General features: G+C 32.7%; 7 protein-coding genes and 1 pseudogene across 8 annotated transcripts; 6 read left to right on the top strand and 2 right to left on the bottom strand.

Annotated features, from left to right (window-relative positions):
- Positions 1 to 9,285: 9,285 nt before the first annotated feature.
- Positions 9,286 to 12,900, bottom strand: LOC133185985 (uncharacterized). Its single transcript, XM_061321268.1, has 7 exons — positions 12,776 to 12,900; positions 11,392 to 11,482; positions 11,012 to 11,094; positions 10,694 to 10,819; positions 10,523 to 10,613; positions 9,976 to 10,154; positions 9,286 to 9,686 (listed from the first exon to the last, which is right to left on the bottom strand). Exons 1-7 carry the CDS (start codon positions 12,818 to 12,820, stop codon positions 9,492 to 9,494), a joined length of 810 nt encoding a protein of 269 aa, XP_061177252.1. The 5' UTR covers positions 12,821 to 12,900; the 3' UTR covers positions 9,286 to 9,491.
- A 3,818-nt stretch (positions 12,901 to 16,718) lies between these two features.
- LOC133185397 (PC3-like endoprotease variant B) lies at positions 16,719 to 27,604 on the top strand. 2 transcript variants are annotated; one of them, XM_061320574.1, is made up of 13 exons: positions 16,719 to 16,835; positions 17,663 to 17,840; positions 18,957 to 19,058; positions 19,456 to 19,656; positions 20,916 to 21,062; positions 21,270 to 21,352; positions 22,219 to 22,307; positions 23,292 to 23,464; positions 24,167 to 24,403; positions 24,792 to 24,892; positions 25,157 to 25,375; positions 25,617 to 25,934; positions 26,341 to 27,603. In XM_061320574.1, the coding sequence occupies exons 2-13, from the start codon at positions 17,664 to 17,666 to the stop codon at positions 26,783 to 26,785; spliced, it is 2,292 nt and encodes a 763-aa protein (XP_061176558.1). In that variant the 5' UTR covers positions 16,719 to 16,835; position 17,663; the 3' UTR covers positions 26,786 to 27,603. The 2 variants fall into 2 exon arrangements, with proteins under 2 accessions (XP_061176558.1, XP_061176557.1); XM_061320573.1 differs by lacking the exon at positions 16,719 to 16,835 and adding an exon at positions 17,303 to 17,386 and having other exon boundaries at positions 26,341 to 27,604.
- Positions 27,605 to 43,109: 15,505 nt separating this feature from the next.
- Positions 43,110 to 49,973, top strand: LOC133185975 (uncharacterized). Its single transcript, XM_061321262.1, has 9 exons — positions 43,110 to 43,429; positions 44,781 to 44,843; positions 45,028 to 45,186; positions 46,215 to 46,335; positions 48,119 to 48,239; positions 48,417 to 48,599; positions 48,686 to 48,809; positions 48,921 to 49,346; positions 49,529 to 49,973. Exons 1-9 carry the CDS (start codon positions 43,252 to 43,254, stop codon positions 49,891 to 49,893), a joined length of 1,740 nt encoding a protein of 579 aa, XP_061177246.1. The 5' UTR covers positions 43,110 to 43,251; the 3' UTR covers positions 49,894 to 49,973.
- Positions 49,974 to 58,660: 8,687 nt separating this feature from the next.
- LOC133185032 (uncharacterized) lies at positions 58,661 to 60,187 on the top strand. The gene is made up of 4 exons (XM_061320095.1): positions 58,661 to 58,670; positions 59,428 to 59,555; positions 59,766 to 59,879; positions 60,050 to 60,187. The coding sequence occupies exons 1-4, from the start codon at positions 58,661 to 58,663 to the stop codon at positions 60,185 to 60,187; spliced, it is 390 nt and encodes a 129-aa protein (XP_061176079.1).
- Positions 60,188 to 66,691: 6,504 nt separating this feature from the next.
- LOC133185974 (uncharacterized) lies at positions 66,692 to 67,724 on the top strand. The gene is made up of 3 exons (XM_061321261.1): positions 66,692 to 66,797; positions 66,986 to 67,099; positions 67,295 to 67,724. Exons 1-3 carry the CDS (start codon positions 66,708 to 66,710, stop codon positions 67,436 to 67,438), a joined length of 348 nt encoding a protein of 115 aa, XP_061177245.1. The 5' UTR covers positions 66,692 to 66,707; the 3' UTR covers positions 67,439 to 67,724.
- A 4,073-nt stretch (positions 67,725 to 71,797) lies between these two features.
- Positions 71,798 to 73,087, top strand: LOC133185973 (uncharacterized). The gene is made up of 4 exons (XM_061321260.1): positions 71,798 to 71,860; positions 72,236 to 72,373; positions 72,581 to 72,694; positions 72,903 to 73,087. The coding sequence occupies exons 1-4, from the start codon at positions 71,801 to 71,803 to the stop codon at positions 73,044 to 73,046; spliced, it is 456 nt and encodes a 151-aa protein (XP_061177244.1). The 5' UTR covers positions 71,798 to 71,800; the 3' UTR covers positions 73,047 to 73,087.
- Positions 73,088 to 77,997: 4,910 nt separating this feature from the next.
- LOC133185031 (uncharacterized) lies at positions 77,998 to 85,136 on the bottom strand. Its single transcript, XM_061320094.1, has 7 exons — positions 85,113 to 85,136; positions 83,997 to 84,321; positions 83,598 to 83,630; positions 83,339 to 83,490; positions 82,125 to 82,397; positions 81,906 to 82,010; positions 77,998 to 78,189 (listed from the first exon to the last, which is right to left on the bottom strand). Exons 1-7 carry the CDS (start codon positions 85,134 to 85,136, stop codon positions 77,998 to 78,000), a joined length of 1,104 nt encoding a protein of 367 aa, XP_061176078.1.
- Positions 85,137 to 87,177: 2,041 nt separating this feature from the next.
- Positions 87,178 to 93,103, top strand: LOC133185030 (proprotein convertase subtilisin/kexin type 5-like; annotated as a pseudogene).
- Positions 93,104 to 129,633: the final 36,530 nt, after the last annotated feature.

The raw sequence follows: 129,633 nt of genomic DNA, 5'->3' as shown, positions 1-129,633 counted from the left end.
CATGGTACCGGCTTTGTTGAATTTTGGAATATAAGTTTATTTGAGGAGTTGGATAGAAACGCTTCTTTTAATTTTGGTCGTAACTTAATGAATTCAATAAAATGTATAGTCATGACAACAAGTTATTTTCATTAAATAAAATTTGAGGAAAAACAATATTTTTATATTTGAAACAATATCTGTAGGCGCTATGCATGCAATTTTAAATCTTTGTTCATAATCCCCAAGGCTAGAGAGAAAGTGCAAGAACCAATACATCTAATGGACAAAAAAGATTCCACAATCTTTTCATGATATATAATGATAAGAGTTGGTTTATCATTGTAAAAGATGTCTATAAAGGACATATTAATTCTAAAATAAGATGTCAAATAAAACGATAGTTTAATTCCAATTACAAATATACAGCAAATCTATTAAACCAATGAAGTAATTATTATATAATCAGCAAAACTGAGACCATGGTTACAGTAACCAGTTTCAAACACGTTATTGAATATTCGCCATGCCAGTTTTTCCAGCACTTGTGAAAAAGAGTCTTGCTAAACTCTACAGCATGAGCAAAGAGTTAGGATAAAAATACATGTATGTTATTAAGGGACGACTAACAAATAGAAGATGAATTCGGTACTAATTTTTGGCATCACATGAAAAATAACATATGACATACTTTTCAATGTCACTAAAGATACTTTCCTTTGTATTCTGAAATAACCTTTTCTAAAGGATACATAAATATTTTTAAAGATAATTTCCTTGCAATTGATACTTCAAGGATATATATTGATTGTTTCAATTATTTTGAACGGAAAACACGTGTCGAATCTAAAACAGAAAAACGTTCATTTTCCTAGAACACTTGAAAAACTCAAGGGTTAAGACAACATATACAATATTCTTAGAAATCAATATTTTATACGATTGGGAATAAAGCTATTGAAAAACTTTGTCCAAAAGATAATTATTGAGGAAAATTGATATAAAAAGAGAGATTTAAAATGATATGTTACAAAAGTGTCGTATTCTGAATTTTGAATTTACTGGTTGGTAGTAAATATAAAATTTAGAACATGACAACTTTTAATTTTTCTACATGCATTTACTACTCATAACCAGAAAATTCAACATTTAGAACATGACAATAGGAATACTTAACAAATAGTTTTGCTTTTAAAGGATTGCAAAAAGGACATTGTGAAGTCGACAAGGCCGTAGAATTATATAAAAAGTCATTTAATTTTTTTTTTTAATTGTTACTGTAGATTCCTTATTTTTGCGAGTACTCATTATCGCGAAATGGATCTTAACGTCAAATCGCGAGAATTATAATTCGCGAATGGACGGTTGATTAAGAGAATTAACATGGATTTCAACACTGTAAAAATTTAAGCAAGTAATTTTAATTCGCGAGTGATGCTTCTCGCGAAATTACGCGATAATTTAAAATTCCTCGCGTATAATAAGGAAATTACAGTAATCTGTTAAATTCAGTAAGATATTGACTTCAAACAATTTGTACTACGCTCAGCTTCTGGGGTGAAGGTTGAGATATCCTGGCAGAAGATTGTTTAAGATTTATTTGAACAATAACACGACATAAAATCCATTTCTCCTTATGTATGAATGAATGTAGATTGAAAATTCAGGAATATTCATATTTCAGCATTATTTCACATTGAAGGAAATAATTTCAATTTTGTATTAGTCCAAAACTACAGGACTTCTTTTTTTCAAAGGGGTGTAGTAGAATTTAATCAAGCAGATTTTAAATTAAAATTTAAGTTGTCACATTAATTCAAAAACCAAAAACACGGTGACAACTTCATTTTTGTATGAAAATTCAGAACCCAACATTTAATACAGATCAATGGACAAAAGAAGCAATTCAGAATTACCTGATTATATCACTATTCAATCATATTTAGTCTTCTTACTTTTGGTTTTGATAAATTAATTTTTGATGATTTTGCCATGTTATCATTTGTTTATGGAATCTCCCAAACAGTCATCAGGTCACGATAAGACAAATCTCTCCACAGATAAATCAGAGAAAACCCCCAAAGTAGGCACTTTACAGGAAAATGGATCTTCTTGATTTATCACAATATCCAATCCTATAGGGGCCCAATCAATAACAGAGACAGCTGTATCCTTTTGATGTTCCCAGAATCAGCTTTTTAGTGATTTCACTTGTCGTTCAACTCTACTGATCAGGGCCAATGTATCAAGCCATTTTTCTCTAAACTTGTATCAAGTTTCTGTAAGAAATGTGGATTTTGGCAGACAAATTTTTACTATTATGAATTTATTTGTGATTGAAAGCATGTTTATAAAAGCTAGCACATTTTATAGTGTTCGTGAAATATAATTAAATCTAAGTAGATCGATTGAGTAAAACTCAATCGTATAGAGAAAAGTAAAGGGAATTAATAAATCTTAAAATTTGACATGTATTGATATCATTGTGTGTAAAACAGAACAATGTAAGTGGTTAATTTCTAATCCGTCAATTGCTGCAAAATTCCCAAAAGTAAATCGCTACACATGTACATGTAGCAATTTACGAAGGATCTTATAAGCGAGGATCTAGTTTTAATTAGATTGAAAATCCCTTTGGATTTAATTCAAAATAACAATTGTGTTTCCTAAAGACAACTTTTTATCTGTTATTTTAATTCTAATGGTTAGAAATCAGATCCTCAAGTGAAGTTATACAAATTCTGCTTTATTGTGTCAGGATATCAAAGTCTGACAACTCTTGTATTTTTCTTAACAATTTTGAGTGATCATTATTTCCTAGTTATTAATTGTACTCTTTGAAGACTTAATATTTATAATATTTATGTTTTTATACATAACTCTGAAAATTATTAATATATCGGTCAAAGAAAATGTTAAGTTTATGAAAATGAAAGTTCCAGTTGAAACACTACAGTTTAAAGGGGGAGTTTCGATAAGGCCGTTTTTCGGCCCCTCGCGAAATTTTATGAAATTTTGAGACTTTGTAGAAAAACTCCTTATCTTCCTAAAAATATGAAAATAATTTATGTTACGCATTTTCCGGTCACGTGATAATTGAAAATTTAAGTATACCCCCTTTCGCATACTTTTGGAGTAAACATTTTTATAGGGGGAAAGTGGATTTTTTTAACCGTCGAAATCGTAAATGAAATGGGATAAATATGAATAAAGACATAAATTAAACAATTTCAACAATTTTTTCACGGAAAATGGTATTTATCTTATGCAAATGTTCTTTTAAGCTGCGATATTTTTCTGGTGTGTTAAATGTTACTTTTCTTTTAAAAAGGATGATTTAAACTTGAAAAGCGTAAACATATATGGAAAGTTTTAACATCATAATTAATCGACAGTTTATACATAAACTTTGTAATCAATATTTAACATTTTCCCATACTACAAAATGCAAATGAAAAGATAACAAGCATTCTGAGAGTATTGCATTAGCAATACTAGTTCCCTACCGGCAAGTGTAATCTGGTTCCCGTAAGAATTGAAAATGCCATAATTCCGTCAAAAATTAATGAAGCGGGACGAAATGCAAACTTGATCTATAACTAATCAAGGTAAAGCCACATACCAAAAATCAGCTCAATATCTACAAGCGTTTAGAAGAAAATTGCGGAAAACCCGTAAAAATTGAAAAGGCCGTAATTCCGTCAAAAATCAATGAAGCGGAACGAAATGCAAACTTGATCTGTAACTCATCAAGATACACTCACATACCAAAAATCAGCTCAATATCTGCAAGCGTTTAGGAAAAAAGTGCGGAAAACCAAGTGGGACAGACTGACAGACAGACAGAGGGACAGACAGACAGACAGACGGACAGACGGACGGACAGACTCAGAGGAAACCTATAGTCCCCTCCGGTTTCACCGGTAGGGGACTAATTAGGCAGACATGAGATAGGTAAACGTAAAAACGTCATATACAGGTATATGCAATACATTTCCATTAATGAAATTATACAACTACATGTTTTATAAAAAATATACCTTAATTTCATAAAATTGAAATTAAACAAGCATTCTGAGAGTATTGCATTAGCAATACTAGTCCCCTACCGGCAAGTGTAATCTGGTTCCCGTTAAAAATTGAAAATGCCATAATTCCGTCAAAAATCAATGAAGCGGAACGAAATGCAAACTTGATCTATAAGTCATCAAGGTAAAGTCACATACCAAAAATCAGCTCAATATCTGCAAGCGTTTAGAAAAAAAGTGCGGAAAACCCTGAAAAATTGAAAAGGTCGTAATTCCGTCAAAAATCATTGAAGCGGAACGAAATTCAAACTTGGTCTGTAACTCATCAAAATACACTCACATACCAAAAATCAGCTCAATATCTGCAAGCGTTTAGGGAAAAAGTGCGGAAAACCAAGTGGGACAGACTGACAGACAGACAGAGGGACAGACAGACAGACAGACGGACAGACAGACAGACAGACAGACGGACGGACAGACGGACGGACAGACTCAGAGGAAACCTATAGTCCCCTCCGGTTTCACCGGTAGGGGACTAATAAAATGTTTTTAAATAAAAGCATTAAAAAAAATAAATGCAACTTTTATACATGCATAAATAAAAGTTTATTTAAAAGCATCATATTACTACGTAAGCCGGTATATTGTAGGTGCAAGGTAAGAAAAATATTTTATCTGGCGGCCGCCACATAATTATTCGGCGGCCGCTAGAAAAATATATCTGGCGACTGCCAAATAGTTCTCCTGCGGCCACCACATAAATAACTGGCGGCGACCAGAAACTTATCGCTACATAAATAACTAGAAGCCGTGAGGTACAGACATGTAATCTTAATAAAAATAGATTTAAAGTTATGAGGTGAAGCCCTTTTATGAAGTGATTTTTTTATAAAGTGTAGATTTGATTTTTGCTAATAAGGCATGAAACTCCCAGATTTGACTACAAACAGAAGTTCTAGATGTCGTTTAAGGCAGAGATTTTAAGCACGGCCATCAAATATACCTGGTCTGTGTACCTCTGTTAATCAAGTGCATTAAGGCAAATCATTGGGTGATACAACTCGATTGGCAAAAACACTACAATTTATCTGGCGGCCACCAGATATTTCAGTTGCAGGCGCTAGAATCTTATCTGGCGGCCGCCAGATAATATATTTTTTTTACCTAGCACCTATCGGCTTCAGTATATTGCAATGTATTTGATAATATGAATAATACTAATTACAGTCAAAAATATTTTATCATGATACCTAATATGTGAATAGCAAAATGATGGAAAAATCTATAATACATTCAGTGTTTCCTTTTCATTATGAAAATTCGAAGTATTTGCCCACATAGATTTGCATTATATTTTCAGCATAACTGAGAGAATCCCAGCCAGGACTAATTTCCTCTCGCTTCCCAACTCTCCATAGATACTTAAGTTGCGTCACCAACCCTAGTCACACCTCGTTTAGAGAGTTTTAGAATTCATTATATATATGATTTGCTAGACCAGAGTTCGAAATACATGTGTAAACGCCATAGATATGTGTAATCCTTAATCAGGCAGACATATGGGCTTAGACATCCAGACTTAAAAAGTCCACGTTCCCTATATCAACCACATGGAAATATATGGGCGCTTCTTTAGCATGTTGGAGCGTGGATTTCTATATACAAGAAAGTCAAAAATATACCTGTGTATGATAAATAACGTTAAGGAATGGACTTGCTCTAAAACTTATTTTTTGTACAGTCAGTCGGAAAATGTAAGAAAGATCCAGCATCTGAACCATGTCTGGTAGTGTGCAATCCTAGATGCATCATCAGTGCAAGTTTGGTCACGATAGGGCTTATAGTTACATAAGAATGAGACCCCTTCAAAATCTTTAACCTGCTCACTCATTAAGGTAATATAGGTCATATCCACCATCTGAAGCAAGTCTAGTAGTGTGCATCCGTAGATGCATCATGAAGCAAGTCTGGTCAACAAGAGCTTACAGCTGCTCTGCTCCAAAAACTTAAACCTGCTTTTAAAACATTTACCTGGACATTCTTTGGCTAAAAATCCAGCATCTGAAACCTGACTGGTGACAAGAAAACACGCTAGATCAGATGACTCTTGTTTAATATAGGGCATAGATATACTTGAAAAAAAAATCTGCTTCAAAAACTTTTATCTGCAACACCGATGCCGACGGTATCACAAAAGCTCCCCCAACTTGTAGGAGGTGCGCTAAAAATGTGACGCTAACGTTATACGTTGGCGACAAAAAAGCATCGAAATGAAGATAGGATACGATAATGTTTTCTATTGTTAATATAATCGAGAATCTTCCTTGATTTAAAAACAATATGCTGCTTTTGGCTTAGTATTCTAATACAAAGTCAGATCAAGAAACCAGGAGCTTCTAATTTTAGATATGCAAATTTTATGCAATTTTCAATTTTTGGATATGAAGTGCACACGCGACACTCATCATATTTCAAAAAAAAAATAGTGTGCAGAGTATATCTAATTACTTGACAAATTAGGTGAGTGTCCCTCATGCACTTCATATTCTAAACATCGATTTATAAATGCCACCATCTTATATTTTCCCATAAGCCTAATGTTAACGGATCTGAGGGTACATCTAAGTATGTATCAGCTACGGTGTGAAATCATCTCATATTAACTTTTGAAATATAAATAACAAAAATTTACATATTTATCTTGAATGCTAAACTAGTTTTAAAAATATAGATTGAAATTTATTTTTATGAAAAAAAGTGGGCCGCTGAGCGGCCTTATCGAAACTTCCCCTTTGAAAAACACATGAAAAGTTGGATATAGATATTAAATTGTATAACGGAAATAACAACTAAAAAAATTCATTTTTATTCAAATAATGAAAATAAAATATAATTAAAAAATAAATAAATAAATAAAATAAAAATGGTTTTAAGTTTCTATAATTTATTTTAAATTTTGGTGGCCCCATCATAACACATGTTCCCTATGTTAACTTTTTTTTTAAATATAGCATTCAGGGAACGCGCCCCTCTACCGTGGTCAGTGGCCATGTACGAGACCCCATCTGATGACTAACCCCACTCGAATTTAAACACATAAAGGATATCTTTACCCTTACTCTTGAAAGTAGAATGTTCTGAGATCGTTACAATCTAATGACGTATTAAAAAAAAATACCAAACTGATTTGATTTGAAGCATTGTGATTTTTTTTTCTTTCTTTTTTTGACAGTGTAAATAAATTTGTGTGGAATTTAAACTATCATTCACAAGATTGTTAAAATATTTATAATACATTGCACTATGAATCAATTAGTACGCTTTCCTGAACGACTCATCTTGCAAGAATATTCCAGATCACAACGTCCTTTTTTAGATTATTTTTTAATTTAGTTGTAAAGCTTAAGGTCAAGTGATAAATCAATTGAAGCAATTAGTAAGAGGAAATAATTCTAAAAGTATTTAAGAAATAAAGTCAAATAATATAGATTTTTGGACATAAATTTGGATGGTTTACATCCCACTTCTCAGGAATTTTTAATGTTTTTCCTTATCCATAGAAGCAATACACCAAAGCTGTTAGAAAATTTGTTGTGAAAATTTAGAGAAGAGTTTGAAAATGTTAAAAAAAACACATGACACACATCGCATTAAATAAAAAACTATTCCAAAATAAGTTGATTACGGAAAAAAGGATACACTTGATTTTATCACAATCAAAGATTTCATGGGTTTTCCATGAAGAAAGCTATTTCCTCTTCATCTTTCTAGTGAATCGGCCATTAGTGATTTACTTGCCATTCATCTTAACAGTTAACTATGATAAAAAGCTAAATGCTAATTTTGATGGAGAAATATTTTGTATTCCTAATTTATGATGTATTTTTTTATGTTCTGGCAAGATTTGTCAAGTGGAAGAAAAGTAAAAGAGGAAGTCAGTCGATACCGCATCATTGGAGAAATAATAAACACATCAATGTTATTTTTCATGATTGGGTAAATGGAGTAATCCGGAGACAATTCAGAATGTAAATAATGGCCGAACAATTTGTATTAAAACGTCACTCAACGTTCAACCTAACGACAGGTTGTAATTGCCCCCCTCCCCTAACTAATAAAAATATAAGGAGTCTTTATTTTCTCGAAAATATGTGATTTCTCCGTCAATTCTATCTGTAGTCATTCTGTGCAATTGGTTTGTACTTTTGTTAAGGTTTAAAAATTGGCCGTATACAGTATAATAAAAATATTGTTTATTATACCGTATATGACCAATTTTTAAACCTTAACAAAAGTACAAACCAATTGCACAGAATGACATACAGATAGATAGAATTGACGGAGAAATCACATATTTTCGAGAAAATAAAGACTCCTTACATTTTATTAGTTGGGGGGGGGGGGGGATCCACGCTTCAAGTGCCTGTGTTTTAAACGAGATTGTTAATACCTTCGTATCATCATTTTTATTCAGTAGGCTGCCTCGATCTAGGTATTATTCATACGTAGAACATGGCTCTTGCGTATCAAATTAACTGGGAGCCATAAACATTATTTGCAAGTGATCTTGGTATATTACTACCTACATAAAGGAAGTTGACAATTAAAAAAAGTTGAAGTCATCACCTTCATCATAAAGTTTATTTGTTAGTTTGCTATTGATGCCTTTCTATAGAGAATCATCTGAATATGTAACAAGTGTCAGGCTCTGAGGCTTCTTTCACTAGTATTTCATATTGAATCAATGTAGGAATGAAAAAGGAGAATTGTTAATTGATAAAATGTCATCGATATATATATTACCAGGTCGAATTAAAGGACAAAGCAGGAGACTTCTTCTTTTCACGTAGAATTTTTTTTTAAGTAAGTTCTGCTTCATTAGAATACAATACAGGTATGCTGATAAAGGGGCACAGTAAGCACCCATGGCAATTCCAAAAGATTGTTGGTCCTTTGTTGGAAGACCTGCTTTACAAAAGGGAAAAAAGATTGGGACACACAGAAGGATTTTTTCAGATGGTCGTTGTATAGAAAAAAGCAAGCATTGGACTCTTAGGGATAAAATACAATACTACTTGTACATGTATTTTCAAATTAATTTTTACACCTGTTCCTCTACTTAGTTCAAATTTAATACTTCTTTCCTTCAGCCTGTCCTATGATATAATTGAACATGGTTTATAAATGAGAGGATGCATTAAAGTAACTTTTGCAGTCCATTTTTTTCTGAGAATAGTCTAGAATATAGACTCCATAACCAATAGAATTACAATGTATATGGCTTTAACTGTTTATTTTCCCATCAATGTTTAAAAAGCTTTTTTGGATGTAAGCATACTAAATAATGTGCTTTGACATAAGTTGTAAACAAGCATTAATATTTGCAGTTACTGAAGAAAATAACTGAAGAATGTACATAAATAAGAATGTTCATCTCATGCCCTTCACAATCTGTTCATTTTTTCTTCCTTTGTCATCAACACTCTACAAAGTTTCAATTTTCTCAGATAGATACAATTCAGTATTAAATGGGATAGTGATGTCATCAGTTCCTTTGGCTAAGCTATGTGTATCCATAATGTCTTCCATCTCATTTCTGACTTTCAATTTCTCGTTTTCATCAAGGGAGGCAATGACACTTATGGAGCAGAAATGTCCAATTACATCATCTCGACACCCCTAAAATTTTTCAGCATTAAACTGTTTTTGGTTGATTTATTCTATATTAATTCATAATTTCATAACAATTAAATTATTATTTTACTATATTTCAAAATGCAGACAAAACATTCAAAATGTTAAGATGAACTACATGTATTTACATGTCTATACAAGTATATGCACGATTCTCAGGTTTTGACTCAGAGAAAAAGGAAATTAACATCTTAAAAAATCCTAAATTCATTTCAATGTAGTAATTAAGAACCATTTGTTTTGTGAGCTAAGACAAATCCATCTATTATCTCACCTTTAATACTGTGCCAGGGAGGATTTCGTGTTGAACACATCGGAAATGAGAACATTTTTCTATCACTTCCTTCCATTGGTAAGATATAGCTCGTGGTGTGTCACCATAGTAACGTGTCAGGATTTTCTCAATGTCTTTCACCCATGGGACATTCCAGTCTTTATTATTCCATACCATTACTGTTTAAAAATTGAGAAGGGACTCTGACCTTAATTTTATCATAATATACTACATGTTTATAATAGTGCATAGTTTGGCATGAAGTATCAATATCTTTTGATATCGCTAAAATATATGTAAAGCTCTTGATCAACTATAAATTCATGTTCTCACGATTTGACATCTTCCAGTCCTTACATACTCATAAAGATAAAAAATCTACAGTACAAACCTGAATAATGAGTTTAGATTTAAATAGTTCACTCAAGTGAAGCTGAATAAGAACTGAATAACAAACTTTCTTTTGCAGATGACATTATAAATGACTTATCTAATTAATGATTTCTGAGCACTACATTGATATGTTATACAACTGTAATGTTCCTACAGAATTTTCCGCCTGGTATAAGTATCCTATTTATTTCATCTAATGAGGTCATATTAGCAAACCAATGGAAACACTGTGCTGCTATTACAGTCTGAAATAGATAAAAATACATACAATCAGCATCATAATTCACAAACTTTACAGATCATCTAATTTGCAGATAAAAACTACCTTCACAGTTTCAGAGGGAACTGGAATTTTTTCTGCACTGCATATTTGAGTGTCTATTCCTGGGCAATTCTTTTTTAGCGTCTTTTGAAACCCATCCATAGGCTCTGTAGCAAGGTATTTTTTGACCTGAAAAGAATTCAGAAAAAAAAATCTGCATAATCTTAAAATTAAAATGTTAAGTCCTCTTCAAAGTAAACATTTCTCAAATTCCTTGCTGAAGAACATGTAGATATACTCTTTGTTTTGTTAAATACTTGTATGTAATATTCTTTTCTCTTCTGATAATAGAACTGTGCTGCATTTCAAAAACAACTGTACCTTTGGTAATTCTTTAATAAGTTTCTGTGTCATCTTTCCCGTTCCTGCTCCAAGTTCAACACAATCATACTTTAAATTGTTTTCTGTAATTCAAACAAAGATTTTTATTACAATACAAATTAAACTACGTGATATGTATACAGTAGTGGAATGATTACAGATTGTCTTTTAAGAAAGTATCGATAAAGTTAAATATTGAAATTCTTAATATTAAGTCATTCATGAAAATAAAATATAAAATAATTAAACGACAAAAGTTTCATTAAAATGAAAAAAGAAATATGAAGAAATAAGGACTTACGTAAAATATAGGTTCCAGTACAGAAATATACAATTAAAAATGGGTGATTGACTGCAGAACAAAAATTATAGAATGTTACCTTTATCTGTTTGAGTTTCTGTGATGATCGAGGCAATCAACTTCACAACTTTGTCTGTGTATGAAGGGCGGAATCTGTCATAATTTTCTCCCTGCAGTGTAATGTTTTGTTCCTTAAACAACATTTCTTAACTCCTAATGAGTACTGTACAGCAAAACATGCTTAAAGTGAACACACTTAATGAATTGACGCTTACAGTAAAGTGATTTTCATTTACCGTGGCTTTAATATATTGTAAACTAAGCGGATATAACGAATTACATTTATAAAAAAGCAAAATCCTCCGTCCATGGGACTTTGTTCTAACGTTACTGTATATCCTTATATCTTCTGCTGAGGGTCACCTAAGACCAATTGCTTCAAATTACTAATACATTTAGTACTTTGAGTCCTGTTGCTAACTTTTCATATTACAAGCTAGATTGTTTTTGCTATATTAATCCCTTAACATTATTTTGTCAAATGTGTGCAGTTATTAAGGCAGACATTCAAAATAAAACAGTTAATTGATCTCATTGAAAACAAATATTTAGGAATACATTCATTTCAAAAATTCATAGAAGAGTTATTTCTTTTATAAACTTGTTATTAAAATGCACATTGGTGACAAAAGATAAGCATTGGAGAGTTTCATGTAAGAAATACAAGATATCCATTGAGAACACTACTATAACTACAATTTTCTAATCATTATCTCTGTGTATGAAGTTGATAAAAACATCAGCAGCAGCTTCTTTGATGTAACAACATTTTAGGAGGAAGGAATGTGATTGTCCGAAGCATAAATATTCATCAAATAGAGTGCCTATTTAGAGTTCAGAGGATTTGGGTTCGAATCCAGGTCTGGGGCCCGTTTTACAAAAGAACTTATGACTAAGACCAAAATTTATATCTGCTAAATAATAACTTTCTAATTAACATTAAATAGAAAATGGTTTTAATATTTTTAAAAGGTTACATAGAAAGATACTTTTACTCTAGCAATTTTAAACAGAATAATTAATTTTGCAAAATTTTACAATCAACTAAAGTTTTTGGTCTTTAGTTGTAGGTTCTTTTGTAAATTAAACGGGCCCCTGGTCTGTTGCATTTTCTATCTAATTCTTGTTACCAGGTTACACTCTCAGGTCTATAAATATGTATACATGTATGTGCTTAATTAATGCTATTAAAATGTATAGAAAATAGAATAGCATTCATTTCCAAATCAGGACCCGAATAAACATACAACATATATAATTAGAGATAATGCATTGAAATGTTTCTTTAAATAGAACTAGGCTATAACTCAGACAGCTGTCAAAGTGTGACTATCTGTATGAGCAAATGAGATCCTTACATCAGGGACCTATATAATAACGTTAGTATATAGGTCCCTGCTTACATCAACAAATCCCGATTTCGCCTTGTCGTGAACAGCATTTGTCATGTTCCAGAAAATGCTTGGGTGAGTGAATCGAATATTCTCAATTTGTTTATAACTGTGAAGCAAAATCAGTCGGAGTCTACATAGCATACTGCATAGTACTACGTGTGTCTCACGTGGCAAAATAAATCGGGCTCGAGATACAAAGCAAGGGTTGACAATAAACATTGGCCATTATTAGCCTAGGAAAGTAGTTTTGGTTTATTAATTGGTAGGTAACTTTTTTTAAAGCTATGAAAGTTACTATTTATTATAAATTTACTTAATTACTGAGTACCTTCGTGCTAATATTTTTATATTTAAAGACTTTTTTACAGTAGGATAACAAGTCTGAACATTATTAGGCGAAGTCAAAGTAGAGTGAAAGTTTTGCATTTATACTGACCTGTCTTACTAATAAGTTTAGATAAGTGATTTAATTATTTTATTTTGTTTTATTTTAAATATATATTATACATTCACTCACAAAAATATTTTTTTCAGAAGTCCCTCTATAAACAGAACATTTTGAATATATAATATTTCTCCAAACAACACATTTTATAATATTATGTAAGAGGTAATAACATGTTATGGGTCATCGATCATACCTCTGTTCCAACATGATATAAATTTTTGCTTCAACACTAAAACTTTTCCAAAAAAAAAAAATTCAATTCATTTTTTAAAAAGCAAACAATCTCAGCATACTTTGTAGGGGAAAATTTGAAAAGTTTTAACAAATTTTATGAAGAAATAAAAGTCATCTATCCCAGGGAGAGTTATATCTCTTATCAGAGGGCCAATGAACCTTAAATGTTGAGGTAAGTTAAGTAGTTTGCAATTCATTGGACAAATTAAGACAAAGTTGGAATTTCTGTGTCATGGCCCCGAAACATCTTAAGCTTAAGTCAAAATCTTTACGTTGTACTAAAATGTTGTAAAAGTCAAGCAGACCAAAATTAAAATATTTTTCGATGTTGCTATACAAAAGTGCTGTTATCTGCAAATTTAGAGATCAATTCAATGATTAATAAATATTTTACAGGCAATTGAAAATTTGGGGGGCTGAGGCATTCAAAACATCTGTTAGTAGCTTAATACATGTATCTACAATGTAGCTAGCATTGAGGACTGAGGCATTTAACACAACTGTAGCCTAATAATTATACCCTGGCCTGCACAGTCATAGAAAAAAAATAAAATAATGGGATAAAATAAAATTATGTCTGTCTCACTTCTGCTCTACCTCCTCATTTTTAAAGATGGCAAATAATTTTTAACCTGCCTCAAATGAAAATATCATTCATCATTTTCAAACCAATTATTAATTGGATACATACAACATGAAACAAACCAGTGTGATAGTAGTACAGGGTTCGACATTAACGTTAATCCGTTAGTCTCAGACTAATACATTTTCATTCGGACATATAAAATCTGTAGCTAATTAGTCCGAATGGACTAATAAAAATTTCTGGAAAAAAATAATAAATTACCGATGTTCGATTCTGAACAACTTTCACTGAGAAACCCCGCATGTATTTTTAGCTTTCTAGCTTCTTGGCGTGAAGTTAGGTACATGTATCATTTCGAGTCAATTCAGTGCTTGATTTTAGGACTGATTGGTATGAAATTAAACATTTTAGCGATCATAATTTAGTATGACACATAAAGAAAGGATGTAATGACAAATGTATAGAGAAACCAGAAGTCTCTGATGAGACTGTAGCTCTACTGGTCTGTACGTATAACAAAGTAGCACTTGGATTTGCAACATGCATTAATAAATAGAATTATGTATCTTAATGTAGTTTACTTCTGTGCCAAGTTATATTGAAATCAAACGAAAACTGTAGGAGGAGTAGAGTTTTGAAAGTATTTCACAGAAATTTCTACTTTTGGTAACCACATCAAAAACCGAAATGCATATTATGTATCGTAGTGTATTCTAATTGTGTACCAAATTAGATTGAAATCAGACCAATACTGTAGGAGGAGTAACGTTTTAAAGGGATTTCACAGAAATTTCTTTTTTTTAGTAACCATGGCAACACTGTTCATCGAAATCAAAAACTGATGCATGAAATTATGTATCTTAGTATAGTCTTCTTGTATGCCAAATTATATTAAAAGCAGACTAAAATTGTAGCAGGAGTAGCGTTTTTAAGATAATTTCACAGAAATTTCTATTTTTAGTAACCGTGGCAACACCATTCATCGAAATCAAAAACCGATGCACTAAATTATGTATCTTAGTGTAGCCTACTTGTGTGCCAAGTTATATTGAAATCAGACCAAAACTGTAGGAGGAGTAGGATTTTGAAAAATTGTTTACAGACAGACAGACGGACGACGGACACCTTACTATTGCATAAACTCTTCTGGTCTCTGACCATAAGAGCTAAAAACGAACAAGATGGGGAACAAGATCGTAGTTTCTGATCGCGAGATTTCAACGAATCTTGGAATTAAACATTTCACGTATTTAATGCTTTTTTATTAAAAAAAGTATGAAAAGTACATTGCAATGTTTATTTTTAAATTAAACCTTACAAAACATTGATTTTTTTTTTGACAGACTCATAAAATCGTGTGTTGACTAGTAAAAGTAAAGAAGCACTAGTCCGGCCGGACTAAAGCCTAAAAATGTTAGTGTCGAACCCTGTAGTAGATAATTATGGAAAATTTATCTTGTCTTACTCTATTAATGTCATTCACATGGAGGAGGTGTCATTATTATCAGAACTAGATCCTTTTCCAAAGTTGGTGCCATTTTCACATTGTTAAGTCCCTAGTATGGACTTTAAATTTCTGCTTTTCCAGTACACATTTTGAAATGTAGGGATCATTTCAAAGCAGATAGAAAGTTTGGGGGAAAAATTACTTATCACGGTATTGTGATGATATAAAAATTTCAGTTTTTAATATTTGAAACTGTTTTTATAGTTATATAGTAGATTAAGATGTAAACTAAAATTTATGTTATTAGATATGAGTAGGATGCACAAATCAGTCCTGTACTGTCGATGTCACCCAGTCAGTCGTGTTATTTAATTACATCATTATGATCTGTGATGCATGTATCAGCTCATATATGGTTGCCTCATATGAATGATGTAAAAATTATGTTATTAACATGAATAAGATGCATTAAAGAGTCATTTATTTATTGTCACTAATACAGCCAGTGTAGTTGTGTCGTATATTATCATGATTATTATATGATGTTGTCTGTGATATCACAGTGCAGTCAGAAAAGCCCCCATGTACTTATGACTGCATCATTTAAATTATTTGTTTACCTATGTTCTCTGCAGAATATATACAATGTATATATTGTAGATCACTTAATTTTCTCAACAAACTATTTTTATGAAATAGGTACAATGTACCTGTGTATTTGGTATATATGTTATTGTATATGATGTATGCGGAGCATGTATATGTCCATGAGTATTATATGTACTAATATATGTACTTCTTTGTATCTGTCCATCAGCCTTCAAGAATTAAGGTGTGTACAAATACATGACAAGGTCACATCATTTTCCCCTTTGAAGCTGAGATAATACTTTAACATGATTATAGGTACTTCTTACAGTGCTCAAAGGAATAAAAAATGTTTTCATTTAAAGTTACACATAATAAATAACCACAGCTATTGAAAGGTACATAAAAATTTTACTTCACAAACCCCAAAAGTTTTATATTGTTTTTCACTGAAGCATGACCAGGTATATATTCCATTACCTGGATCTACCTATGCAGGTAACCGATGTATCACCTATGTTGATGAAATGTTCAACAGATATGGAGATAATTCTCTATTCCTTAGGCATTCATGCTTTGAAATGAGCTCCTGGCTTAGTGTATTGCCATGCATGATTTGAGACTCTATATTTAGTTTTCTCTTTTTCAGGTGTTTAAACTGTTAGATCAATCTAAGTAAACAAAGTCTCAATATTGTTCATGTTGACGTTTAAACTCTGACGTAAAGGAAGCGGGGGAGAGAGGAGCCGCCAAGATAAGAGAAATCGTAAGTATAATAGAAAAAGGGATTTAAAGGGGTGCACCAAAGGTTTTGTAGAAATAAGGTTATGCAAAATCTGTTTGCTTCTGTGTCTTTAACTGTGTTTGAATTACCCAAATCTTAGTTAAAGATTGTCTGAGGAAATAGTCTATTAATTTCATGAAGACAATTCTTAGTTAACACATGCTGTAATTCTGAACCATTTTCTTACCTTTGGGAACCTTTTAGGTATTTAAATTTGTGCACATTAGAAAAATAAATGACAATGTAAGAGTAAAGATTTGTGTTCTCAGTGTTTCGACCTTTTATGAAATGAAGTTTATTGGATGACAGTCTTCTTTATTTGAGTGCCACGTCTGCATGGGAAACTAAACAGTAGTTAGAACTGAACTACAGTCAGAGTATTTAAAAGAGCTTGCTTAGTGTTTTTAGAGTAAATTATTCTATATTTGTGAAATTTCTGTGATTCTGAGTGGTAATAATTTTTTTCGGTCCATTTACCATATGGAAAAATTAAAATGCGGATCAGTTGACAAAAATGTTCAATCAGGATTCAGGTACAATTGCAGTGAAAAATCAAAATATATTAATAAAACATGGAGTGTATATTTGTCCAAGATAAAAAAAAATTGAATAGCTTAATTTTTAATATACCAATAGTACATGTATGTAATTTGATATTTAATCTTAATTTATATTTTTTAATTTCTAGTACAATAATTACATATTTTGATGCTTTTGAATTTTTTTTTTTCAAATGAAAAAAGTGCAAGGAAGCTTTAGTAAATTTTTTTTAAGATATTGTTTTGAAATGTGTTCCCTTTATGTCACAGGATGTTTGTGAGAGTAATGTGGGTCCTTCTCTTGCTGGGACTGATGGTCAGTTCGGCACTTCCTGTCACATCAGAGGAGGAGGAACCCGATTATCTCAATCTTTTCTTAGTGAAGGTTCACAAAAGATCGGCCATCCATGACCTGGCAGCTGAGCATGGGTTCAAGGTCACAGATGAGGTTTGTGACTACATCCACACATGTGTATATACTTAATAGAAAACAGATAAATGTCTGCAAAACAGTATTCTCATTTTGCTGACTTTGTGATGTTTATTATATCCCTGCTCAAAAACAGAGGGGGGTATACTGTTTTACCCTTGTGTGTCTGTCTCTGTGTCTGTCCGTAACAAAATTTTGTCGCAGTTTTCTCAGCAACTACTCATCACAGATGATTGAAATTTTAGCACACTCTTTGTTTAGGCATGCCATCTGGTGGGATTCATTTTTGTTCAAATCATATGTCATCTTCCAGTTTATTCATGTGTCTGTCTGTACCAAATTTCCGTCACAGTTTTCTCAGCAACAGCTCAACACTGATGCCTGAAATTTTAGCACAATATTTGTTCAGGCATGCCAAATGGTGGGATTCATTTTTGTATGAATCCAATGTCAACATCAGAGTGTATATTTTATCATAGAGGGGGTATTACTAGTGAGCATTTGCTCACAGACTTTCTTGTTTTTTTCACTTCTATATTTAAGACACCTATTTTCAGATAGAAGAATAAGGTAAAAAAAATTAATTTGTAATGAATGGAATCCAAAATGCTGAGAAAAAATGTCTGTTGTAAAGCATTAAATACATTTTGGAATAGTCAAAAGAAAAAAAAATCCATTTATCAATCAAATTTAAAATGATAACAGAAGATATATCCTGTTCCATGATCAATGATTGGTAAATAATTTTAACTCTGTCATGTCATTAAAGTAATTGACTTTTAAAACAGGATATAATTTGTTATTTTTTTTATTTTTCAATGGGGTATATTTCTGTCCCACTTACAAATTACTTCAGTCTTGCTTGCTGACAAAATTTTCTTACATAACAAAAGTACTATAATAGATTAAGGATGCAAAGGTTTGCCAAAAATAAGATAAACTTGTGGTTTAGACCATTTCTTTTGACAATAGATATTATTTAGTTGCAAATAAGCTTGAATTGAAGTACATTTTACCCATAAGCATTTTCTGACTGATATTTTCTAATTTAGATTTTTAAATTAAAACACTGTGTTTTGAGTACAGTACTAAAGTAGACCTTTGTTTATAATGCCATACTATTATTGCTTTTAGCTAGAAGAACTGGGATATCACCTACTGGAACATGAAGACGTGTCACGGAGATCTAAAAGAAGTGCCGAGAATCATGTTAAAAAACTACAGGATGATGCAAGGGTAAGATGATCGGCCATCTGTAATTCTGATTTAACACTTATAAATGATACAGAGTAGTATTCAAGTTACTGTAGATTCCTCAATGTCAAATCGCTAGGATATTATTTTGCAAATATATGGTTCATCAAGAGCTTTTACATGTATCTTAGCAATATAAGAATAAAAGTGAGGGATTTTAAATTGCAAGATGCGAAATCGCACGAAAATAAATCCTCGCATATATTTAGGAATCTACAGTATACATGTACTTAATCATCTTCTTTGAAAAATGGTAGTCATACCTTCTTGCTTAATTCATCCACCAAATAGTATGTAGAATTTCTTAACGAAGAAAATAAAGACCTTATATAAATTTTAAATTATTTAATTTAAATAAACAAAATGAATATTTTTACAGGTTAAGTTTGTACAGCAACAGAAACTGCTGATTCGAGAGAAAAGAGAAATCTTGTATGACAAACAGCTAGAAATGCCGGAGCGCAACTTTGACCCCACAGAATTTTACCGTGCCCCCCAGTCACACCTGTACAGTAGGGACTTTACCAGCACTCAGGGAGTGTCCTTTAATGACCCGTACTATAAAGACCAGTGGTACTGTGTAAGTGGTTCAAGAAATCTCACATGTATTTATATAAAGATTTTCATTAGTGAAGTATTTGAGAATATTTCATGTAGATGCTGATTTACTTTAAAAATTAAGTAACTCAATATTTATTTGGATTTCTTTTACTGTATACATCCATTTTTGATGTTGATTAAGAAGCACATTGCAAAAAAAACTATACATTTGGAGGTTGTTTCCACAGTGCCAAAATAATGTATTGTTAATAACGGGTGATATTTACATGTATACGGTGTTGCGGGTTCTTCCCTAATGTTTTCCAAATAATAAAAACTCAAAACGTTTTCACATTTATCTAGTTAATTAATGGTACATGGTATTCTGGCTCTCGTCCATCCACTTCACAACGGTGAATTTCTACATTACACCATACTCCGTACACTGTGCACCATACACTGTACACCATACACCATACAAAGTAGAATGTGGGACGGGACCTGCATGACACAACAATAATAAACACATTAAGTTACACATTTATACAAAAAGCTAAATACAAGTTATGACCCACATAACCCACCATACACAATAATGGGACAATAATGTGGTGAACATCACAGCGCTGCATTACAGAACTTGCATTAAATGCGTTTACCCAATAATTACATTATTTTACATGTAACTTAAACGTACACACAGTAACTTTACTTACATAGTTACTTTACTGTTTAGAATCATAATGAAACTAAATACTGAAACACTAGAGCCGATATTATCAATTAATTAATACTACTCACTATAATATTTATAGAACATACAGACTATACAAACGAACGAACATTCAAACAAAACTAACTAAAATTAAAATACGTTGAAATAACAATTAGTTATCCCAGGACCGTAAAATTAACAAAACAGAGAAGAAAATGTACATTAAACATGTTATTCACCTCAGAAGTCAGTGTCTGTAACTATACTTCATTCAGAGCCCGTGCAGCTATGTGTCCGAAAGCCGGTTTTTCGAAGGGCGGAAGCCTAAACTCAGGTGAATAAATACAGGTAATGGAGAGGTACCATAAAGGGTATTCGAATAAGAGGTCCAGAATAGGATAACTGAAAGATACTACGGAACAAAGTTAGCTCAATAATTACAATAAATTTAAAATACTTTACAAGACAAATAAACTATACAACACCGTAAATGTGACATACGGAAGCTTTTTTAACAAATCTTTAACACAAATTACACCAATATATAAAGTGTTCCATTGCTTTATTAAAGTAATTGCTTTCAGGACAATTATGGGCAGTCAGGTGGAAAGAAATTTATTGACCTCAATGTCAAGGTCGCCTGGAACCAAGGATACACTGGTAAAGGGGTCACGATCACTGTGTTGGACGATGGAATGGATCACACGCACCCGGATCTTCAAAAAAACTATGTGAGTCTTAATTATTACAGAGGAGAAATCTTTTCAGACTGGGTATATATTGAGAGAGAATTTTTTGAGAATTTGTGGGCATTGTATAGAATCACAAATTTATTAATGAAGATCTGGAGCTAGAAAACTGATCAAAAACAAAGTTATAAAAATAAATAGATATGTGTATTTTAATACTGTAAAAAAGTATGCTTGTATTTTTTTCAGTCTCCTTTTGCAAGTGCTGACTTGAATGACAAAGATGATAAAAACAATGACCCCATGCCCAACACCAAGGTCCCAGGAAATAGGTCAGTCCAGTATCATAGGCAGTAAAACTGTCAAAGATAGAATTGTATTTATGAGATATTTCATTCCAAAAAAAATATTTTCTTTAGAAAATTGTCATAAAAATCATGTACATTTGCTTGATTTGTAAATAATTCATTTCTGTAATTTAATGCCAGCGTGAGGAGAGGTAATGTATACATGTCACGAAGGCACCATTGTTTAATGTTAAATCTGTAAAAATAAAAGTACATAAGCATGCTGAATCATGGATGGTCATGTTTTGTAAAGTTGTGCATGGTCATGGAGATTATCTTGTTCATAAAAGTACCGGTAATGCTTCTTATTATTTTATGTCAAACATCAGATTTTATCAGCATTATTTCCTGGATTTATATTTGATATATTTAGATAAACTATAAATGTTACCCAATTAAATTGTTTATTTATCTTTAAGTGCTTCCCGTTAAATTGTTTATTTATGTCTAGTTCTGCTTTGGATGTTTTGAAATAAGCATGCTTTGTTATCCTTATGCTATTTATTTTATTATTCTCTTGACTGATTTTGTTTTTTTTCACTTTAAAAGAGAAATTCTTAAATATCTGTCAATGCTGCATTTGTTTTAGCATGTTTGGTGTACAATACATGTGTGTTCTTCAAATTTAAAAGAGATATCACCTTTTAATGAACAAAGTTACAGTTGACTGTTGATTATATGGAATCCCTAGGTATAAAGAAAATAATTGAATTTTCATAGAAGTGCAAAGTACCTGAACTTGTTTTAATTGTATGCAACAAATTACAGATATAATAGCCTTACAGTGTCAACTGTATACATGTTTATGTTAAACTTTTTTATTATTTAATTAATATCACTGATGTTTTCAGTCATGGAACTCGCTGTGCAGGAGAGATTGCAGCAGAAGCCAACAATAATGTTTGCAGTGTAGGTGTGGCTTATAATGCCAAAGTAGGAGGTAAGCTTTCATTCAGAGTATAATTATTTACTTGTATGTGTTGTTGAAAAAATGAAAGATAAATTTATTTCCCAAAGCCAAGAGCTCTTATTTGCTGTCATTGATTTTAATTTGAACCCTTGATTTAGCAAATCTTAAAACAATTCAATTGAAATGAAGAATTGGAAATCATCGTCATTTTTAACCGAGTTTTATGTAGGAAAAATCTGGTTATTGAAATGGTGAAAATGGTGGGAGGGCGGCTTCCAAAAGGGTACTTCATTTGTCCGGGTAACTCCTCCTACAGTTTTCAAGATAAGAACTTTTTTATTTTGCAGATTTATTGTACATATATCAGAGATGTGCATATTACCTGGATTTTGATTTTTGTTCATTTATGGGGGAAATGCCATTTGTTGAACATAGTCATTTCTGTGCAAAATATCCCAATAGGATACATTGAATTTTTTGGATGTCACCTACAGTTTTCAGAAAAGAAAATTTTTACAATAGAGGACATTAACATTTACAAGATTTATTTTCCTTGTGGGATCAATCTAGGGTCAACAGGCGTAGGGTGCTGTTTTCTCTCTGTGACTTTACCAACTTTATGGGGCAGTATCTGATAAGTAAAATCTATATGTGTATGTTTATTTTTTTCTTTGTTGCCCCATACTTCGGCCAATAAAGGTATGTTATAAAATTCTCAAAAGACACCTAAATATTTAAAATTTTTACAGGTAAGTCACAAAGGATATGGTGAAAAAATGGGTATTTCATGACAAAGGGAAATAACTCTTGCAAATGGAAAATTTGTCTATTGATATGTGAAACACCAGTTCTGTTCACACAAAGAAAACCTGGTTTGCTGTCTGACAGCTTTCCACTTTCTTAAAGAAATTTTCTTAACAACATCTAGCTCTACTCGACTCTTATTTTGGAAAGAACAAAAAATGAATACCCGGTAGTTGGTTTTTTCCTATAAATTTGCTTTGCATGTTCCAGGTATACGTATGTTGGATGGAGCAGTTTATGATACAATAGAGGCTAAGGCAGTCAACTTTAAAAACCAGTTTATTGATGTAATGAGTGCTTCCTGGGGGCCGAGGGATAATGGACGGACCCTAGAGGGGCCAGGCCCTGCGACCTTGGACGCTCTGGTGGCGGGAGTCAACAAGGTAAAAAATAAACAAATTAACTGAGCACTTTAAGTCAGATAAGCTTTCATTTGTGAACGTGAGGTAAGTTATTTTAACAGATTAAAGTGCAAAATTCCTTGGAATCATTAAAATGAAAAACATTTTGTACTTTACTGTCCTGTGTATGACAATCTTCAATTTCAATATTGTGATATTTTTGATGATAAATTATACTGTGGTACTGATCCCATTAAAGAAATTGTTAACCCATGTGATTATAATACTACAAAACGTTTATGTATCTACTTAGTTAAATGCTTTATGCAGTGGAAACAATCCCAAGGTCTATAAGGAACTGTGTAAAATTGAATTGCATGCAATTATGTTATTATATTCTTCTCTTTTTTTCTGTTATCTGTCATTTGATTTCTTATTTTGACTGTATGCCAACATGGTGATGTCAATAAACTAAATTGAATTTAAAATTGTTTGGTTAAATGTCATGTAAATGCTTTTCAGCAAAATTGAAAATAAAAGAATCACTTGATTAACTAGGGAATTTTCTGAAAGTTTTGCACCAAATTGGAGCTTTTATGTTTATGATGAAAACTTAAACCAAACCCTGTATAAAATATAATGCATATTAATTACAGCCATATTTTCCCATGAGTTTCCAAAACGTTCACATATCATCAATTTTATTGACATTTATGGGGTGATTATTTTTATACTCAAATTCAGGGTCGAAATGGCAAGGGCACTATTTATGTGTGGGCAACAGGAAATGGTGGTGTCCATGACGATGATTGTGGTTGTGATGGTTACGTATCCTCACCTTACACTTTATCTGTGGGCAGCGTCACAGATCGAGGTCAGGCGCCTTACTTTGATGAAAAGTGTGCATCAACTATGACAGTGGTTCCAAGCGGGGGAGAGATCAGAGCTGGGGAATTCAATGGAAAACCAAAAATTAAAGTGGTCAGTACAAATATCACAGAGCTGTGATATGACAGGATAGTGTGATATTAGAAGTGTATCTATTGGTATATGTTCAGGACATATAAACAAAAGATGTTACATATTTTGTTGATCTCAAGATTCAGTCTCTGCAAAGATAACAGATAAAAATCCACGTGAGCTATAATATTTTACTTATTTGCTTTCCACAAACAAGACAAATACACCAGGAAACACTTCAAAGAAAGATAACTCCCAAGAATCTTTTCACCTCTTTTGTGGAAAACAGACCCACCACAAACAAACAAACCCCCAAACAGTTTCTATTATTTAGAGGCTGTTAAAAATATTTAAAATTTCTACCTAATAGAGATGTGAATTAATTCTAAGTGATTAATTACCATTGTAGGTGACCACAGACATAAATGGGGGCTGTATCCTAGGATTTGAGGGGACATCTGCTGCAGCTCCCCTGGCTGCTGCTTGTACGGCCCTGGCCCTAGAGGCAAAGTAAGAATCTCTAGTCTGAGAAAATTTCTTAACATAAAAACCAACTCATTATCGATACACTATTTTTAAAATGAAAAAGCTTTAGGGATAGATGATGTATAAATTTGATCTAAGGTTAGGTTTTTTGATAAATGGTATTCAGATATTTTAATGAGTGAACAAATTTTAAGTTACTTTTTGATAATGCTCTTTCTTATTTTCTGTTAAACAATAAAGTAATGGTACATCAACCCACATATCTTAAATCATATGTTTGTTTCACAGCCCTGATTTAACATGGAGAGATATGCAGCACATTGTTGTGGAAACTTCCAAAATCCCATCTGTGGACCACTCTTGGATTATCAATGGGGCAGGGAAACATGTTAGCCACTCATTTGGGTTTGGTGTTATGGACTGTGGGGCCATGGTGAATGCTGCCTTAAATTGGCAGACTGTTCCCGAACTCAAGATCCAAAAGTCACAGGTGTATGAGATTAATAGGTGGGTATCTTATTTGTCATTGTTTTATTTATTATTTTAATCTAATTTTAAAAATATTAAGAGGTGAATTCCCAGCTACTCTATTAGCATATGAATCCATACAAAAATTAATAGTTATTGATGAAGTCCTTAAAATATATTATGATACAATTAACACTTGCTTCATTCAGCCTCATGAAACAAAAAATTTCAATAAATATTTCTTGCTATTTACAACTGAATTATATTTTTTTCTGTGTAGGCCGATTCCCACCAGAGACTGTGTAAGTAGGACAGTACAGTACGTCCCTGAGGGATCTCCCTTAATTCAACTGGAGCACGTCCAGCTGTACATCAAATTACAGCACACTCGCCGTGGTGATGTCCAAATTTACTTGACCTCCCCAAGCAAAACTGAGTCAGAAATGCTATCCACCAGGATGAACGATGAATCAAAGGCTGGCATTGACTTTACCTTTATGACGGTTCACAACTGGGGGGAGAACCCATCAGGAAACTGGGAGGTTAAAGTGTGTGATAATCGGAAATCAACCTCTGAAAATACAGGAAAACTTGAGAAGTATGTTGAATGGATATTTGGGAAACTGATACATATGATAGAAATTCAATGAAGTAAAGAACTACAAAATAAAATAACAGTTTTATAAAGAAATCTGTATGTATTTGATTGTTAAACATTTTATAAAATACTTTAGTACTTGTACCAAAAATAAAAAAAAATACAGTAAAAAAAATATCAGATCAGAAAAGTAGCTTATTATGGACTCAAATGATTGTCTCAAAGTAGAACAAGGAAATAAAATGTATGCTGCTTAAAACAAATTATGGATGCAAGTAAAAAAAAAAATATATAAATGTATTTCTAGTGGTCTTTGGAGGGTAGCTTTGAATGGGTTTTATTTACTTCTGTAAATGACAGGAAATGAGAGAAAAATACTTACAGGAACCCAATATTTAATTTTCAGATTCCAAGTCATCTATTATGGAACCACAGAGAGACCAGCAACTCGTAGTACAGGTAACCAACAATCTCACAAGCTGCCCCTGGCAACAGTAGAGGAGATCGAGAAGTCCGAATTACTGAAATCACGGAACTTAAAGCTCAAAAGAAACACTGGAGACAAAAAGAAAAAGTCATACCCAGAACAGAATGTCAATGTTGAGAAAGAGAGGGCTTTTGGAAATGATTTTGGGGAACAGAAGCTTGATGATCAACTGGAAGACAGAGAGTTTGAGAATCAGAAAGAGAGAAAGAGTGAGCTTTATAAGAAGGTTCTGGAAGATCTGGAAGACATGTTGGAAGATAGAGGTGAGGGAGACGATGATCACTACAGGGAGGAAAAACATGGGAGGGACAAAACTCAGGAATTATTGGATGAAATTGACCGAATTCTTAAAAATAATGGGTAACAAGGAAAGTCTTTTGAACTAGCCCTGAGTAGGAGTGGTCCATGTCAGTTTTAATCCATACAAAAAGAAAAGGTGGTCTAATAAATTAATTTTTTTTTCAGGAGTTTAGATTTTATTTTCAATTAAAAATCCAGATCTAAGAGAACCAATCTAATTCAAAAATCTGTATCATTAATTATTAAGGGGTTGAGAAAGCAAATAGGGTAAGCAAAAGAAAAACAAGATAGCTGACATGTTAGAGAAGTAAGCAAATGCAATTATAAGGAAAATTAGTTTATTGTAAAAATTATTTGAAATATTTGTCCTGACTGACCTCTTCTACTCTCGTTGTTGAAGGCTATATTTAGCTCTTATTGATGGGGTACATTTTTGAAAAAGCAATACTAATTTCTGAGAATATACTCTGACATGGGAACTGGTTTTCTGCTTGACAAAACACTCAATTCTACGCAGCTTTACTGAACAAGTTATTCTCGAGGCCCATCTCTGTTCATTTCCTGTAAGTTCTTATACTAATTATTTGTATGAGGAATTTTGAATCTCAATTATAGACTTCTCTTATGAAGCCAAAGATTTATTCTGTTATAACTGTACAATTTAATTCATTATTTCACAATATCCTTTGTTTTAATATACAATCACTTGTAAGGAAAGAAATTGCATTTTAAAGACTGGGTACTATAAGTGTTGATGGATTTTTTTTCTTCACAAATTCACTCATGAATTGTTTTTGCTTTTGAAGTCTACAGAAAAATTTATGTCAACTTGCTTCCTCTTAAAAATTTTTTTGGTAAATTATTTTTCAAATTTTTATTTTTTGCAGAATTAAAATTTATGTATTAAAAAACGACATTTGTTGATAATACAGTTTGGTAGTTTTATTTCTTGAAATCCTGTTATATTGTACTTGAATCAATCTGATATCCATTTATTTTGAAGTATTTATTTTTATATAAATACAATTTACATACTGAAGTCCAAATTTTTTGATTACTTTGTTAAAATATTTTTTGAAATCCTGTTATTTTGTACATCCCACCCTCTGAAATCCATTTTTTTTATTCATTTTAATTTTTTTCAATTTTGTAAAAATGTAATTTACATTATTGAAATCCAAATTTGTTGATGATATTGTTACTTATATTTCCTGAAATCCCTTTTTATTTGCTTATACCCTCTGAAATCCTTTACTTTTATAAAAGATTTTTGTGTAAAGAAATTGTTACTGGTATTTAAAAAATCAAGAGAACAAATTTCTACCATCCTTTCCAATGAAGAGTGTATTGAGTGAGAGCAATTTAGAACATAAAAAAACTTACTATATTTTTTTGAATATACATATATTTACAGATATTTATTTCTTGTTGTTATATATATATATTTTTTGTTAATTCCTTGATTGAAATTTCATCTTTGTTAAGAGTCTGTTATCTAATTTTGCAATATTTGTGAATAAGAATAAAAGAAGTGTCTATCACCAATAAATTTTTCCGGGTCTCAGAAATACTTGTACTTTGTTTTTATCTTAAGTCACTTCAGTCATTTGAATAATGGAAAAGGTAAAGTAAATAAAAGTGATCAATCTCATAAATCCTGTAAACAATACAAATCGTGAACAATCATGCATCCCTGGAATCACATGCCTAGGAGGAGAAAGCATCCCTCGTCAACCTGTCCCATCCATCTGAGTTGATCAGCTAAACGGAGTAATCTGTATTCAAAATTAGCGTAGAAACAATGACCTAACAGTTGTTACAAAACTTTTTCAAACAAAGCATGATCCAATGATAGGTTGTATTTGTAACTTAGGTCATTATACCAACCATAGAATTTGCAAGGTGCTGATTAAATGAGATTTTTGAAAACATTGTAATATCAACTTATTTGTCAGTGGCCTGTATCTGTTAAAATTGATCTTTAGAACATGCTCTTGCATACCAAATTAGTTGAGAGAATAGCACCATTTGCAGGTATGTATTGCAGCATAAATATGGAAAAGTGACAATGGAAAAGTTCAAGCCATCACTATTGTCATAGAGATAAGTTGTTACAGTGCAGCTGTATCACGTTTGTCATAGAGTTTAATTGTAACAGTGTAGCTAGCCATTTATGTCTATAGTCAGTAAAATATACAAAAATGAAACATGTGGCAGAATCTGAGGTGTCTTTTATTTGGCTAACGGAGATCTATCAAATCAACATATGAACAGTTGGTGTAAGGAACATGGTCTCAATCCTGTTACAACATCATTATTTATAACCATTTTAACTTGGTTTTTATACATGTATTTGAACTACCTGAAAGCAGTAAAGTGTCATGCAAAAATGATAAAACATTGTACTAACATACTACATGTCAGGGGCTTTAGTGAAATTAAAAAGACCACAGCAAGAGTTTTCTTCTTTTCATTTAAAAATGTTTTTGAATAAATTTTGCTTCATAAAAAACACAGGCCTTCTAGCAAAGGAGCACAAATAGCACCCATGGCAACTCCAACAGATTGTTGGAAGACTCGGTCTCCAAAAACTTCCAAAAACAGACTGATTTTTAACAAAGTAACTTCGCAGATAACCAATCATTTCCGACTGACATTCTTATTGGAGAACAATTTTTCTTTCATTAAAAAAAAATGTAATCAACTGATTGCAAAGAATGGTTGTATTATAAAGGGTTGGAAAGTCATAGTCATGGAAAGATATGCTACTTATTTTGAAAAGTTTTGAGATTTTAAATTTTCCAAAAAGTTTTTAGGAATTTTTGAAATCCATATTTGATTTATAACACTTCTTGAATATGTTGTAGCACAGTTTGTCTGAAGGTTTTCCTTCAAAGAACTTAATATTTTTGGGAAGAGGAGGCTGCTTCGTAGCTCATTTACTGTATCCTGAAATGTATCTTTGTATTTTTTGTGAAGCTTTAGAATCCAGTATCGGTAAATCAAACTCCCTTCCATTGACAAGAATGTTAAAAGTATTTAAAACTGAAACTTGAATTTGAAGAATTTCATCCTTTGAAAGGAAACTATGAGGATAAGTAGGATTGCCAGATGTGAAATTAAAGTCAAGTTTATCTACTAGTTAAAGTTTCATTTAAAAATAATATTAAATGACATATCCTGACTTATATGTATGACCACGAACCCCTAAAAAATGATTAAGAAAAGGAGGTGAAAGTAATATTTCAAGGTAGTTTGATCCTCACATTCTGAAAATCAACAGTTAAATAATTAAAAATGCTCACACATATATATCCGAATTCACAGAGTGTATTTACCCATCGCATTCCTTCAATGTACATCATTACAGTCAATCATATTATATGGGGAAAATTATAAAATCTCAAATATATTTTCAGGAAACGCGAATAAAAGCACCAGGTATGCATCTTCAGTCTAATAGAAAGTTGATCAACACATTTATAAAAGGGTAGAAAATTTTAAGTATTCAGGCCAGGCATTCGGAGAAATTTACATGATTTTTTAAATACTTATACGATAATTTTGCTACATTTAATTCAATTACAATATATCGTGTAAAAAGTTTGTGCTATCATTGCAAGACATCACAGATCACTTCTAGTTTCATACCATGCTAATAAGCACTGGTATCTAAAGCTAGATTAAAGTAGATTCGATTTCTCTAGATCTTAAAATGTATTTATTTTTGTACCTTTATGGGGTACAAATATCAACTTTTTACAAGAACGTTTCAAAGACTTCAATGAACCATAAATCAAATTGAGATATACACGTATTAAATGATGATTGTTGTACGAAAATATTTCAATTTCAAACTTCATTTTGAGACATTTTTAATTAAATAAAGTCATAATAATTATAAGAGTTATGGTTCCTGGCTGAGGAGCGGATTATTTCTCTTATAATCATTCAGTTTTTATAAACTATAAGCCGTCTCATCGTGACATGGATTCAGTTTCTGCAGACGGCTGCAAACATCCTACTTATTTCGTTAAGTAGAAAAAATGCGTTCTTGTGAAAAAAAAATTACCGCACTCAAACTATATTTAACTTAAGAAAGAGCTTAATTAACTACTTCAAATTGTTTCTAAATCGCTTTTGCAATACACCTTGTCAAGTCAAAGCTACCAATGTGTACAGTTTTGATAAAGAGAGGCTGATACTAGGTGAATTGTTTTAATTAGCCGCAAAGAAAGTCATGCAGCTGAGCCTTGTTTGAAGAAATAAAGCAGTGTCACACTTATAAAGTTCATATAAGGCTTGGACATAAGTTGTCTGGAACACATATGATTAGTGCATTCGACCTCGGATATGGTTTTAATTTTCTAATTAGCAAAGCAAATTGACGTCAGAATATGTTTTTTTTTTCCCCCAAGTTAATATGATTTGTTAATTCTTTTAACATCCGGCCTACAGGAATTCGATTCATTGTTAGTGAAACAAAACTTAAAAGGTACATTTCAGGTCAGAGGAAAAGAATTTGGTGCGGTTTCTGAATTATCTGAATATTTTACAAAAACACACCAAGACACTGAAATCCTATCTGGGGCAAACATATGTTGTCGTCACAGTTGACACCCATTAATTCAAATTTTGTACTATAGAAACTTAGACAAGGTAACGGAACAATCTAGTTGTTTTGATTGTTACGTTATATTGTGCATTAAGAATCTCATTGGATATTACAAACTGCGTTTTAAGGATTTTATTCTGCATGTACTAATGTCCGCTGTGCCTTTCTGTGTATCTGTCTCTCTATACTCTATGTGAAATAAGGATGCAAGTGTCTCTTCTCTTCAAAAATCTACAAAGTCCAATATAAAATGAGTGACAAAATTTTTTTTTTTTGTCTATTTCAATAAAAAAATTCTTTAATATCTTTAAAAAAAATTGTAAGCTTAAAGTTCTAAACTTGTTTTTTTTTTAATTATGTAACTACTTGATAAATGAGACATTGAATTTTGTTCAGGATCTCCCCCCTCTATTTCACGATTTTCCACAAAAAATGTATACATGTATATTTCATAAAATATAATCAGTTAATACAGGCAATGTCACATCTGTGAAGGATATAGAACCTTTCTGATACGTTAGTCCACGAAGAAGACTGTTTTTGAACAGTTTTGTAAATTGTCCCAGCTTTATGCTGTTATATAGTCCTACTTTAAAACAATTTTGATATCAAAATTAAAAAATAAGTTCATTATGAAGACGAACACCATATTATGTCAGAAAACCAAGCAGAACATTCTCCAAGATAGGGAAATTCCTCTGGCAATTTCAGACACTAAACTTGTTCTCCACATTCGTGTTGCCCGTATTATAATAGCTTTATAATGATTTGAGAAACTATATAGGAACCTATCTCAGAAATCAAATTAGTAATGCCCTATCATAGTGCTTATTTCAGGATAACATACGCTCATTTCAATATCCATTTCAGACACATTTACAGAAAGTTAAACCGGGTTTTCAATTTCTAAATATACATGACTGTAAACGTTAGAAATAACTGATACTGAGCATTGAATTATTCATTTCAGGTCAAAACAATCGTTGCTTTTTGTGAAAATATAATTGACACAAAAACACGGGCTTGCAACAATGGTTGAATCTTAGAAGTGATCATTGTGTCACTGACTGATTTTGGATTGATAAAAAAAGTACAATAGAGTATTTATGGAAAATTAAATTGCATTTTACTCTTCATGTTTCAAGATATTATGACGAGTAAATAACAATATAAAGTGATGAAAATATTATTTATAAAATAACGAATAACATAAAAGAAGGTTTAGTTTTCTCTATATCTAAGAAATATAATTGCTAGGCAATGTGAAATAAAATTTATGCCAACGTTGATGTTTAAGTGTTTTTAACAATCCGTTGCAGAACCATTCTTGCTCTGAAAGAACAAATGCAAATTGAATATTTAAGGTTATCTTAAGTTGTTTTTTTTTCATTCTTTAAAATATAGAAAAAATTTTTGGTCAACCGAGGAAGGTTACTGACAAGTAAGTTAATGTTACAGAGATTTCAACAACTTCGAATAGAGTCAGCATTTCGCAAATTCTATGGTCTTTATAATGACCCTGTTTGCAAATACAACCTATTGTTGGGTCGTATATTTTGTCTGACATGTTTCATTCCAATTGTTAGGTTATTTTTTTAATACCAAATCTGACTACGGATTACGTCCTCTACAAGATCAATACATAGAGCTCACACAGGTGTGACCGGTCGACAGGAGATGCTTACTCCTCCTAGGCACCTAATCCCACCCCCTGGTGTTTCCAGGGTTCCGTGTTATTGTCCTGTTCATGATTAATCAATGTTCATTATCTTCAACCTTTACATTACTGAGCTGACTGCACATTATCACTCTTTTAGATGAAGAGCTACATGTACCTGGTGCTTATTTTACACAGAAAATGTATACATGTATACAAAACAGACGACGAGAAACGGCAGCGGACAGGACATATACATGTAAGAGAGTTGTTAGAAAAGTTCGCGGACAGGTCCTATTGTGAGCGCGCTATTTGCGTGAATCTAGTAAAACTCTGCAAATAAAAACTATGCGTATTTTCACATAGATATGCAAAAAATTTGTGTTTTTTCGATGATCCTAAAAAAATATACAGCTTTTTTATTTTGCTAAAGCATACTTCACGGAGCATGCTACGTTTTCGCACGTTTACATTACATCAACTTTTCTTTGAAATTAAAAATAGCACAGCTGTAGCGGGTAAATTTATGATATTTCAACACTAGCTTTTCTAAGGAGGAAATTCAAAATCATATGTCCTTTTTAGATAATTTTAATATTCCAAACAATCAAAATGAATTTGAATTACCATACCTTTACTGGATTCCTAGACTTCATAAAAATCCTTACTACACATAGAGAGTTCCAGTAAATGGTCTACCAAGCTTCTTTATTCCTCGCTAAAATATTTACTGTAATGAAGGAGAAACTTCAGGAGTACTGTTCAACAGTATATTCGAGAAGTGGTGTAAATCAGATGTAGATACTTAAAAACTCCAAAGAACTTTTGGAAAATTTGAAATCACAAAATTTTACTAAAATCAATAGCATCAAAGCGTAGACTTTTCAACACTTATACAACCATTCCCAACGATAAATTTAAGTCCAGATTTTGAAATCATAGACAGCTGCATTTTCAATAAAAATGGAACTCGTAAATATACTTACCTTGTCATTGGTCATTTACAAAAATCATTTTGTTAAAAAGCACTCTGATTGTACACACAAGTACTCTGAAGTTGATATTAAAAAGATGCTTGAGTTTCTGATTGACAATATCTATGTAGTTTTGGAGATCAGGTCTTCCAACAATCTGTTGGAATTCCCATAGGTACCAATTGCACCCCCTTATTAGCAGACCTATTTTTGTATTCATATGAAGCAGAATTTATTCAAAAACTTTTACCTGAGATGAAGAAAACACTTGCTGTGGCCTTCAACTCAACATTTCGATATATCGACGACGTATTATCAATTAATACTTTCATTCATATGTCGACTCGATATATCCCAGTGAGCTTGAAATAAAAGATACCACAGATTCTGACACATCTGTTTCATATTTAGATTTTATACTAGAAAAAGACGTTAATGGTAACCTAACAACAAAGCTTTATGATAAAAATGATGACTTCAACATTTCAATCGTCAACTTCCCTTACTTATGTAGCAATATACCCTTATCACCTGCATATGGGGTTTATGTCTCTCAGTTGATTCGATACGCAAGAGCATGCTCTATGTATGAACAATCTCTAAAACGAGACAAACAAGTTGATGGAACAAGGATATCAACAGTCTTGTTTGAAGTCATCTTTTCGGAATTTTTTCGGTCGACACAATGACCTTGTCAGCAAATACAACCTATCATTGAGTCAAATGCTGACTGAGGCTTTTCATACTAATTGTTAGGCCATTATGTATACACTGAACTGTCTACAGATTTTTCCAGTTTTTGTTTCCCGATCATGACAAGGAGCACACGGCGGGTGTGACCGGTCGGCAGGGAATGCTCACTCCTCCATGGCACCTGATCCCACCTCTAAATTTTGAGGTCCGTGTTTGCTCTGCTCCAAATTTGTATCGCTTCATTGGACTTTCGAGATTGAATACTGTTCGTTATTTTCATATTTCATCGCTGCAATATTCATGAAACTTCATTTGGCGATTTTTTTATTTAAATTAGAGGGGCTATGAATGTTTTATCACTAATTATAGATGATTAGTGCATAAAATCAAAGTCAAAAATGGCAACGTCTTTGAACGTCTTGGAGCACCGAGCTATTAAAAAATGTGAACAGACAGGAAAATGACCGAAAGAGATAGAAATGCGTTTTGATGCTGCTTAGGATGGTTTATAAGTATTTAGAACCAACGTTTTCAAATGGTAGTTGCTCTGTAAAAATGAAAAGTTCAAATTTTTTAAAGATAACTCCTGCGATACATTAATACCTCATTTATTGCATGGACTAAAACGGTGCCTATGGCTTTTACATTGTTCCCACACCTGATCGCTTGATTGTGTAGACTTTGATTTATATGTGAAACACCACAAAAGAAATTTTTAGAAAAAAGTAGTATGTCCTGATAGAGATATTCAATTTTTAAGTTAGAAAAATACAATAAAAGTCTAAAGGACTGAAAGATAGAACTGCGAAAAGGCTTAACGGGTTTAAAATCAGATTGTCACGTCACAAACATCATAAAACGTCAAGCGATTGCAAAGTAAAAATCATTGTATATTTTAAAATTTATTAAATGGACCTGATTTTTTACATACTACTAACCAAAAGATAGTACTTTAATTAGACATACATGAACGTCACTGAACAAAGTTCACAATAAATTTTTCGTAAATCAATGTTCACGAACTTTTCTAACAACGCTCGCAAGTAGTGTGCAAACACAAATTGAAATAGAAGCACGCCTCATTTTTTATCGTAATTTTTCTAGCTTAATAAATAAATAAAGTTTCATAAAATCATGCAAATTCAAATGAAATTTAGATAATATATACGTATGTACTGCTTATGTTTTCCATAAAAAGTAACTAAGGTAAATCTGCACTAATAGATATATTCCTATTCGGAGTTTCCAGTACATTAAGCTTGCTATAATTTTTTTCTCAAATTTAATATTATTTGTTCATCAGTTGCTTTCTTGTGGTGAAATGTGAAAATAACGGACAGTAATCAAGCTCAAAAGTCCATTGAAACAATACAGATTTGGAACAGAGAAAACACGGACCTCTGAAAACTTCAGAGGTGTGATCAGGTGCCATTTGGGGAGTGAGCATCCCCTGTTGACCGGTCAAACCCGCCGTGTGCTCCTTGTCATGATTTGGCAAACGGAAAAATCAGTAGACAATTCGGTGTGAAAATAATGGCCTTATAATTTCTATGACAAACGTTAGTCGACATTCGACTTGATGATAAATTGTATTTGCTGACAAGGTCATTGTATCGATCATAGAATTTGCGAAATGTTGACTTAAATGAGACTGTTGATATTCTTGTTTCATCAACTTATTTATCAATATCTAACATCGTTTTAGATATTGTTCGTACGTAGAGCAGGCTCTTGCTTATCGAATCAACTGGGAGACATCAACTCCATATACAGGTGATAATAGTATATTGCTATATAAATAAGGGAAATTGACAATAGAAAAGCTGGAGTCATTACGTTTATCATAAAATATTGTTGTTAGGTTACAATTAGCGTCTTTTTTCTAATGAAATATCCAATTTTGAAACAGATGTGTCAGACTCTGTAGTATCTTTTATTTCGAGTTCAATGGAATATATCGAATCAATGTAGGAATAAAAATGTAATATTGTTACTTGATAAAACGTCGTCGATATCATGCATACAGATAAATTTTCGCCTCCGTTTTATTTTTGCTCTTTCGCCCAAGTCACAAGTGGGCGAAGCTAAGACGGAGCGAATTCAAAGAAGATACGATTTCATAAACAGAACTGTGACTGGGCCAATTTAAAACGGGGTAAAATAGTTTGTTGATGTCAAAGGGCGAAAATAACACGGGACAAAAATAACCCTGTATACAGTATCTAAATGTTGAATTGAAGGCTACAGCAGGAGAAGTCTTCTTTTCATGTAGTGTTTTTAAAAATAAATTCTGCTTCATATAATACAAAAATAGGTCTGCTAATAATGGGGTGCAATTAGTACCATGGGAATTCCGACAGATTGTTAGAAGACTTGATCTCCAAAAACTACATGTACTTAGATATTGTCAATCAGAAACTCAAAACATCTTTTTAATATCAACTTCGGAGTATTTGTGTGTACAATCAGAATGTTTTTTTTTTATTTGATTGTTGGGAATATTAAAATGATTTAAAACTATGTGAAAAATTTCCTCCTTAGAAAGGGGAACTTTGAGTATATGTTGCATTACCACTTTCAGAATTAAATACAAATTCCTCTAAAACACAATACATATAATGAGCCTTAAAAACTATGTTGTAACCTGTTTTGTCAGCTGGAACCTAACTTATTCTTTTTTTTTCTCTTCTGAATTATTGAAGACAGAGGAATAGGTAGTTGTACTACAAACAATTTTAAAATGAGTTCATTATGAAGACAAAGGCCATATAATAACAAAAGAATAGCTAGAGAAGGATTCTGCAAGAAAGGAGAAATTCTTCAGGCAATACTTCACATACTTATATTTCCCATTCAGACACTACAAATGACATGACAAAACTTAATCAAATTTCGACATCTGTGTTGGATATGTTATGATAAGTGTTTAAATAATGATTTATAAATAAAAACTAATCTCAGAAATCAAATTAGTAATGACATATCATAATGTTTATTTTAAGGAGATATTAGCTCCATTCAAATCACATTTGCATAAAATTAAATCACGTTAAAAATTTTCTAAAGATACACACGTTAGAAATGACTGATATTGAGCAACTACAGTTATTCATTCCAGGTCAAAATCGTCGTCGCAAGTTACGGGTTTTGTTGAAATAGAAGGGACACAAAAACCCGTATTTGCAAAGATGGCGCTAACTTAAAACTAATCAATAGGGTATCTTTAACAATTCAGACCTGTATTTTATTCATTATTCGTAATTAACAATAATATAGTGATGAAAATACTATTATAGATAAATTTGAATAGTAAGTTTTCTTTATATCTCAAGGAATATAACAGTTACACATTGGGAAACAAAATCATGAACAGAAAATTGTTACGCCAAAATTGATTAAGTTTTTTTTTCATTCTTTAAAATAAAGCAAAAATTGTTGGTTATTAATCGAGTTGGTTGCACATATGAATCTCTGTTAGAGAAAGATTACCTGGATGATAATTACATGAAGTTTAATGCACTCAAATACAGTTTATTTTGCAGGGATATGTTTTGGTGAAGATTTCTCTTATTTCTTCATGGGAAACCTGACAAGTACAAAACTATAAAACATTTAAATTTTAATTGAATTTCAGCACAGCTTTATTTCAGACGTATTAATCATATGTATGTTGTACCTAGTTTTATATTACAAGAAATAAATTCGCACATTCAGAAAATTTTTAAATCCTCACATTATTTGAAAAAAAAAAACACAATAAAATCTTGTAGTCTTAGTGTTATTTTCAACAAATGAACACAATTGACTTCCTATTTCCTCGACATTACCTTAAATTAATATATTCCATACCTTTGGTGAGATAAATTGTTTTTATAAGTAAGCACTAGATGTTTAAGTTTGGTGGAAATACTCAATATGTAAAATAGTTTGTACAAGCTTTATTATCGGTTAAACATATTTATCACAAGTTCTCATCTAAAACCATCCTTATTCCTGCATTTTCCTCAAGATCCATACTGAAATTCAATGTCGAAACATTTATATAAAAAAAATTAATAATGTCCATATATAGATGTATTTTAATTTGGTCACTTTTAAAGCAATGTTTGTTTGCCCTATCCCGACTCAGGGTGGAAAAATTGGGTAGGTAGGTGGGAATTTTTTCCCCCAAGAGAATTACAATATCAATGCTGAGTTTTTCAAAATATATTACAATAGAATTTAAATACATGAACTTGTTGACGGGATGAGAAAATTCTGGAATGAAAAGAAAAAAAATATCGTTTCTTGTATGTTAGAAAAAAATTGAATCGGGCCATTTTAGCAAGTCGGTCGGGAGAGGACAAACAAACATTTGTTTTAAAGATAGCCTAATTTATAATTTTTTCATATTGTGTTGTTCCTTTTTCTCAATGTACATGTCTTGTTTTGGTATCATTTCTTTTGTCCTTTATATCTAGGACTTCGAAGAAGCACAAACAATGTAATAATCCAGACTGGACTTCACTAAATTTTAATTCTAATTTAGTTTGCATATGAGAGTGTTTTCCAAATGTATCACTGTCACGGTAGCTCAGTCGGTAGAGCGCTCGCTCTGTGATCGGAAGGTCGTGTGTTCGAATCACGGCCGCGACTGACTTAAGTCGACAAAAACAGGACGCAACTGTTACTTCGCCAAGCGCTTGGCACTTTGAAGTGAAAGTTAATTGTGGGTCTCTCGGATGAGACCGTAAAAACCAAGGCCCCGTGTCACAGTAGCGTTGGGACGATAAAGAACCCTCACTTGTCAATGACCCTGAGTGCCGAGTAAATCTAAAGGGGAAAAAATATTTGTATATAGAACGTTTATATATTTAAGGAATCACTGTCTAGTTATGCCCGTTATGCAAATTATCCCACGTTTCCAACTACCGTTGATGTCCCTGGCATACTCTACTAACTAGACAGTGATTCCTTATATTTTCATTTCATTTTGAAATAAAAATGTAAATTTAGATTTTAAAAATGTAGACTAATAGATTTAAATTACACGAGGCCTCACATGTCAATTTCAATAGTCCCCGCCCACTGACGTCAAACACAAAGACAGCCGCACGAGAATTACATGCATATTAGGCCTTCTTAGCTACTGACCTTTTCGCTTGTCAAAATTTGCATTCCTTTAGAACGATCAAGAAATCAACTCTCCTAACTTTCAAAGAGTTATCACAGAGAAAACAAATAAAATGGAAATATTACGTAATAGACGCTATCCGTAAACCGGCAGCTACCCGGTAGCTGCCGTGTATTAGCAGCTCCAGCGGAGCTGCCCCTAAAATGTATAGGGCGTGCACTCACGCCTGGGGGAGTTAGTTACGGAGTTAGTTACAGAGTTAAAGAGTCAGTTTTGAGTCAGATATTATGTTGTGCTTGTGATTAATAGAACCATGTAATAAACTTGTCAACTGATTACTGGAATTTTTTAATTTACGCTACCAAAGGAGGAAAAACATACTTATATATGGGATACTGAGGATTTTAATAAAGTCTAAAGAGGATTTGAAATAGCAGAAAGGACCGCACGCTCGGTCCCGCTACATAAAGCTAAATTTGAAGTTCTTCACCGGTATATGGTGAAGTCTCTATATGAGTGAAAAATTCTCTTTAAATAAAATACAATCAATCAATCTAAATGTATCTTACATGTATAAATACATTCAAACCCAGTAATCAAAACAGAGACAACTTCATTTTGATAACTCAGTCCACGTTATATTGATTTTCGTTTTTAAAGTGTCACTTGCAGTGCTTGAAGGGGTCTTGAAATGAAATATGGAGATAACGAACAGTAATCAAGTTCAACAGTCCATTGAAATAATACAAATCGGGAGGAGAGCAAACACGGACCTCTAAAACTATCAGAGATGGGGTCAGGTGCCATGGAGGAGTAAGCATCCCCTGTCATACCCGCCGTGTGCTCATTGTCAAGATCGGACGAACGGAAAAATTCGTTGACATTTCAGTGTTTAAATGATGACCTAACGATTAGTATGAAAAACGTCAGTCGACTTAATGATAGATTGTATTTGCTTTCTTATCAACTTTGAAACAGAATTTTCTCCTTCATAGTTTTAATTCATAAAATCACTTGAAAAATTACTTGAATGTTTTCATGATATTCTTTATAATTGGAACCGTATGAATATATCAGAATTTCGAAAAATTTGCTGACTGAAGAAAGGGGAACTTAATGCTTGTAATGCATAAACTTAAGGTAACTCATACTTTAATAACAATGTTTATTCTTTGTACAATTTGTTTATTACTAAACACGAGACACGTGTATCATATTCCTAAATAGGAAACCTAACCATTACAGAGGTTTAATATTTAAGTTTTAATTGATTGTATATAACAGTGGGGTTCTTTTTAATTTCGAAAAAAAAAACTATTCTTTGCACTTTTATGATCTCAAAAATTGTTGACATTCTGTAATAAATTATTGAAGTCTCTTAATAGACTTAAGGTATAATATTCAACAAAATTGTTAAACTTTACCTTAATTAAAACCCCAGATATCTTAAGTACTAACAATACTGTGCGTTGATTACTCAGCACTAGTTTGATTTACATCTGATAAGTGCTAGGAATATGTCATTGTATAAAAGTAATGAAATCTTCCACACACAAAAGAAAGACTGAAAATAAGTATGCGCATTTAGGTAAGAACTGTGTTATTAAGAAAGAGAAATACAGCGGAATCATTGATATATTGAGTAATCTATGACTTTCCATATAAAATAACATTACCATAACCATAACGGTAATGGTTAAATTGATTGTTAGCATGATTATTGTCAATCCACACATTGTACATTGTATTAACAAAATATAGAAAAATGCTTATATGGGAAGGGGGAAGGGGAAAAAACTATGATTTTAAAAAGAAATTTTTCGAAAATTCAGGGTAAATTGTACACACATTCAAAGTGGTTTGTATTTAAGAAAAGTTTACTCATGTGCTTTACTTTTCCTCAAATAAAACCTTTAACATACAGTATTCATTGCTTTTAATCCTTTTAATTTATTTGCTCTTTCACAAAACTACTAAGGATTTAACCACAGTTATTCCAAATAACTAATCTCTTCTGAACATCCTCCTAATTTCCGTTCCCCTCTGTTTTAAACAGATCACATTTTTGAGTTTTCAAAAATTATGTTAACATGTACATAAATAGGAAATACTTTAAAATGAAATAGCATATGACAGTTTTAATGAAATATAGGGAAAACATGTACAAACTGTCATATTGTATGAATATTTTCTTCCAAATTTAGCTTTAGGTTTTTTTTTTTCAAAATGATAAATATGTTCGTCGACAATATCTATAACATGTGTTATCTTTCCTAAATCATTGAATTAGCATTTACGATGATTAGTAATTTCACTGTTAAAAAAATACATGTCAAATTGACACAGTCCTTCAGGTAGCTCTAATCCTATGTAATTTCTTTACACTCTGTGCAAATCCTTATGAAAATATTTTTATATAAAGTGACACTTTCAACAAAGGGGTTGAAGCAATGATAAGGTTTTTAACACGGACATTGATCAAGAAATGGAACACGAAACGGAAAATGATTCAGCTTATATTCAAAGGACATGGTAAAGTTTTAACCTAGTGCAATGTACTTACCCGGTCAAGAATAGATGTATATCTCTGAACGCACAAAACTATCGTGATCTTGTTCATGAGAGTACAGTATTATTTAACATTTAATAATGAAGCATATAAGTTGAAAGATATTTTTAACATCTTTTTAGCCATTTTTTAAGAATTGGACATGCTTTAATGTATCTGAAAGGAAATAAGTTTAGATCACATAATTTAGAAGAAAATAAACATACATATGAAAAAAAAAAAAAGAAAATTGATAAGGAATCTTTTCAATTGCAATCCTTTGATTTCAACAAAGTGTAGACTGTATTTGAAGGCGACCTTTTGCTCTTTCCTTTAAATTGTTATATATTTGCCCTGCCCTACAGTAAGTCTACCGCCTTTTTGAATTATAATCTCAATAGTGTGCCATTATCTATTAAAGTCTTCATAATTTTGGTGATGCTCTAGGCCCTTTATCGTTCATGTCTTGGTCAAGACAGTAATTTACGATAGCTCAAATCTAAATGTACCATCCATAATGTCCAATTGTCAATATTTACTCGGAGGGAGCATATATATGTAGTCATTAATAAACAAATAGAGTGGGTTTAAAATTCCACTGAGAAGGCCGCGGTATGGCTCGCTGACCCCAGAAATAGAAGTTCCATGCATTTCCGTTTCTAATGAATGAGGTGCTAGATTCACTACTGAGATGAAAACACCGTGACGTCAAGAACGGAACAATGATGAGTGCACCCCGTCCAATCTGGGGTATATTATATAAATACTAGTGGCCTAGTTTTGTTCATACAGAATATGAAAAAGCTAGGTTATAATATAATTCATGTAACAAGCGATACACACCAGGATTAAGGCTTTGCCAGAATCCATAGTGAGCATCCAATATCAACAAGTACATGTGCTATCGCAGCAATTGAACGCTTTGCAGTAATGATACTCAGGGAATTTGCAATATTTATTTGTATTCTAACTGGATTTCCATCTACAAAAGCACGGTATATACCATCCGTTCTGGTGAATGTGAAAGGAGAAATGCCCACGGCCAAAATCGTCATCAATGTCATCAGAAAGCGCGCCAAATACTGGGATTTCTGGCAGGTCAACAGTCGTAAGTAGTTATGTATGGAATGTAAACTAAAAGTTTTTTTTTAAATCTTTGCATTTTTTCCCTAGTTAATGTTAATTTTCTCAAAAATCGCAGAAGTGACTTCTAGATGACACTGTGTCCCATTAAGTATATATAATCAATGAGGGTAGCTTTTCGGGTTACTTTAACGCGGTACGTGTAGATTCCGTACTTGACTGCGATTTAAACCTTATTCAACCTACTAAAATTTTGCAACGTTTGGTATTTACATTCTTGGGTTATCAATGAAAAAGATTCTATAGACTTTGTACATAGGTAGTTCATTTAAGACGATCGACTTTGCAGAAAAGGATTCCCGCTAAGCCTCAGACGGTTTATCGCTGTGCAGTAAAAAGGCATTCATTATAGAACATTTTCTCTGTTAGTGTAATCTGTCGATATGTTTATCTTTCTACCAATTAGAAACCGTAAGTGCGAGATTGCATTTTTAACACACAGCAAATCATTGTACATGGTTTGTTTTTTGTATCAATGTTTTCAAATAAATACATGTCTACTTCGATGAACAATAAATTGAAAAAAAAAAAAAAGGTCTGCAGTTGTTGAATTCTTCAACAATATTTAGCAATTAAACAGTAATTATGTATTGACATCGTAATATAATAATTTCACATTCTTCAAATATCGACTTCAAAAGTTATAAAATAAGCTTATCTATCCAATCCTTTTCAAGTATCGAAAACCTTATAGATAGATAACTGAATGAAATATATTGTATCTTTTACATTTCTAAGGGTCACGTTGGATTTCAACAGATGATCCAACTAACCTTGCATTACCTTGATTATACTGACCGTAGCACGATAAAACATCTTGAGAATTTCATTCACAAGTCAATGTTGTTTAAACTTCATCTAGCCTCTTATATCAAGAAGATAAAAATTATCAATTTATTTATAAAACATTAAGCATTGATCTATATAATTCATTTCTTTCTTGGCAAAAATGTGTTGTTTTCCATACATATTGTTTATTACACTTCCAACTTCCAAAATTTACATTACTACTGCAAGCTTTCGTTTCTAAGAATAAAAATATTCAGTGGATGATTATGCGCTATCCAGTACACCGACTGTTCACTGAAAGGTGACTGAATGACAGAGCTCTGCCATTCAGTCACCTTTCATTAACTTTCAGTCTCCGTACATTTAACTGAATGACATTGTTTTATCCCGTGATTGAATGTAGAACAATTTTTTACTTCCTGCGTCATTGTGGAAAATATTTTACATTTAAAGATCTTATGGCATTCACTTTTTTTGCCTAGAAATGATCGAAGGAATCATAAAGAATATTTTAAAATCAATTTCAGATATATGCCCGCCCTCATTATGCTTTATGAGAGAAAATAAACGTGTGAAGCCCAGAGGCACTGGTAAGTTACCATTTTACTCACTAAAGACCACCGATTAGTTTCAAGCGTAAGATATACACTCAAGACTAAGCTTTATCTTTAAGAAAAAAAATAATGTGTTCATATTTATTGTATATAATATATGAAGGTGGACTGTAGGCATGACGTGGATAAAATGCATAATTTTGGGCCCGAAAACTTTCAGGTGACAGTGCTTTTTACAATGGTGACATCGTCCTTGATGAAAAGGCTGCAGACATGATGTATGGACCTGTTGGGAGACGTCGAAAACGAGCGACAACCCGAATGAAAGATCGGTTATGGAAAGATGGGATAATGTACTATCAATTTGCGCCATCACTTTGTGAGTTCTTTCTCTCTTTCTCACTTTTATTTCGGATAGAAAAGTCTATGTATCTCATATATCGACAACATTCCTTGTAGTTTTCAATGAATTTCACTCATTGGAGGAGAAGAAAGTAAATATGTTTGTGTAATTATCGACTTAAAGCCATTTTCTCCGTTTTTGAAAATAACTTTCAAACTTTTTTTTATCATTGATATGTATATGATTTCTGCGCTGAGGAGGTTTAATTTAAGATTGACGCAGTTAAGTCAACCTATTTTTACACAATGAAATTAAGACTTACCTTATCTTTCACCTCTCACTTCACGTCCTATTAATTTTGATAATTTATTATCGTTTAAAACATTTTAAATAGAAACTGGATGTCTTGGTCTCTTTTGTGTATAATTTTGAATCACCTCTTTCATTTTAAAGGGCTATTTATTGATAAAAGAGTGTCCAATTTCAATATTGCCATTGTCATTATAAATGTCAAATTATCTTTTGTGTTCAAATTTTATTTGATATTTAATATTAATTTTATAAGATATGTCATATATGATAATGCATGCATAGTTTTTAAAAGTGAACCTTTCTATTAATTGTTTGAAAAATTTATGGTTTAAAATATGCTTCAAAACAAAACATTTAAAAGAACACCAGTAAATATATTACTGTGATAAAATACTAATATTTTCGCTTTGACAAATTTTCATAAAAAAGAATCATTTCAAAATGCAAAGTCTTATTTATTTTTGTAAAAGAAAAAACATTTTCAAGATATCTGAAAATAATGTTAAAAACACAACTTTTATTATTTTTCTCTAGGAAGACAGACCAGTTTTTCCTTGTAAAATTCAAAAATATATTTGAAAAAAAAACCATATCAGTTACCGTTGGTTGGTGATTACTATACAGCTTTGTAAAATAGGATAATGTACTTATGTACTACAATAAATATGTCAACAATACTGATAGATTTAGTCTGTTTTTCTTTCATTTCATTTTTTAATTAACACTTTAATTATAAGATTTTTATTCATCAGCTAGGTCAGCCAGAAAAGCGGCAAAGAGGGCAATGGAGCATATATCCAATAAGACATGTATAGTATTCAAAAAGAAGAGGAAGAAGAACCCGGATTTTGTTAGATTTATCAGTGAACCAGGGTACAGTATTTGATTTTGTTAGATATATCAGTGAACCAGGGTACAGTAGTTGATTTTGTTAGATTTATCAGTGAACCAGGGTACAGTATTTGATTTTGTTAGATTTATCAGTGAACCAGGGTACAGTAGTTGATTTTGTTAGATATATCAGTGAACCAGGGTACAGTAGTTGATTTTGTTAGATTTATCAGTGAACCAGGGTACAGTAGTTGATTTTGTTAGATATATCAGTGAACAAGGGTACAGTAGTTGATTTTGTTAGATTTATCAGTGAACCAGGGTACAGTATTTGATTTTGTTAGATTTATCAGTGAACCAGGGTACAGTAGTTGATTTTGTTAGATTTATCAGTGAACCAGGGTACAGTAGTTGATTTTGTTAGATATATCAGTGAACAAGGGTACAGTAGTTGATTTTGTTAGATTTATCAGTGAACCAGGACACAGTAATTGATTTTGTTAGATTTATCAGTGAACCAGGACACAGTATTTGATTTTTGCTACTTATCTTATACAGCAATAATTTTTTCCTCCCAAGTTATGTTTCACCATTCAAATGATAGTAAATTACTGCATATGATACAAAAATATAATATTCATCAGGTATTAGTGTGTAAGTGAAATGCTAATTGTGAAATGAAAATTTCGGCAATTTCTTTTGTAAACGTCAACATCTTTATGACGTCGCGCAAGGAATTGGGGCCCATTTTGTAACGTCAAAATAGCGTCATTAAAACGCTTAAAGTTTACGTTCAAGTGAAAGTACTGAAACATCCCAATCAGAAATGTTGACTTTTTCTTACGAGAATCTTTTTTTTTATTATCTTGTCTTCTTTCATTCTCTTTTTCCTTCTTTTTTCACTAATTAATATTTTATTCTGCTGATGAAAGATTTGTATTTCCCTTTAAAATGGCAAGTTTGCAAGTAAAACTATTTTTGACGTTACGTTGTCTAACTCTAAGCACGAAAACGTTAAATATTGAATGCGTAACAAATTAGACTAGACATCCAATTTTTGCTCTGTTTTCTTTAAAAAGGTTTAACTTCTTTCTATTTTTTTGATATAAAATTTTATTTATTAGAGCATTTCGAAAATAAGATTTTTATCGATAACAAGTATTCCATTCCACTTAAAACAGAAAAGAGATCACATCTGTGATATACGTCTCGGAAAATATCATAATACTCTTATTTGTTTCATAGTAACAAAACCGACTAGACATCAAAATCACTCTACATCTCTTCAATTACTTGCTTATATCTTTTTAAAGAAACATGTGTATCCTTCTTGATTTGCACATTTTATTTCTCCCTTTAGCTTTATCAAAATAACTTGTTATACGGGAAAAATTCTTTACCAAACATTCCACCTCTTTGTTACTTGTCAAAATCACGGCATATTACCAAATGCTATTTTTTTAAGAACAGTCGGAATCGGCCAGTATTGGAAATTTATTAATGAATTTTGTATGACATCATCATAGGACATTATAGAAGCTTTGTGCAAATTGGCGAAAGATCCATGTGACCAAAACGAAAAAATGACTAAAAACTACTAGCGCCCGTCTTTTAGTGTTACAAGTTACGCAATTACGTTACTCAGTCCTATGCGCGACGTCTATATATTCTCTTTATCTTATTACTTTTAATATTAAGATGAAGGTATCAATTATTTATCTATTTACCGAATTCTACGTTATCATAGTACTGTTCCTTAATTTTAGGTTTCTGGATTTTTTTTTAAAAAAATTATAAATACATTCCTCTCATTTCACCTTTACAGCTGCTGGTCAAATGTAGGACGTGTAGGGGGTCTTCAGAATCTGAGTCTTGGCTACGGATGTGAAAAAGTGGGTACTGCAGTTCACGAAATAAACCATGCACTCGGATTTTGGCATGAGCAGGTCATAATTTTAAAATCATGATTTTTTATATTCTTAAAAGAAAAAAAAGGGAAATCAATATGTGTGCTTTATTTGAAAAGAAAAAAAGCCAGAAAATGTTAGTCAATGCTAGTTTTAAAAGTAGGAAGATATATTAACTCGAAGTTGGTTTTCAATTTTTTAAAAAAATTATTTTAGGCCCGATCTGATAGAGATAAATATGTGGAAGTGAATGAGGATAACATTTCTCCAAACTATCTTGGTGATTTTGAGAAACTAAATAAAACACTGGCCGTATCACGAGGGTATGCATACGATTATTCCAGTATCATGCATTACAGTGAACGGACATTTACCAACAATGGGCTCAAGACAATTAAGGCAGGTGATTAACTTGTGGTCGATATCAAGTATATGGATTCATTAGAATAAATGTTTGATGATCTTACATATATTTTATGTGGTAGGTGATAGGTATTGGGAAAGAATTGGCTCTCAGGATTGGCCAGCGTGAGGCCCTCAGCAATATCGATATTGCGCAATTGCGAGATATGTACTTTTGCAATCGGAAGCAAGATAATGATGAAACAAGTAAGTGAATTCTTACATAGAGATATACATTTAATAAACATATATTTTTGCATTTCTGTATTTTGATACAATAGCAAAGAGAAGTTCTAAAGGCGGCTCTTATATTTGCAGTATGCCCAAAAGATTGGATTAAACACAAACGTAGCTGCTATAGATTTCTACGGCGTCCTAAGCTTCAGTACGCCGCCGCCCACAAAGAATGCAAGCAGTCCTTTAGCACTCTAGTTCATATTAATACTGCAAATGAAGATAGATTTTTAAAACAATATTTAAAGAAAAACTTCAAAAAGTCGATAAGATGGCGAACAGGTGCTCGTAGAATAAATGATACCTTTGAATGGGACAACGGAGAAGACCGGAAGACTAAACCTATGACCTTTACTGCTTGGAATGGTCGTCCCCCGGAGGGATTTTCTACCATGGTTCTTGGGCGGGAGAATGCAACATCTGATTTTGCATGGGAAGGGGCATGGACAGGATCAGTCTCACAACTTCCAGACCACACATTCTCTATTATCTGTGAACGGAAGGCGAGACGTATGTACATGTATTATGTAATCAAATCAAAATAATCCTTGATTACAGGTATACTTGAAATTACAAAAATAGGTCAGCAATTAAAAAAATATCCAAAAATACCTGGATTTGTCTGATATGAAATTCTTTAAAAAGAGTTTTTGTAATTTTTTTTTATCTCTATGTGTCTAATTTTCCCATAGGTAAGTGCTTGCCTCTAGAATTCGAGGATGGACGGGATTATCGCGGGGAACTCAAGCACACTCTATCGGGGATCACGTGTCAAAAATGGACATCTAAATATCCTCAACGGCACAGTCTACTGGCAGGAATTACCGCAGATGTAAACCCAGACGGTCTTGGGGATCATAATTCCTGCAGGAACCCCTTTCGCATGCGAAGAAAAAGACCTTGGTGTTTTACTACGAAAAAGAACGTTGAATGGGAGTATTGTGACGTCACTGTTTGTAAAGGATCTCAAAATAACACAGTCAATAATAAAGTCAATTCAAAGAACAGTATATCTGAAAATTTTGAAGAATACTCAAATAGTATATCAGAAGATTAGGAGAGATAGCGTTAATCAACCGTAGAAAAACCAGTTATACATAAACTGTCATAAAGTATTATACTTTTATAGATAAAAGGACCGTAGAACAAATATGTGTATGCTTTTTGTTATATCAAATAAAATCTATTGTCCAAGATACTATTTCATTCTTTTTCTGTAAAATGGAAGATGGATAACGGTATGTTTTTATTTTTATCATTTAATCATACGTCTGAAAACTCCCGTATGTATTTTAATAACTCTTCCTTAAGAAATGTTTGAGAATGAAGTCCATCAGAGACAAATCATTGTTAATTAACTGCCATTTGAGATATTTTAAAATTCCAAATTTATGTCATTTCATTCCTGATAAGACTATGGACACACACCCATTGCTGAGTCTTTCTACATAACTATTTATGCCATTCGTTTCATTTTCTCCTGTAACAAAAGAGATATATTTTTATTGGTCTACATTAAATCGAACCTTTTCGAGCGCTTTCGAATACGTTTTATTTCCATTAGTGAACTCTTCAAAATTAGAGGCGCGTTTGGTCGTCTGACTGGGACAGCATGGCGTTGCGGATAATACAAAACATGCCAACCTCAATCCAATTTTAAATGTTAAATGTATTTGTCATTCCAATTAAAGAATAGACGAACTAAAAGACATATGTAAGAGAGCGAGAACCCTAAATTTATCATCCATTAATAAAAAATACGACATTTCCCAGGCATGTGTATTGTATTTAAATGTATCTTACGATAAATAGATACATACGATCAACAATAGATATAAATTGATATCGTTGTCATTTCTACTCTTAATGTATATAAAGTCCACAACAATAAAATATTTCATCTGCATTTTGTTAGAATTTGTTCATCGACATTCAACATATTGTTTACATGTTTATGTTACGTGTGTCCCAGAAATCCCACGAGATTTGTACATTTTCCGACTTTTTCACAAAAGAGCGCACTAAGAAGTATAACTCTTCAATAGTGGAAATAGAACGTATTCTTACAGAAAATTTCGAAGGGTCACATAAAAAGACTAGGTGAGAGAACTCTTGGAATTAAAATGTTTTGCGTGAGGCTCTGGTTTATTACAAATAAAACGTATGTAAGAAATTTAGACAGATGAACATTCATTTAATGACTGATGTGGAAAAAACCATATAAAATCAGCGGTAAAAGATCTTGATTACATGGAGGCGGCTCTTACTTTTCTATTTTGCAATTACCTCTAAAGTTGAAGATATCTGATTATATTAACTCAATTTAATTGAGTGGTTTTATATGTGACTAGAGTTTAATCGAATATCAATTCACAGTTTTGGAGTTAGAACGCAGCGAAGTCAACTGAGGTTGTCCAAAAAGATAAGAAATTTCTGGCATGTGAGGAAGAATTATTTATTGTGCTTGAATTTGTTGTATTATTGTCGTAATATGTATTTTAAGTTTACATAATTCTGAATTAAGAGTCAATTCTCGCCTGTATATATTTAATGTATAATAATTTTATCCAAAATATACTGGATTTTTTTTTCAATTCAGGTGAAATTCAAGAAATTTTAATTCAACATTTGAAATTCAAAATTGATTTAACATATCTAATAATACATGTTTATGTAGATGTTTGTTCCTCCATGAAACGCCTCTTTTACTCCGATATTTTTCCTCTTAAAAAAGATTTTAGCTCAGAGTTAATTTAGAGATGTCTCCCTAGAATTTGGGTATAAAAGATAAGATTAAGGTCAGAAAAGTTACGTGCACTCTAAGACCGCGGTATTCACGTCACCTTTACCTGCAGACTACTAGTATTCCATTCCTCAATAAATAATTTAATAATTAATTTGTACAGAAAAGATTGCTCGTATGATTTAAGGTATAAGTAATTAAAAAATTCAGATTCCTCTTTATCTGAAAAATGCTTACGGACATCACAATCATTTAATAAATCAAGATCATTTATGTATCTAATCTCTAAGCCATTGCATCATTTAATATATATACGAGACATATTGAAGTTGTTCAAAACATCAATAATGTTCTTGTGGTGTATAAAAATAGTACTGTAATTGTGGCCAATTTATATGAAAATAATGTAAATTTGCTTACCTTGTGAATGGCCATCTGCAAACTTATTTTGTTAAAATAACTTACTGATTTTACACACAAGTACAAAAGAGATGCTTGAGTTTCTCATTGACAATATATATATGTAATTTTTCATTCCATGTTTCCAACAATCTGTTGGAATTCCTATCGGTAATAATTGTGCCCCGTTATTAGCAGATCTGTTTTGTATTCCTATGAAGTAGAAGTTATTAAAAAAAACTTCCACATGAAAAGAAGTCTCTTGCTATGACCTTCAATTCAATATTTAGGTATATCGACGACTTTTTATCTTTTATCAATTAACAATATTCATTTTATTCCTACGTTGATTCGATATATTCTATTAAACTCGAAGTAAAAGACACCGGAGAGTCATAATTACAATTTACCTGTGATATGTATATTAATACGTCTTCTATACTTACATGTACTAATTATTTATTTATTACTATAAGTATGCTCACTCTGATGTTTTTTACACCTTATAAAACTGTATATTATATGTTTAGTTATTGCTTTATGTACTCTGATGTGTCGTGTGACAAAAAGAAATAAAGAACTTGAACTTCTAAACTTGACACATCTGTTTCTTATTTGGTTGTTTTACTAGAAATAGACATTTATGGCAAACTAACAAATAAACGTGATGACTTCAATTTTTGTCTATCGTCAACTTGCTTTATTCATGTAGCAATACCATTATCACCTGCATATGGTGTTTATGTCTCCAAGTTGATTCGATACGCAAGAGCATGTTCTACGTACGAACAAAACGAGGCAAGCTGTTGACAAATAAGTTGACGATATAAGATTCTGTCAATCTCGTTTAAAGTCAACATTTAGCAAATTCTATTACCGGTATAATGGCTTGTTTACAAATAAGGAAGTCTTTCATAGAAATATTGGTAGGCAAATATTTTCATGCTGTATTGTCTACGGATTTTTCAATTTACCTGACAATGTAAGGAGCCTACGGCGGGTGTAACTGGTCGACAGAGGATGACTTCTCCTACATGGCACCTGATCCCACCTCTGTTTTCAGAGGTCTGTGTTAGCTCTGCAAATAATTTGTATTGTTAAATGGGCTTTTGAGCAAGATCACTCTTCGATTTCTTTACATTTCATTTGTTATGCTCATTGAACTTATACTTACATGATAGCAATCAATACCATAGAACGTCCCATTCTAATTATACTAGTATGGGAAATATTAACAATTCCAAAATTATCATAGCTTCTAGGAGATAGATCCTAGACCTACTCTACTATCATTAGGTCAACAAGCCCCCGTCCAAGTGTCCTCAGCACATCTGAACATAGTGAATTCGGCTGCTCATTCTTTTTTTTTTATGTATGATCATATTTCTGTATCACCTTTTAATTACATATTTAGTTTCAACACAATAACTAGTCCTGCAAGAGGAGAAATTAATGTATGATTAGTTTTTTAAAAAACGAATTTGAACGTTATTTAACCACTTTTCAGCATTTCCACATTTTTCCTTTTTTATGTTACTATAACATACATGTATTTCAATATTACTATAACTGACGTAAAATATTTTGTGCACTATTATTTTTGCTAGCGCTCTCGAGCGCTAGCAACTACGTTAGTCTATATTTCTGAAATACGCATGCTCGACTTCACGGTCGGGGATTCTGGGAAAACTACTGTAGATAGACTGTACGATAACAATTTCGTTTTTTCATACAAAAATAGAAATGATCCGAATTTACACTGGCCTTTCCTGTCTGATATGCGCGATATACATTTCGTAGGTTAGAGACAGTCAATACCAGTCTAGATCTGGATTCTGAATTTTTTTTTAATTTATTGTCTAACCTACACATAAAAGTACAAGAAAAAATTTGGCCATATAATGCCAAGATTCTAGACATCTAGCTTTCCTTACAGTTTTACCACCTTAGTGGATAATTCCGGCAAGCTCGGAAAAAACGACAACAACAAAAATCTTTTTCAGAGTATTTCGGAAAGACATGTCAATTTAGTGTTTATCATCTGAAAATACATATGATCTGAAGTTTCGTGTTTTGTTGTCTAACCTGCACGTAAATGAACAAAAAGTAACAGTATCTCGGGTCTTATAAAACCAAGACTGTTATTTCTAAAGTTGTAATGAATACAAAGCTTTTCTAATCTACCTTCATGGATCTTTCCGGCAAGCTCGGAAAACCGCGGCAACCTCGGATATGTTTTCCGAGCTTGCCGGAAAGACCCAAAGGTGCTCATTGGTTCTACTGACCTTTTATTTTTCACCTCGAAATTGAAATTACAGTAAAATACAGAATGCTTAAAGCACAGTTAGGAGTTATGCCATTGCCGACGTGAAGCACACTCTTAGATTCACCATTCTGAATTGTGACACCCCCCCCCCCCAAACTCGACCCCCAGTGCACCAATCTGCCTTCCTATTAATAATTAATCGATTCAGCAAATTTAACAAATGGTTCAGATATCTTCTTCTGTATTTTATTATGCTACAGCGCTAGCTCACCAATCTTTTTAAAAGATAAGCTTGTCGAACCATAGTATTACTTGTGCACCGGACATGTAACCAGATTGAATAAATGATTGTGTATGCTACCTTGTACCTTAAACAGAGCGAGAAGCATTGCAAGATCCAGAAAAAGCCTGGGAAATTGAGGTAGGGGCCTACAGAAAAAAGAAATTCAACACAGTCATTGCGTGGACCCTGAGGTCCACGCAGAAAATATATTAGCGGAGTTAAACCGGATGCCATGGGCTTACGTCAGGCTACGCATGCGCGAGGATGCTAGAGAGTTCGCCTCTAAGACAACTTGCCCGTTGAACAATTCGCCCTATTCGAATTAGAATATGCCAATCATTGGCAAACCTCGCTCTAAAATCTGCACATCGTATTTATGTATTCTTTGGCGTAACCAAGATCTGAATTTCTCTTTAATACATATATCCTTATATACAAACTAAATTCTATGGTGCAAGCATTTTAAATAAGTAGGAAGAACTTATAGAGATAGCTTAACAGCTTGAACATGTTGAATTAAAACGACTAGGTTTTAAAAGATAGTCTTTGCCATGTTTACCGGCATTAGTTTTGTGCATCAAGGTTTGCAAAATAATTTGATAGACAGCAATCCAAATATAGCTTGATAAAGGCCTGTAGCAATGTTTTTCCATGTGGGGGAGAGGGAGAAACATCAAAAAAAAAATTCTGCGTACTACAGATCTGTGCTACACGTGTACCATCTATCATTCCAATGATAGGATACTTCCGTATAAATCTAATATCAGATGTCAAGTCCCAGCCGTTAAGCATTACATGTATCGAAATAGCCCGATTTTTTTTCTCAGTTAAATGACAAAACTATTGGCCAATCGGGAATAAAATTTAACAACTTTGCTACGAAAGTACAATCACTCAAAGTAGGCAGATCATTGTAGAAAATGTTAACGAAAGGTAAAACTGTGCCACCTTTCAGAGTAACCAATGAACTTGTCCATGGATGCATTGACGGTCGTTGTAACAAAAATAGATATGGGTTACCCCATATCCAAAATATTCGACTTTTAATTTACTCCAATTTTCACTAGAAAAAAAAACTGTACATGTTATGAAACTGGTGTATAGTTCTTCATGTCTGTAGCAAATACCGTCACCAGTCTAAGCGTCACTAGCAAACAGTACACACACCTGTGCTAGCCTAGGTCTACACACGTGCGATAAGATTGTCAATCGCATCATCTCAGACCTTCTGCCGAGAAGTTACGATTGCAGGTGTTGTATTTTAACCATTCCGTTATTTAAAAGAGACAGAAAAACACACACACACACACATACAAAATTAATCTTTTTTGTGTGTTTTTAAATTGATCGAGTTAATCTATAACTTAGCATTGTTTAAGATAACTCGAGGCCCTTTAGTAAAGGGGAGGGGGGGTTCTAAGTCACACCACAGGCACTTACATTCAAGCCCGTAGCAACGGTTTTCAAAGGGGGCAACCTCCAAAAAGAGTTGACAAGCAGAATTAAATAAATAAATTAACAACCTGTGCACCACCCTGTAAAATCCTATTTAAGGGGGGGGGGGGGCTTCGTCTAACTTTTCGGTACATTTTGATTTCTTTTAAATGTTTGATTTTCTGTATTTTGAACCTTTCCGCAACAAAAAGTGCGGGGGAGCTTCCAGTGCAAATTGAAACTTATATATTCAAATTCTAACAAAAGATTTTTTTTAAGAAAAAGTGAGCCTCCCTCCCTCACATACTACGGGACATTTTGAACATTTCTCTTGATTGATTAAAATATCCCCATAATATAAGGAGATAAATATTGTCCTTTACAAAAATTTTGATATTTCTTAGGCAAAATTTGTACATGACAATTAATTGTCATGTACTTTTGCATAAGAAATATCAAAATTTTTGTAAAGGATAATATTCTCTTATGGATACTCCCTTTCATGACTTTTTATGCATACTTCTTACAGTTAGTTACTTTAGAAGATGGTCCAAAAATGGCATAGCCGTACGTTCGTTCGCTGGAATCTTCCGATGATATCAAAGTGAAATATTTCATGTTACATGTGGGTGGTCGAGGCCCAGGACCGGTATTGTGAAGGTACACGGAGGAAGCAATAAGCAAAACTCTATCTAGAGAGCAGAAAGGGCAGAGATTGAAGTACTTCATATTTTATTGAAAATACTAGATGTAAAAAATTATATATATTACAGAATAAACATTCTCTCTCTCTTCCTCTTTCTGCAAAAATGAAGGGGGTTCCAACACCCGAACCCCCCCCCCCCCCTGGATACGCCAATGGAGATTACGATACCTGCACGCTTAAGCCTCTTTTTCTTCTGTTGTTAATTTTAAAGGCTAAATTACAATTGTGATAGATACCTAGATCAACATTTCATATTCATATCATTTCAAGGTCATGATTTTTCTTATTATTACAGCCTAATTAAGCAGACTTAAATAACGATGAAAATTCGAAAAAAAGATTAAACTTAATTACACCTTTGTAAACTCACTAAATCTAGAAATTTTCTTTGAATTTCGTTTCGAAACACATGCATATGGTCCACGTATTGCAGTCCTTGTTTAAAGGACAGCAACTTGTTAGAAAATAGATTGCTTTTTGAACAGGATAACCTATCATATTTATAATTCACTGGTTTCTTGTTGATTTTATTCCAGAAAAATGATATCAATTAAGGTTTTAAATCGAAAATTCCAAATTAACAAAAGACAAGGATTTACTCAAGATTAAAAAAAAAACAGGAAACTAACAGGAAAGACTATTTGCAAAATACGAGTCATCTTTGGGTCGTAATTATGTTTCATACCAACTGCTAGGCCATTGATTTTAGACTTAAAATCCGTCTTCCTGATCAATACATAGGGCTCACAGCGGTGTGACCGGTGAACCGGGAATAATTCAATTTTGTTTGTATTCTAGCCTCTGATTGGTTAATATCCAAAAAGGAACACAAATTATTTCTGTATAACCTTGTTTGGTATGGGGACACACCTCCCTGACAACCAGCTGAATCATCTGTATCCATTCAATCCTCTCATTTCCAGTCCTCGGGATTCATGGAAAATTCCAGATTTAATAAATGTACCTTTAACTTAAACAATAATTCGATCTTACCACATGTAAACAAACAACAAGGCTGCTAGGCCTATGTAACAGTTTTTACCTCCCCTCGCCTCCCATCACTTCCGTTACTTCCGTTACTGCGGTTGTATTATTGAGCGGCAAATTTGAACTAAAAAAAAAAGCAACGAAATTTTACACCTATAGTTATTAAATGATTTTAAAATTAAATTATATGGAATGACTCTAATTCTTGGCCAAATTTTTCGAGTATAACCTGGTTTGGGTCGGTTTACGCTGTTTTATAATCCGCTTCGCGGATTATAAAGCGTAAACTGACCCAAACCAGGTTATAGTCGAATAATTTGGCCAAGAATTAGAGTCATTCCTAAAATACCTACTCCTGTAAGGCACCTGATCCCACATCTTGAATTTCCAAAGATTTTTAAGATCTATTGCCGTTCGTTCGTTATCTTCGCCTTTTTTTTATGTATGGTCTTATTAACTGTCTTTTTCTTTTTGAACAGAATTAATGATACTGTTACGATTAGTATTCTTTACTTGATTTTTGAGATTGATCACAGTTCGTTATTCTCACCTTTATATTCTCTCTCTCTCTCTCTCTCTCTCTCTCTCTCTCTCTCTCTCTCTCTCTATATATATATATATATATATAGCACTAAAAATGACCAACGATACGAACAATAAAAATTTTATTGTTCGTGTCATTGGTCTTTTTTTAGTGCTTTATATAAATTTTCATCCGTGACCTTGTATCTACCCGACACATAGGATATACAGTGTTGTTGGTTTTTAGTGCTTTATATATATATATATATATATATATATATATATATATATATATATATATATATATATATATATATATATATATATATATATATATATATATATATATATATATATATATTCAGAGGGCGTGCCTTCAATGAATAAGCGCCTTAGTTCACGTGAAATTTCGATTTGTCCGTATTTGTTTACGTAAATCCTCCGATTTCTCGATAAGGCACACAGTGAGTGCATGGTATCTGAAATGGCAGCAGGTAGCATTTCATATAGTCCTATTTGTCTTTTGCTTGTAGTAGTATGTATCTTTTTTCTCTATTGACTATTTAAAGAGACTGGGTGGTTAAAAAATTCCCCAACAGATCCATAATTTTTTTTTTTTCTAGCCATACTATAATTCAATTAAGAAAAAGACACATTTAAAGCTATAATCAATGTAATTCCTATATTTTTATACAGAGCTCTTCTATTCCGAGAGGTTTAGATAGTTTAAAAATAACCATGACCATCCAGTCCTCTTAAAGTTTTCAAACTTTTCATTGTTTAAAGAGAAATTATTCTTCTCTATTTGAGTAACTATGATAGTTCACTAAATTTTTCTTCACTAGATTTTATTCTTCACCTTTTCAGCAATTATTTGTCACTTAGGTGTTTAAGTAAACCTTATGGTGCACTAGAAATTGCCCGAATTTCAAGTTTATTTCTATTTTCTTGTATGAAATGTATCATTATTATACAAAAATAATATTTGAGTAGAGGGTCGTTTTTCCCTAACCCTGTGATTGTATTATTAATATTCATTCTGAAATTATGATGTATAAAAACCATACATGCACATTAATTAACTTGTGAAGAGTGAAGATATATTGATTGGTGTAAAACACATTTATTCCAAATAAAATCTCGTGGAAACGTTTTGATAATTTTCGTTGGGGTTCAGTTTATTGAATGTGGTCGTTATGTAAAATGCTCAAGGACTCTATATAATTTACAATTTGAAATAAAAGGCTGTAGTATTTGGGGCACATCATCATCATCGATCTACAACAACCCCCAAGCCAACAACCCCAACTACCACTCAAAAGCCAACCCCAGAGTCCTTTGAATACGGCTACACATTCTTCTTTTATGATAACATTTCTGTAAGTAAATAGTTGATGATGTAATTGATTTTAAAGTATTTACTAGATTAGTTATGATTCTTATTAATTTATATCAATATTTTCAATGATATTTCAGGAAGTTTTTGCAATCAGCAAAGGCTGGGTTCATAAATCTACCATTTTTTATCTTTTAATATTTTTATATTTATACATACGTACTATTAGAAGCAATACCTTTTCCCTTTGTAGCATTACATATGCTCTATCCACGTGACGAGATTAAATAGATTATGTTTGTGTTACCATGTGCCGTACGATGAGAGGGATAGCGCACATGATCCAAACACTGCTTTAGACATTGAAGTGAGTAATGCAATTTTAACATTCAAAAATGATTTCCCTTAAAATGAGTTATATTTTGCTACTTGTATCTGTTAGTTTGACCTTGACTGGAACTAACCAAAACTGGGATAAATTATGCCTTTAACATTTATTCATCTTTATCATGTTTCATTGATTTCTTTACATAACAGAAAAGGATGTATGCTTTGTATGATGCTGGACACCACACCCCAATGAACGATCTTCAGTTCTACAGCAAGACCAATTATGATATGTGTATCGATCATGGTAAAAATCTCAACACCACCATAGAGCTTGTATATCCGTAATATGACATTGAAGTATTTACACGCAGGGACAATAAAAGGTAATTTGGAAGAATTTATGTTCTGCTGTCTTATATACTCACATTTTGTAAGATCCTAGTATCTTTTTCCTTTAATTATTATTCTATTGATGATTTGTTTATTGTAAAACAAAATGTTTGTTCAGCTCCCCGAACTTACCACCACATCTGTGTTAGACTAGCTTTTATTATTTTGTCTGAATGAAAATTTTAGCCATGAGAGTTGATTTTGTGGAAGGTGCACGATTATTTTGAGTTTATGTAACAATAATTCAATTGGAGGTCATTTATCATCCTCAGATACTCTAAACTCTAGACACCAATTCCTTTTTCATATTAATTGAACACCTTTTTAATCTATAAAGAGTCCTCTCATTTCCTGTATTATTTAAACAAATAAGCCCCGTTTACATTATTTATGTAAGCAAACGATCCCGCGACTGACCCTGGAAGGCAACACGTGACTGACTTTATTCTTTGGATACCTATACTACACATGCGATTTTTTTTCTTTTAGGTTTATCGGAGGATACACGGATACATGAAGCTATGGTTTCACATTAAAGATAATTTTAAAAAAGATAAAAATTGAGTTTAAAGCAAATTTTCTTCTTGAACAACATTTCATTATCAAAAATGTTAAATGAGAGTCTAGTTTGGTGAGCAGGAGATGATACAGTGTAAACCACTGAAGCATAATCAAGAATTATCATTTTTATATTGTGCGTAAGTGATTTACACTGTATCATCTCTGTATGCTTCCTGGTCTTACTAATAAACATCACATTGTATTACCAATATTCAAATTTACATCTTTATCATACGGTTACCTCAAATCTGCCTCAGGATCTAACATGACACAAATAATTATGAATATTTATCATGAACTACAAATAAATAAATTTAAGTTTACTTAATTTTTTTCCATTGTAATCAATAAGTGTCCTCCTTGAATGTTCAAGTCTGAAATTTTGTATAGTGATGTATTATAATAGTCATTTTGTTTCATGTCTTAGGAGAGGCAGAGATTGACCAATCAAAATATAACAATTAAAATTCCGGCCACGCGGTGCGTCACTCTGCCTCTTCTCCCATATACAGCCTTGGAGGACGGACGTTTTTTCAAGTTTGTTATTTATTTTATCAAGTATTTGGTGAGTAAAATTATTTTATCATGTCTTCAATGGGCAAAACTTCGGTAGTCATTGTTGGTCATTCAATTGTACATCGTTTTCACGAATTCTTGTAACACGGTGATGACATTATAGATATTCTGCAAATCTTGGTCTGGGAAAAACGCATTCCGTTTTGTACAGGGATGTGGGTGGAAGGAAGGTTCGCGATATAATATCTAAGGACATGGAGAGTGTATTTGCTTTAGGTCCCTTGGTAGTTGTTTTAATGATTGGGGAGAATGACATCGTTCCCAGCACAGATCATGCAATGTGTATTGTATTAAGTTGTCTTTTGGGCATTTTTGTAAAATTACAAACCAACTTCTAGATGCATTCGTAAACACCTCTCTAAATCACAGTTTATTTGAAATCAAATGTCTACCCGAACTGATCCAAACCCTGCATTATTGGAGTTGAAAGCAGAGTAAACAAGGTCGCACAAGGTTAGCAAAGTAATTTTGCAATAAGGCGTACATGAAATAAGTTAATACACAACTGCCACTGACATCAATATTTCCAGAAAAAAAAAGAGTGAACTGTTACTAGTAAACACGCCCTTTCTTTCCCTGACATAGCGACAAACTTTCTTCGACACATTCTAATTTTTTGTAGAACAATGAACAATCATTTTAAGATTCTAATAGCTTAGCAGTCACTGAGAGAAAGGAACTTTTAAAAATCCATATTTCATCTGTTTCCATGGAAATGGTGGCCATTTTTAAAATTTCATATGTAAATGACAAATCTTGACTTGGGGAATATCATTTTTGTGAGGTTTCATGAGGATTCTTCAAGTCATATTCCAGAACATTCGTAGACAAAATTTTAGGACTAGCAATAACAATATTTCGCCAGACATCTGTCGGGGGGACATAATTACAACTCCATCGGAGTCAGAATATACTAGCTGCAATAATGTAGCCCTCTCCGATTTTTTTTATCTGATATTTTCTGGAGAGGGCTACAATTCCACAGCATCTCTGTAATGGTGCAAATATATTTTTTAAATACGGGCGACTGCAGGCAAAATAAATTGTTTTTACATTCAACTTACTTCTAAAAAGGCGAAATTTTTATTCACTGTCAACAACATAGCCCGTTAAACGCGAAAACCAGATAAAATAAATCTGCTTGTTTACCAGTCGGTCTCATCAGAAGCCATGACAGTTCTCGCGTGATGCACTGAGATTTGCGCTTGAAAATTATAAATTACTTTGTAAAGTAGATTTTCGGGGTTACTAAATGATTGTGCTGTATTGCATCACTAAATATTGATAAATAAAACTATTCCATGTGACATTTTTTCGTAAACAGCGATATTTATGCCTAAAATAAGGTAATTCCTAAAGAGATCCGCTCCCTAGAGATCCCTAGTCTCATTGGCTGTCCCAAAATAAAATCGATCCATGTCAGTAAACATGGCGGATAAATTCAAGTTGTGATGTTGACATACACGAAAAATAACCGATATATGGATTGTTCTGTGTGTGTTTGGATTGATTTATGTTTTGCATAACTACATTTTTGGAGTTCACGTAAGAAATGTTAATCAAATAGCCATTTACTGATAATTAAATCCGAAATCCGTGCGGGAGTGAATCACTCCCGCACTTGCACCATTACGGAGATCCTAAGGAGTTGTAGCCCTCTCCCCCCCCCCCCCCAAAAAAAAAAAGGGAGAGGGCTACATTATTGCAGCTAGAATATACTTCACCTTTATAGAGAGTAGAGAGAAAAAATAATAAATGCTTCCATTAATTCGTATTGGACATCGTTAGGTCCTTCGCTGTATAATACAGTATCATGGACGGAAAAATTTGCAGCAAAGAATAGTAAATAGGAATTTATGAAAATCGTTTTTTTATGGCGGCTAAACAGGAATGTACATGAAAATCTTGTATTGTGTTTTCTTTGCCAGATTCTTATGATAGAAGAAATGGATTTCTATTCCGATAAAACGGCCGAAATTTGGCATGGTAGCCTACATAAAATGCAAAACACCCAGTGTAAGTCAGTCTTTTGACGAAGGTTCTGTACAACATCACAACAGAAACGCTCCTCTTTTGTCGTAATTATTTTAGCGGTATACATACTTAACGTCCTTGCACTCTCTTTTGTCCGAATATTCAAATGCATACTAATACATATATATGATTAAAATGAAATGTTAAGAAAACGTCTAGTATAATCATGCTCATAAGTCAGTTACACGTAACAATAAAAAAATTGAAAGCAGAGCAAAGACGAACCCTCGTACACATCAGAGGTGGGATCAGGTGCCATGAATGAGTAAGCATATTCTGTCGACCAGTTGCCAACCATGAGCCTGCTCAGCCCTATGTATTGATCGTGTAAACGGAGTAATCAGTAGACAATTCATTACGAAAATAGTGGCCTAACAATCTTAATAAATTGTCACACTCGACCTATTGGCAGGTTATAATTGAATCAAGATCAATGTATCAACCGAAGAATTTGTGAAATATTGACCTTAAACGAGATTGTTCATACCTTTGAAACATCAACGTATTTGTCAATAGCCTGCCTTGCTTTAGAAATTGTTCGAACGCAGATTACGCACTTGTGTACACTCCGACCCTTATTTCTCAAGGTGGGTAGGTAGGTAAGTTTTTTTCTTGATTACGTATTACATTGATAAATGTTACAAAAATAACAGATTTACACATTTAATCTTAGCTGAATCTTACCTAAAGATCATCAATGTACTTTTAACATTTGTAAATTGCAGTCAAAAAAAGATATATGCAACTTTAAGTTTATTTATTTTGTTTGTTTAACGTTCCTTTCGAGAATTTTTTCACTCATATTGAGACGCCACCACTAGCCGGTGGAGGGCTGCAAATTTTATACCTATACTCGACACTCAGGACAATCAAGCAGTGAGGGATCTTTTTCTTGCCAGCACCTACTGAGACACGGAACCTCGAATTATACGGTCTCATCTGAAGGACAGGTCTCCATGTCCCACAGTGGGATTCGAACCCGAGACGTAAGGATCAACTACTTACTCCGCGACTCTAGAGCAAACGCTCTAACCACTGCAATACGCGGGCGACAAACATCCCAAAGTTTAAAGCAATTTTGACGACCTGTAATACATGCAGCAGTATTTTCCCGGAAACGAATAAAAAATTAAACAAATAATAAAGTACTTAATATAATGATCAGGTCAGGGTAATTTTGATGGGTCGGTCGGAGTACATCAGAAAACGTTTTCTATTGTTGGACCAGATGATATAGGTATATTGCTACATAAAAAATAGAAACTTTGAAATCATCACGTTTAACATAAAGTTTAATTGTATGTTTACCATCAATTCCTTTTTTAGTAAAACATCCAGATATGAAACAATTGTGACAGAATCGGTTGTGTGTTTTATTTCGAGTTCAGTAGGACATATTGAATCAACGTATATTGTTAACTGATAAAACTAAAACATGTTACTTCAATTCCGAGAATAAAATTGGCTCCTTACGCTTAGTCATATCCAATTTCCATGAGTTTTGAATAATTCATATTTGATTTGTTCTTGATATTTTGTTGGATAGTAAAGATAGTTTTGAAGTAGAGTTAATAGTTTTTACTTCGTTGTAGTTCTGCGCATATATCCTCCAGGAACATTCAACTGATAGATGTGTTCTATTTCAAAAATCATCTTTTTTCTAATCATTATCTGTAAAGCATTTGATTAAAAAAAAATATTAATGTGTGGAGAATAAATCTGCATTTGTAAATATATGGTAATGAAAGGAAGATCCTCATTGTATATTAAACTTAAGAGAAATATAATTATATATAGCACCCTTTCTAATATTGAAAGGAAGTTGATTTTTATTAATCAATTATAAATCAATTTATTTAAATATTCCAACATGTCTTTCTAGAGAACAGTTACTTTTAATTGCTTTAAAAAAGATGGAAGAATGTAATAATTGGACTTCACAAGCTATTGCTGATATTAAAAAAAAAATAGAATATCGTCTTTTCTTTCCATTAAAAATACCTTTCAGAAATATAAAACATGACATATACATGTCACAGAGTGGAATAAGATTCACGTTTTGATAACGATAGTTCTAATCACTAGTATTGCCCTGTCCCAGAGTAACGAAATGCTTAAATAGATAAGACAATAAACATGCTCAGTAGATAGTTCACATCAAAGGATTATGTATTGATTGAGAATTCTCTCTGATTTCAAAATATCGCCCAAATATATCAGTTTTGACATTCTTTCTTAGTGTTATAATGTTCAGCTGAGAATGAATTACTTGTCCTAAAGTAATCAATTTGGCATCATCTTAGATATTTAAGAAAAAGAATTCTTGATTTTTATTGTATTGAGGAAATTTTAAAACTTTGTTTCTATAAATCATTTCATGATATAGAATATTAACTTCATATTTACAGTACACTTTTATTACGCTATGACGCTAAAAACGCTGACATACTCCTCTATCTTTCTAGTTAAATTATCACTCTGACTAGCGACTAAGTTAACAAAAGAACCGACATCATTATTTCATGCACTATATAGCAGTCTGATAACTATATACTTTGACAAATGTTTTAAATAAGTTATCTATAATAGACAACTTTAAAAAATACTGTTTCGATGTAATGAAAAAAAAATCAAGAATAATTTCGAGGTTTTGTAGATAATTTCAGAATTCAAAATTTTAGGTTTTAAATTAACTCGTAAGGAGACGGCTTTAATCTCAGATTTCTTGGTTCTAACAAAACAGGACTGTTTCACATCAGATGAAAGTAACACTTTGTGAAATGTTTCGAAAATATGTTGATCTACTTACACACAGAGAACTAAAGTCACAAGATCATATTTGAGATAAGACCTCATTCAATGTCCGAAACATTGATGATTGTGGACTGTAAATTACTACATTTAATCCAGCTTAGTGTTTTTTCTGTATTTTTTGTTGTGAGTACAAAACCATAGTAATGCTATGTGAGAGCGATAAATCAAATAAATTGAACTAGCAAATGTATTTTAGGAAAGTATATATTGTAGAAGAACAACTGGTCGGCGTTTACCGATAAAAGTTTCATTACGTTTGAATTCAGAAACAATTTTCTGCAATTTATAATCAAATGAGATGATAATTTACCCAAGTTATTTTCTATCAGTCATTCATATCTGTGCTTGTATTGAGGCATTTTAACTACTTTGACACAACTCGCAGGTCCACATTTATTTCATTTCACCTTCATTGCAGAATTAGTAATATATAAAAAATATATTCTAAACCAGACTTTTCAAGCAAGAAATCAATCCTGCCACCAGAAAAATGACAACAAAGACAACAACTACAACTCATCGTCCAACGCCAGAACACACTGAATGGTCCAACTCCTTATACTACTACGATCCACATGCTGTGAGATTTATATTAGTTTTCAATTGCTGACAAATAATTCCCTTGATAAACCTGTACTCTAAAATTGCCTCAATGTCGTAAATTTTCCAGGCTCTTTATATACACATGTAATTTATGTATCTCTCCATTTTATAAATGTACAGCATGTGTGTTTTTCAAAGGTTACACAACAGTTGTATTTATTTTAGCACTTCCTTTGCCATTTTCACGCCTCCAGGCTTGTACAATACTGCCACTGCTACCATGTTCCATATCAACATCGGAGTGATCTGCATTCTCCTTTAAAGATGTATGAAATGGAGGTAAGAAGTGACGTATGAATCAATTATAAAAACATAAATCCTTAATATTCTCTATAATGTCTTTTCAGTTAAAATTGATTTTATTGCGAAGTATTAATTAAATATACAGGTTAATATTACCAATAACATAATCACAAATCTAACGGTTTTTTTCTGTTTATCATCATTTTGTCGAATATATTTTTATTTACAAAGAAACATATGGCGGAACTGTACGTAGCTGGGAACCATGTATTGATGAATGATCTTCAAATGTATAGCAAAGCTAACTACGATATGTGCCACAACCATGGAAAAAGGCCCAATGTTACCATATATATGTTATACGACAACCACTGATCAGAAGTACATATAAGTCTGACGTTAAATAATAATTTTCTGGAGATGTCATATTTTTGTATTTGGGAGTGTTCAAGTGTGTTTCAGTATTTATGGCGAAACAGTTAGTTTCAGACAAAAGAAAAACACCAGAAGTCGAATCAGGTGCCTTGGAGGAGTAAGCATTCCTTGTCGACCGGTTACATCCGCCGTGTGCGCCCTTGTCATGATGAGGCAAACAGAAAAAATCCGTAGACAATTCAATGAGTAATAAATGACCTAACAATTAGTTAATGAGAAAAACGTTAGTTAGCATTCGATTTAATGATAGATTGTGTTTCTTAACAAGTGTATCAGAATCAATGGTTTGTTTTATTTTGACTTTAATAGGATATAATGACTCAACGTATATTGTTAATTAATAAATCTAAAACATATAATTTTAAATCTGAGATCAAAATCGGCTCCTTACGAGTCAATTCGAATTTCCATATGTTTTGAGTACTTTTAATTCATATTTGATTTTTCCTGATATTTTGTTGGATAGTAAAGATAGTTTTGAAATAGAGTTAATAGTTATTGGTTCGTTGTAGTTCTGCACATATATTCCCTTTGCTCATAAATGTATTCTATTTAAAAATAATTTTGTCTAATAATTCTCTGTAAATCATTTGATTAAAAAATACTATTGTGAAGAGAAAAAATTATGCAAATATTTTGTAATGAAACATAGAGATTCATTGTCTACTAAACTTAGGGGGGACATAGTAATAACAAGGGGCCCATCGGCCACATCGCTCACCTGAGCACTTCAGCTAGGAAAAAAAAACAGAAATCAGTTCAGTATTAAAAACTTTGAATATAAAAGTGGTCGAGGGAGGGGGTAGTGGTGATTTGATCAAACATGAATCTACACTACCTCAGGATGCTTCCATATTTCTTTGACTAATCATGGCTTAAAAGATTTTTCAAGAATTTTTCCTATACGTTAGATCTTCCGTTGTGGCCTTGACCTACCCCGGGGATATGATTTGAACACACTTGAATCTACACTACCTAAAGATGCTTCTGAATTAATATGACTAATCATGGCATTTCTGTTATTGAGAAGAAAATTTTTATTGATATATCCTTTATATTTATTTGTATAACTTTGATTTCTTGTTGTGACCCATCTCTACTCCTGAAGGGTCATGATTTGAACAAAGTTGAATCTACAATACCTGAGGATGCTTCTATATTAATATGACAAATCATGACTTTGCTGTTCTTGAGAAGAAGATTTTTCCTATAAATTTCTTTGTAAAACTTTGATCGTCCACTGTGGCTCCACCCTAACCCCGGGGGGCATGATTTGAACATACTTGAATCTTCACTTCCTGAGGATGCTTCCAAATAAATATGATCAATAATGACTTAGCTGTTCTTGAGAAGATGATTTTTAAAAAAAATTTTCCTATGTATTCCTATGTAAAACCTTGATTGTCCATTACGGCCCACCCTACCCCCAGGAGTCATGATTTGAACAAACTTGATTCTACACTACCTGAGGATGCTTCCATATAAATATGATCAATCATGGCTTGGCTGTTCTTGAGAAGAATATTTTTAAAGATTTTTCCTATGTAATTCTATGTAAAACTTTGATCACCCATTGTGGCCCCACCCTACCCCCGGGGGTCATGATTTGAACAAACTTGATCCTACACTACCCAAGGATTCTTCCATATAAATAAGATCAATAATGGCTTTGTTGTCCTTGAGAAGAAGATATTTCCTATGAAATCCTATGTAAAACTTTGATCACCCATTGTGGCACCTTCCTACCTCCGAGGGTCATGATTTGAACAAACTTTAATCTACACTACCTGAGGATGATTTCACACAAGTTTTATATTTTCTAACCCAGAGGTTCTTGAGAAGAAGATTTTTAAAAGATGCCATTAATTTTTTACTAATTCATTATTATCTCCCCTTGGAAGAAGGTCTTTCTCTGCATTTGAACAAACTTGAATCCCCTTCACCCAAGGATACTCTGTGCAAAGTTTGATTGAAATTGGCCCAGTGGTTCTGGATTGATTGATAATTATTGTTTTACGTCAATTTGGCAATATTTCGGCGTAAAACAATAATAATCAATCAGTCCAGAACCACTGGGCCAATTTCAACCAAACTTTGCACAGAGTATCCTTGGTTGAAGTGGTTCTGGAGAAGAAGACGAAATTGTGAAAAGTTAACGACGACAACAACGACGACGACAACGACAATAACGACAGACAGAGGACAAATTTTGATCAGAGAAGCTCACTTGAGCCTTCGGCTCAGGTGACCTAAAAAGCATACCTTTATAATACTAAAAGGTATCTTATTTTTATTCCACAATCACAATTTCATTTACTTTATTATTCGAAGTTGTCTTTCTAGAGAAAGGGCATTTTTACTTTGATAAAAATAGATGGAAAAAATATATTTCGACTTTTCAATCTTTTATAGATATATAAAAAATCAGAATATTTTCTTTTCTTTCCATGAAAAATAGCATTAAAATATTAAAAACATGTCACAGAGTGGAATAAGATTAACGTTTTGAAAACGACAGTACTATATTAATGTCCTGTTCCAGTGTAACGAAATGCATGCATGGACAGAGACTACTCCCTAATTTCAAGATATCGCCCAAAGATATTTGTTTTAATGTTCTTTTTTAGTGCTGTAATGCTCAGCTGAGAATAATTATTGATAATATAATAATATTCTCAAGTAAGCGATATTGCACCATCTCAGTTATTTTGAAAGAAAATTCTTGATCCTCTTTATCGATAACGAAATTTTAAACCTTTGTTTTGATATAAATCATTCCATGATATAGAATAGCAACCTAATATGTATAGTATACCTTACATTACGCTATGTCGCTAAACAATGCTATTACATATGTAACACGCTGATTGTGTTCAAGGTTCTTTATTCGTTTATCCCTTTAAAAATAAATTTTTCCCAAACAAGGGGTATATGTGTCGTTTACAGCATATTAGTATTACCACATCTGGCTCATATCTGAAATATCTAGTCTTGCCAGTTTTTCTGCCAACAATGGGTGCGTTCACAATTTTTCCATTGGTACAAATATCGATTCTGCCGTTGGCTGTCTTTGGCACCAATGTTAAACAATGGTACAATTAGTTGCCTTAAAACTGTGAACGGCATATTGGTAAACCAAGGACAAAACAGCCAAAGTTTATACCAACGGTTGCCAAAGGTGATTAATGGTACCACTTGGTTACTAATGGTCACCAGTGGTAATCAATGGTTACCAACTGCAAATGTTTAGTTTTTCACCATTTTTCAGAAATAATAAATTCAATAAAAGGCATGTTTGTTGCTCTGCTAAAAAATGAAATTATTCTTAAGGACAAAACTTTTTAGGACCACTTGTCTTCAGGTGATATTCTTTTGCCAAAAAATTTGTATCAAATGTGCAATAATATGTAGAGATGACACTGTATTCTTCCTTAAATAGTTTTAAATTCATATGAAGTGGTATCATTTCAGTAAACGTCACTCACGCTACCAGGAATGGTCCTGGTAGCCATCTTGTTGGTGACTCTAATAAACGAAAAATCTGCGTTGGTAATTCTGCCGCGAATGTGGTTGGCCTGCAGAATTGGTAACCAATAAAAGTTACCAATGGTAAACATTGGTACTAATGTTTTGCCAGTGGTAAATTGCACTACCAATATCAACCAATGGAAGAATTGTGAACGCACCAATAACAGGAAAAGCACAAAAAGGACCAGCATGCAATGCAATCTACCATGTGACATCACCAAAATATTTACAATTATTTCAGGGCTTAACGTTTCATAATATAACATTACTTTTGATAATAAATGAAAATGATGAAAATTAATAATAATAAAAAAAAAGTAATAATAAACCATTTCAGTAAATTTTTTTTAAAATCCCATGCTACACACACGCACCCTCACACCCACCCACCCACAGATATATATATATATATATATATATATATATATATATATATATATATATATATATATATATATATATATATATATATATATATATATATATATATATATATATATTAACAATGATTAACAATGATAAAATTTTAAACATAAATTTTCTCCCTCTTACACATACTCCTCTATCTTTCTAGTTATATAATCACTCAGACTAGTGATATACTTCATCAAAAGAACTAACATCATTATTTAATGCACTATATACATTGTAGCAGTCGTATAAATATATATGTCGAAAAACTTTTAAAAATATGTTGATCTACTTGTATATATAGAGATCTAGAATCACAAGGCCACATGTGAGATAAGATCACATTCACTGTCCAAAACATTGATGATTATGGACTGCAAATTACTAGTATTAATCCAGCTTAGTGTTTTTTGTGCATTTTTTGTGAGTATAAAACCCTAGTAATACAATTTGCGAGCGATAAATAAGATTAATTGAACCAGTTATACAGATGTTTTAATGAAAGTATAAATTGTAGAGGAACACCTAGTCGGCATTTACTGATAAAAATTTCATCACCTTTAAAATGACAAACATTTTTCTTCAAAGCAATTAAATGAGATGATAATACATTTTGAAAATTTAACATAAGTTATCTTTCGGTCATTCCTTTTCATGATTGTATTGAGGCATGCGCATTTTTATTAACTACTTTGAAACACGCAAGTTTACATTAATGATATAATCAGTTTATTGTAGAATTAGTAATTCTAATGATTTTAATTAATAATGATTGTATTTCAAACCTGACTTTTCTAGCAAGAAATCAATCCTGCCACTATACATCATGCTTCTACAACCAGAAAAATGACAACAAAGGCAACAACTACAACTCATCGTCCAACCCCAGAACACGGAGAATGGTCAAACTCTTACTACTACTACGATCATATTGCCGTGAGATTTATATTAGTTTTAGAATAAGATAATAACACCTACTCTTTAAAAACTGTTTTCTTTCAAATTGCTTTAATTTCGTAAATTTTTCAGCCTGCTTGTTATACACATGTTATCTATGTATCTCTCCATTTCATAATTGCACAGCATGTGTTTGAACGGTTCCGAGACTTTGCAAAGGTTACACACCAATTGTATTCATTTTAGCACTTCCTTTGCCATTTTCACTCCTCCAGGCTTGTACAATACTGCCACTGCTACCATGTTCCATATCAACATCGGAGTGATCTGCATTCTCCTTTAAAGATGTATGAAATGGAGGTAAGAAGTGAGGTATGAATCAATTATGAAAAAAAACATAAATCCTTCATATCATACTATTCTCTATAATGTCTTTTCATGTACAATCTATTTTTATTGTGAAATATTAATAAAATATACGGGTCAATCTTACCAATAACACTAATGCTATATCTAAAGTTCTGTTCTGTTTTCATTGTTTTACCGAACATGTTTTTTATTTACAAAGAAACATATGGCGGAACTGTACATGGCTGGGAACCATGTATTGATGCATGATCTTCTAATGTACAGCAAAGCTAGTTACGACATGTGCCACAACCATGGAAAAAGGCCAAATGTCACCATATATATGTTGTACGACAACCACTGACCAGACAGAGATATCCTGTCATTAAATAATACTTGTCTTACGGTGTCATGTTTTTGTATTAAGGCACCATAATGCCACCTCTGATGTTTGCTCTGCTCCCGATTTGTATTGATTGAATGGACTTTTGAGCTTAAATACTGTTCTTATCTCCATATATTTCATTAAGGAGTGTTCAATTATGCTTCAATAATGATGCCAAAACCTGTAAATTTCATGTAAAACATTGGAATTGTTCATAAAATTAGGTCAGTGTTCCGTAGAATATTTTCGGTTTAAAACAATTAATGATTTCAAAATCAATCTAAATACAATACCTTAGTCATAGAATAATATATAGGTGATAAACTTATTTTATTCAATCAAAACTTAGTAGGTATTTTTAACATAAAAGTCTCAATTAGTGCCTTGGAAACACCTTTTGACGATTATTTTACTATCATTGAAAAAGACCTTAATAAGCAGAACATTGAAATTAGTTTTAGTATAATCTGGTGCTTAGGATATATATTACGGATGTCAACGAATATTCGAGTACTTGAATATCGTTCGATCATACCGACTATCGACTGAAAATTTTTTAGTCGGTTATTCGTTAAAAATTTGCAACTTAATAGTAATTTGAAATTCAAGGTAAAAAAAAAAAAGGATCTGATCAGTTCATTTATTAACGTATCAGTGTTAAAAAGATGTCAGACCCAAATTGTGAAGTTTCAAACTGCAATTCCGTAAGATCTCGTATAATGCAAATATCAATTAATGATGAATAATTAAACAGCTGTTACTTATTTGTTAATACATGTGAACTGGGGGACGGTTATGAGCGAAATTTAAAGGTGTTTCTTTCTGATATTATTATTGTATTGAAATCAGGCTTTAAAAATCACTAGATTTTCAAAAACGTATGGATTTGAATAAATGATCCCTAGGTCTTACTGTATGTTTAACTTAATATGTAAAATTGAAGATAAAAAATTGATAAATGGCCTTATTTTATTTGTAATTTCATTTGAAATTGGTAATAAAATGACCGATTTTGCAGTTTTTTGTCTATAAACATATGTTTTCCCCCGTGAAACAACAAAAGCTTTTGTAGGAATTTGTGAAATAACAATTCATAAAACCCATAAAAGGAATTTTTGATTCACGGGGGGGGGGGGGGGGGGGAGAGAGATGTTTTAAAAATATTTTCCGTTTTCCTTTGATTTCTATAGTGATTTTTACCAGAATTAAAGAGTTATCTGTCTTTGTTTTCCCAAATAAGTTATGTTTTATGAAACTTCACATAGATATCTGATATAGATATGAAATCTGATATAAATATGAAAAATCATTCAAATCTCTTAACTTTTGAAATTTGACTTGGAGGTAGGCGGCAGAACAATACTATCGTTCGCAGTTCTTTAAAACAACTTTGCTCTACATCAAAAGAAACAGTTTGTTCAAACAACGTTGGCAACAAAACTCTTTGATCCTTAAGCAAAACTTATTCAATGGTTTATCAATGTTATTGAACTCCACCAATCAGATTGACAAAATTTTTGTGGGCAGGGAAAATTAAGCATAAGGGATCAAGCGTTTAGTTTGCTGAAATCAGAAGTAAACATATAACTTTATCGAAACATGGAAGACAGCATTCAATATATATATATATATATATATATATATATATATATATATATATATATATATATATATATATATATATATATATATATATATATATATATATAAAGCACTATAGAATGTACAAAGAAATTTACTTTTATAAGGATACCCAATTTCGCCCTAGACCGGGGTTGAACTCGCGACCTACGGAATCTGTCTTCTAGCAGTACATGAATAGCGCGCTAGACCGCTCGGATATCTAGGCAAGTCAAAAAACTTGCTTTCGATGCCGATGGAATTCTCGCGGCGCAGATATATCCTATCACATGCGTGTCCACGTCAGTTTATTTCCCCCTCCTTTACGACATTGAAATAATATATTAAGGACATTACTACTTTTTCAGAATGAAATTCACCCTACTAATTATAATAAACCCATTATTTTACAACACGAATAGTGACAACAAAGGCAACAGCAACTCATCGTCCAACTCCAGAACACGGAGAATGGCCTAACGACTCTCACTCTGTCAGTATCATCAATACCCTTATTTGCTAAGGAATATAATCTTTTATTACATTTTCAACAGTGTAATACTGTAATTTATTTATCGAATAAAAGTGATATTCTGACACAGTGTGAAAGGATATCAAAATGGTATTCTCACAGTGTGAGAATATCAGAAGTGCGGCAAAACGTACGAATTTACTTCCCTTCAAGAAGAGTGATTTTTAAAAAAAAAATCCCCGGCCTGTTATTAGACAGAGTCATTGAGCCATCCTGACAGAGGCTAATAGTAATACTGCCAAAGTTTTTCCAAATAATTATGTCTTTAAAAACCCATGTTTACAATGTTTTTCAATCTCGCAATCGCTTAACTATGACATCACAGCCTATGACACTGTGTTACGAAAAGACAGAGGCAAAGGGAAAATCTAAGAAAATGTAATAAACAGAAAATTCAATGTTTTGTAGTTCAATATGGAATTTATTTCACTCGTGAGACACTCGTGCCTCGCACTCGTGAAAATATCAAAAAATTCTGTCCCACACGTGACATAAATTCCATATTTATCTACAAAACATTGAATATCCTGTATAAAGGTCATTTGGTATCTTACAAGATTGTATCACTAACCTGAAATTTTTCTTGCAATCTAAGAAATGGTATTATTTATCTTAATTTAACACATTTTTTCGGTTTGTAAACGTGTCAATTTCAACAAAAACAATATTATATCACAGATCTGTTACATATTTGAAATGTTCTCTTTATACCTCTAGGTCTGTTGCTATAATTAGAATTTTTCTAGAGGTAAACATAGATGTTTTATACCGAATGGTTCTCTTAAATGTCAGTCACTGCACCGAAATGTTTCTATCCGATTTCAAATTAAATGTAATCATATATGTAAATAATAATCATCATTATCATGTTTTAATAACAATTTTGACACATCTGTTTCATATTTGGATATTTTACTAGAAAAGGACGTTAATGGTAAACTAACAAGAAAACTTTATGATAAATGTGATGACTTTAACATTTCGTCAACTTTCCTTACTTATGTAGCAATATACTCTTATCACCTACATATGGGGTTTATGTCTCACAGTTGATTCGATAAGCAAGAGCATGCGCAACGTATGCACAATTTCTAAAACGGGGCAAGCTTTTGACAAACAAGTTGAAATGAAACAATGATATCAACCGTCTCCTTTAAGGTCATCATTTCGCAAATTCTTTGGTCGATACAATGACCTCATCAGCAAATACTCGCTATCATTACGTCCAATGCTGACTGACGTTTTTCATACTAATTGTTAGGCCATTATTTACACATTGAATTGTCTACGGATTTATCTGTTTTTCCAGAACATGACAAGGACCACACAGCGGGTCTGACTGGTCTGCAGGGGATGCTCACTCCTCAATGGCACCTGATTCCACAGGTGAATTTTCACAACATTGCAATTTTTAATTCCGGAAAAATTTCTATGTAATGTAAATGTGCGAAAAAGTGGCATGCTCTGTGAAGCATGCTTTATCTAAATAATTTACCTGTATATATTTTTTTAAAGATTTATCGGAAAACACCAATTTTTTGCATATTTATTGTAAAATACGTGTAGTTTTTATCTGCAGAATTTTATTGGTTTCATGCAAATAGCGCACTCACTATGGAACTTGTCCGCGAACTTTTCTAACAGCCGTCATATATATATATATATATATATATATATATATATATATATATATATATATATATATATATATATATATATATATATATATATATATATATTAGAAGTATTATTATTACAAACGCTGAATATATACCTATCTATTTTAAAAGAAACACTTGGCCGACTTGTACCTGGCTGGCAACCATATATTGATGGATGATCTTCTAATGTACAGCCAATCTAATTACGACATAAGCGACATTCATGGAAAAAGGCCACACGTTGATATATATATGTTGTATGACAACCATCGTCCAGAATGATTTACAACGTCTATCATAAAATCATAGGCTGCATGATGTCAATTTGTTTTATCTTGGAAATATTCCTTGATGTTTTAATTTTTATACCTTATTAAAATATCCTTTCATTTTGTTTTCCAAAAACTGTTATATTCAACACACTATGTCTTCTCTTCATGGTTCTAAACATTATTTTGCCTGCATTTGCCCTTAAGAGAATTGTCTTTTATCTGCATAGGTCAACAATAAACACATTATCTCACAGATGACTATGGATTTCTGGCATTTTCAAACATTTTCTGACATTGATCATTCTTATTTGGGACACCCCCTTAAATTTTATTTTCGTAAAGTACATTCTGCATTACAAGTTTATTCATTTTCCTCTTGTCCAATTAGAGTATGTATTCATTTGTTACTACATTTAATTACACGACTGCATTTACGCCTTTATCAACTGAATATGTGATTCCAATATACACAAATCTAATTGAGAACAAAAATTGCAAGAAATGTAATGGACATTGTGTCGACTATTCTGTAAATACTAATACTGTGACATTTTGGAAATAAGCAACACTTATATCGGGCTACTTTTGTGATCAATGAGAACTTTCTTGATAGATTGATAAAATTTCATTCATTTTGGAAATAGAAGCCAAAATGTCTTTCCTTATCTTCCAAATATATCGACCATTAATGAAAAAAAATTAATTTACACAAAAATAAATTAGTTGAGTGTCCATTCAGTTCAATGATTTCAAAATACTTCTCCAAATACCGCACAATTCAAAGGACAATTTCAAAAAGAAGCATATTGAAATCTTAAAATATTTGATATCAAATTTTGTTAAATTTAAACTTCCACGACATCATCCAAACGAGGTTTGACGTCTCTCTCTAATACTTGACACACACATGCTTTTCTCAACCAAGTATTGTGTCTGTTATATGCTTCGCTCTCTAAGGAATACCAGTTCACTAAGCGTCCTCGTTCATTCCATTCCTGAAGTCTTTTAAGAATCATTTTCTTTGCCTTGTCCATAAACTATAATCAGAATATGTTAAAATTTTTACTCTATTTGACTCTTTACTTCTTTCACTTTCATGATCTTATCTTATTTAAAATTCACCTCATGCACTTTGTTTAAAAAAAACAAAAACCCCAAAAAACAACAAATACAAACAAGAGGCCCAAGGGCCAGATCGCTCACCTGAGCACTGTGGCTAGGAAAAAAGGAAAAATCAGTTTAGTATTGAAAAGCATAAATGCATAAGTAGCCCAACCTACCCCTAAAAAGGGAGTGGGGGGGGGGGGGGTCATGATTTGAACAAGCTTGAATCTACACTATCTGAGGATGCTTCCGTATAAATATGACAAACCGTGGCTTTGCTGTTCTTGAGATTTTTAAAGATTTTTCCTATATATTCCTATGTAAAACTTTGATCATACATTGTTGCCCCACCCTACCCCCGGGGGTCATGATTTGAATAAACTTGAATCTACACCACCTGAGGATGCTTCCACATAAATATGACCAATCATAGCTTTGCTGTTCTTGAGAAGAAGATTTTTGAAGATTTTTCCTATATATTCCTATGTAAAACTTTGATCGTTCATTGTGGCCCCACCCTACCCCTGGGGGTCATAATTTGAACAACTTGAATCTACACCACCTGAGGATGCTTCTACATAAATATGACCAATCATAGTTTTGCTGTTCTTGAGAAGAAGATTTTGAAGATTTTTCCTATATACACCTATGTTGAACATTGATCGTCCATTTTGGCCCCACCCTACCCCTGGGGGTCATGATTTGAATAAACTTGAATCTACACCACCTGAGGATGCTTCCACATAAATATGACCAATCATAGCTTTGCTGTTCTTGAGAAGAAGATTTTTGAAGATTTTTCCTATATATTCCAATGTAAAACTTTGATCGTCCAATGTGGCCCCACCCTACCCCCAGGGGTCATGACTTGTACAAACTTGAATCTACACCACCTGAGGATGCTTCCAAATAAATATGACCAATCTTAGCTTTGCTGTTCTTGAGAAGAAGATTTTTGAAGATTTTTCCTATATATTCCTATGTAAAACTTTGATTGTCCATTGTGGCCCCACCCTATCCCCGGGGGTCATGATTTGTACAAACTTGATTTTACACTACCTGACAATAATTCCACATAAGTTTCATCTTACCTGGCCCACTGGTTCTTGAGAAGAAGATTTTTCAATAATGCCATTAATTTTTTGCTATTTCGTAATTATCTCCCCTTGAAGGAGGGTGTGGCACTTCATTTGAACAAACTTGAAACCCCTTAACCCAAGGATACTTTGTGCCAAGTTTGATTGAAATTGGCCCAGTAGTTCTGGAGAAGAAGATGAAAATGTGAAAAGTTTACGACAACAACGACGCAGACGACGCCGCCGACGACGACAGACAACGGACAAATTTTGATCAGAAAAGCTCACTTGAGCCTTCGGCTCAGGTGAGCTAAAAACAAAATATGAATTACTTACAAAAGCAGTACATTCTTTGTTTATACGATTTCTCTTGGACAGCAGGATGCTTGTGTACTCCTAAAATAGTTTTTTTTTTTTTTAAAAAAAAATACTTTTATCTCTCATTCACTATTTCATTATTTGTCTCTCTCATCTTCCATAACCAAAAAAATGAAAATACTAAGCTTTAAAAGAAGCAGTTAATTTTCCTGTTTGAGCTTTAAATTACTGACGTGAAAAGGCAAGGTTTACGCACCTGGCATGCTTTTATATCATATCGTATCGCTTTTATATAGAGAAGAATAAGAAAACGAACATTATTTTTGTATCATTTACTACACTAACTGCAAGACTGTAGCTCCCCGACCAAAAAAACATTGACAGACAGGAGAGCTACAGTGCCACCATAGAAAAACAGTACATTTCTTGCACACAAAAAGTTGCTCTGGGTTCTGGATTAATTTCTCCAAATTCTTAACTCATATAGCTCGATTTCGAAAAATTCCTTAGAATTCTAACAACTACTCTCGTAGCTGACATCTGCACGAAGCGTTTGTACGTTTGTTGTTTAACGTCCCTCTCGAGAATATTTCACTCATATGGAGACGCGCACGAAACGTTGGACCAAATTATCTTGTCACTCAAAATGGCAGTATATTGGCGAAATTTTCAATGGTCTCAATTTCAGGCCACGGAAGGCTATTTACAACGGTTTTAAGAATCTTTTCTTGTTTGTGGAAATAGTAAAAGACACGTTTAGTGATATTTTGAGATTTGAGTTTGAAAAACACAGAGAAGTAAATGGAGAAGCAGTGCACTTTTTGTGCGCGAAAAATACACACTTTTTACAATGGTTCGCACGTAATTGTAGCTCTCTGGTCATCCATCCCAATTTTTTCAGACCAGCGAGCTATAGATCTGCAGCTATTGTCACCCACGATTTTAAACATCCAACATGCTTAGATTAAAATGCCTCAAAGGTTGAGAATAAATGTAAAATTCCATGGGATAAGCGAAAATTTATATATATATATATATATATATATATATATATATATATATATATATATATATATATATATATATATATATATATATATATATATATATATATATATATATATATATATATCTGTGTGTGTGTGTGTGTGTGTGTGTGTGTGTGTGTGCGTGTATTAGGGATGTCAATTCGGACAATTTTTGATAATCGGTTACTCGGACGTTTTTCCGATCGAGTACCCGTATAGTCGGTAAAAATGTAGATACAAGTGTGTTAATTTTCTTGAACCCCGTTAAGCTTTGTTAAACCCCAAAGCTGTTTTATCAATGTATATAAACATTAAGTCCAACGAAAATGATTTTTTGGTACTAAATTTATTTATCAAATAAACACAAAAGACCCAAATAATACATCAAGAATTACAAATGCTTTACAGTTCTTGTATAGGATCTATTTGATGAACGTAGAAGGAGGACAATCTGCTCGAAAGAGAAGGAACGGACGTTGTTGGGATCGCTAGTTTAATATTATTTCAAATGTTGGTTGCCCACCCCCACCCCCCACCCCCCCTTTACTTACTTGCAAACGGACTTTCATTATTTTTTTTTAATCTTTAGTTATTTCTAAATATTTCTTCACTTTTGAAGTGGGTAGCGTCATTTCTATGCATGTCCGATTTCACTGCCGTTTATTAACTAAATAATTTAAAAATGATTGAAAGATAATAGACCATACGTAAACGATGTTCACTGAAAATAATCATTGAAGCCATCCAAAAATTAAGGACCACAATAGGTGACAACTGTGTACCAGGTGATTGGTCACTAATTACTGTATATACAAAGCCACAGGTGATAACGGGTGTTTTACAGGTGTAGTTGACGGCACACTAATTACCGTATGCATATTCAAGTTAATTTTTTGATAAGTTTTTTCTACAAGTATGTACTTTAAAACAAGAAAAAATACACATCCGAGTAACCGAGTACCATTTTTAATATTCGATACTCGGACGTTCGATCGAGTACCCGGTTAACCGGGTTACATATATTAAAACCAATAAATGGCAGTTAATAGAGAAAAAATTAGCTTAAAGTAATAAAGATAATATGTGATTCTGTTTATTGACAAGTCAGTCTAATTAAAATCAGACTTCTTAGATCCATTCCCTTCACACTTTGTGTACAGTTTGTATGGCGCGGATCTAAAAGTCCGATTTTAATTAGATTGATTGACAAGTCGAAGATGAGATTACCTTTGGAATTCCCAAGTCTGTTACATCCAGCAGTACCAAACACTTACTGTTGTCAAAGTGTTCTAAGCTCTTATCCCACATATTCTTGCGAAGGAACTCAATCAGCTGGGGAAAAAAATTCGTAAAGATATGATAAAAATAGTTATAACCCCTTTTCTAATTTTTTAATTGAATAAGGCATTAATCATAGATCAAGGTTTGGAAAAATTATATTCTCACCTTCTTACGGACTTTTCGAACTATAAACAGTGTCAATGGAAAGGAGAAGAATCCGAAAACAATTCCAGGTGTAACATGTACATTCCACATGTCGTTTACATTTCTGTTCAAAAACGTGTCTAGAAGTCCGATAGAAATGTAAAGAAATGTCACCGAAAGACTTAACAGTGCAGTTACTCCGCACTGGAACATGCCATTTTTAAATATCCTGTAATTCCTCAAGAAAAAAGATGCATTTGCAAAATCAAGAATATGTTCCAACTGTTTCTGAACCTGTAATAAAAAATCATTACTATCTAACTTACATTAGAAATGTGCTTTAAAATTTTAATTTGAAGTTACTTGGCAAAAGATTTTTTTCCAGTTCTCCAGTGAAACAACATTAAATGATTTCTATAATTATATCAACCACTGAACAAGGCCAAAGTAAAATCAGTTTGTTGTTTGGAATTGCCTCCCGCCTCATTAAAATTACCAATCTTGGAAAAATTTTATTAACCAAGTATAAGAATAATTTTTTATTCAATCAATTCTTGGCTGTTATAACATGCACCACCCAAACATTTAATTAGCGTTCGATCTGAGCAAAAACTGGGTTCTTGGTTGATGGATGATAACTTTGCAGTATTCAAGATCACTAGTCCATTCAAGCATTACAAAATAGGAGCAGAGCAAACACGAACCTCTAAGACATCAGATGTGAGATCGGGTGTCATGGAGGAGTGAGCATCCCCTGCCGACCAGTGCTCCTTGTCATAATCAGGAAATAACGGAAAAATCCGTCGACAATTCAATGTGTAAATAATGACCTGACAATTACTATGAAAAAAAGTCAGTCAGCATTTGACTTAGTGAAGGATTGTTTTTGCTGACAAGGTCATTGTACCTACCATAAAACGTACAAAATGATGACTTTAAACGAGACTGCTGATATTCTTGTTTCATCAACTTGTTTGTCAATAACTTACCTCGTTGTATAAATTGTTCATACGTAGAGCATGCTCTAGCGTATCAAATCAACTGAGAGGTATAAACTCCGTATGCAGGTGATAAGGGTCTATTTAATTAAACTTCAATTAAAACAAAAAATAATTCCCTCCCTGCTGGATCTAAATACCAACAGGCGGCAATTCCAAAACAACAATTTAAGGATGGCCCAGGTTCACTTTATAAACATCTGTAATAAATAAATAAAGAGACAGAGAAAGAGAGACCTGCACTGAATTTAATGTACGGTAGTCTGATTCTGTTAACTCTGGAAATTCAAAATGGGAGGCGTTAAAGCATGCAGAGGTCTTCAATTTTCCTTCCAACTCTATCAGTGGAGCCCCATTCTGATTTCTATTATCCTCAACAAATCTGGATTCTATTAATGAAATGAATTTTTTTGGTTGTTATATTTCATATGCCATGTATCGGAAAAAGACTTTAACCAATTATCTTTTTGATTCTCTAAATTTAAAAACGACTCACCTAATTCAGCCTGATGGACAGCATCTACAACTCCTACAAATTATTTGAAGATATTAGGAATATTTCGAAAATTTAAGCTTCTCCATGCAATGATATGTCAGTGTAGTAATTAAATATTTCATTAAATAAAATTTAATGAACTCTGATATAAAATGTAGTAACTATTAAACATTGTAAAATAATTTATTTTCATTGGTTTAATTTTAGTGTTTTCGTGGTATGAAGTCCAAAAAAAATCCATGCCCTCTACGAAATGATATTTGTTTTAAATTTCAAAATATTTAGTCACATGTTTGTATACAACACTCCGTCAATCACGAAATCGAATTCCCCAAACCATAAAAATTTAACCTCTCAAAAATAAGTGATATTACAGTACTTCATAACAAGATAGCTTACCTGAATGATAGTATGCTTCATGTATTTTTGCAGATACATCGCTCTCTTTTCTGGCATTAATGCACACATACGGTTTCAAGAATGGTGGTAAATCGTTGTCAGTATCTAAGCCATGTAATATCAAAGGAATTATTCTCAAACTAAACTTCTGGTCGAATGACATTTGAACAGCTAATCTAGCCTCCATGTCACACCAATGGCTATTCAGAAAGTCTGGACTTAAGACTAATAATACTTTCACACTTTTTTCCATCTCGTATTGGATGTTCTCGTCAATTTGTTTCAATTTCACACATTTGAAAGTCAATATTTTCCGCCATGATATCTAATTTTGCATAAATATTTCAGAATAGGTGGTGAATACACACTCTGTTTCTCTCCATTTGACAATCTCTTCTCTATTGAAAGCCTGGATTTAAAAAAACATCAATGTAAGTTTAAAAAATTAAATTTAAAGACGATTCATATTTGCAATGGTATTTGCTAATCTTATGAAAAGTTTGTTTCAAGTGAAAAAAAAAAATTAAACTCTGCATACACACCAAAAACGTTTATTTTTTCTTTCCCAGTAATGTAAATATTGTAGTACATGTAACATTATCTAGAATTGCGAAACAGGGCAATGATTTGAAGTTTTCTGTCAATAACATGTGCATTGATTAGAAGTAGACATTTAATAACTGTTCATTAAAAATATGCATTGAACTGTAAAAATTCGGTTTTCTATCTTGGATCGGTACTGTATAACTATACAATAGAACCATTTTCAGAAAAAAGGCATTTCTCATCTCGCCATAAGGCTATTCCTATAAAATAAACAGAAAGTAGAAAGGACAATGAAACAAACCAACCTGCTTCCTGTATTTCTAGTTTTACTCTTTCAGGTAAGAAAAATATGCTGTTTCTTATTCTGTTTTATTTAAATATATGTTGAAATAAAATTTCTTCAGAAAAATAAATAGCTTTATCATTTGACAGAAAATTGTCTATACTTCAAAATTTGTTCACCCATATCTAAGTGCATGTAAATATAAATGATATATATACCTCCCCTAAAAAGCCGAAGGACTAAATACCAGTAAGAGTGGTAAATTATCGTTACCTATCTCAGCAAACCTTAGCTGAAGATTCCACATCCATACTTCTTCCGCGGATATTTTTCAGATATCAAAAATCGCCCCACAACTGACTTAAACCCAGGGGCTGCCAAATATTTTCAAAAGTTTGCTGACGAAGTATAGTTGAGCCTTGTTTAAGAAATTGTTCATACGTGAGCATGCTCTAGCGTATCGAATCAATTGAGAGATATAAACCCCGTATGCAGGTGATAAGGGTATATTCCTGCATAAGTAAAGGAATTTGACGATTGAAAAGTTAAAGTCATCACGTTTAGCATAAAGCTTTGTTGTTAGATTGTTAGATTACTTTTAGATTACTTTTTCTAATAAAATATCCAAATATGAAACGAGAGATAGATACAAAAGCTTGTTTCTATTAAGGAGGGATTCTTGTCTGGTTTCTGACTAGATGAAATATTCATTTTATATTTGCTTATATCTTTTATATATTTAAATGTAAGAGATTTAAAAGATCATATTTTTCTTTCTTCGTCACAATTATACAACTTTAAATAGAAATGGTAAACTTAGTTTGAAATCTAGCAGGGACTATATTTTTGGGGGAATGGTGGCGTATGAAAATATCTTCCTTTCTGCCTCTCAAAATTATTATAGAACAATGAATTTAGTTAAAATTTTTACACAATCAAAGACTTGAAGAAATTTTTAGATGTAAGTTAAATCAATAATAAGGGACTAAACTTTTAAAATATATCAAATAAATATGATTTTACAAACAAACTACAATTATGTTAGCTTTTAAAAGCTTCCAATCTAAGTACAGATTTGAGCCAAAAATCCATAAAAAGTGTTTTTCTCTCTTAGCAAACGATCAAACTTTTTGTTTTTATATCGTTTTGTGTCTTTATGTGACAACTTTACCATATGTGAAAATAAGAAAAATTTAAATATAGGAAGCATATAAAAATAACTTAAATATCCTAAAAAATTAAGAAAAATAGAGAAAATTCGGATTAGGCAATATCCATTTTAGTTAAATTATTTATGTCAATTTGGTAATATCATCTTATAGACACTCTATGGTAATATCTCTTTATACAAAAAGAAAAATATTTAATGTTTTGAAATAGAAGAAGGCATCGCATGACTGGCAACAGTATTTTTTTTATTCTTAATATCCAGGGAAAAGGTAATGACCTTGACCTGACCTTACCTCTAATATAAAACGGTCAAATTTAATCTAACTAATACCATCTCTTAGTGATATTGTCTTCTAGATTCTGTGAGAATTTCATTGATTTTTAAATACTAGAAATATAAAAAGAATCCCTCCTTAAACAGTTCATCATAAATTATATTAATAATGAAAAAGGTGAAGTTAGATACTAAGTTAGATACACAGATTTCAATATCATGAACATTATTTAATGGGTTAACGCACAAAATAAATCAACCATTCGAATTATGTATATTTAATACATTTAATATATTGGATATATATTTGATTGCTGTGGTAAAATTTAGAAATTTATTTGAAAATTAAGGATTATCTCCCGCATACATAGCTCTGATCCTTCGACGTATTTGACTCCAGTCTTTGGCACCTTTTTTCAGCTCTTCCAAGTCTTTTTTATTTAAATATTTTGGATTTCAAACGTTTCGGCTGGAGCATCACTGAAGAGACAGAATTTGTGGAAATGCGCATCTGGTGCATTAAATTGGTACCGATTATGATTTACATTATGACCCCGGGGTCGAGGCCTCTGCTGGTGGACTGCTAGTCCCCGAGGGTCGCTACAACCCAGTAATCTAGTACGTCGGTACAAGCTTGAAAATGCAGATATATATTTAATTGCTGTGGTAAAATTTAGAAATTCATTTCAAAATTAAGGATTATCTCCCTCATGCATAGCTCTGATCCTTCGACGTATTTGGCTCTAGTCTTTGGCACCTTTTTCAGCTCTTACAATTCTTTTTTTTTTTTTTAAATATTTTGGATTTCAAACGTTTCGGCTTCAGCATCACTGAAGGGACATAATTTGTTGAAATGCGCATCTGGTGCATCAAAATTGGTACCGTATATGATTTACATTATATTAATAATGAAAAAGGTGAAGTTAGATACTTAGTTAGATAAACAAATTTCAATATCATAAACATTATGTAATAGCTTAACGCACAAAATAAATCAACCATTTGAATATTTAAAAGTTTAATACAAAATACGCAAGTATATATCTTACCTATATAAATAAGAGGCAGAAATAAAATTATGTTTCGGCTGCTGAAGAATCCTATCTCTGTTCCTAGCATTTATCCCAACTGACTTTCATTTTGATTTGAATTTAAAACTTATATTTCTTCATCCAAAACCCTAAAATTTTAAATGTACTTTTAATTTTGTGTTTAATTTTATGTATATCATTTATTCTTCATTATTTCATATAAACAAACAAGTGATGGTCATTCGCACCAAACAATTCGACAACATTCTTATTCTGAATAGAAAGATTAAACAAGCTATGATTATATACACAAACTAGTCACCCTTAAGGAACTTTACGTTAAAGCAATTCATTTGTTACTTTTCCTCTTAGGTTTAAAGATTCTGTCATATTTCTATTTTAGGCTTTTTCTTATGATACTATCTCAAACTAGACCTGCAACATCATTCATTCAAATTCAAACTAGCCCCGCAGCAACACACACATATATATATATATATAGAGAGAGAGAGAGAGTTGAGAGTGTGAATGTATGATTTTTTATGAACTCTTTCCTCAAAAATAATTTGATTTTTCAAAAATATTTTAAGGGCTTTATTTCCATATAAAACAGGTAATCTATGCTCATACATAGTCTCTGACCCAGCATCATAAACCATACATTGGGATTTAACTCAATAGCTGTGTATACATCTGCATAAAAATCCTTACAAAGATACATAGCGGGTTTTGTTACACCGAAAAATTACTCGCTTTGAACAATCTTTTCAAATTGCGTTAAATTTGGAAAAAAAGTTAATGCATTTTGAAAAAAAAAAAATCTTTTCAAAGTGCGTTAATATCGACCACATTAACGCCATTTTCAAAGTTTTTAAAAAGAATGTGCACGACTTGTGTCAAATAAAAAAAAATGTTGATGCAATCACTATATTATTAACGCACTTTGAAAAAAAAAATTTCAAAGTGCGTTGATTTTGTCCCAGATTTAATGCACTTTGAAAAACATTTTCAAAGTGCATAATTTTTTTCAAAGGGTTCCAGTAAATGCTCTACCACGTCTCTTTCTTTACTCCTCACTAAAATACTAACGGCAGTGAAGGAGAAACTTCAAGAGTACTGTACAACAATATATTCGAGAAGTGGTGTAAATCAGATGTGGATACTTAAAAACTCCAATGAACTGTTAGAAAATTTGAAATCAGTAACATCAAAACTTTTCAACTTTTCAACACTTTATACAACCATTCCCAGACTTTTTGACATAAAAAACAGCTGCTTTTTAAATAAAAATGGAACTTGTAAAATTACTTACATTGTCATTGGTCATTTGCAAAATTATTTTGAAACATTCTGATTGTACACACAAATACTCCGAAGTTGAGATTAAAAAGATGCTTGAGTTTCTGATTGACAGTATCTAGGTAGTGTTTGGAGATCAAGTCTTCCAACAATCTGTCGAAATTCCCATACGTACCATTGCGGCCCTTTATTAGCACACCTATTCTTAAGTTAATATGAAGCAAAATATATTCAAAAACTTCTACAAGAAAAGAAGAAACACTTTCTGTAGTCTTCAACTCGACATTTCGATACATCGACGATGTATTATCAATTAGCAATAGTTACTTCAATTCATATGTCGACTCGATGTATCTCAGTGAACTTGAAATAAAAAATACCACAGAGTTTGACACATCTGTTTCATATTTGGATATCTTACTAGAAAAAACTTTAATTGTAACCTAATAACAAAACTCCAATCGTCAATTTCCCTTATTTATATAGCAAGATACCCTTATCACGAAAAATTTCAAAAACCAGGCAAGCTATTGACAAACAAGTTGATGAAACAAGGATATGAACGGTGTCGTTTGAAGTTCACAGTTCTATGGTCGATAAAATGCCCTTGTTAGCAAATACAACCTATAATTAAATCGAATGCTAACTGACGTTTAGGCCATTATTTACACATTGATTGTCTACGGACTTTTTCCTTTTGCCCGATCTTGACAAGGAGCACACGGCTAGTGTGACCGGTCGACAGGAGATGCTTACTCCTCCATGATACCTGATCTCACCTCTGATGAGGTCCGTGTTTGCTCTGCTCCAAATTTGTATTGTTTTAATGACATTTTGAGCTTGATTACTATTCGTTATCTCCATATTCCATTCTGTATATTTGAAGAAAAAAAATTAGTTAAATTACACTTATATTCTCGTTTTCTATGTGTGGATAATAAATGCATTAATTCATCGTAATATGTCATTTACTTTATTAATCCGTCATGGCTTTTTCAAAGAAAGGTAGATTATTGGGATATCTGCATTTTTTAAAAATCTTTTTCAGCAAATTCTGCAAAGTGATGGTCAAACCGGGTTTCTTAAAGCTACCGTTCATGGCAGAAAAGTATATGTTGCAAGATGTCCTACTTCAAAATACATAAACAATGGAGAATGTGTTGATCAGTGCCCTCCATTCAAAATTTCAATATATAATGGCTTTGCAAAAATATGCGTTACAAGAAATGAGATGTCTTTTTGTCCGGTCGGTTCTTGCGAAAAGTTCTGCTACAAGCTAGAATGTGTGAAGATGTGTCCATATTATACTTTTGACTTCAACACATCATGTATTGCACAGTGTCCCAAAGATGCCAATTTCGTAGAAACTCTTAACTGTGACGATGATTGCTATTTTGTAAGGAAAACATGCTTTTCAAAATGTCCCGATTCTTACAATTACGAGATGAATACACCTTTCTTCACTTGGTGCTTAAAACAATGCCCATTACACACCGTTAAGAATAATTTTACTTGTGAACTCTCGTGCAGTTCCGATGAACAATATCTATTTAACAACACTTGTTGGGAGGCGTGTTCATCTAGTCACAAATACGTGTTCCTTCATGTCTCTAAATTCAATGAAATGTTAATGTGTACGGACGATTGCCATAATCTAGTGCGATATAGAAATCAGTGCATATCAAGATGTCCATCATCAACTGTTTTATACAATGGAACTTGCTATTCTAGCTGTCCATCAACACATCCTTTTCTTTATTCTTCTAAATTGAAATTTCGGGATGACGTTCAACTCAATAAGTCTGTCGTTGCATGTGTTAGTGAATGTGGGAATAATTACAGCATTTTTAATTCTACATGTATGGCGGTGTGTCCTGGCTCATCTCCGTTTTCACTCAACGGAAACTGTACACAGACGTGCGCTGAAGATAAACCAGTCCACATTATAAAACAGACAGAGTGCATTCCATCCTGTCCCTCGGGTTACTTTCTCTTTAACGATACAGACATCTGTTATGACTGTTGCCCAGAACCATATTTGTACACGTACAATCAGACATGTCACTCAGAATGTCCAGATTATCTTCCTTTCCAATTGGCACATCAAAAAAACAGTTTTACCTTAACTGGGCAATCATATCAACCCGATTTGTATTATGAATGTGTTCAAATATGCCCGAATCTAAATTATCAGCAACAATGTGTTGATTTTTGTCCATCTAGTGCTAAATATAAATCACTCAAATCTTGTGTAAATAAATGTTCTACGGATCTACCTTTTTATTTAACAAAGCAAGAAGAACTTTTCTATAAGAAGGAGACTATTTGCGTTAAGTCGTGTCCAGCATACTTTGTTAATGATACAAATGTTTGGACATCAACATGTCCCACAGATTCTATGTTTCTTTTCAACAATATTTGTCTAAAGCACTGTCCAGTATCAAAAAAAATTTGCTGAAAAAAGTCATTCATTTTACGTTTGCGATCGAAACTGTCAACATTTGTCTTTCAATGACATATGTGTTGATAAATGTCCAGATGCTGCAAAATATCAATGAAATTCAACATGTGTAAGCAAATGTAGTAACTCATTATTGCCTTACTATTATTCAAATACAACCAAGGTCAGAGCTCGATACTACGGCTACAAGATGGAAACCAGCTTCTACTGCTTGGCATCATGTCCGATGAATTTATATATCTTTGACGATAGATGTGTTAATAAATGTCCCAAAGCACTATGGAAAAAAATGTCTATATGAATGCCCCCTGTCTTATCAATACAAAATACCACCACTTCAAAAATGTGCAAATGTTTGTCCAAACAAAACGTACTCATATAACAGGACTTGTGTTCCAATTTGTCCAGACAGAACGTTTCAGTTTCAAAACAGGTGTGTCTCAGAGTGCCCGGACTCCCATTCTTGGAATTATACAAAGAATGCTTTTACCAAGCATGTTCAATATTCATGCGTTGATGCTTGTCCAGTAACTACTTTTGAATTCAAACCTAATAAAGTTTGCTTTAATGAATGCCCAGATGGTTTTTTCACCGACCGTAATGAATGTGTTAAAACATGTCCGAGGAACAGAAAACTGGTAAATAACTCTACTAAAGAGTGTACGATGAACTGTACTGACATGTACCAGCATGGGAATTTTTGTGTGTCCCTTTGTGTTGAAGAAACGTATGTATTTCAAAATTCATGTGTGAAGACATGTCCCTCTTCACATTCTCTTAAATATATATCCAACAGTAAAACGCCAACCCAAAAGTGTTGAGTCAAAGAATGTTTCAACAACACATATCTTTTCAATGGATAATGTTTCGACGTTTGCCCAAAAGGACTGCTTGCTTACAAAAGAGATTGCGTTAAGGTATGTCCATCTTCACACCAAATTATTAATGTCATTACAAGAGAATGTATCCAGAAATGTCCAAAGAATCTTGTTTTATCTTATCCCAATAAATGCGAAGGCAAATGTCCACCTAGGAAACAATTTATTGAAAATGGAACGTGTGTAAGCTCTTGTAACAACAACACTCGATTATATTATCCAATTTCCAACGGATACCTCTGTACAAACACGTAATCAGGAGAGTACGTTCGATTTCAGGAGTAATTGTTGTGGAAAAAAATGTCCAAACGACAGAATCATAATTGATGAAATTTGTATGCTTCATGAAAAATGCACAGACCATTCACTCATCGAATACACAGTTAAGGGTAACGTTTGTAAACATGGATGTTCTCCTGGAATGTATTTGAATGGGACGAACTGTATATATTCTTGTCCAAATGATATGTTCATTCTAAACAAGACATGTGTCCAGACTTGTCCAGAGACAGCTCCGTATTTGTGGAAGACTTTTGGGATTACTGTTTTTCGAGAGTGTTTACCACATTGTCCATTTTTTACGGTTATTAATAGCTCTAATTGCATTGTTGCAGAGGAGTGCATCAGTTTCTTTGGAGAAAAGGATAACGCTATTCATAATGGAAAATGCGTTCCGCAATGTCCATCAGGGTCTGTGAAATTCAAGGAAAGTCAGTGTAGATATACGACCCAGTTTATTTTACCAATCGTTATATGTTCCGTAATTTTCATTGGCCTTGTTACATCAATTTTTAAGATGGTGTCGTGTAAGATGAAGAAACTTATATGGTAAGTCTAAAGAAAGACAGAGAGGCATTTGTTTATTTAAAAAAATGAATATCATTCTTATATTTAAATCGAATTTTCATACAGTATATTAATATAATTACAGTTATGATGCAGCAAAGCCTTAATTTTTAAATACAAACTTCGATATAAAGAAGATCTTTAATCCATTTCTTGTGATAAATACGTTGTTGTTTCAGAATACGCAACAAAAGTCTGATAGAATAAATGGACAAAATGAATTCACCAGTTTAACTGAGAACGAAACTGAAGCAAAAAGCATAATCGAAGACTTTGGAAGACAACCAATCGAGGAGAATGATTTTACAGGTTTCTCCCAAAACGGAAATATTATTCATAATTTGATAGAAAATGAAAAAAAAGTCCTCCGAACGAAGACGGTGATTTTAAAAGCTTGATCCATGGTGGGAGAGCAGTTAAAGTTACCTCCAAAGACGACGAAAGACAGCCAAATGTGATAGAAAATAAATTACTTATGGGAGTGCATGAAATTTAATGTTACCTTTCATTATTTTTTAAATTTTTCTTATAGTAATAGGACTTATAGTTATTCCGGCGTAAAGATTATAACCTGCTTTTTCAATAAAAATGGAACTCGTAAATATACTTACCTTGTCATTGGTCATTTGCAAAATAATTTTGTTAAAAGCATTCTGACTGTACACGCAAGCACTATAAAGTTGATATTAAAAAGATGATTGAGTTTCTAATTGACGATATCAATGTAGTTTTTGGAGATCAAGTCTTTCAACAATCTGTTGGAATTCCCATGGGTACCAATTGCGCCTCCTTGTTAGCAGACCTATTTTTGTATTCATATGAAGCAGAATTTATTTAAAAAAACGTCTACATGAAAAGAAGAAAAAACTTGCTGTAGCCTTCATCTCGACATTTAGATATATCGGCGACGTATTATCAATTAACAATAGTTACTTCCATTCATATGTCGACTCGATATATTTCAGTAAGCTTGAAATAATAGATATCACAGAGTCTGACACATCTGTTTCATATCTGAATATTTAACTGAAGGAAACTCTTTCTAACAACAAAGCTTTATGATAAACGTGATTACCTCAATTTTTCAATCGTCAGCTTCCCTTACTTATGAAGCAATATACCCCCATCACCTGCATATGGGGTTTATGTCTTTAAGTTGATTCGATACGCAAGAGCATGCTCTACGTATGAACAATTTCTAAAACGAGGCAAACTATTGACAAACAAGTTGATAAAACAGGATATCAACAGTTTTGTTTGAAGTCATCATTTCGCGAGTTTTATGGCCGATAAAATGACCTTGTGAGCAAATACAACTTATCATTAAGTCAACTTCTGACTGACGTTTGTTAGGCCATTATTTGCACACTGAAATGTCGACGGATTTTTCCGATTTCCCGATCATGACAAGGAGCACTTGGCGCGTGTGACTGGTCGGCAGGGGATGCTCACTCCTCCATGGCACCTAATTCCACCTCTGATGTTTTTGGAGGTCCGTGTTTGCTATGCTCCCGACTTGTATTGTCTAAATGGACTTTGAGCTTGAATACTGTTCGTTATCTCCATATTTCATTCTGCATAAAACCCAATATAACAACTTTCTATAAAACACTCCATTTTGTATAAAATAACAAATTGTTGATGTACTTTTCAAACTGTCTCTTCCTCACCTATTGACGATAAAAGAGTCATATCACACTTCAATATGATATTTTAGGTAAGACATGTTTGATCATGCAAACTTATCAGGCGTATAAAATATAAAACGGTTACAAATGAGCAATTTTTTGCAGATATTTCATGAAGATCCATCTATCAACATGTATGAGTAAGGTGCGTGCCATTTGATAAATCAACTGAAATGCGTATATTATGAGTCCATGAAACACAACGATAAATCTGCACTTAAATGCGAATGCCAAATGTAATGTTGCTTTCTTCGGATTGAATTACTTTCTGCAAAATAATAATTTTATAAAAATTTTACTTTTTAATGCACTTTTATAATGTACATGTATGTAAGTGTGGTTTCAATTCAGCAAGAAACTATTGACAATACCTCGGTATTAAAAAAATCAATGAAAAAGACAATTTCTGAATGTAGACGTCATCATTTTGCATGTAAACTAAACTCTAGCTCCACCACGCTGTTGGGCAAGTTTATTTATCTATTACTATTTTTATTTATTTTGCAATCTTTACGCCATCGAAAGAAGTTTAATGGAAAGAGTATTATTTAAAGAAGTAAATTTTTGCGTGTGATATGGTGCAATATTGCTTAATTTCCAATATTACAGTGAAGTACCTACAATTGACACGTGAGAAGCTTGCATATTCCTAATTAAACAATAACATAAAATTAATTCATCGTAATAACACATGGTAATAACTTTTAAAACAGGTCAGAAACTCCATGTAGACCCTTTTCTTTAACTCAAAGTCGTTTTAGAGATATAACATTGATCTAATAGATACTTCGCCTTTTAACTGTAAAAGCGATAAAGATCTTCACGTAATGGCACGGAACTTCAACATGTGGATTCTCCTGTTATCTTTGATTGTAAGTTCTGGAATTGAGTCGATAGTGTAAAAGGTTTCAACAATCGTTTTTTTTTTTAGTTTTTCTCTTCATCATTCGTGGATTGGTATGGATGCATGTTTCATATGATATTCTTTCAATTTTGTTCATACTTTGTATTTTGTGAAAAGGTGAATGTTCTTAAATCAAGCTTTCGGTTATGAATTTCTTTTCCAAGAAAAAGTTAGTGAAATACGTACATTGCTAAAACGTTTACATATTCATCACTCTTATTTACATAAAAGCTATACTTGTATGAATCTTTGTGATCTAGATGCACCAATGTCCCATTCTTAGGTGAATTTCTCTTGTATCATGTGCTGTCCACTACAAGTTGTACATCGACTGAGGTGATAAGGTCCCAGTCCTCGGCTCTCCACTTTTGTTGATTATGTCCTAGCTGCAATACTTACACTGATTACAATTACGATAGTGTCTATACACGAAATGTCACTGATCCTGCATGTTCCACTGCTTTTTTACGATTCTTCTGTCCAAAAAGATAACATTTCTGTTTCCCTGCCCAGTAATACTATGAGCTGCTATCTCTTCACACCAGTTACACGGATGAGCCCTAAATCCTTTATGGATTGCCCAATTAATCCTCTTCATCTCAAATCTACTGGAAGGCACCACGATCTCCAGTCCTTGATTTTTGTAGTTGTTGTGAAGGAATATATGCTGGACATTTTTTAATTTTTTCCTGTTCTGAAATTTTCTTGTCAGTTTCTCAACTCTCAATTCTTGCTTCAAAACGATAATCTTTCTCTGCCATCTATTTTTTTCCGCTGCTCGTCTGGCTTGTTTCTATTCCGTGCAAAATCTGTCCAAACATACATAATCCACTGATTATCGTACGTTGCCATGCCATCAGTCTTCTGGTAGATTCCTACCAGTTATGCATTGCGAGCTGTTACCATATCGTTACCAAACTTCTCCCTTTCTGCCATGTAGTCACCATCCTAGTTCTACATTTGACCTTAGATTTAATAAGATTTCTTTTAGTTAAATTCATAACACGAAGGATTTAATTTTCACTTTTTTATTAAGGGTATTAGTTAATGTTTTGCTACACATCTGGGTTTTTGTCTAAAGAAAACCAGATAGAAGGTTTACAACCAAACCATTTAGACCATTTTCTCAAAAATAAACTAATCTTGTGCACCTTTTTTCGAAGTGTTGAAGGTATGAAGAGTGTTAAGGCAATAGCAATGTATAATAGCTTTTATGTATCGATATTTATAATTTTTGACTATAATGTTCTAAAAGTTCATGAGATAAATAATAAAACAGAGGTCTTTTTCGCAGGGAAATGTTTCTCCCGCTGCAGTACATCCGGGAACTTCTAGTCATATGACAACCACAGCAACTACATCCACTCCTCGTCCAACTCCTTCTTCGAAGGGGGGGGCATAAAAAAAACAATATTGATCGTATGGCAGTCAGTTTGTCCTTATTACTAGTATTACAAGGTGAAAAGCCATGGATCTGTGAGGAATTTCGTATTAAACGTACATGTAAAGGACTACTATCGAATTCACGGAATTTCTCCTCCGACACATAAATATATTTCTTTGTTATCTTAATTAAGAAAAATTACAAATTACATAATCCTACCTTAAATAATTTTTGCGTTTGAACTGAAATACAAAATTAAATAGTTGTACATTAATTTAATCTAATTATGCAAATAAATGATATATAATTGTAGCATTTCCTGTGTGATTCGCATTATTCCAGAATTATGCATTATTGCATGTGCTACCATATTCCATACGAACACAGGGCTGATATCCACAAACCTTCTTCTCTTCTGGCGACCGAGGTACTTTATGTCTCATTAATGGACTTTTGCGAGAAGCACTGACTTTTACAGTTGACAGCTTACTTAAAAATTTAAACCTGCGTTATGTACGGAGGTACGGAATTGATAATGGCTAAGAAAACATAAATAGTGGTTATTTCTATGGTATTAGAGGCACTATCATTACTTACCAATACTAAAGATGATTGGAGGTTGAATAAAGTTACTTAAAACACCATATTCATGAGAGATACATGTAGTATTTATTTTCATTTTCTAAAGGAATTACATGTAAATGAAGAAGAAAAACATCCCAGAAGAAAAAATTAGACAGGAATTGGTTAAGGTGGTAGGGAAGGGGTTGAGGGTAGGATTGTTGCCGTTTGTTTTCTAGACAACGTAATACAGGCTTTTAATTGGCCCATTATTATTGTTTTATTAACTGTTAAGCTAAATATTGATATCGCAAAAGAGTTTCCATACATTTTCCTGGTGTAAAAGTAAGCCGTCAATTGTAAAAGTCAGCGCTTCTCGTAAAAGTCCATTACAAACACATAAAATCTGTTTAAAATATTCACTTAGTTGTGTACCAGTATCATATTAATTAATTAAGTTCAAAATAAGGGATGTAATTTGTTGTGGTTTAATTTGGGGGAGGGGGGGGGGATATGAGCATTCTATATTTAGTTTAATTATAATTTTATGTCCCGAAGACTGTTATGCTGTTCAAACGTCGACTTTGTAAAATTTTTTACATTGCATTAACATATTACATAATATTAATATTTATAAATAAGATCAGAATTTTCTTTCTTTAGAAACGGATGCACGAGTTATTTCAAGCAGGGAATTACGTAAAGAAGAACATGACAGAACTGAAGTTTTATAGTATGCGGTGCTATCGTATGTGTACCCGCACCAATTATAACCCAGGGGATAACACGACACTTTTTATGGTCTACGATGATCCCTAATGTCCACGTAATTATGTATATAAATTTTAAAAGTACGAATAAAACCTATTAAACGATACTGGCAACTCGTGTATTTCTTGAATTTTTTTCTTGACAATAATTTTTTTTAGCCATTTAAGGAATGGATTTAAAAGCTACTCAACTTATATTTTATAACCTGGGTTGGGGCAATTTACATTTTATAAAGCGGTTTATAAAAATGCGTAAAATGTTCTAACCCAGGTTATACCGTTATAACTTTGGAAGCATTTAAATTCATTCCTTATAATTTAATTTTCCATCATGAAGTATAGATAATAAAACAATTTCTCCTTCAAAATGCCTGCGATGCGATATTTAGAGTGGATTGATTGATTGATTGTATGTTGTTTTACGTCCCATTCGAGAATTTTTCACTCATATAGAGACGTCATCATATACCGGTGAAGGGCTTCAAATTTTGACCTTTACTCGGCACATTTAGAGTGGAAATAAAATAAGAGTGAAAATTATTTATACATATTGAATTCTGTTCAAAGTTGAGCTTACTGCATTTGTGGTAGGTGATTGATTGATTGATATAATTTTCGTTCCTTGCAAGATTATTTCACTCATATGATACATCACCATAAGGGCTTCAAAAAAGATAGGCAAACAAGGCGTGCAAATGCCAATAGATTCAAATGTATCAAAATCAAACTCAATTTGTGAACTAAGTATCTAGAGCAAGGTTCTAATTTTTGAAAGGTGTAAAATCGTGAAAAAAAACTTTTCCTTGGAAAAATTCTCTGGGCAAAATTTATTATATGGTAAATTAAAAATTGAAGGATTTTATGGGATTTTTTGGGATTTAAGCGATAAAAATCCTAAGAATTAGTTTTCTTAGATATCGACACGCTAACCACTACACCATACATTTTTACTCGGCACCCAGGGTCATTGAGCAGTAAATGTTCTTTAAAGTGCCAACGCTACCGTGATACAGCGTCTTGTTTTTTTTAATGTGTCATCCAAAAAGACCCCAAACAGTCACTTCAAATTGTCGAGCGCTTGTCAAAGGATCAGTTGTTATCTATTACTTACGGTTGTCATGGAGAGGACGCGAACCCATGATCTTTCGATCACGAGCGAGCCCTCCACCTTGGTGTATGGATATATTACTTTGATCATGCAGACGCCTTGAAAATGGACACTCGGCTCTTAGAAAATATACAATGTGCATTGTAGGTCATATGCAGCATCCAAAGCATCACTTGTAACATGTTATATTGATACCTTGAAACAACAGTTTAAACATTTTTATAAAATACAGCACCATTCAAAGCGGAATATCCATTCCTGGTAATGTCATTAATATTTTAAAGTGATTCACTGATCTTCAAAATATATGCCTCTTAGAGCTTTCAAACCATGATTGAAAGCATGTAAGCTCAAATACAATATCAAGGAGAGTTTTTTTTTAAATGTAGAACTTGCAATCAATTGGGAAAGTTTCTGCAAAACGAAAAAAAAATCATTACCTGTCAATTTCAACGATCAAAAAATATAAGTACTACATGTAGGTCATCTACAGATTAACAAGCATCATTAACATACATTGCTATAGATTAAAAGAAAATTTCAGATTACATGTATATAAGTCGGATGAGTATTCATGCTTTGGTTTTTCAAAGTATTTCCTATACTGACCAATGTTGCATAGATGTTGCATCTTGGGTATGTACTACCAGACATGCTTCCTCTATATAACCTTATTTTTTTTCTGGATGAATGCATTTTATGAAAAAAGTACGTTTCTTAGTAGCAACAACTCCGATGTCAATCATGATCCAATTAACAATGGATACATACATATAAAAGAATAGTGCATACAAGTAGAATTAAGCTGATTTCGGACCTGTTAGTTAAGTCAATAGTATGAAATTTTGAAATATATCCATTTTAAAGTGCCTACAAGTACAACGGTGCCAAACCCTACGTAGATCTAGCAAGCGGGCAAAGTTGTTGCATTGGGGAAATATAGTCCAGTTTTTTTTTTTTCGAATGCAGGTCCATTCAAGTGAAAAAAAGCCCAAGGTTTTTTAAACTTAATTTTAATAAGTCATACGTAGGGATTTCACTTTCACTAATTTTGACATTTAAGTGAAAGTCTTTTGAACAGCTCCTTCTTGCGATCATATCGAGGCGGATCAATTACATATCTTTTTTAATAACCCAATAAATGCTGTCTGATATAGAGCAGACCTCTAATGACCTAGGCTATTTATTTACAAGTAAAGAATCAATAAAATAATTATTCATTCATTTGCAAATTATTGTCCCCCTCCCTTAACTCTATCACTCGAACTATATTTACCTATTACTCTTTATTCGTTATAACATTCCTAATTTTTCAGCATTATTAGGTGGCAACCTTGGGTATGCGACATGACAAAGGACCCTCTAATACAATAGGCTCTGAAAGAGTTACTGGAATTTCAAACATTTCTGTAGAAGACATCTAACATGAAGCAGATGGTCTACTTCTATATAGACGACCAAACAAGATACAGGAGGGTCAGTAAGTCCAGAAAGTGATAAAGAACTTTTGTAGTAGACGTATATTTTATTAAGTAATCTAATAAATGATAAATAAATAAAATAGATTTAAATAAAAAAATAAATAAAATCTTAAAGTATTTCTATTACTAATAAAGTATTAAGTTATATCACCCATCCCTTTAGATCCACCTACACAGTTCATACCTACACTCATTCATTGGTTGTACACTTGCATTCTATTGGTAAAGAGGTTTTACATTGTCCAGCGTAAATATTACTCAGATTTGAACATCATAGTCATGTAGACATGTAGAAAGTTCTTTGGTGAATTTGCTGAATTTATTTAAATCTACATTTATTTATTATATTCCTGACATTAAATTCCTGGACAGAGACAGAAATGTAAGTACTAATATTTTAACCTTTTAATCTAATTAATTAGAATAAGATATACATGAGAAACTAAGAATTTGTTACTTGGTAAAAATTATGTCTGTAGAATATTTTATACCTTTGGTTAGATCAGATGTGGATAAATCTGATATTTCTATTAAATATCAAGATTCTAATAAATGTAGACGGATAAATATTTTTATAAGAAATATTTTTGGTGTAAATACAGAGTTATTGTAAAGAGCATATCTTTAGGAATTTATTTATTATTAATATAGTGTATCACCGTATCTGAAAGACCTATACATTGTAAGTCTGGACTTGGTTCAATAAACCGATATGCATTGCTATTTTGTTATTTTTTGGTTATATTAGAGAGATAACTCTTCACAATTGTGGAAAGTAATTTTAAAGATTAAGATTGTAAGAGTTATTTACCTTTACACATGTAAAGCATATTTAAAAATTCCATAGAGTGAAATATTTATTTATGACACTATTTGTATAATGATTCCTTTGTATGTCTACTATTATATTTTACTGTACTATTCTAATGTTATTGTATGTTTTATATTAATTTCAGAGCCAGTTACTAAGTATGTTGTGATATCTTGATCTGAAATGATAAATAGATAATGTTAAAAACTGAACAGCTGCTGAATGTTCCTCGACTCATTTCGACGACATGCCCTTCTTTACTTTCTCTTAAATATATATCCAACAGTAAAACGCCAACCGAGAATTTTTGTGTTCACGAATGGTTCACCAATACATATAGTTTCAAGGCATCATGTTTTGACATATGCCCTGATAGACTATTAGATTGCGTTAAGGTATGTCCAATTTCACACCCAGTATTCAATATAACAAGAGAGTGTATCAAGAAATGTCCAAAAACCTTGTTTTATTGCGTGGACCCTGAGGTCCACGCAGTAAATATATTAACGGAGTTAAACCGGATGCCATGGGCTTACGTCAGACTACGCATGCGCGAGGATGCTAGAGAGTTCGCCTCTAAGACAACTTGCCCGTAGACTAATTCGCCCTTTTCGAGTTAGAATATGCCAATCATTGGCAAACCTCGCTCTAAAATCTGCACATCGTATTTATGTATTCTTTGGCGTAACCAAGATCTGAATTTCTCTTTAATACATATATCCTTATAGACAAACTAAATTCTATTGTACAAGCATTTTAAATAAGTAGGAAGAACTTATAGAGATATATAGCTTAACAGCTTGAACATGTTGAATTAAAACCACTAGGTTTTGAAAGATAGTCTTTGCCATGTTTCCCGGCATTAGTTTTGTGCATCAAGGTTTGCAAAATAATTTGATAGGCAGCAATCCAAATATAGCTTGATAAAGGCCTATAGCAATGTTTTTCCATGTGGGGGAGAGGGACAAACATCCGGAAAAAAAATTCTGCGTACTACAGATCTGTGCTACACGTGTACCATCTATCTTTCCAATGATAGGATACTTCCGTATAAATCTAGTACAGATGTCAAGTCCCAGCCGTTAAGCATTACATGTATCGAAATACAGTACATTGTAGCCCGACTTTTTTAAGTTAAATGACAAAACTATAGGCCAATCGGGAATAAAATTTAACAACTTTGCTATGAAAGTACAATCACTCAAAGTAGGTAGATCATTGTTAGAAAATGTTAACGAAAGGTAAACCTGTGCCACCTTTCAGAGTAACCAATGAACTCGTCCATGGATGCACTAACGGTCGTTGTAACAAGAATAGATATGGGTTACCCCATATCCAAAATATTCGACTTTTAATTTACTCCAATTTTCACTAGAAAAAAAACTGTACATGTCATGAAACTGGTGTATAGTTATTCATGTCTGTAGCAAATACCGTCACCAGTCTAAGCGTCACTAGCAAACAGTACACACACCTGTGCTTGCAAGACCAAATAGCCTAGGTCTACACACGTGCGATTAGATCAATCGCATCTTCTCAGACCTTCTGCCGAGAAGTTACGATTGCAGGTGTTGTATATTTTAAAAGAGACAGAAAAAAAACACACACACAAAATTAATCTTTTTTGTGTTTTTAAATTGATCGAGTTAATCAATAACTTAGCATTGTTTAAGATAACTCGAGACCCTTTAGTAAAGGGGGGGGGGTCTAAGTCATACCACAGGCATTCAAGCCCGTAGCAACGGTTTTCAAAGGGGGCAACCTCCAAAAAGAGTTGACAAGCAGAAATAAATAAATAAATTAACAACCTGTGCACCACCCTGTAAAATCCTATTGGGGGGGGGGGGGCTTCGTCTAACTTTTCGGTACATTTTGATTTCTTTTAAATGTTTGATTTTCTGTATTTTGAACCTTTCCGCAACAAAAAATGCGGGGGAGCTTCCAATGCAAATTAAAACATATATATTCAAATTCTAACAAAAGATTTTTTTAAAGAAAAAGTGAGCCCCCCTCCCCCATATACTACGGGACATTTTGAACCTTTCTCTTCATTGATTAAAATATCCCCATAATATAAGGAGATAAATATTGTCCTTTACAAAAATTTTGATATTTCTTAGGCAAAATTTGTACATGACAATTAATTGTCATGTACAAATTTTGCATAAGAAATATCAAAATTTTTGTAAAGGATAATATTCTCTTATGGGTACTCCCTTTAGTGACTTTTTATGCATACTTCTTAAAGTTAGTTACTTTAGAGGATGGTCCAAAAATGGCATAGCCGTACGTTCGTTCGCTGGAATCTTCTGATGATATCAAAGTGAAATATGTCATGTTACATGTGGGTGGTCGAGGCCCGGGACCGGTATTGTGAAGGTACACGGAGGAAGCAATAAGCAAAACTCTATCTAGAGAGCAGAAAGGGCAGAGATTGAAGTACTTAATATTTTATTGAAAATACTAGATGTAAATAATTATATATATTACAGACTAAACATTCTCTCCCTCTTCCTCTTTCTGCAAAAATAAAGGGGGTTCCAACACCCGAAATCCCCCCTCCCTGGATACGCCAATGGAGATTACGATACCTGCACGCTTAAGACTCTTTTAATTCTGTTGTTTATTTTAAAGGCTAAATTACAATTGTGATAGATACCTAGATCAACATTTCATATTCATATCATTTCAAGGTCATGATTTTTCTTATCATTACAGCCTAATTAAGCAGACTTAAATAACGATGAAAATTAGAAAAAAAAGATTAAACTTAATTACACCTTTGTAAACTCACTAAATCTAGAAATTTTCTTTGAATTTCATTTCGAAACACATGCATATGGCCCACGTATTGCAGTTCTTTTTTAAAGGACAGCAACTTGTCTTATACAAATAATTGTGAAGAAAAATGTCCAACAAAAAGGCAATTCATTGAAAACAGAACGTATTTTAGTTCTTGTAACAATAACACTCGGTTATATTATCCAATTTCAAACGGATACCTCTGTACAAACTCATGTTCAGGAGAATATGTTCAGTTTCAGGAGACCAAACGTTGTGGTAGGAAATGTCCGTATGGTAGAATTATAATTGATGAAGTTTGTATGCTTCATGAATAATGTACAGACCATACAGAATATACGAAAAGGGCAAAGTTTGTAAACATTTATCTTCTATGGAATGTATCTGAATGGGACCAACTGCATATATTTTTGTCCAAAGGATATGTTCATTTTAAATAAGACATGTGTTCAGACTTGTCCAGAGACAGCTCCATATCTGTGGAAGAATTTTGGGATTACTGTCTTCCGAGAGTGTCCCATTGTCCATTTTTTACGATTATTAAGAGCTCAACTTGCATTGTAATGGAAGAGTGCATCGGATTCCTTAGAGAAAAGGATAATGCTATTCATAATGGAGAATGCCAGGGTCCGTAAAATTCAAGGAGGTCAATGTAGATATACAACCGAGTTTATTTTACCAATCGTTGTATGATCTGTAGTTTTCATTGGCCTTGTTACATCGTAAGATGGTGTCTTGTAGGATGAGGAAAAGTAAAATGGTAAGTCTAGGATAGCAGAAAGGCATGTGTTTTAATAAAAAAAAAAATAAATATCATTCTTATATTTAAATCGATTTTCATAGATATTAATATAATTACAGTTAAGATGCACCAAAGCCTTATTGTTTTTAAATACAAACTTCGATATCAAGAAGATCTATTATCCATTTGTTGTGATAAATACATTGTTGTTACAGAATACGTAACAAAAGTCTGATAGAATAAACGGACAAAATGAATTCACCAGTTTAATTCAGAACGAAACTGAAGAAAAAAGCATAATCGAAGATTCTGGAAGACAACCAATCGAGGAAAATGAGTTTACAAGTTTCTCCAAAAACGGAAATATTAATCATAATTTGAAAGTAGATGAAAAAAGTTCCCCAAACGAAGACAGTGACTTTCAAGGCTTGATCCAGAGTGAGACAGCAGTTAAAGTTACCTCCGAAGACGACTAAAGACAGCCAAATAAGATAGAAAATAAAATAACTGTAGATGTACATGAAATTTAATATTACCCTACATCAATGCATGTTGAGACGCTTTTTTTTTTTTTTTTTTTTTTTTTTTTTTTTGCTTAAGACCAGAAATAATGATTTTGTACTATATTTTGTAAAATATATATATATATATATATATATATATATATATATATATATATATATATATATATATATATATATATATATATATATATATATATATATATATATGTGTGTGTGTGTGTGTGTGTGTGTGTGTGTGTGTGTGTGTGTGTGGGTGAGGGTGTGTGTGTGTGTGTGTGTGTGTGTGTTCTTGAAGTTTATGTACTTTTCAAACTGTCTCTTTCCCTTCAATTGAAGATAAAACACTCACAAATCAACATCATATTTTATGTAAGACATGTTAACAGGCCAAAAAAGAGCTATAAATGGGAAGGTTTTTGCAGAATTTTTGTGAAGATCTATTACTAAAACATGTATGAGTAATTTGTCATGTGCCATGTGACAAAGAAACTGGAATGCTTATGTTTTGATTCATTGAAAAAAAGCGATAAATCTAAACTCTTCATATGTAAGCAATGCACTGAAATAACAAATAAACAAACAAATGTAAAATTTAATATTGCTTTGGATTGAATTTCTTTATGTACAGATACTTTTTTTTACCAAGATTTTACATTTTAATGCACTTTTATAATGTCAATTCGCCAAGAAAATAGTTTTTTAAATGAGGAAATAAATCGCTGCGTATGATGGTTACACCATGCTTGATGGTGTCTGCATACAGGGACTTATATCAGTAAAGGTCTATATCTGAAATGAGAAAAAGGATACTACACAAAGAAATTGTTTTATCCTGGTTACGGGGATGACACTTGTGTATTATCAAAATAAAACAAGTAGAAATTGTATTGGTAAAATCTTACCCTTTATACTCGTATGATATTTGTGATTCAATCATACTGCAAAAGGTAGTTTATATATAAAAAGATAATTTGTCTGTGTGTACAACTAGAAGTAGAACTTAAACAGAGTTTAAAGTGGGAATATTTTTCATTTGTGCATTGATAAAATTCTTTTAAAGCGTTCAATGTGAATTGTTTCTGATAAAATTTGGAGAGAATTCAAAACATCTTAATTTTTTCTTAATCCCTTTCGCCTTGCTTCATTATGTCATATATAATTTTCAGTATTACTGTGAAGTACCCAAAAAGCGATACGTAAGAACCTTATATATTCTTAGTAAAAAATAAAATGAAATTTCAAAGTCTCTTTAGCGACATACCATTGTCCTCCATAAACCTCTAAAAACATCAGAAGTGGGATCAAGTGACATGGAAGAGTAAGCATCTCCTGTCGACTGGTCACACCAGCCGTGTGCCCCTTGTCATAATCAGACAAACGGCAAAAATCTGTGGACATTTCACTGTATAATTAATAGCCTAACAATTAGTATGAAAAACGTTAGTTAGCATTTGACTTAATGATAAATTGTATTTACTGACAATGTCATTGTATCGTCCATAGAACTTGCAAAATGATGACTTTAAAAGAGACTGTTGATGTCTTTGTTCCATCAACGTGTTTATCAATAGCTTACCTCGTTTTATAAATTGTGCCTAGAGCATGCTCTTGCGTATCGAAACAACTGGGAGACAAAAGCTCCTTATGCAGGTGATAAGGTGTATTGCTACATAAATAAGAAAAGTTGACGATAGAAAAGGTGATGTCATCATTTTTATCATAAATTTAAGTTAGATAAAAATTAACGTCATCTTCTAGTAAAATATCCAAAAACAAAACAGGTTTGGCAGACTCTGTGGTATCTTTTATTTCACGTGCATTTGGATATATCGAGTCGACATATGAATGGAATTAACTATCATTAATTCATAAAACGTCGTCGAAGTATCTGTATGTCGAGTTAAGGCCATAGCAAGTTTTTTTTTTCATATAGAAGTTTTTTTAAAATAAATTCTGCTTCATAGGAAAATAAAAACAGGTTAACTAAAAAGGAGCACAATAAGTCCCCATCGAGATTCCAACCGTTTGTTGGAAGTCCTGGTCTCCGATGACTACATAAATGTTGTCAATGAGGAACTCCAGAATCCTTTTAATATCAATTTCAGAGTTCTTGTGTATAGAATCAGAGTGATTTCAAAGTAATTTTGTTGATGACCAATCAATATGAATGTTGGAAGTCCTGGTCTCCGAGGAATACATAAATTTTGTCAGTAAGAAACTCAAGCACCCGTTAAAGGTAGAGATTGATAGGTTGTAGCCCCAAAATCTAATCATTGAAATTTTTCTGGATTTTATATATGTTTATGTTGAGTGAGCAATATGAAAAAATCAAGGTAGTTCATTGAATTAGTTTTAGAGAAATTTGATGATTTGAACATAACATTCATCTTCCACTGAATAACTCAAAAAGCGGGGTAAAAAAAAGATAAGAAGAAGACACGAAAAAGGCTAAAAATATTATTGTAATATTAGTTATCAATTGTCATAAACGAATTCAAACATCCACCTATATGAAATGATATTTGAGATCAATCTTAAATTTATTAAGCATTGTAAGCAAAAAAAAAAAAAAAAAAAAAAAAAAAAAAAAAAAATTGAACTACACTCAACAAGATGCATAGTCAAATTTTGTTAAAATATTGCTTATTCATTGCACATAGACTTGCACTTCTGCTTCCACTGTGAAAAATTTACCCATCAATTTCTTTTTAATACATACCGTACTTAGTTAATAAGTATCTTAAATTTTAGGGGGAAAAATCTTACTCAAGATAGAGTATAATTGTTGTCAATGAGAAACTCAAATATTCTTTTAATATCAACTTCAGAGTACTTTTGTGTAGTATCAGAGTTAATTTTATCAAAGAAACTTTGATGAATCACAAGATACGAAACTTTTCGAAGTAGATTTCTATGATTTCAAAAAGCATAGTTTTTAATTCCTCGTAAAGAATGGTTGTAGATAGTGAAGAAAAGTCGTACGTTCTAAAAATAAAAGTTTTGATTGTCAACCGGTTTTAATACTCGCCTAAGCAATGAAAATTTAGTTACATTTTTGCGTTACAGTATGCAGACGATATCTGAATCACTGTAATATCAAGATTATAACCTATGAACTTCTTTTAACTTAAAAAAAATATATATTAACTTACAATACGAGGGTTGTCCGGTAAAATCGTGGACAAAGCGTTTTTCTCGAAAAATAATGGGCGCACTAAGCTGAAATTTTCAGCAAATGTTTATTCGTCATATTTAAGTGCAACTTCATTTTTTTGATAAAATAAAGACAAAAATAAAGATTTCATAATGCTTGAATGTACACAGGGTACGGTCCTAGGGCGCACGATCAAAAAACCAGGGTTTCATTAGCGAATACACGAGTATTATTTCAAAATAAAAGTGGTAAATAGATAAGGTTGGGAAAAAATTATCCTATTTTTAATTCACTATCTACTATTTCGTCTTTTTGTAAAATATCAAGGCATTTACTTAATTTTTGGCAGTTTCCCGAGCATTTGAAATGGGAAAGTGGTAAGCGCAACACACGAAAAATGGCGACGTTTGATGACGTTACGGCGCACTGGAGAGCAGTTCAGTTTGATTTAGATGTAGTAATGACACCCTAAGAAACTTTAAATGACTACAGAAGGAAAATATATTAAAATATATATATATATATCACTAGATCAAAGTGAAACGGGAGTTTTCTAAACGGAAGTTTTTTGATCGGATCCCCTGGTAGAACAAAACATACGGACAGAAAGCTACTGGCAATAGTAAAAGGCGCTGTCACTGTAGACCGTCCATATAAGATAGCCTTTTTAGTTTAATGAGAGTGAGAGTATTGTCCATAACTTACTAATAAATCTTCAGAAGGTCCTATGTGTGTGCAAGATTGGTTCCTCGACTGTTTATGGAGGACTAAAGGGAAAATGAAATATGTGCATCAATGAAATCCCCGGATTTTAGTGAGGCTTATCCAACTTTTATTTAGCAAAGAGGAAACGTGACGCTGCTTTAGACACTTTGACGTTATCATCCGTGCGCCGCAAGGCGATACCACACATAACATAAAGTCTCATTTTTTGTTTATATGAGCAGATATCTATTTGAAATTTGCTATGTATGTTGATGAAAAATGTACTAAAAAGTAGTGAAAGATTTAGAACGCAGTGATGAATATTTTTCAATCTAGACAACTTGTCCACGATTTTACCGGACAACCCTCGTATATGCACCATAAATTGAAAAATTTAAATACAACGAACAGTGATCGATCTCAAAATATCTATAAACAATACAAATCTGTGAAGAGGGCACAAAACATGGACCCCTGGGAATTCCAGAGGTGGGATCAGGTGACTAAGAGGAGTAAGCATCTCCTGTTGACGGTCACACTCGCCGTGAGCCCTATGTATTGATCACGTAGACGGAGCATTCCGTAGTCAAATTTAGTATAAAACAAAGTCCTAACAATTGGTTTGAAACAAGTCATTTAAAATACGACCCAATGATAGGTTATATTTGCTACCAAGGTCTCTTTATCGACCATAGAATTTATGAAATGCTTACTTTAAACAAGATTGTTGAAATCCCCGTGACATCAACTTATCTGGCAGTAGCCTTCCTCGGTTTAAAAATTGATCCTACTCGGAGCTTGCTCTTGAGTATTGAATTAGTTAGGAATTGTTTGTTTGTTTGTATGTTGTTTAACGTCCCACTCGAGAATATTTCACTCATATGGAGACGCCACCACTTGCCGGTGGAGAGCTGCAAATTTTGTCCTATACTCGGCACTTACGGCCATTGAGCAGTGAGGGATCTTTTTCGTGCCAGCACCTACTGCGACACGGGACCTCTGTTTATACGGTCTCATCCGAAGGACCGGTCTCCACGTCCCACAGTGGGATTCGAACCCGCGACGTAAGAATCAACTCCTTACTTCGCGACTCTAGAGCAGACGCTCTAACCACTGCGCCACGCGGGCGACAGTTAGGAATTGTAAACACCATATACAAATCTGTGAAGGGCATAAAACACGGACCCCTGGAAATTCTAGAGTTGGGATCACCTGCCTAGGAGGAGTATAAACATCCACACGTTTGGGAAAGAGGCCAAACGTGACCATATATCTGTTGTTCGTCAATCTCTAATCAGACAATCTACATAGAGGATCTGTCATTAAACTAAGTTTTTCAACATACATGTATTATATTTTGTAGGATTTTTTCACTGGCGTTTTATTATTAAGGTCTTCCGTCTCCACGGAAGACCTTATAGTGATTCTATTGTTTCTTATTATTAAGGTCTTCCGTCTCCACGGAAGACCTTATAGTGATTCTATTGTTTCTTATTAAGGTCTTCCGTTTTCACGGAAGACCTTATAGTGATTCTACTGTTTCTTATTATTATTATTATTATTATTATTTTTTTTTTGACCAAATTTTGTGCAGGCGTTTTCTCGAAAACTATTCAGTGTTTTTTCGTGAAACTTTCAGGAAAAATTAGTCATTGTATGAACTTGTTTCATCACAAGGAAAATTTGGAAAATTCCATTTTGGTTCCAAGTTACGGGCAATTTCCTGATTTTAAAATGAAATTTTGTCCTCGAATGTTCTCAAGAATGACTAAAGATATGAACTGGAGACTTATTGGAGAGCATAGAACGTGACTTCTAAATTTGTGGAATCACATTTTCGTTCGTCGTCGGCACTTCCGGTCGTTTACGGAAGTGATCAAAGAAATCATAAAATTTCAACTTTCTTTTTTTAAATCAATACTTACATCACATTATTGCATCTCTTTTGTAGTTTCGAAATATGTTGGTCCCACCGGAAACAAAAACGACAACTTCCGGTTATAAGAGAAAAACTACATAATTTTAGTATTTTTCTTTCCCATTAACATCCTTTGTAGATAAAGTTTTTGAAATGAATTTTAAATATGTTATTCAAACTGCAGATATCTAGAGTAACATCAAATAGCTTTGTAAAATTCACTTCCGGTCGCGTGTTTTCCTGTCCTCAAAATGAGAAGTTGTCTGAGCAAGATCTCGGAAACGGTGAGAGATTAAGACACCAAACTTATATGAGCAACAGACCTTAAGATGTAGGCAAAACCATTTGGGTTCAGAGCGTCAGCCGTCACTTCCGGTCGTCACAGGAAGTGATCAAAGAAATCGAAAATTTCAACTTTTCTTTTTTTAATTAAAAATTGCATCACTTTATTGCATCTTTTTCGCAGATTCGAAAGATCTTGGTCTCACCGGAAACAAAAGCGACAACTTCCGGTTATAAGAAAAACTACATAATTTGAGTATTTTACTTTTCCATCAATATTTTTTTCTAGAAAAAGTATCTGAAATGAATTTTAAATATGTTATTCAGACTGCAAATGTCTAGAGTAATCGTAAATATCTTTCAAAAATTCACTTCCGGTCGCATGTTTTCCTGTCCTCAAAATGTGAAGTTGTCTGAGCGAGATCTCAAAACTAGGTAAAAGATTAAAACACCAAACTTTTATAAGTAATAGACCTTGAGGAGTAGGCAAAACCATTTGGGTTAAACGCGTCAGTCGTCACTTCCGCTTGTCACAGTAAGTGATCAAAGAAATCTAAAAAAAAATTAACTTTTCTTTTTTAAATTAATGCTTGCATCACTTTATTGCATCTCTTTCGCTGTTTAGAAATATGTTAGATTCCACCGGAAACAAAAACGTCAACTTCCGGTTTTAGGAGATAAACTACTTTACTTTGATATTTAACTTTCTCATAAATATTGCTCATCGATAAAGTACTTGAAATGACTTTATGTATGTTGTATATATTGCAAATGTCTAGAGAAAAGTCAAAGATTTTTATAAAATTCACTTCCGGTCTCTTGTTTACCTGTCCTCAAAATTAGAATTTGATCTCACAATATTGCTCGGCAACAGTAAACGACTGAAGTCTAAAACTTTCAAGACTGATGGTCAGTCATCAGTTATATGAATCGTGAGAAAATCTTGTATAGCCGTTATTTCTGGTACTTCCGGTCGTGACCGGAAGTGATGTAAAAAATGAATGGTTAACGTTAGCAAGTTGGATTTTCACGCTGACGACAAGGGTTAAATTTACAGAGTGTCTGAATTTCTTTTCTCTTTTTCAGCTTGAATTTTCGTTTTTATTTTCAGAATCGGACGGAAGACCTCTCATTGCTCGCAATGAGTTTCTAGTTATTATTATTATTATTATTATTCTTTTTTTTTTTAGACAAAATTTTGTGCACGCGATTTCTCGAAAACTATTCAATGAATTTCCTTGAAATTTTCAGGGATAAAAGGTCTTTATTTGAATTTTATATAAAATTCCGTTTTTTGGTAAACTCGGTTCCAGTGCCAAGTTATGGACAATTTTCTGATTTTAAAATGCAATTTTGTCCGCGAGTGTTCTCGAGAATGGCTTAAGATATTAACTGGAGACTTGTTAGAGATGATAGAACTTGACTTTTAGATTAGAGAGGGCACCTTTTCGTCTGTCGTCGGCACTTCCGGTCGCTTACGGAAGTGATCAAAGAAATCGTTAAATTTCAACTTTCTTTTTTTAAATCAATTCTTACATCATTTTATTGCATCTCTTTTGTAGTTTTGAAATATGTTGGTCCCACCGGAAACAAAAACGTCAACTTCCGGTTATAAGAGAAAAACGACATAATTTGAGTATTTTTCTTTCCCATTAATATCTATTGTAGATAAAGTATTTGGAATGAATTTTAAACATGTTATTCAGACATATAATGTCTAGAGTAACATCAAATAGCTTTCAAAAATTCACTTCCGGTCGCGTGTTTTTCTGTCCTCAAAATGAGAAGTTGTCTGAGCAAGATCTCGGAAACGGTAAGAGATTAAGACACCAGACTTATATGAGTAACAGACCTTAAGATGTAGCAAAAACCATTTGGGTTCAGAGCGTCAACCGTCACTTCCGGTCGTCACAGGAAGTGATCAAAGAAATCGAAAATTTCAACTTTTCTTTTTTATTTAAAGATTGCATCACTTTATTGCATCTTTTTCGCAGATTCGAAAGATGTTGGTCCCACCGGAAACAAAAACGACAACTTCCGGTTATAAGAGAAAAACTACAAAATTTGAGTATTTCACTTTCCTATAAATATTCTTTATAGATAACGTATTGGAAATGAATTTTAAATATGTTATTCAGACTGCAAAGATCTAGAGTAAACTTAAATATCTTTCAGAAATTCACTTCCGGTCGGGTGTTTTTCTGTCCTCAAAATGAAAAATTGTCTGAGCGAGATCTCAAAAACAGGTAAAAGATTAAAACACCAAATTCTTATGAGTAGCAGACCTTGAGGAGTAGGCAAAACCATTTTGGTAAACGTGTCCGTCGTAACTTCCGGTCGTCACAGGAAGTGATCAAAGAAATCAAAAATTTTAACTTTTCTTTTTTAAATTAAAGTTTGCATCACTTTATTGCATCTCTTTCGCTGTTTTGAAACATGTTAGATTCCACCGGAAACAAAAACGTCAACTTCCGGTTTTAGGTGATAAGCTACGTTACTTCGATATTTAACCTTCCCATAAATATTGCTTATCGATAAAGTACTTGAAATGTTTTTATGCATTTTGTAGATACTGCAAATGTATAGAAAAACGTCAGAGATTTTTTATAAAATTCACTTCCGGTCGCGTGTTTACCTGTCCTCAGAATTAGAAATTGCTCGGCAACAGTAAACGACTGAAGTCTAAAACTTTCAGAACTGATAGTCATTCATCAGTTTATTTGAATCGCGAGGAAATCTTGTATCGCCGTTACTTCTGGTCGTGACAGGAAGTGATGCAAAAAAGTGAATGGTTAATGGTTAGCACGTTGGATTTTCACCCTGACAACCAGGGTTAAATCTCCAAAGTGTCTGAATTTCTTTTATCACCTTTTCAGCTTGAATTTACATTTTTACTTTCAAAATCGGACGGAAGACCTCTCATTGCTCGCAATGAGTTTCTAGTTATTATTATTATTCTTTTTTTTAGACAAAATTTTGTGCACGCGATTTCTCGAAAACTATTCAATGAATTTCCTTGAAATTTTCAGGGATAAAAGGTCTTTATATGAATTTTATATAAAATTCCGTTTTTTGGTAAATTCGGTTCCAATGCCAAGTTATGGACAATTTTCTGATTTTAAAATGCAATTTTGTCCTTGAGTGTTCTCAAGAATGGCTTAAGATATTAACTGGAGACTTGTTAGAGATGATAGAACATGATTTCTAAATTGGAGAGGGCACCTTTTCGTTCGTCGTCGGCACTTCCGGTCGCTTACGGAAGTGATCAAAGAAATCGTTAAATTTCAACTTTCTTTTTTTAAATCAATTCTTACATCACAATATTGCATCTCTTTTGTAGTTTTGAAATATGTTGGTCCCACCGGAAACAAAAACGTCAACTTCCGGTTATAAGAGAAAAACTACATAATTTGAGTATTTTTCTTTCCCATTAACATCTTTTGTAGATAAAGTATTTGGAATGAATTTTAAATATGTTATTCAGACAGCAAATGTCTAGAGTAACCTCAAATATCTTTCAAAAATTCACTTCCGGTCGCGTGTTTTTCTGTCCTAAAAATGAGAAGTTGTCTGAGCAAGATCTCGGAAATGATAAGAGATTAAGACACCAGACTTATATGAGCAACAGACCTTAAGATGTAGCCAAAACCACTTGGGTTCAGAGCGTCAGTCGTCACTTCCGGTCGTCACAGGAAGTGATCAAAGAAATTGAAAATTTCAACTTTTCTTTTTTTCATTAAAATATGCATCACTTTATTGCATCTTTTTCGCAGATTCGAAAGAAGTTGGTCCCACCGGAAACAAAAACGACAACTTCCGGTTATAAGAGAAAACTACAAAATTTGAGTATTTTACTTTGCTATAAATATTCTTCATAGATAATGTATTTGAAATGAATTTTAAATGTTATTCAGACTGCAAAGGTCTAGCGTAACTTCAAATATCTTTCAAAATTCACTTCCGGTCGCGTGTTTTTCTGTCCTCAAAATGAAAAATTGTCTGAGCGAGATCTCCAAAACAGGTAGAAGATTAAAACACCAAATTTTTATGAGTAGCAGACCTTGAGGAGTACGCAAAACCATTTTGGTGAAACGCGTCAGTCGTAACTTCCGGTCGTCACAGGAAGTGATCAAAGAAACCAAAAAATTTAATTTTTCTTTTTTAAATTAAAGTTTGCATCACTTTATTGCATCTCTTTCGCTGTTTTGAAATATGTTAGATTCCACCGGAAACAAAAACGGCAACTTCCGGTTTTAGGTGATAAACTACGTTTTTTCGATATTTAACTTTCTCATAAATTTTGCTTATCGATAAAGTACTTGAAGTGTTTTTATGCATTTTGTAGATACTGCAAATGTCTAGAGAAACGTCAGAGATTTTTTTTTATAAAATTCACTTCCAGTCACGTGTTTACCTGTCCTCAGAATTAGAATTTGTTCTCACAATATTGCTCTGCAACAGTAAATGACTGAAGCCTAAAACTTTCAGAACTGATGGTCAGACAACAGTTTATTTGAATCGCGAAGAAATCTAGTATCGCCGTTACTTCCGGTCGTGACAGGAAGTGATGCAAAAAAGTGAATGGTTAATGGTTAGCACGTTGGATTTTCACGCTGACAACCAGGGTTGAATTTCCAGAGTGTCTGAATTTCTTTTATCACCTTTTCAGCTTGAATTTACGTTTTTATTTTCAAAATTGGACGGAAGACCTCTCATTGCTCGCAATGAGTTTCTAGTTTACTTTTATTTTTAAATGAAACATAATTTTTTTTAAAAAACTTCAGTCAGAAAATTTAGTACACACAAAAACCGTGTTCTTTCTTTTCAAAACCTTGTACGTTTTAAGGAAATTAAGATACATTGCCCAAATTTACCTCGGATTCGATAGTATGATTTCAAAATCCATCCTGGCAATTAACCCGAATCTTCCTTTTTGATTTTAGTTTAATAATGTATAATTGATATTTGTATCTCTTTGCATTTGTTATTAATTGATGCGTTCTTTAAAATATAATGAAATGTTTAAAACAGGGAACCACTATTACATATGATCTGATGAAATATCGATACTTAATATTGTTACTTCCCTCTTTGACGGTTCATGAAAGGATTTGTTACTCATTCAGGTAGTTTTTGAGGAAGTAGTTCCTTCCCGATAATTTACAAACTATGTCAGGGTTAATTAAAAATGATTTAAAATAATTTTGACCTAAATTATTCAATCACCAGAAATAGTTTGTTCAAACAATGTTGGCAACAACATTCTTTGAACCTAAATCAAGAAATGAGAGAACCTAATTAATGATCTATCAGTCTTGTTGAACTCCGCTAATCAGATCCACGACATTCTTGTGGGCAGGGAAAAAACAAGAATAAGGGATCGGAAGTTTGCTGAAATCAATCTATACACATAACCACATGTAATAAGCGAAACATGAAAGACAGCATTCATTATATACACGAATATTCAGTGATTCCGTTTCTAGCATTAAATATTTTTCTTTAACGATGATATCTTATAAACGCATGCAGGCGACTGAGCACTCTATTTTCATAGCAAGGTCTTTTTGTAGAAAATTTGTCTTAATTCTCAAAAAAGTTACTAAGTTTGTTAAATATGCAATTCTAGCTCTCTAAAGTTAACTGCAAATCGCAAGAAAATTAAAGGTCTTTGAACAACGCAAATATTTAGGCAATGTTATTGTAGAGGAGTTCTATAAAGGACCGCTTGTGCAATTCAAAAATAGTACCAATACATGCCTGAATTTACAATGTAATATGAAAATGGTCACAGTTCGAAGACACTGGGACAATAATTACACTTTTCATTCGAGTTGGTTGTTTTCTGTGTACAATTTGTGAGTATAAAATTTTACATTCTTACACAATTAGAAACAGGGTTTTTTATTTAAATTCCAAACATCCAAACGTAAATATAGTTAATAATGAGGACCTTAAATCACTTATTTTAAAAGGGTTAAAATTTAGGGAACCCCGATCTTTCAACTGGCGTCATAATTTCATAAATATTATGAAATTTGTGGAAGATTACGCCAGGCGATGGGCCAAATATGAAAAAAAGAAGACCTTGACACATTGTCAGCATGGATTAAATGTATCAGATATATGTTAAAATCTCGCATTAGGCGACTGAGAGGCAATATGTACACCATCTATCCTTCTGTGTTCAATAATTCAGAAGTAAAAAAAGAATTAGGTAGATTACACGATCAGTATCTACTAGTGCCAGCTGACAAAGCAGGTAATAACATTGTCTTTGTTTGTAAGGCTCATTTTTTGAACTGTATTTTAGAGGAACTAGGATTGAATTCTGCAAGTGGTAATCCAACTTACACCCATACCTCCATTTTTTAAGGAGGAAATTCTTCAAAACCATAGGTCAGTTTTAAATATTTTTAACATTCCTAACAACCAAAATGAATTTGAATTACCATACCTATACTGGATTCCGTAAAAACTCCATAAAAATCCTTATAAACATACATGGCGTGTTCCAGTAAATGTTCTACCAAGCCTCTTTCTTTACTCCTCACTTAAATATTCACAGCAGTGAAGGAGAAACTTCAGCAGTATTGTACAACAATTTATTTGAGAAGTTGTGTAAATCCGACGTGGGTGCTTAAAAACTCCAATGAACATTTAGAAAATTTGAAACCACAAAATTTTACCAAAATCAATAACAATTAACAAAACGAACAACTTTTCAACACTTTATACAACTATTCCCAGGATAAATTAAAAGTTCCAAACTTTTTGATATCATAAACAGCTGCTTTTTCAAAATGGAACTTGTAATGGAACCTTATCATGGGTCATTTGAACTGATTGTAAACACAAGTACTCTGAAGTGTATATTAAAAAGATACTTGAGTTTCTGATTGACAATATCTATGCAATTTTTGGAGATCAGTTCTTCCAACAATCTGTTGGAATTCCCATGGGTATCCATTGCACCCCGTTATTAGCAGACCTATTTTTGTATTCATATCAAGCAGAATTTATTCAAAAGCTTCTTCTTCATGAGAAGAAGAAAATACTTGTTGTGGCCTTCAACTCGAATTTTGATATATCGACGAAGTATTATCTATTAACATTAGTTACTTCCATTCATATATCGACTGGATATATCCCAGTGAGCTTGAAATAAAAGATACGACAGGGTCTGACACATCTGTTTCATATTACGATATTTTATAAGAAAAAGACGTTAATGGTAACCTAACAACCAAGCTTTATGACACATCTCTCTCATATTTGGATATTTTACTAGAAAAAGACGTTAATGGTAACCTTACAACCAAGCTTTATGATAAAGGTGATGACTTCAACTTTTCAATCGTCAACTTCCCTTACTTGTGTAGCAATATACCCTTATTACCTGCATATAGGGTTTATGTCTCTCAGTTGTTTCGATACGCAAGAGCATGCTTACGTATGAACAATTTCTTAAACGGGGCACGCTATTGACAAACAAGATAATAAAACAAGGATATCAACAGTCTCGCTCGAAGTCATAATTTTGCAAGATTTTGGTTCGATACAAAGACCTTCTTAGCAAATACAACCTATCACTGAGTCAAATGCTGACTGACGTTTTTCATACTAATTGTTACACATATAGTCCATTATTTACATACTGAATTTTCTACGGGTTTTTTTTTTTTTGGGGGGGGGGGGAGGGGGGTGTTCCCGATCATGACAAGGAGCACAAGCCGGGATACCCGTTCCCGTTGCAAACTCTTCTTGCAAGGTTGTAGGGTATCGCTCCTTTGGTATGGTTTGGATGGCATGAACCGAGGTGTAAATACTGGCCATTATTTACACACTGAATTGTCGACGGATTTTTCCGTTATTTTTTGATCATGACAAGGAGAACACTATGGGTGTGACCGGTCTGCAGGGGATGCTCACTCCTCCATGGCCCTGATCCCACCTCTAATGTTTTAGAGGTCCGTGTTTGCTCTGCTCCTGATTTGTATTGTTTAAACGGCTTTTGAGCTTGAATAATGTTCGTTATCCCCATATATTTCTTGCAGACTTGTTGCCTATTAATTTAATACGTTGAATATTAATAAATCCCACAACATGCGTGTTTATTTCTACCCTTCTTTACAACATTCAAACATAATATAGTGACCATTTCTTTACTTTTGCAGAATTGAATCAACTCTGATACTATATACCATGCTTTTACAAACAGAAAAGTGACAATAAAGACAACAAGAACTCAGCATCCAACCCCAGAACAGAAGGAGAATGAATGGATCAAAATTTGTATTAATATGATTCTCATAAATGCCCTTATTTAGAATGGTCTTTTGTATCTTAGGAGAACTGCTTATCAGAGGTTTTTTTTCTTCTATCTAGGATATGGTTATTTTATTTCTTTGCTTAGCATTATTTCTGTGCTTGTCACTCCTTCAGAATTTCAAAATACTGTCTGTCCTACCATGTACTTTAAGAAAATAGGGCTGACATCCATTCTCCTCTGGTTGGTCTTGAAATGATGGTGAGAAGTACAAGGCAATGCCTTTCTTAAAGCTAAAATATACATCATAACGAACTCCATAAATTCCGCTTGTGAATATCTTAATTTCAACATGAACGACTCATATATATATATATATATATATATATATATATATATATATTTATATTATATATATATATATATATATATATATATATATATATATATATATATATATCACGTACAGTTCTGTAAGATAATGAAGAACAGGTTCACCTAAGAATCATGCATAAATCAAAATTCTGTGATATGTTGATGTTTTACAATGACTTGATCTTTACTTTACCCGTTACATGGAAATGCTTCGAACACTAGTAAAGCTAATTGTGGCCTTTTTTTTTTTTAATAAGATTTTCTTATAATTATATTCTTAGATAAAATTTCACCTACCCCTTTTTTACCCACACAATTGCAAGTTTTGATTTGAACAAACTTAAATCTACACTTTGTTAAAGAGGTCTTCATAGTTTTGTCTTTTCTGGCCGGGAGTTCTTGTGAAGGTTTTTAAATATCTGCATTTTTTCCCTTTTTCCTTAAAGTTTCTCTTTGCAACGAACTTGGCTCTTCATTTGAAGAAATAAATTTTCATTACCCGAGGATGCTTTGGTCAAGTTTGGTTAAAATTTATTCACTGCCCACGGTTCTTTAGATAGGAAGTGTGAAAAATAAGCAGGCGACAGACACCATAGACGGACGTTGTGGACAAAGATTTATCGATAAAGCTGACTTGAACCTTTTGCTTGAGTGAGCTAAAAGGACTCAAATGTCTTGATCACTCAGGATGCGTTTTCTTAGTGGGACTGGAGGGGATAGGAGAAAAATAATACTCCTAGGAAAAAAGAACAAATGTATATTGAAAATGTACTTTATGCAAAATAATACTTCAAGAACTTCCACAAACAAAAGTTTCGAAAGTTGTCTTTTCCCGTGTATGTATTAAGGTTTTCATAAACGAGGGTTGTCCGGTAAAATTGTGGACAAAGCGTTTTTCTCAAAAAATAATGTGCGCATTAAGCTGTAATTTTCAGCAATTGTTATTTATCATATTTAAGTGCATCTTAATTTCTTGGATAAAATATAGACAAAAATAAAGGTTTTATTATCCTTGAATGTACACAGGGTACGGTCCTAGGGCGCACGATAAAAAAAAAAACAGGGTTTCATTTGCGAATACATGAGTATTATTTCGAAATAAAAGTATTAAATAGATAAGGTTGGAGTAAAAATCATCTTATTTTTAATCCACTATCTATTGTCGTCTTTTGTAAAATTTCAAGACATTTGCTTAATTTTTGGCAGTTTCCCGGGCATTTGAAATGGGAAAGTGGTAAACGCAACAAGCGAAAAATGGCGACGTTTGGTGACGTTACGGCGCACCGAGGAGCAGTTCAGTTTGATTTAGATGTAGTAATGACGCCCTAAGAAACTTTAAATGACTACAGGAGAAGAAAAAATATAAAAATATCACTAGATCTTTATTATACAAGTGAAATGGGAGTTTTCTATGCGGAAGCTTTTTGATCAGGTCCCCGGGAAGAACAAAACATATGGACAAACAGCAACTGACAATAGCGAAAGACGCTGTTACTCTAGATCTTCGATACAGTTGAACGATAGTGAGAGTACTACATGTATCCATAACTTACTAACAAATCTTCAGATGGTGCGAGATTGGTTCCTCGACTGTTTACGGAGGAATAAAGGGAAACTCAAGTATGTGCATCAATGCAATCCCCAATTTAAGTAGGGATTATCCAGATTTTTTCTTAGCAAAGAGGAAACGTGACGCTGCTTTAGACACTTTGACGTTATCATCCGTGCGCCGTAAGGCGATACCACACATAACATAAAGTCTAATATTTTGTTTATTTTAGCATACCTCTATTTGAAATTTGCTATGTATTGATGAAAAATGTACTAAAAACTAGTGAAAATTTTAGAACGCAGTGATGATTATTTTTCACTCTAGACAACTTGTCCACGATTTACCGGACAACCCTCGTAGTAAAATCATGGAAATGTTATTATCCTAGAACAGAAATGGAAATAAAATTCCTATTAGTACGGAAAAGCCAGATTTTAACATAATATAAGGGGAAATATCACTTTATTGAAAGTATATAGACTTTGAGCATGGGTTTATTTGCAACGCGTACAAAATGTTTATTCGAAAAAGAATCATGCAACATCTACATATCTCATGTAGATATAGTTTCCTTTCTGTATTTTATGCTTTTATATCTTGAAAATGTTATTATCCTCGGACATAAACAAAAATAAAATGCCTATTAGTATGGAGAAGTCGAATCTTTTCGAAAAATAGGAGGAGATATCACGGTAAGAAGCAGATTTCTTAGCTTTTTATGGCCTCTATTCATGATACTTACATAGTATTTACTAAACCTTAATTAATGAACAATATGTATATATATATAAAACACAGTTTCTTACTTGAAATAATCAGGACCCTTGAAGACGGGAGTTGTGTGTATGAAATTTTTAGTATATTATTTGGTAAGATGCAAATTTATTTAAAGATGTATTTAAATTTTTTATATTAATATATTATTTCATATATAGAGGATATCTATATTGTTTGATTATCCAATTCGTTGAAATGGTTATATTCGCGAGGCTTGAGATTGAAAACATTGTAACATGGATTTTAGCAACATATTTAGGAAAAAATTGGCAGTATTAATCTCTATATAGACAGTTAAGTAACTATCTCTATCTTATGACAGGCCAGAAATTATTTTTACTTACTTTGATATCCTTTCACACTGTAAAAGAATATCACTTTGGTATCCTTTTACATTGTGATAGAATATCACTTTTATTTAATAAATAAATCACAATATTTCACTGTTTAAAATGTAATATTGATATATATATATATACTCTGTCACTTTCAGGAAACTCCGCTCTGTTTTTAAAAGAATGCGATTGTGACGTCATTTTTTACATGCTGAAAATCTACAATCAAATGCCAAGAAATTAGTACAGTCAAGTTCAAGAATGCGTCAAAGATAAATAACAATTACACGTGATTTATTGTATCTATCATATTTTATGTGAAATCAGTAAGTACTTTTTCCTTTATGCGCTAATCCATCGATACCTCTGATATGTGCGTCAATACGCTCATCTTTACATGTCAGTCATATTTATGAAGGTCTTTGCCAAAGGATTAGTATGACATACTATATTGAATACGGCTAAAAATATTTTATTTTTCGTCTCAATTTGCCCTAATATGCTACACGTTGGAGATAACGTAGCGTGACGTGATTAGATATAAAATACGTTATATTAACGTTATTTTTTCTGTGTAGATACTTTTCCTGAAATACAATTCAACATAATTATAAATCGTCAAAACTAATTTTCTATGATTACAAGTTTAAGATGAAGGGAGAAAAAAACTTAACTGGAAAAAAATCTAATTAATACGTTGACATATTGTAGAGGGACCTGGTGACGGAGTTGGGGTTCATTAGACGTAATGTACACGGATGTGATACGCGTTCCATTTATAGTAGTTCTGTATAAGCCCATTTACTAAATTTTTTTAAATAGTTCTGAAAACAATGTGTAAGTTCATTAGTAAGTGTAGCAAACAAGAAACAAATCAAAAAATAATTCAGAGAGTAAATTGACGTGTTTTCCGCTTATGGTGACGGAGTTTGGGTAGTAGGGAAACGTAAGCGCTTTCATTGTTTTCTTCAGACGTTTTAAACAATTTAAACTTATGACGTTATAACGTTACCTGGCGGTAACGTCAACAACAATAAAATGACGTCACGATACTGGTAGAGAAAACTATCAAATGAGTCAAAGGAAACTAGCAATGTAAAAGCATAGAAATGTAAACGTAATACAATAAAAGAGTCTATATAGAGGATATTCAATGTTTTGTAGATGAATATAGAATTTATTTCACGAGTGGGACAGGATTTTTTATTATATTTTCACGAGTGCGAAGCACAAGTGAAAATATCAAAAAATCCTGTCTCACGAGTGAAATAAATTCCATACTCATCTACAAAACATTTAATTTTCTGTTTATTACATTGTCTTTGATTTTCCCTTTGCCTCTGTCTTCTCTTAACACAGTGTCATAGCTTGACGTCATAGGTGAGCGGTTGAGACGTCATAACTTAGCAGTTGTGAGATTGAAAAACATTACTTCGCATGGATTTTAGCAACATATTTGGGAAGAAATTTGCAGTTTTAGCTCTACCAAGATGGTTAGTTACTATCTCTATCTTATGACAGGCCAGAAATTATTTTTTACTTACTTTGATATCCTTTCACACTGTGAGATAAGATCATTTTGGTATCCTTTCACGCTGTGAGAGAATATCACTTTTATTCAATTAATATCACAGTATTTCACTGTTGAAAATGTAATAAATTAAACTATTTAGTGAAGGTTTCGACAGTTTGATGAAATATTTTTTCCTTTTCTTGTCTTTGTATTAGATTGTCTGTATAAAGTTCGTAAAACGGAAAAAACGAAAATTGTCCCCGGCCACTTTCATCAAGATGTTCACTTAGATTGATCTTTTTGTACTCGTGTTCAGGTTGGTTAATATGTTGTTTGTGTATTCGGATACGCTTGCGTAGTGTAGTTCCTGTTTCTCCTATATAGAACTGTTCACATCCAGCACATGTAATGTAATAAATTACGTTTTTAGACGCGCATGTCATATCTGCTTTGATGGTAAAATCTTTATTTCCGAATTTAAAGTTACTTCCAACTTTCATGTACTGACAGGTTCCAAAACAGAGATCGGAGCTTTTTGACTGAATATGAAATCTGTTGTTGAAATAGAGATTTGCACAATATCCTGCGGAGTCTTTTACTGTTGATGAATTTATATTTTTCTAAAACTTTTGACATTTTCTCATCGGTTTGTAAGACGTTGTTAAGGTGACGCACAGTTGGAGTAATTTTTCTGTTCCTTGCATTGTGCGTAGTAACAAGAGGTAATATCTTTAGATCTGAGGTTTTGTTCTTTGAAAGATTAAAGACGTACAACAAACTGGGGGAGATAACTCTTGCGATTTCAATAAAACGTTTAACATAACGTTAAATTTGACGTTAATTAAGAAGCGTCAAAATGACGAGCGATACGATCCCGATGTAATTAATGTAAAAAAAATAGAATAGAGGTTTTTATTGTGGTTTCTTTAGGAATACCAAATCCTATCCTTGATCATTTGCGCAATTGCAATAAATCCCCCCCCCCCTCCCTCCATAGAAAAGAAAGAAAAGACAGGTTCCTTAAACTTCTTTAATTTAAATTTAGTTAATTAATTCTTTAATATGTATTTATGATATACAAATAGGCAATGCTACTCTACATTTCTTTTTCCCGTAACAATCGGCCTCATAACATTGAGAATAAATATTGCCGGTATGTCTAAATATTATCATATTACGAAAATAAACATTTTCTTGCTTTTCTTTTCTTTGAAAAAAAAAATGAAAGAGTAACCGTTTTCAGAAGGTCACTGATCAAAGAGAAACAACTCTAAAAATGTAGAGGTGTATGTCATTCCTCCCCTTAGCTGAGTTATTCCTCCTGTTTTCCGAAGAATTATGGGGTTTTTTCCCTCACAAATACACAGATACATTTACAGTGTGTTGCAAGGAACACAAGAACTGAAAGCCAAATTTTATACAAATTGAAGTAAGTATTGACAGTGAAAAATTATTTACTGAAATTAATACAAGGGTTGCACACTACTGAGAAAATCTTTTACTGTAAACAGTTTCAGTTCGCATTTCCTCGAATAAAAACAAAACGATTGTCACCAATGTAGATGATACCACTGTAGATGATTCAAGCACATGAATAATTTTAATATTGATAAATAATTTGCAATTTGGTACAATTGAAGTTAATATGGACGAATACATCATTTCTATTTATTGGAACAACAGAAGGATACAATATCCCCCGGGGGGGGGGGGGGGCACCCCTCTCGTTTGAAATCAGAAATAATTTAAAACCTATATGTACATATATTCCATTTTCATCACAAGAGAGTTGTACATATACCACTGTTGGTTCACTTAAAAAATAATATTCAATGCAAGTAGAAGTCATATAAAGGTTTGAAACTGCACCTGTGTCAGTGTGTGCATGAACTCCAAACCGGACACGTGGTCATAAAATCCTTAGAAAAATAGTTTTACTAAATATAAATAAAAAAAAATATTTAGAATAACAAAAAAAATTTAGTGGTCAATATTTAATCTGTATACACGAATGAAGGACATTATTTTAGGAGTTCAAAATGCCAATTGTATATATTATGCAGACGTAACCGATGTTTTTTTTTTCAAGCTCGAATATCCTGCATTGCAGAGAAGAATGGAGGGGGGGGGGGGTGTCTTAAAATTTCAGAAATTGCTTATTCTTCTTCATTTAAATGCAGGTGTAAAGTTTTATATTTGTGATAAATATAATGTACATTGCATTTTTTAAGTAAAAGATATTTTCCAGCGAGGAATTTTTATTTGTATTTGTAAAATCATAGCATTGCTTTCGTCCCAAGTCTGAAAGACGCTGTGAGAAACGTAACTTGCGGAGAAAGGGGGAGGGGAGATTTTCCGCTATAAATTCAAAACGCGTCGTTTAAAAAATTTTCAAAAAACTATCAAGAACACTTTGATCATCAGTTACAAGAAGTAATTATTTTTTTCAAAATTAAACGACAGATTTTTTCGTAAAAAAATATTTCATTTGAAAATCACGCAATTTTCAATGCAAAAATAAACCATAGTTTTTCAGTTTAAATTCTTCAAAATCGTTTTTCTCGAAGTGTACCTCTACAAAATCACTTTGTTTGTGTGTTTAATAGCTAAACGAACGATTCAGCAAATTTTGATAGCTAGGCTAACCTTAAATATTTTAAAATAAGGGATTTTATAGTTAGTTGGTTGAAATTTTTGTGTACTCGTGATCAGCCAAAGGGGGGTAACTTTAGGAACTTCCTGTCCAAATTCGGCTCAAACGATTTTGACCAAAATGTACATACACATAACAGATATTGTCATGTATAAGATATACAAAAATAGCGAAAATTAAACGACAGGAAATTTTTGGGGTTGGTGTGTTGTACATCCTTAATAAGGTTTTTCCTGTCCAGTTCTACTGCCTTTTTGATTCCGTCCTCAATGATTCCTATTGAATAACATTGTTCAAGCAGGTATTTATTAATTCACGTAGACGTTCATCTCTTCTTTTCTTGTCGCTAACTATTTTTCTCGCTAAGTTATAAGGAATCGAGCTTTTCGAATGGCTTGGATGGCAGGAACTAAAATAGAGGTATTGATGGGTATCTGTTGGTTTGTAGTAAATGTCCGTCGATAGATGTTCCTTGTTTTGTTATCAGGACGTCTAAACATGGAATACTATGAGCACTTTCGTCCATTGTAAAATTGATGTCTGGATTCAGCCAGATCGTTCATGATGTTTGAGAAAACTCTTATAGATCCTCTTCGCCGTCATTCCAAATAATAAATCAGTCATCTAGGTATCTTTTCCAATTGTTTCTTATGTTTTCTGTTGCATGCTGATCAATGTATTGCTTTGTTACGTTATAGCATTATAACATACATACATAATATAACGTTTGTAACGTTATAACGTCATAAGTTTAAATTGTATATTATAACGTTTGAAGAAAACAATGAAAGCGTTTACGTTTTAACAAGAAGTGTTGCCTTTTTATTTCATTTTCATATATATATATATATATATATATATATATATATATATATATATATATATATATATATATATATATATATATATATATATATATATATAATTGACAATTTATACAGAATTCTTTGTACTTTGATCAAGCTGATAAAAGTGACCATTATCTGTAAACAATTGCATTATTGGTGAACATTTTATGGATGAAATATTTCAATAAAATAGACTTTTTTATCTAAATTTTCAAATGTGGAGTTTGGATCGCATGTACAGGTCGCATGTACAGAGGGTCCTTCGGATGAGACCTTAGAAACCGAGGCCCCGTGTCACGGCAGGTGTTGGCACGATAAAGATCCCTCACCGCTCAATGGCCCTGAGTGCCGAGTAAAGGTCAAAATTTGAGGTCCTTCACCGGTATATGGTGACGTCTCTATATGAGTGAAAAATCCTCGAATGGGTCGTAAAACAACATACAATCAATCAATCAATCGCATGTACAGATGAAATCATTTAGATGGTTTTCTTATTCTTTCAGATTTAAGTCATCAGAAGTAACGCCTACAAGATGGGAAATCAAATTATCCTAGAACACAACATAGAGGGGAGGAAAGAAAGAGCCCCACTCGGAGTCATATCGTATATTCTCAACATAACAGGGATCATTGGCAATATGCTGGTTATACACATCTTTCGCACGCGTTTAACTTCATCTTCAAATTACAGAATCTTTGTTCTTTTGCTGGCATTAGTAGATCTTTTTCTCTGTAACACACACCTTACAAAAGAACTTTATAGAATGATATTAGTATATAGTCAAGTCACTGATGATGACCTTATCATGTGTCAGATATCCCAGTATATTGGTTATTCAGTGGCACATGTTTCGCTTACAGTAGCACTTTTCATCGGTATTGAGAGACACCGAAAAATATGCACTCCTTTTAAATCACAAATTACGATGAAGCAATCAAAAATCATGTGTATGTGTGGTGTTTTGATATGCTTTGCTATACAATTTCCGAACTTTTTCTTTCATGGTAGAAGATATGTTGTAGTAGAAAATATAAATGCTACAAGATGTGCTATCAAAAATGAATACGATGGAGATTTGTTACAATTTCTCTATTATATGTTCTTATTTGTAGAATCTCTAATTTATTTAGTCGTCATCGTAAAACTTCAAGTAAGCATACTAAAAGCTCTTTCAAAGAAAGCAAAATACAGAAAGAAAGTGATGTCTTACAGTTTTAAATCCCTATCCATGAGAAAAACAAATGAGACAGGTAAAGAACCAGCGGAACAAGAAGAAACAGAAAAGAACAAAAGAATATCGAGAACATTGGCCATTGTAACGCTTTTACTTTTGATCACTTTCTTCACAGTGACTCTGTATCACACAGCTCACGCCGCACGAAGATATTTCGTACCGACACAGAAAATTTCCAAGTTGGAGGACCTGATAGCAGAATATCTACCAGATATAATTACCTTTAACGGCATTTTGAATCCCTTTGTGTACTTTTTCACTGATAAACAATTCAATCGAGAAATGCATAAACTATGTGGTCGAAAAGGATAGAAAAATCTTTTCGCTACTTTCTGGCTTTTGTATAACGATGGGTGTATGCATATATTCTCTGCGCTTACAGTTTTGTTATGTGTTTATTTTACTTGTTGCAAAATAGGTTGTAAATGAGGTACTGGAATGAAAAAACTAATTGGTCT

This window comes from Saccostrea echinata, unplaced genomic scaffold, assembly GCF_033153115.1.
Source record: "Saccostrea echinata isolate AGI-Se365-2 ecotype Australia unplaced genomic scaffold, CSIRO_AGI_Sech_v1 ptg000012l, whole genome shotgun sequence".
In the NCBI taxonomy this organism is placed as follows: Eukaryota; Metazoa; Mollusca; class Bivalvia; order Ostreida; family Ostreidae; genus Saccostrea; species Saccostrea echinata.
The sequence above is the reverse complement of the archived record's forward strand: the minus strand, read 5'-3'. Positions and strand labels throughout refer to the sequence as shown.

What these genes read in the sequence shown, in the direction of transcription:
- LOC133185985 (XM_061321268.1), bottom strand. Translation starts at nt 12,820, where the DNA reads ATGACAAATGCTGTTCACGACAAGGCGAAATCGGGATTTGTTGAT. An exon ending in AGAAACTCAAACAGATAAAG is followed by an intron (nt 11,095 to 11,391) that starts GTAACATTCTAT and finishes TTTGAATTACAG; the next exon opens with AAAACAATTTAAAGTATGAT. An exon ending in TATACCAGGCGGAAAATTCT is followed by an intron (nt 10,155 to 10,522) that starts GTAGGAACATTA and finishes ATTTTTAAACAG; the next exon opens with TAATGGTATGGAATAATAAA.
- LOC133185397 (XM_061320573.1), top strand. Translation starts at nt 17,334, where the DNA reads ATGGAAAAATTAAAATGCGGATCAGTTGACAAAAATGTTCAATCAGGA. An exon ending in AACTACAGGATGATGCAAGG is followed by an intron (nt 19,059 to 19,455) that starts GTAAGATGATCG and finishes ATATTTTTACAG; the next exon opens with GTTAAGTTTGTACAGCAACA. An exon ending in GCCCTGGCCCTAGAGGCAAA is followed by an intron (nt 24,893 to 25,156) that starts GTAAGAATCTCT and finishes TTTGTTTCACAG; the next exon opens with CCCTGATTTAACATGGAGAG.
- LOC133185975 (XM_061321262.1), top strand. Translation starts at nt 43,252, where the DNA reads ATGATACTCAGGGAATTTGCAATATTTATTTGTATTCTAACTGGATTT. An exon ending in TGTGAAGCCCAGAGGCACTG is followed by an intron (nt 44,844 to 45,027) that starts GTAAGTTACCAT and finishes GAAAACTTTCAG; the next exon opens with GTGACAGTGCTTTTTACAAT. An exon ending in AGATTTATCAGTGAACCAGG is followed by an intron (nt 46,336 to 48,118) that starts GTACAGTATTTG and finishes TCACCTTTACAG; the next exon opens with CTGCTGGTCAAATGTAGGAC.
- LOC133185032 (XM_061320095.1), top strand. An exon ending in TCTTTTATGATAACATTTCT is followed by an intron (nt 59,556 to 59,765) that starts GTAAGTAAATAG and finishes TTCCCTTTGTAG; the next exon opens with CATTACATATGCTCTATCCA. An exon ending in ACACTGCTTTAGACATTGAA is followed by an intron (nt 59,880 to 60,049) that starts GTGAGTAATGCA and finishes TTTACATAACAG; the next exon opens with AAAAGGATGTATGCTTTGTA.
- LOC133185974 (XM_061321261.1), top strand. Translation starts at nt 66,708, where the DNA reads ATGACAACAAAGACAACAACTACAACTCATCGTCCAACGCCAGAACAC. An exon ending in ACTACTACGATCCACATGCT is followed by an intron (nt 66,798 to 66,985) that starts GTGAGATTTATA and finishes TATTTATTTTAG; the next exon opens with CACTTCCTTTGCCATTTTCA. An exon ending in TAAAGATGTATGAAATGGAG is followed by an intron (nt 67,100 to 67,294) that starts GTAAGAAGTGAC and finishes TTATTTACAAAG; the next exon opens with AAACATATGGCGGAACTGTA.
- LOC133185973 (XM_061321260.1), top strand. Translation starts at nt 71,801, where the DNA reads ATGATTATGGACTGCAAATTACTAGTATTAATCCAGCTTAGTGTTTTT. An exon ending in GTGTTTTTTGTGCATTTTTT is followed by an intron (nt 71,861 to 72,235) that starts GTGAGTATAAAA and finishes TGACTTTTCTAG; the next exon opens with CAAGAAATCAATCCTGCCAC. An exon ending in ACTACTACGATCATATTGCC is followed by an intron (nt 72,374 to 72,580) that starts GTGAGATTTATA and finishes TATTCATTTTAG; the next exon opens with CACTTCCTTTGCCATTTTCA.
- LOC133185031 (XM_061320094.1), bottom strand. Translation starts at nt 85,136, where the DNA reads ATGGATGTGGAATCTTCAGCTAAG. An exon ending in TGTCCATCAGGCTGAATTAG is followed by an intron (nt 83,491 to 83,597) that starts GTGAGTCGTTTT and finishes TTTCATTAATAG; the next exon opens with AATCCAGATTTGTTGAGGAT. An exon ending in TTCGAAAAGTCCGTAAGAAG is followed by an intron (nt 82,011 to 82,124) that starts GTGAGAATATAA and finishes TTTTTTCCCCAG; the next exon opens with CTGATTGAGTTCCTTCGCAA.